This window comes from Lithobates pipiens, unplaced genomic scaffold (genome assembly GCF_037356315.1).
Source record: "Lithobates pipiens isolate NorthernLeopardFrog02 unplaced genomic scaffold, aLitPip1_a1.2 Scaffold_27, whole genome shotgun sequence".
In the NCBI taxonomy this organism is placed as follows: Eukaryota; Metazoa; Chordata; class Amphibia; order Anura; family Ranidae; genus Lithobates; species Lithobates pipiens.
The window spans coordinates 125,056,424-125,200,602 of NW_027507788.1; the positions used below are offsets into that span (position 1 = coordinate 125,056,424).

A 144,179-nucleotide genomic window follows, 5' to 3' on the forward strand; every position below is an offset into this window, starting at 1 on the left:
GGATCCAATCACATGACCGAAGCGCTCTCAGAATAGGTCTGTATACACATTTGTCCTCTTCAGGATAGTTAGCATAGGGCTTAGAATGGTCGGAGCAGGTTTAGACTTCGATAGAATTTGACTTGACGTCTACTTTAAGACATTGCAAAGTAATAAAACATTATACAGTGTACAAAACCATTATGCAGTGAAATGATATTAATAATAATAATAATAATGAAATTATTAGAAAATCTGTATATAACCCTACAGAACAAACAGTGCACAGTCCACATGGGCTTTGCTGCTTAACTGCAGACAGGAAACAGGAACTTTATTACAGAGAAAAGACATAGAACATACCATAGTTGCAGATACAAACATATAAACACTGCCATCTACTTGTTAAAGAATATATCTGTAGTTGTTGCACATACAGTATCTCACAAAAGTGAGTACACCCCTCGCATTTTTGTAAATATTTTATTATGTCTTTTCATGTGACAACACTGAAGAAATTACACTTTCTGAGAGGACTGCTCTGTTAAACCACTGTATGGTCTTGGCCACTGTACTGCAGCTCAGTTTCAGGGTCTTGGCAATCTTCTTATAGCCTAGGTCATATTTATGTAGAGCAAAAAAAATAAATCAGATTCTCAGAGAGTTCTTTGCCATGAGGTGCCTGTTGAATGTCCAGTGACCAGTATGAGAGAGCGAGAGCGATAACACCAAATTTAACACACCTGCTACTTATTCACACTTGAGACCTTGTAACACTAATGGATCACATGACACTGGGGAGGAAAAATGGCTAATTGGGCCCAATTTGGACATTTTCACTTAGGGGTGTACTCACTTTTGTTGCCAGTGGTTTAGACATTAATGGCTGTGTGTTGAGTTATTTTGAGGGGACAGCAAATTGACACCTTTGTACAAGCTGTACACTCTCTACTTTACATTGTAGCAAAGTGGAATTTCTTTAGTATTATTACATGAAAAGATATAGTAAAATATTTACAAAAATGTGAGGGGTGTACTCACTTTTGTGAGATACTGCAAATACATGAACAATGTATTCCAACAAAAATAAATTAATACACAAAGTCCATATCCAACAAGTGTACGTGTGCAGGTAATGTTCACTTGTGACAACTTCAATGCATCTACCAAAACAGCAAGACACATCCGTTTTTTATTTTTTTTATTTTACCAGAAGCTTCATAAATAAAAATCTTATCAGAAAGTAATTGTAATAATTTAATAATCCATAATTTTAATTGTTGATAAAAAAAGTCATAGAAAACAGCCAGTGCGTTTAAGCATCATCATCACTTCCCCTTTATCGGTGCTCAACACAGGATAAAACTTGGACGGACTCAGGGAAAAATTATATTTCACAGATCTACATTAGAACCAGTATTGAGCTCTCTTCACAGAAAAAGAACTTGACAGGAGTTGCTGAGCAGCTCCAATGGTCTGGTGCTCTTTTCTACATTTCTATAATTTGTGCTATTGTTGGACACCCATAGAGGGACACCATGCTGTATAGGAGCCACCTTGCCAGAACTATTAAGCTTGTTTAAAGTTTTCCCTCATCTGACTGCACATGCATGTTTAAAAGTTTCCCGTGTCTCTTTGAGTATGTTGCTCTGGACTGCATAAGATTAGGTAGTGTCTGATCTAACAATTGATATTTTGGAGTCCCAAACTTTTTAGTCATGTCAGTTTACTGTCTGTTAGACTAATAAGGGTTGATTTACTAAAACTAGAGAGTGCAAAATCTGGTGTACCGGTGCATGGTGGTCAATCGGCTTCTAACTTCAGCTTGTTCAAATAACCTTTGACATAAAAACTCTGGAAGCTGATTGGTTTCTATGCAGAGCTTCCGTTTTAGTAAATAATCCACTGTGCATGCACACAGGCAATAGCTGGCATCAGCGCACTGAGCTGCGTATTTCTTGAGCAAGGAGCAGGCAAGGCTGTGAGCTCCACTGACCCCTCTTGTCATGCATGTTTCCTGTGTACATAGGGGAGTTACAAGCACCGATCTCCCTGTGTGGCTTTCAGTGAAGCAGCTGACAGCTGCTTCTCCTCCTCTCCCTCCAGCAGCTGTTAGCTAATTCACTGAAAGCCCCACAGGGAGATTGGTGCTTGTAACTCCCCCCTAACCCATCATCACCGACTGCCCATCAAATGTCCCTTAATTTCTGGCCCCCTGTGCCCTCCTCTGACTCCCAGTGACCTCCTTCTCCTCCGGCTCCCCGGGTCCTCCTCTGGCTCCCCACCTACTCCTCTGGCTCCCTGGGCCCTCCTCTGGTCTTCCTCCATGCTCCTCCTGTCCCCCTCCTTGTCCTGGGTCTGTCAGGATGGGGAGCAGAGTTAGGAGCCGATAAATATGTAATTTACCGTGTCCTTCATTTTCTGAATGAACTGAGTCAGTGATCACTGACTGTCCATTCATAACTGAGCAACGTGAACTGTGTAAATTTATAAAAAATAAAATAAAACACACACACACAAAAAGAAAGAACTGTAAAGAAATAGCAAAAAATATATAAATATATACACTGTCCACATCCCCCCACCTCCAAAGATATTAAACAAAACAAACTGACACTGTCTATTGCTCTACTGACATTATCCACTGCCCTACTGGCACCATCCTGCACATACTACCCAACACCATATACTCTACACCAGCCTTTCTCAACCTTTTTTAACACAGAGGAACCCTTGAAATAGTTCTCTGGTCTCGGGGAACCCCTACTAAAAATGAGAAATCTACAACTCATGACACAATAGTGTGATGGTCAGTGGGAAGAATGGTCCTTACACTTGTGGTCATTGGGAAGAATTACCTACTTACAGATAGCTAAAAAGATCAATGGTGTCAGTGGGAACATATCTGAGAGGCAGAAATTGCCCAATGCTGAAGGAACTCCTAGCAACCTTTGGGGGAACCTTAGGGTTCCACGGGACCCTGGTTGAGAATCACTGCTCTACACTCTTCTCCTCCTGCACATACTACCCACTGCCATATACTCTGCACTCCTCTCCCTTAGGTGATCATTATAATAGTGTTACTGTTGATGTCAGTGTCAGTTAGTCAGTTAGTCAGTTAAGCCAGCAATAGATGATTTGAATCTTGCCTGATTTAGCAGGGACCGACTAAGATTCGAACCATCTCTGGGTGCACCGCAGAACTCTGCGCATAGCGCACCCCTGAACTCTGCAACCTGTACATAGCGCACCTCTGTGCTTATTTGGTAAGAATAAAATACAAAATATGCATTGAAAAGTTTTTTCTCTATCTTACCTTCTTAACATTTGGTAGTCATATCCCCAAAAATTCTAAGAAGTATCTTTCTTTTTTTTATTCTCATGGACGAAATGTGAAGAATAACATATATATCATACAATCATTCCATAAACACATACCACATACACTGCATATATAATTTGAAGAAACTATTCTTATAAAATAGTTTACCATTTGCCAATAAAAAAAAAAAATGTCCCCGAATTTCATTTGAAAAATCTAGTCACCCTAAACTAACAATGAACATAAGTGTACTGCCTAGTACAAAAAAAATGTATTCATTTAAATGACATCTCTGTGAGTCTTCCAGCATACTAAGAGCATTGTTTATTATTAAGTAGTCATTCCTACTTCTCTAAGGTCTGACCTCATGTCAGGGTTTGAATTATCACTTTCCACTGAGTTGTTGTTGTGAATTTTCAGTTTCACTTGTAATAAATTATTTAAAGAAATTACTTCAGTATGCAAAGGCATTGGTTATGATATGCCTGGGCTTCAAGAAACACAACAGAAAAAAAGAACTGATTAGCAGATTCCACAATGAAAAAGATGGGAAAATGAATTGGCTTATGGATATTCTTGCACTAAATAAAAGTGGACAACCCTTTCTTTATATAAGATGGCACTAAAAGTGATTGTAAAATCCTATTTTATAACAAACATGTTATACCTACCTGCTCTGTAAAATTACACAGAACCAGTGGCGGCTGGCAGCTTTTTCATTTGTGTGTGTGTGTGGGGGGGGGGTTGGGACATCAAAGCCCCACACTTACCCGATCTAGAAAGCGGGCAGATGGGCAGCGTGTCTGGGGGGTGGCAGCTTTCTTCCCCCCTTTCTCCTGTGGATCACGGCGGCTTCTGCCGTGCATCTCCTTCCTCCAAGGCTTCCAATAGGATCATCTGTCCTTTCAGCCAATCGGGAAACGGGTATCAGACCCGCAATTCCTGATTGGCGGAGGGGCTATTCACAATGCTCGTCCAGAGCCCACCCTATTTTTAAGCCTATTAGAGCCTCTGGCTCTAATCAGGTGCTTAAAAAAAAAAAGAACACAGCCGCTGTAATTAATGCGCCCGGAGTCCTGAAAGGTGCCAGATGCATGAATAGAGGGTGGCTGTAGCGATGGAAAGGGGAGGCAGTGCCTTAATGGACAGGCCGCCCCTGAAAAGAACAGCCTCGAACCTCCTCTTCTGTGATCCCCCACTGGTGCTCCTGGCTCCTCCTCCCTTCAGAGTGCCCAATTCCAAGCCATGCTGCCTGTGTCCATAGACACAGTGTGGCTCAGTCCCCTCACACTGTCTATGGAGAAGAGGGGGTGCCAGGAACGTCAGTGAGGGACCTGAGAAAAGCAGGTTCAGGACTGATATATGTTATTCCATTGCACAGTGCAGGTAAGTAAAACCTGTTTGTTATTTAATATATATATTTTTTAAACAGAGTTTACAATCACTTCAAGTTTTACCAAGTAGATGTGGATGCCAGCTTTAGACATAAGATCCTTCGGGCATCGCTTTGAGCTGCCCCTAATTTCCTTTTTCTTTTGTTATTTAGGGCTGTTTTTGTCTGTTACTGTTGCACACCTCTCATCTTGACTGCTTTTGGATGGCCTGATTGTCTCAGAATAACTGAATCCTGTGTCCTTTAAAGCGGTAGTAAACTCGCAATGTTTTTTTTTTTTTTTTAACCTGCAAAGCAAAAGGCAGAATGAGCTAGTATGCACCGCATACTAGCTCATTATGAAATACTTACCTTAGAACGAGGCCCCGACATCTGGCCCGATCCACGCCGAGGGAGCCGACATGCTCCCTCGGCGTCTCTTCCGGGTATCGCGGCTCCGGCGCTGTGAGTGGCCGGAGCCGCGATATCGTCACTCCCGCGCATGCGCGCGGGAGATTTCAGTCCGGCCGCACGAGCGCTGCCGGATTTTCACGGAGAGAACCCCCTTGTGCGCATGCGCCGCTGCAGTCAGCGGCGCATACCGAGGGGAATATCTCCTAAACCGTACAGGTTTAGGAGATATTTTTTTTACCTACAGGTAAGCCTTATTATAGGCTTTCCTGCAGGTAAAAGTTAAAAAAATGACCATACAACCACTTTAATAAACGAGAAAGAAAACGGGATATATGTACTGACTGTAAAACCAATTTCTTTGAATTAAGAGACGCAGGTCCCGCTCCATTGTTTTTGTGATCTAATCCTAATACTGCTTTTCTAAAAATCTGAAACTTGTTTGGAAAAGGAGAGGTTATGCCTGTCTGGCCAACAGCCTTTTGTTTGCCATTGTCCAGTTCCTCTTGTTGGCAGCAGTATAACTCAATTGTCTCAGAATAACTGAATTCTGTGTCCCATATTGAACTCCAAGATTTAACCACCTCCCGTCCACGCTATAGCCGAAAGACAGCTACAGCGTGGGCATTAATTGCCAGGAGGGCGTCCATGCACATCCTCCCGAGAATGCGCCGCCTGCGTTCCCCCTTTGTGGCGGGCGCAGAGTGCTCTGTTATCACTGAGTCAATGAGACTCGACCCCTAACGACGGAATCAGCTGTCAGCCAATGACAGCTGATCACGTGATGTGAACAGAAGATTGTAATCAGCTTTTTTTTTTCTTCACACTGACAGCATCAGGAGAAAAGAAAAAGCTGATTAGCGGCTTCTGTCAGAGGGATATGGGTCCCGATCACGGAGAGCCACTGTTGCAATGCAGTGCCCACCAGTGCCACCTACCAGTGCATATAAGTGCTGCCTATCAGTGCCCACCAGTGCCACCTATCAGTGGCCATCAGTGCTGCCAAACAGTGCCCATCAGTGCCACATATCAGTGTCACCTACCAGTGCCTATCAGTGTCCTTCAGTGCTCATCAGTGCCGCCTCATCAGTACCCTTCAGTGCTGCCTATCAGTGCCACCTATCAGTGCTCATCAGTGCCGCCTCATCAATCCCCACCAGTGCCACATATCAGTGCCCATCAGTGCTGCATGACCACGCAATTGTCATTCAAAGTGTGAGAACACTGAGAGCTGAAAATTGGCCTGGGCCGGAAGGGGGTTTAAGTGCTCAGTAAGCAAGTGGTTAAAGTAAGTACAAAAATTCTGCTGTCTTTATCCCTTTTAAAAAAAAATCCTCTTGGTTGCTGGCCTAATTGCCACAAAATTAAAAGCACCTTTTAGTAGAGTACATTGTTGGACTCTCAGAATAAGGGTCCATTTTTTATACTTGTAAGAGGGATAGACTGGAGTTCTGTCACGTTTTTCATGTTTCCCTCTCTCGTTGGGCACCAAGCAAGTGTCATATGAGAGGTTCCCCCTTGGGATGGGTTCTTTGGACTACTCTAGGCATTGAACGGGGTCACTAACCCTTACATGGGGTAATGCTTCTCCAAAGGCATGCTCACCAAAGCTTGGTGACCAGACAGGAGCTGCAATCATGCGAAAAGTCAAACATTAAAGCAGTTTCCTAACTCCATGATGAGCCACATTTGTCCAGTATCCCAGATGTGGAGTTCCTCCTTAAGTGTCCTTGTTCCATGTTCTACACATTTGCTCTGATGTACTGTATATGTTGCATTCGGAGGGACAGACTGAGCCTCTGCCCACTCCACCAGTCAGCGTGCCTCTGTTACCTCTCTCCCAGTAACAGAATGGGGTCCCACCGAGCACATAGCTCGGACCTTATGCGTGGTCTCACTTACCTCTTCCTTTTCTGTATCAAGTGACCAGGCCTAGATCACTGTAATGTTAGTCCAATCCTGGTGACCAACAGAGATGGATGGCTAAGGAGGGAGTCCAAGCACTGACTCCCTCGCTACCAAGAGAACCTGTTACCTATCAGGAACCACACCAATGACTGGTTGCTGTTTCTCTTTGCGGTTACTCATGAACCTTTGTTGTAGTGATGTTACACATATCCCTTCTTGTAGTTGCAGACCCAAGTTCTTTAATAGTATGCGTAGACCTCACATGCACCCCTTTGAATAATTTCAGCCCAGGCTTTGAGTGGTTGAATCAATGTTTACTGTAAACTTGGCAACATGGATAACAATGTTCCCAACTAATCCTAACTGTGGCTGTCCCAGGTTATCTGAACAGGTGAAGTCTCTTAGAGGAAAGTCCAAACTTGCTTGTGCTCTAACTTAGAAGCCCATGTTCTTCCACTGAATCAGCATTCCAGAACAGACCATAGGTCCCAGCAAGTCTTTAACGTTCGTTCCTCATGTGTTTCCCAGAACCCCCCAGGGATCTTGGCCTCTTCCCATTTATAGGATGTAGGAGGGAGGCTGGACCCCAGCAAAGACTTGGGAATCTACCGGGGAAAGGAAGCAAAATATTAACTCCTTCCCTCTGATCTGGGCAGTCGGAGGCTAACTATACTTACAGTGGGCAACCTGCCTACATACTTGTAGTCCTGCCAGTTCCATCTACCTCTTTACTGCTGGACACAACACTTTGCTACTATTTCTTCCAGCATTGTCAGTGCTGAGACTCATATTACGCTCCAGGATAATGCACACCATGTCTATACATGACATGAACTCCTTTTCTGCTTTTGAGCTTTTTACATGATAGGCACCTGAGTCATGAATAGCACATGCAAATTACGGGTAATGGAAAATGATTGACTGCAGTTTCAGCTCCATTACAAAGCTCCCGCCCCCTCAGTATTGGCAGAAACAGGGGACCGATAGTGACAGATGATTGACAGCAGCTTAAGCTCCATTACAAGGCTTCACTCCCCATCCTTAACATTTGGGAAAATGGAAATAGTAGTCAAGTGAATAAATTCTCTAAATAAAAATGTATTTTCAGCAATTTTGATGATAACATTTTCACTACATTGATTTAAGGAAATGGTGGTTCTAGAATGGCAGCACCTCAAAAGTTTCAAGTAAACGGCTTTAAAAGGAAATAATAGAATGGCTCTTAAGAATCTCATAGACAGAAAGCAAGGAACCTTTTCACACAGAGCATATAAAGAAAATGGCACTGATTAATATAAAATAACACCACTACTCCTCTCAGTCTGCAGCTGCTCTCACATAAAGGTCCACAGGTTGTTGCTATAACCACTTTGTCTCTATATATGATAATGCACTCTGAAAGTCCCATTTTGCTCAAACTATTAGCTCTTGGACTACATTGGGTTCCAACTCCAAATAAACTGATGCAGTTAGTGTCTTATTGATGGTTTGCGTATATTTAATGCTGAAGCTTAAATGGATATTTTGCTGCTAAATGTGTGGGCTGTTTCTTTGGTTTAGATAATATTAAGCACATTCAACTTCCACAATGGCCTAACGTTAAGGACAAATTCACACCATACAGCCGGTAAATCGAAGCGCAACTGGATCGATTGACCACTCTGGGCACTCTGAATTGCAGCCTGCGCTAAGGGGCAGTGTGGTGCATTCAGCAAATCATCACGCGGCTCCATTTTTTTTGTGCAAGCTTTATGTGAATTGTACAAAATGTATACTTTATTCACCGCAATGTCAGGAAGTGCAATGCGATGTGCTGCCCAACAATGCAGTGCTGTGTTGAGAGACATTTTACCATGCAATAAATCATCTGTCACCGCATATAGTGTGTATTGGCCCCTATTTGTAAGTATATTGGAGGTAAATATTACTTCCTCCCTTAGCAATGTGAACCAAAAAAATCTGATGCTACATCCCTTAGGCTACATGTGGAAAATATGATAAATACTTGTGAGGAAAGTTACCTTTTTATAATATTTCTAAGAATAAAAGCAGCAAGAAACAAGAAATCACGTTTCAATCTAGGGGTAGAAAGTTTCAGTTGGCAGAAAAAAGCTATGCTTGGCTTGATTTGGATGAAGTGGTAAAGGGCTATTTCTTGGAAATAGCCCTGTACCCGCAGAGAGCACTCTGAGCAAATGTTCTCCTCTAATACCTAAAATTAAGTTATCATGGCTGTGCATGACAGCTGTCCTGCTAACACCCCATAAGTTGAACACCCTAGACTTAAACGTTACATAAAGACAACCATATTTCAGAAGCTCTGTCATCAATCAAATGTTTACAACTTCAACTTCTAATGTACTAGATGTAAATAGGTTAGTTGTTAGAGTAGGCAAATTGTCTTGGCTGAAAGCCAGACCTGGGTTGTGAATCTAGGGCAGGGTTTAGTGACTCAGGAAGGCTGGATGACTTATTCAGACAGCTCTTCTGGTGCTTCCCCCTATTTTCTGGAATCTTGGAGAAGGTTCTGGATATAGAGGCTGGAACCTAGGAGGGGCTGTTTGGCATATTTATGAGGTCCTCGACCAATCCCCAGCAAAAAGGGTCTGGAAGGGGGCAGGCCACCTCATAAATAGGCATGTCATGCCAGCAGGGGCAGTCGGATTGGAAGATGGAGTGCTGAGGAGGCTGTTGGTGGCCCTTGAAGGTGCCCCCTAGACTGGGGGGTGACCTTGGGCCTGGGGCTCAGGTGCTGGAAGATGGACACAAATGGACACAGGGAGCAGTGGCTCGGGTGCCCCCATAGCAAGCTGCCTGCTGTGGGGGCACTCTGCAGGGGCCAGAAGGGCCAAAGAGGGACGCGAGAAGAGGAGCATCTGGGCTGCTCTGTGAAAAACTACTGCAAAGAGCAGGTGAGTATAACATGTTTGTTTTTTTTAAATGAAAAAACAAGACTTTAGTATCACTTTAACACTGGACACTGAACTTTCTTACACAGCAAATGTCTGACACTTCCCTGTGCCCAGGGAGCCAAGTTGCCACATACAAGTGAATGGCTGTAGGCCTCCAGCTGCTTGTAAACACCAATGGGAAGAGAATTAGTCACCAGACAGTGGCGCGGATAAGCAAAGAAGGTTCCTCCTATTCTGCGAAGCGGAAAAACATAGGATCTGGTGCATCATATGACCATAGATTTAGGCAAGTATTGTGACACAGAGGGTTTGATTCACTAAGGTAGTTCATTTTGCAAGAGAATTTTCCCTTGGCTTAGTGAATGAGGTGAAGCTCTGCTGACTTCTATCATCCAATAATGTGCAAGCAAAAATATATATGTATTGTTTTTCCTTGCACATGAATAGGTATGCTTTGCAAAATAAACTTTCACTGTGTTCACTAAGCTAAAGGAAAATTCTTGTGCAAAATAAACAGCGTGTTTGCCTTTAGTAAATCAGCCCCATAATGTGACTTATTCTTTTAAATTGAGGCCTTCACACACTTCTCCTGGCTGCACTACATTTTTGCAAAAAGTATTTTTGGAAGCCCATCTTCACCCAACTACCGATGATAGGTGTCAGTGGTGTGGCAACAACAGGTCCTATTCTGCCTTGTGCATCCGTATCAAGTTGTACCCAGGGTAGTTCTACAAAAGACTAGGAAAAGGTGTCTAATATTTTAAAATCCATATAAAATCCATAAAAGATGAAAAACAATACTTATACAGAAAATGTTTTGGTGTCAAGCTATTGATTCACATTCACATAGGCCGAACATGAGTAGAGTTCTGGGCCTAAAAGCTAAGAGTTAACTGTGAGATGAAATGATTTAAGTGTCTGTTCGATACTAAGTGTTTTTATATAATCTTATAATGAACTGTCTACATACTTCAGTGATTTTACAGTAATTGGCATGGCTGCTGAAATTAGTTAATAGCTCCCCCCTCCTGTACACTTTTCTTTGTATTTTTTCTTGCAAGCAGCATTATGCTTAGCGTTGCACCAGTTTTACAGAGAAAAAAATGAGTTCTATTATAGGAAAAATACAAAACCCATTTCTATCAAAAATTGGACATTTTTAGTTGTTATGACTTTTATGCCAATGATTGCAGGACCAGAGTAATTTATTGTTGTATAGGTATTAATTAATGTGGATACACTGGCTAGAGACACACAAAGGCCTTTCATACTTGCAGTTTTGTAAGATAAGATTTTCCAAAACGCCACCAACTTTTAACCATTAGCTTTGCAAGCCATTTCCGTCATACTTGTAAAAATCTGCATTTTTTTTTTGTTTGAAAATTACTTGGAACCCCAAAACATTATATATATTTTTAAGCCCTAGTGAATTAAATGGTGGGTGTTGCGATTTTTTACATCACATGGTAGTTGCACAGTGGTTTTTCAAATTTTTGGGAAAAATTTAATTTTAATGAACACAAATACAATATAATACCCAATTTTTCTGTGAAATATCAAATATAATGTTGCACTGAATAAATAGATACTAAACATGCCACACATTAAAATTGTGTACGCCCGTAGAACAGCAACAAACTACAGTACTTATCCATAGGCAACACTTTAAAAGCCTCTAAGTTTAGAGCAACATAGGAGGTCTGGCCCTAGAAATGCTGCTTTCCTTCTACCGTTCGCGATGATATCTCACATGTCTCGACTGATCAGTCTTTACATATGTGTGTGGGACAGACGTGCATTCACCTATGCATGTGAGCACAAGCAGAAGTGGGCGCTTTAAAAACTTTTGATTCTATATTATTATTTATTTTATCACATTTTTTAAATTTTATAGTGTACCTTTATTTTATTTATTTTTTTTTATCACTTTTATCGCTTATTGATTTTATTGCTATCACAAGGGATGAACATGGGCCATGACAGGTCCTCTTTATGGAGAGATCTGAGATCTCTCCTCTGACCTCCAAAGTAGCAGATCTGCTGCTTCACAAGCCAGCAACGACTTGTAAACGAACAAACTGGAAGTGATGAATTCCTAACTTCGCACAGTGAGAGGAACAACATCAGTTCCTCTCAATGTAGGAAAGCCAATGCCACCAATCGCATCCATACGGGGTTCCCTGACCAGATGAGAAAGCCCAATAAAGGCGGCGGCAGTGGTGGAAGGGGAGTAAGACTCTCTTCCACCACCTCTAACAGTAATTCATCAGCTGTATAGCCAATAAAATTATTTTTACAATATTGGGCTGGGATAGGCAACCTCAGCCCTCCAGCTGTTGTGAAACTACAAATCCCATCATGCCTCTGCCTCTAGGAGTCATACCTGTGATTGTCAGGGTCTTGCAATGTCTCATGGGACAGCTGGAGGACCGAGGTTGCCTACCCCTAATAAAGGGAATCGTCCGGCTCTAAAATCTGATACTAGGATCATGGTTGTAGCCTCAACCATGATCCCAGTTTAACCGCTTCAATACGAGGATGTAAATGTACAGTATGTACAGCGGTATAGAAGCAATTAAACTGGCTACACATTGTACGAATTTTGGACAAAATTTGGGCTAATTTCAGACAAAATTTGGGCCAATTTCAGACAAAATTTGGGCCAAATTTCGCTCTGTGTTTGGCCCTGTCAGCCACCTCCCACCTATCATGCCTTGATTGAAAAAAACAAAGCAAAAAATCAATCAGATGCAGCCACTGTTATGATACTTTTATAGTCGGCAGGGCCAGCTGTCAAAAATACAGTAGGCATTGAGGGAAATTCTTCCATCTGAGCTGTACATCAAAGAAAAGGAATGCAGCCACCACATCTATGGAAAGTAAGCTACAACATATTAAATTTTTTGTTATTGGGTTTCAGTGGCGGTCTCTGCATTGGGGTGCAGTGGCACCAACCCCCAAATCCATGCCCCTGGCCCCTAATATACATGCAGGGTGCCGGACGCAATACATTTTTTTTAAGCACATGATTAGAGACTGAGGCTCTAATTGGCTTCAAAAAGGGTGAGCTCGGGGCGCAGAGCATCGCACCCCAAGCCTACCCAGTTGTGTGACAATAGCGAATGAATATTAATATTAATATTTACTATTGTCTTCCTGCTTCTCCTCCCGGCCAATCAGGAAGTGGGTCTTAAGACTAGATTAGTGGAGAGGAGAAGCGACCATATTGGCTGGCTGGAGCAGAAGCAGGGGGGAAGCCGCCAAGGAGGAGACATAGGGGGAAGCCTGCCCACGACCTGGATTGGGTAAGCGAGAGAGGCTGGTGGGTGGACGGGCAAGCGGCAAGGGGGTGGGGGGGGTTTGACTGAACAGGGTGGGGGTCGAGTGGTTGAAGCACCAGACGCCACTTTTGGGTTTAGCTATACTTAAAGGTCCTATTTACTACAGTTTTCAGATGTGCTTGTGACACGGATATTGTGCATTCTTAACTCATGTGCACTGCATTTTATATGCATTTTTTGGTTTACCTTGAAAAAAAAAATCAATTCCATGTTTTGAATGCAAACAATTGTGATACATTTGTTACAGTGTATTTCTATAGGTTTTACAGCTCAGATAAGCAGAATTGGAAATTAAAAAAAAACACACAGAAGAGCAGCACAGTACTTTCACCTATCTCCAGTGACCTTCATCAGTCTTCTACAGTGCCTTGAAAAAGTATCCGTACCCCTTGACATTTTTCACATTTTGTCATGTTACAACCAAACATGGAAATGTATTTTATTGGGATTTTATGTGAAAGTGGCACATAATTGGAAGGAAAATGGTAAATGGTTTTAAAAATGTTTTACAATTAAATATGTGAAAAGTGTGGCATGCATTTGTATTCAGCCCTCCTAAGTCAATACTTTGTAGAACTACCTTTTGCTGCAATTACAGCTGCAAGTCTTTTTAGGGTATCAGCTTTGCACATCTAGAGAGTGAAATGTTTGCCCATTCTTCTTTGCAAGATAGCTCAAGCTCTGTCAGATTGAATGTGGAGTGTCTCTGAACAGCAATTTTCAAGTCTTGCCACAGATTCTCAATTGGATTTAGGTCTGGACTTTGACTGGGCCATTCTAACACATGAATATAATTTGATCTAAAACATTCAATCGTACAGTGCATCCGGAAAGTATTCACAACGCTTCAGTTTTCCCAAATTTTGTTAGGTTACGACCTTATTCCAAAAAGGATTAAATTCATTATTTCCTCAAAATTCTACAAACAATACCCATAATGACAAAATGAATTTAAATCTTTGCTAATGTATTAAAAATAAAAAATGTAAAAAATCACATCTACATAAGTATTCACAACCTTTGTTTTGACACTCAAAATTGAGCTCAGGTGTTTCCACTGATCGTCCTTGAGATGTTTCTACAACTTGATTGGAGTCCACCTATGGTAAATTTAGTTGATTGGGCATGATTTGGAAAGACACACACCTGTCTATATAAGGTCCCACAGTTAACAGTGCACATAAAAGCACAAATCAAGCCATGAAGTCCAAAGAATTGTCTGTAGACAGGATTGTATTGAGGCACAGTTTTGGGGAAGGGTACAGAAACATTTCTGCAGCATTGAAGCAGTGAGCACAGTGGCCTCCATCATCTGCAAATGGAAGCACTTTGGAACCACCAGGACTCTTCATAGAGAGGGCTGCCTGGCCAAACTGAGAAATCAGGGGAGAGGGGCCTTAGTCAGGGAGGTGACAAAGAACCCGATGGTCACTCTGACAGAGCTCCAGCTTTTCTGTGTGGAGAGAGGAGAACCTTCCAGAAGAACAACCATCTCTGCAGCACTCCACCAATCAGGTCTGTATGGTAGAGTGGCCAAACAAAAGCACTCCCCAGTAAAAGGCACATGACAGCCCTCCTTGAGTTTGCCAAAAGGCACCTGAACTCCCTTCCATGAGAAACAAAATTCTCTGGTCTGATGAAACAAAGATTGAACTCTTTGGCCTGAATAGCAAGGGTCATGTCTGGAGGAAACCAGACACTGCTCATCATCTGGACATCATGAAAATACACATCACTGCAAGGCATAGTATTAATGGTAGCTCAAAGATCAATTTCTAAAATCATGGATAGGTGAAAACATGATAAAAAGAGATATCTGATATGCATTGATCAAGCACAAAATGGTAGATATCTAAATGTGGCTTTTAGTAGAAAACGTATTGGTATAGCATCCGTAGCTCGACGCATTTTGTGGTTAATTACCACTCACCAGGAGCAGATGCTGCCAGGATGTCTAAAAAATGAAGTATAAAGTATCAATAATAAGTCAGACTCAGTATAAAAATACTAATTATAAAGGGGAAATGATGTGACACCTACCCATACTGTCTAACCATAAAGCTTGAGTGTGGCAACAGTCACCGAAAGTGTGTCCAGGTAGTAAAGCATGGGAGCTGAGGCAGCACACAGGCAGGCTAGGCATCAGGTAACAGGTGAGGGAATGTGCGGAAAAAATGTGACTGTGACACACAATGTTTGGATATTGTGTGTCACAATGTGACTGGACAATCCAAGGAGATGTGGGGTTGATTGTCCCAAACATCTAAAATGAGTATAAGAGTAAATGCCAAGTATGCTAATTGGTATTAAAGTTATTTGAATGTCTAATAGAAGAGGAACTGTGTATGATCGAATAAGATAGAGGTGGGGGGTAAGGAGGTAAGTGATGTGTTAGTGACTGGTGATGAATAAAACATATAGTTTAACTGATGTGAAATAAAGTGTGCAAGGTGCAAATGATAAAAATGTGGAAAACTAAAAGACTATGGCATAAGTGGTCTAAAGACCATAGACCATGTGAAACACAAATTAAAAAGGACTACCTAAGAAGTTACCTATAAGATACCTATACAGATACTCCAGTGTCTGCTGTGGAACTCTGCAGCTCCTCCCGGGTTACCTTAGGTCTCTGTACTGCCTCTCTGATTAATGCCCTCCTTGTCCAGTCTGTGAGTTTTGGTGTGCGGCTGTCTCTTGGCAGGTTTGCTGTTGTGCCATGTTTTTTCCATTTGGTTATGATAGATTTGATGGTGCTACTAGCAATCATCAAAGATTTGAATATTTTTTATAACCTAACCCTGACTTGTACTTCTCAACAACATTGTCCCTTACTTGTTTGCAGAGTTCCTTGGTCTTCATGGCAGTGTTTGGTTAGTGGTACCTCTTGCTTAGGTGTTGCAGCCTCTGGGCCCTTTCAAAAAGATGTGTGTATGTAATGACAGATCATGTGACACTTAGATTTCACACAGGTGGAGATTATTTCACCAATTATGTGACTTCTGAAGGTAATTGGTTGCACCAGAGCTTTTTATGGGCTTCATAACAAAGGGGGTGGATACATATGCACATGCCAATTATCAGTTATTTATTTCTGAAAAATAGTTTTATGTATATATTTCTAACTTTACTTCACCAACTTAGACTATTGTGTTCTCATCCATCACATACTATTTAGATTTAAAAAAAAAACTTGAATTAAAGGCTGTAATTTAACAAAAAATAGGTAAAAAGCCAAGGGGGTGAATACTTTTGCAAGGCACTGTATTTACAAAATGTTATAACATAAATGAAAAAAAGTTATTTTTTTTCCAAAAATGTTAGTAATTTTTTAATTTGTTTAGCAAAAAATAAAAAAAAACAGCGATGATCAAATACCACCAAAAGAAAACTCTATTTGTGGGAAAAAAAATAGGGCTGCGGAAATTAACGATTAATTGTTCGATTAATCGTTAATTTCTTTGATCGATCAAAATTATTTTGATCGAGGACGATCCGCGGAGTGAGCTCCGCGGTCACGCCCATAGGAAAGGCCGCGGCTTCGGCCTAGCTCCGGAGCCGCGGCCATCTTGGTCCACCCGACGGCGGCTTAGTAGTGGCGCGCTGACGTCATCATCGCCCGCCTGTTTGTTCCGTCTACTCTGAAGATGGATGGGTCTGCCTGCTGTCTATTCCGGACAGAGCAGACAATCGTTAATATTAAGGTATTGGGGAGATGTGGGCAGTAAATTATGGGGTAGATGTGGACATTGCAATATGGCAGAAATGTGGGCAGTACAGTATGGCAGAGATTTGGGCAGTACAGTATGGCGGAGATGTGGGCAGTACAGTATGGCAGAGATGTGGACATTACAATATGGCAGAGATGTGGGCAGTACAGTATGGCAGAGATGTGGGCAGTACAGTATGGCGGAGATGTGGGCAGTACAGTATGGCAGAGATGTGGGCAGTACAGTATGGCAGAGATGTGGGCAGTACAGTATGGCAGAGATGTGGGCAGTACAGTATGGGGGAGATGTGGACAGTACAGTATGGCGGGAGATGTGGACAGTACAGTATGGCGGGAGATGTGGATATTACAGTATGGCGGGAGATGTGGATATTACAGTATGGGGGGAGATGTGGACAGTACAGTATGGCGGGAGATGTGGATATTACAGTATGGCGGGAGATGTGGATATTACAGTATGGCGGGAGATGTGGATATTACAGTATGGCGGGAGATGTGGGTATTACAGTATGGCGGGAGATGTGGGTATTGCAGTATGGGGGGAGATGTGGATATTACAGTGGGGACTATATATGGTGGTGTTCCGAAAAAATTATCCAATCCGTGACTCTGATCTGAGGAATGATCCAAACTGTGAGTTTTTTGATCTGTTGCACCCTTAATGTCCGTGACATCACCGGACAGCCTGGACAGTGTATATTTTTTGTGGAAATTGAAATTCCTTAGTGTTCAGCTTGCATACGGGGGGGGGGGGGGTTTATTAATTTTTGCACTGATTGCATATTTCTTTCTGCTTTTATAGCCTGGACAGTGAGACTTACCCTGCTGAATGCGTGCAAACTGCACCCACTGGATTGCGATACCTATCTGTGGAGCAGGAGGATGCATCAGGCTCCATCAAGGGAAGGGGGCAAAAAGGGAAACGTTCTGTGAGAACTTGAAAACCTCCACTGTTAACAGTGTGACGGAAAGAGATCCTTGGCGTTCTATATAAAATTTTAATTTACATAGATGTTTAGACAGTAAACAACAATGGCGAGCAATGAAAGCAACGTTGCAGTTAAGCATATAAGCGGAAAGTTGAGCAAGCATTTCATTTTTAGACTAACTGCTGATGGCAAAGTAGACGATGGCAACAAAGTTTACTGCATTCACTGCAATAAACAGTTTGCTTTTCGTGGTTCAAATACATCGCTGACGTACCACCTACAGCACAAACATCCACTTAAGTATCAACACGTTGTCAACAGTGACCGGCAGAAGAGTTCTTCAGTACAATCAATATCTAATTTCTTGTCGTCTCAGTCAAACAAGCCTATAAGTGACAAAGTTTCTGCGGACTTGAAAATTGCTATTGCTCAGTGGATTGCCAGTTCAGGACGTCCAACAGCAATTGTGGAAGATGATGGACTACAAACAGTACTACGTATAGCTCTTCAAAACCAGACTTATAAGTTACCCACTCGCCGTACCATCGACGCTGTAATTGGTCAGATGTACAACGAGAAACTAACACAGCATAAGAAAGCTATAGAAAGTATTCACAGTATTGCTCTCGCTACTGACTTTTGGACCTCAAACAACAATGAATCATACTGTGGTATAACAGGACACTGGATTGATTCCGACTGGAAACTGAGATCAGTAGCTTTAGGTTGCTTACTTGTGGATGAACGACACACTGCTGAAAACGTTGCCAGTTTCTATAAAGAGTTTGCTGCAACATGGAACATCACCGATAAAATATGCTGTATCATAACGGACAATGCACGAAACATGGTTGCTGCTATCGGACAAACGGATTACAGTCACATACCATGTATCGCACATTGTCTTCAACTTAGCATATTAGCAGGTTTGAAGGCAGCTGACTCATCACCTCTTGTGGCAAAATGTCGACACTTAGTTGGACATTTCAAGCACAGCTCGGCCAACACATCTGAACTGAAGAGCAGCCATTCCAGTGTCTCTTCGCCGAAAGATGTCATGTTCCACAAATTGCAACAGGATGTGGCAACTCGTTGGAACAGTACCTACATGATGTTAGCCAGATTGCTGGAAGTCAAAGATGCCATAATGCAGTATCACATTGATCATCCAAAAAACTACAGTGGACCAAAACTGACAGAGTCAGATTGGGACAAAATGGCCAAATATACATCAGTCTTAGGTTCACTTGCAGATGCTACGGAATATGTTGGGGGGGAACAATATGCGACATGTTCTGCCGTTCTTCCATTACAGGCCTTTTTGCGTAGACTGTTAATAGTTAATGATGACGATCCAGGTTATATTGGACGATTCAAAACTGCAACATTGAACGACTTCACAAACAGAATTGAAGGCATTGATGCTTTGACAATATTGCAAATGGCTGTGGCTTTAGATCCACGTTACAAGAAACTCACCTGTTTAAGAAGAGAGAAACGCGAAGCAGTGTGGACAGCATTGTCGAATGCATGCAGGGCCTTCCACGATAGAACACAGCCAGCAGGACGTCCAACAGACTTAGAAGGAAAAAGCAATGATGAGACAAAAGTACCTGTGCCGAAGAAACAAAAACTTACTCTGTTGCTGAGCGACTCTGAATCACAATCCTCAGCTGACGAATCAGATGCAGTACACAGTGTACAGGCCGAGCTGACGCGGTACCAAGTAGAAGCTCCCATTCCAGAAACGGAGGATCCGCTCATGTGGTGGAAACTTAATAACCATCGTTTTCCTGTCCTAAGCAGTTTTGTGCAGACAATTCTTTGTGTACCGGCAACATCTGTTCCGTGTGAAAGACTGTTCAGTTCTTCAGGGTATATCGTAAATAAAATGCGATCCTGTCTGCTTCCAGAAAATGTAAACACCCTGGTATGTCTTCGTGACTGGCTAAAGTGATGCCTAGATATACTAGATACGTTTTATAAGTTAAACTAACTTTCTACATTGTTCTTTAAGTTTAATAAAAAAAAAATTTAAAAAACTGTATGTGCGTTTATAATTAATCGAAATTAATCGATTAATCGATTAAAAAAAAAATAGATTAATCGAACACAAAAATTTTAATCAGTAACAGCCCTAAAAAAAAATAATAAAAATTTCATTTGGGTACAGCATTGCATGACCACACAATTGTCATTCAAAATGTGACAGTGCTGAAAGCTGAAATTTGGTCTGGAAGGAAGGGGGTAAAAGTACCCAGTATTAAAGTACTTAAGATCCATACTGGATGTCATATGACGTCCTCTCAGAAAGCGCAGCACAGCAACGTGATATGTCACCAGACACAGCCAATGACTGATCAGTGTACTGGCTCGCTGCCGGTACCATGTGACCGTTGTGACCAATTACAGCAGGTCACATGGTAGTTGTAAACAATAGATGGCTTCCATCCATGCCATCCATTGTGTATGATTGTGTTGCTAGCTTTGATTGGTCAATGTGATCACATTGTACAGACAGGGCCAATCACAGCCAATCTGTACCATGTGTTTAGCTTTGACCAATCACAGCTAATTACAACACAAACTGAATGAATCAGTTTCATTCAGTAAAATGCTTGCTTGTTGCAATGTAATTCACTGCTATAAGCAATCATAATTTATAAAAAAAATAAAAAAAAAAATCCCGATCACTTCCCCAGAATAGTACAATGTTACTATGGTAACATTGTACTGCTTTGGTCAAAGTGTGTTAAAAAAACGTAAAGAAAAGAAAAAAATGATTTCTTTATTTTCATACTGTCACCAGTCAGTGTCCCTGATCATCACCACATCAGTTATATGATACTCACTTGGTGTGGTGGCCCCCTTCCCCTTCACCCCTTTTTTTTTTGTGACATCAACCTCAAATACTTGGGACCGTGAGCTTCTTTCTTCTCTTCCCTTCTTTTTATATATACATATATATTCAAAACATCTGGGTGTGGGTATCATTCACACATATAGATTAGTGGTATGATAATAGATCCATGCCCTGTAGATATCCACTGACTATACTTTAAGTGCATATCTTTAACTTTATACATATATGGAATTCTGCTACAGGTGCGACCTGCCACACTGCCCGGCCGCCAATGTCCGCACCCACTCCCTATGTTCATGGGGGGTGAAGTAGTAGTGTGACCTCTCGTAAGCCACGACGTCGGACCTTCACTTTCTCTCTTGGCACTTGGCGACATTGTGGACCTGGGGACACTCTAGATGTGTGGAGGAAAATTGAGGCAGTCGTTCTAAGGGGGAACTCCACTGAAATTACTCTTTTTATCTCTTTGGATGTGCACCATCGGGTAAATTATATTAAAATATTAGGTACTCCTAGTATAAACAATTAATACTTGATGTATATATTCATTACATTTTTGTTTTATAACAGACCATTTCTCTGAAGAAGACCCCTTGAGTGGGTTGAAACGCGTTAGTCCTATACCTTCACTGTTGTTGTACTTGTACAGTGTTAGTAATAGTCGTGTCTGTTTCTGCACATCCATTGTTATCATTGTATTTCTCATACAGCCTTTATGTTATTAATTTTTTTTTTTAGTTTTTCAATTGTTCAGTGGAGCTCATGTTTTTACCTATGTGCTATATTGTTTTTTTTTTTATGGTAATAAATATTAAAACATTTTTTATACTATTCTGTCATACATTTATTGTTTTGCTGCCTAAAAACCCCTCTTGTGGGGGAGTTTGTTCTATTTTTCATGTCCGTTTGGGGTGAGCAGCACTCTCCAAGCCCTTGTGGCAGTGTGTTCTTTTTTAGTGTCATGAATCTTCTCACTAAGCTATCTGAGATGCTGGACAGCACCCTGTTGGATACTTTAGACATCCCTGCCTTGTGCCTTGATTTCTGCTGAACCTTGAACTCTTTGCTACTCCCATGAACTTCCTGATATAAGCCATGTCTCTGCACCTCCTCTTTGCCAGAATATTGTGCTATCTCTAGCCAGTATCTCGCTCCTGTCTTCCCTGCTGCCGTCCATATTTGCTACCGTTCGTTATCGACCCTTGGCTTGTTCCTCGACTATGCTTCTGCCTATGGTTGCCACCTTATTCCTTTAAACCCAAACACATATTAATTACACAGGTTCTGTGGCTGATTAAGATGGTAATTAAACTTACTTGGTGCCTTATCTGCATTTAATTAGCCTCAGAACCTGTGCAATTCAAAGCTGTTCAGTATTAAAGGGATGAGGCGGCAACTCTACTTCTGCCTGATCCCAACGTGCAACTACTCGTTACCAAACTTTTGGCTTGTTTACTGACCCCGCTTCTGTTTGATCCTTACCTGCTTATCCGCTGCTGGACCCCGGCTTGCTCACCTCCTGGTCGGGCGATCCTGAGGACCACGACCTGGTACTCACACGCAGCAAAATCCATCTCCACCATCAGGAGCTCTGTTGAACATGGGTTAGCACTTAGACTCCGCACCTCAGGTAAGCCTGCGTCATCTGCCAGGGTGACTGCCTGTGTACCTATCCTGCTGGACGGTGGTAGTCCTGCAACTGCTATAGCAACTGGCCTTTCGAGGCTGATCCCTGATTGTGAACAGTCAGGATTGAAATGGTTAAATGACTGCGACATCTAATTGTGTATTTTTATCATATGCTCAGTTTAAATTGTTCAGGTTTGTGACAGGTTTGCTTTATGTTATCTGTCAGCTCCAGGCAACAAGTGTTTTTAATACAGATTTTAGTGAGGTTGCTGCCTGTCACTTTAAACAAGCTTTTAGTAGGCTTCAGCAATCTTCACACAGCGGTAAATTGTTTGAAAGCCTGCAGATTTTCTAAAGACTGTTTAGTACTGCCAGAAGCAGTACGGAAAAGTACTGCTGGAAGCCCCATTATAGCTGTACTCCAGGCATATATAAATGATAGCCATGTACTCATTAATACATTACTACAAATTTGACTTGATAGCTGCTTCTTGCAATCCGCTATACAGCATTTACAGACAGCGAGATGAAGGAGCAGAGCTGAGAGCCAATCACAGAGCTACAGAAGCCGTGCTACTCCTAGGTAATAAAGCTCTGGGCATTAAGAAGTAAACAGTGCACATGTGGGCCCTGTACACACAATGGTTTTAACTGAGTTTTCATGAGGCAGGCCAGGTAAACATTGACACTTGTAGGAAGTGGAAATCCCCATTTCTTACACGGACATAAATTGCCCTTATTTTTACAAGGGAACGTCTCTGATCAAATGTTACAGCAGAGTTTAGGTGGGGATGGTGCAAGGATTTTTGTCTATTCAGGTGAAGGTGCATTTTTGTAGGTGTGGGTATGTGTGTGTGTGGGGGGCTAAAAAAAGGTACCAGTTACTTACCGGTAGCTGTCTTTCTGGGAAATCTTCCAGGATGGCACACCTGAGAGATGAGAGGCTCCTCCCTACAGGAAACACAATCAATTGACAGCTGTTTTAAGTCCCCACCCTTCCCCTTGATCCTCAGTTTGTAGAGAAGTAACTCCTGAACCCGGTTCACAAGGGAAATCATTCCTCATAGGCACTCATCTTCTAGTGTTCTACAATTTTCCCTCCTCCAATGGGCGGGAAGTAAGCCTGCCATCCTGGAAGATTTCCCAGAAAGACAGCTACCGGTAAGTAACTGGTACCTTTCTCAAGTCATCTTCCAGGACGGCACACCTGAGAGGTTAAACAAGTACCTCAGGCCTACCTTAGGGTGGGGCCACTGCAAGACCCTCTTGGCGAACCTTGGTTGTACAGTGAGCTTTACCTCCACTCCATATGCTCATATGCTTGATGAAGGTATCTTAGCTGGATCATGCGGCCGATCTGCAGGTCTGCTCCACAGATGTCCCTGCCTTTTCCGCTTCGGATGCAGTATCTAGGTGAAATGGGCTCTTAAAGATGGAATCAGAAAACATGTTAAACTTGTAGGTTAGCAATGTTGCCTATCTCACACATCTAACAACCATGGTCTATTGTGCCTGTAGGTGCTACTTAGAACCACTAAAAAGATAAATCAGAGACCTGTGTAAGACAAGGACACTACATTAATCAATAAGAGGGCCTGTCTTAACACTACCCTGTTCAGGGAAATAAAATTGCAAAAAAGGGGGGGGTGGCCCTGACAGGCAAACTTTTTTTTTTTTGTGCCATCTCAGTCAGTTGCTTTATTCTAGCGGATTCTAATCAGCTTGTCGCTCAGAATTCCGCTTATTCTCCATAACATCATTGTGGCCCTCTTTCTATCCTTTTCTTTTTTCCTTCCCATTTTCCTTTTGTGTTCTTTATTTTACAATTTCATATTGATACAAATAATACATCAAATTGCTTATAAAAGATTTCTTCCCTCAAATTACATATCCCTCTCCCTCCCCCCTCCCTTAACCCTGGGGCAAAAAAAAAAAAAAAAAGACTAAAGGGGGACCTACTTAAGGGTAATAGATTAACAGAAGCTCGATCCCTGGGTTTAAGGCATGCCCAATCTATGTCTTTACTTACGCCTGAGAGCCTACTTCAGGAGATTAAAGACCCTAGCAGGAGTAGACTACCCATATTGCTACGTCTAGTTTTGCTAAAAGGGCGAAATGAAGGCCATGCACTGAGCCGAAAACTATTCGATCGGGTATACATCTTTATACTTCAGCCTCAGGCCCTAATACTCCTCTGAACAGAACTCTCCAAGTTCTTACTAAACAGGGTGATTCATTATCCCCTTCCTCCAGTGTCCCATAACCCTACAGGGCTTCAACCCTTGGAAATGGTTCTGGCATCCCTGAATGTAAGGGGTCGAGGTTTTCTGACATGTGGCATCTGCAGCCCGAACTCCTTGCCCCTCCATGGAAAAGAAGGCTGAGTGTGACTAGCTAAACCGATATACCAAATATGGGAAGAGACCCAAATCTGAACCTCAATGTAGACAAACAGTCCTCACAATCTGGTTTTCTGATGTGCTGCTAAGATGTAAAAACATTAAGACACACGCAAACCCTAAATGCTGCGAATTTCTGAAGTGCAGCTAGCTAGGTCATAACTGATATATAAATACAGAAAGGACAGGAACCCCCTTTACTGATGTACAGCAAAACAAGGCTATAAATATAAAGACAGAAAGACCCAAACTTCTATGTTGTGTATTTCTGACAAACCACCAAATACAGTTATAAGATCAATATGAACACCAACTCCCGTGTTGTGCATTTCTGCTATGCCACAGGGTAAAATATGGAACACAAGACAATCCTTTCTGTCATGCACTTCTGTAGTGTACTTCAGATAGAACCAACACTGAGAAAGGACAAAAGCAACCTGCAGCATTGTGTTTTTCTGAAACAGAAAGCACCAACAAGCTTCAATCTTGAGTATTTCTGCTGTGCAACAACATAAAAGCAGACACTGAGGAAAAAGACAGACAGCCTTTACAGCTGCAATCTTTCTGGTCTGCTGCAAAATAAGACAATAACGCCATGATGAGTATTCCTGCTGTGTAGCAAAACCTCAACCAGAAGGGACAGATAAGCTTAGGGCTCCCACACCCGTGCGACCCAACCTGCGACTTGGGACTGCAAGACGCATGAGAAGACATACACTATGGCTTCCAATAGGTACCATTTGTGTCTGTGTGACTCCAGCAGTCTCTGATTCCTGGATCCACAGACCTCAAGATTACACAGGTCGCAGGGAAAATAGCAATTTTCAGATCGAACAAGTAAGGGGTCCCCAATGCTGTGACTCCCTGGAGGAGTGCAGCCAACAACCCCCTGCTGTGTATCCCTAAGATGCAGAAAGGTAGATCAGTGAGAAACACTGCTCACTGCTGTGCCTGATATACAAACAATAAGACAGTAAATATAGGACATACAGGACACAAACATTCAATCTTTGTGTATGTCTGATGTGTAGCAATATACCAATACTGAGCAGAGATGCCACCATCCTCAATGTGTCTCTCAGCTGAGCAGCAAAAACAAAATCAGAAAAAGACAAGCAACCTTCACTGCTGTGTCCTTTCTGATATGCAGCCAATAAGACAGTATATGCAAGACATAAAGGACAGACAACCTTCAATCTTTTATATGTCTGATGTGCAACAATATAACAATTCTGAATAGAGATAGCACATCCATATTGAAGCGAATTTGGCCTTGCGACTCAACATGTCAAATCGCATGGATAAAATTGGCACGACACCACTTTGTGATGCTACACAGATTACCAAAGGCAGTATATGTACTACACCTGGCAGGGGTTCAATTTGTATTTCTGCTATGTAGCCCAACAAATTCGAACCATCAATTTTCACTGCTGCCCTTCTGATAAGGCAGTAATACAGGACACAAAACCCCACAGACCTTAATCCTGTATATGTCTGATGTGCAACAATAAAACACTCTGAATAGAGATAGCACATCCATATTGAAATGATTTGTCATGCGACTCAACATGTCAAATCGCATGTTTAAACTCAGCAGCCATTGCCGTTAATAGCACTGTCTGAATCAGCACAACGCCACTCAAATCAGGACCATCAGACTTCACCGCTGCCTTTCTGATACGTAACCAACAAGGCAGTAATACAGGACACAAAGCCCCACAGACAGACCTCAATCTTGTGTATGTCTGATGTGCAGCAATATAACCATTATGAGCAGAGATGTCACCAGACTCAATGATGTGCATTTCTGCTGTGCAGCACAAAACCAGAAAGTACAGACCACCTTCACTGTTGTATTTTTCTGATCTGTAGCCAAACAAAGCAGTACCTTTAGGATATAAAGGACACCAAACAAGCTTCAGTGCAGTGCATTTCTGATGTACAACAATATAGCCCTTATGAGCAGAGATGTCACAAATCTCAATGTGTATTTCTGCTGTGCCACAAAAACATCCCAGCAAGGACAAACCTTCACTACTGAGGTCTACTGGTGTGCAGCCAATGAGGAGTCATGGTCTATCCCTTTATGAAATAACCAACAGGGAATTTATTTCATAGGCATAGCCTGGGCTGTAGATACTAAACCTTCACCACCAGTGAAGGAACAAATCCTAAAATGGTTGGACACCCTACTATAGTAGTTGTTGTCCTACCTTACCTCTATAGACTGAGCAAATGCTAGCCAGCACATACCCAGGTGGTGCTGATTAGCAACTAAAGTCTCAATGAGCCCAGCCCTAGAGACCAATTTAAGACAGCCTCTAGAAGAGGTGGTTACCAATTTAGCCTGGGCGTAAATAGCTACTTGCAGGCTTCAAACAAGCAATTATGTAGCTCTTGCATAGGTTTGCACAGAAAATCCTCAATTAAAAGGATGTAGGAAGCGATCTATGGTGAATCGCCTTTAGATCTGCCACTGAGTGGATTGTAGCCCAAACCAACAAAAAAGTTTCTTCTTACCTCCTACACTATAATATAACCACAGTGTAAAGGTGGAGTGGGAGGTTGGAGCTTATGAAAGTTACCTATAGCAAGCAACCCCCAAGAGGAGGATCTGTCACAAGGGAACCCCTACTGTGCCACACAGAAGCTTGGCCCCTGCCCATCCTTGAATGTTAGGTCAGCTTTTTAGCATCATGAAGCAACTTCAGATTCCTAGCAGCTGGGCTAATAGGGCCGGTAACCTAGTGCACCTGCTGACCAGGGAAGCTTCTGAATCCATCAACCACTGCCCAATTAATAGCTTGTTCAGTGGTATACCTGGCCTGTAAGTAACTTTGTATCTACCAGGTCCCCTCTGTACGCTATATTCATCCCTACTAATGTACCACAACTGGGCATGTAGGGAGAGGCTGGCAACCTACTGCTGCGATAACCACAGTCTCTGCTGTAAGAGAGAGCTGTGGCTGGTGGTTTTAGCAGTGGCGTCTGGGCTATTTGTATCCCGACCCCAGGTTCTGCACTGCACCAGTCAGTATATACACGGGGAAGGGGGAGCAATGGCCTACCACCTCTTTTCCATCTGAGGTGGTTTAGGCACACTCGTTCCTCTGCACCACCTGTCCACCATACAGCGTCTCTGATGTAAGAGGGAGCTGCGGCTGGTGTTTTTAGCAGAAGCTTAAGGGCTATTTTAATCCAGACCCCAGGGGAGATTATCTCATGCCCAGAAACCCTCTGGCTGGAATTGTGGATTTTGCAGCTAAATTCCCAAGGCAAAGGAAAGTACTCACCATTGTCGTCTTCCCCTTTTTGCCACAGCCAGCGGGCTTGCTTTTCCATTCTTATGGTCCACACGCAAGGAGGATAGCCGCCAAAGTGCCCCCCAACTGCTGTCCCCATAGGGGGGTGCAAGGTTAGGCTGTGTCCTGCACTGTACCAGTCAGTATATACACATGGGGGGGGGCAATGCCATCCGTTCCTCATTCCCATCTGAGGTGGTTAAGGCAGACATCCACCGTAGTAAACTGGTGCCTCCTCGCTCTAGCGAAAGGAGGATGTGGGCGCCTGCTCCTACTGACTTTCAGCCTTCCTTCCTGGGTAAGAACGCCGCCGCCATTTTCCCGAAGTTTGAAAATGACGCGGGTGCTTGTTGCCACACCCTCTCCGGCAGCCCACGCGATCTACCGGGGACCCAGGAGTCGGGGACACGATCCCCCTGGAAAGGACCGATGGCCAGCACCCCCGTCTGAACAGCCACCTGTACAGGTAAGGAGGGGAGACAGGATAATGGCCCCTGAAGTTCTCGGTACACCACTGTACCCAGGGTCCTTCAGCTCTCAGGGGGGCTCTTCCAATTTCTGCTGCCCCCCCTGAGGAAAAGATAGGGGAACACCCCAGGAAGGACAATAATATCCTACCAGACCCAGAGGCTTCCCAAGCTTGTGGTCCGGCTCCCAGGGGGAGACCACCAGCCCCAGGCTTCGGGTCATTTGGAAAAAAACAAACAGTTTCGCTGTGTAGGGAGAAACACAATCAAAAAGGATCAAGGGGAAGGGTGGGGACTTAAAACAGCTGTCGATTGATTGTGTTTCCTGTAGGGAGGAGCCTCTCATCTCTCAGGTGTGCCGTCCTGGAAGATGACTTGAGAAAAATGTTTTTTAATTTTTTTATTTTTATTGTCTCCTTATGTGCCTTTTAAATACCATTAACATATAACATTTTTGGTTTCATTTTTTTTTATTTATTTATTTTTACATAATTTTTATTGCTCTCACATAGGCAGCTATTGGTCCCCTATGTGATTGCATTTAGATGACAGATTCTCTTTATGGAGACACCCAGGATTTATTAGACCCTGATTGTCTCTTCTCTAACCCGCTGCAGCTGATGGAACACAGTGCTTTCCCCAGCACTGATCCTGGGGAATGACAGCTCCGGTCTAGGAAGTGACATCATACACATCACTTCCTGGTCTGTGTACAGGGCGTCTGCTGAGCTCCCGCCACCCTTCCCAGTGACACCCACCATGACAGCCCTGGGCCTGCAAGTGGGACAGCAGAGCCCAGTAAACATGTTTTGGGTTGTGAAGGAGGTGTCACATGATGATGGTGGTGGAAGTGATAAGCAGGTTCACAGCCGATGTATCACTTACACACAAAAGCCAAAAGTTGGCTTCACTAAAGTATAAAACACTCCAGGCCCCTATATCTAAATACGTATGCAGCACCCTCCTGGCACCCTAAGGCAGCTGTTTAAACTGCCTTATGGTAGCTCTGGCCCTGAGTTTGTACATACAACCCCTGGCAAAAAGTATAGATTTACCACTTTTGGAAAATGTTCATTCAATTGTTTAATTGTGTAGAAAAAAAAACAACTAGACATGCCTTAAAACTCTTTTTTTCATTTAACATTCCAACCTTCTGGCTTTAAGAAACACTTAAAACAATAAAAGAAAACTGTAGTCAATTGCAACTGTTTTTGCAGATCAAGCAGAGGAAAAAATTAGGAACGACTCACTTCTGAGCAAAATATTATGGAATCATGAAAAAAAACACTTCAGTACACCACTAGTACTTTGTTGCACCACCTCTGGCTTTTATAAGCTTGAATTCTCTGAGGCATGGATTTAATTATCAACAGTGTTCTTCAATAATCCGGCAACTTTCTCTTATTGCAGTTGCCAGATCAGCTTGGCAGGTTGGAGCCTTGTCATGGACCATTTTCTTTCATTTCCACCATAGATTTCCAATTGGATTGAGGTCCGGACTATTGGCCATGCCATTGACATTATATGTCTTTCTTTACGGAAAGTTTTCACTTTTGCCCTATGGTAAGATGCATTATCATCCTGAAAAACAATGTCTTCATCACCAAACATCCTTTCAATTGATGGAATAAGAAAAGTGTCCAAAATCTCAATTTAAATTTGTGCATTCATTGAAGATTTAATGACGGTCATCTCCCCCGTACTTTTACCTGATATGCAAACCCACCATCACAGCGATTGTGGAAATTTGCGTGTTTTCTTCAGGAGGCCATCTTCATAACGGCACCAAACAAAAGCTCCAGCATCATCACCCTGCCCAATGCAGAATGATGATTAATAACTGAATATCACTTTCATCCAGTTATCCACAGTCCATGATTGATTTTATTTAGTCCACTGTAACCTTCTTTTTTTCTGTTTAGGTGTTAAGGGATTGTAAACCCTCATGCTTTTTCACCTTAATGCATCCTATGCAATAGGGGAAAACATTTCTGTCACTGAGCAGCCCCGTTTTATTCACCTGACCCCGTCCGTTCCTGCGGCGGAGACGTGCTCTACCTCTCTGTCTGTTATCTCCGTCTCTTGATTGGACAGATTGACAGCAGCGGGAGCCAATGGCTAACCCTGCTAACCCCTTCACGCTACATTATGACATAACTTTTTTTTTTTTTTTTGGGTTTACATCCACTTTAAATCTCAAAGGAGTGACACACAGGCAGCATGGATGAAACTCCTGCACATGGACTCCGATTATATTAAAACCAGTCATTACTCACGCTCTGGTACCCACATAGCATAAAATGTTTAAAACACATGCAACAAACACTCCACCACTCCGACCGGCGAGTGGGGCATGATGACGTCACCGCTAAAGCGCCACCTAAAAAGGCTGTCGGAGGGTTTCAAGCTGCCTATGTTGCACTCAATCGAACTTAAGCGTTTCCAACTTGTCTTATTGCTGACATACTGCAGTCAACACCGACCCCCCCTCTGCCCACCTCTTTCTGATCATTCATTTAATACCGAAGCCAATGCCAAGCCCTACCCCCCTCCTACCCCCACTTTCTGACCACACATCAACGGACAAATATTTTACTATGATTGACAGCCCTTCTGTTGGAAACCAGACACGTCCCTGAGGAAAATGCTGTCACTAGTTATGCAAGGGAGGAAGCATATCAGTATAGTGTACTGCCCTCTGTCTTTTACCTGGTCACTACGAAGCCGGTGATCCCTCCTTGGTTGCTAAATTGCAAATTATTATCTACACCATAACAACCAATTATGATAGGTGGCGCAGGCTACCTGTGCCCTACCAACTAAGGGGCCATCTGCATCCTAGGAACCAAGGAGGCTAGATAACAGGAGCGCCTACCAGCCTAACATCCAAGACGCAATGGACAATAAATAAAAAGGCAGGGTAGAACAGGAAAACAGTCTGGAAGCCCTCTAGCCAAGGGCGGAAGTAACATCAATCATCACTTAGGCCCAATGCTCTTAAAGGTTTTGTTTTTTTGTGTAAATATGAAATCTGAGGTCTTTTTGACTCCAGATCTCACATTTAACCACTTGCTGACCGCCACATGAATCGTCAGAATGGCACAGCTGGGCAAATGGGTGTACAGGTACGTCCCTTTGAATTTGCCGCCGCGTGGTCACGCGCACGCCACCGCCAGCACGCGACCGACCCTGTCAAGTAGGATTGCGGGTCCCGCAGACTCGATCGACGTAGGGATACTCACGATTGTCTCCCGGAGCTGAGCTGAAGAGCGGGGAGATGTAAACAAGCATCTCCCTGTTCTGCCTAGTGACACTGTCACTGATCATAGCTCCCTGTGATCGGGAGCTATGATCAGTGATGTGTCATTCGTAGCCAAGCCCCCTAACAGTTCGAATCAGTCCCTAGGATACACTTAACCCCCCCAGCCCACTAGTGGTTAACCCCTTCACTGTCAGTGTCATTTTTACAGTAATCAGTGCAATTTTATAGCACTGATTGCTGTAAAAATGACAATAGTCCCAAAAATGTGTCAAAATTGTCCATAATGTCGCAGTCACAATAAAAATTGCAGATCGCCGCCATTACTAGTAAAAAAAATATATATTAACAAAAATGCCATAAAACGACCCCCTATTTTGTAGACGCTATAACTTTTGAGCAAACCAATTAAACGCTTATTGCGATTTTTTTTTTAACCAAAATATGTAGAAGAATACATATCGACCTAAACTGAGGAAAAAAATATTTTTTTATATTTTTTTGGGGGATATTTATTATAGCAAAAAGTAAAAAAAAATGTGTTTTCAAAATTGTCGCTCTATTTTTGTTTATAGCGCAAAAAATCAGAACTGCAGAGGTGATCAAATACCACCAAAAGCAAGCTCTACTTGTGGGAAAAAAAGGACGTAAATTTTGTTTGGGAGCCATGTCACAAGACCGCGTAATTGTCAGTTAAAGCGACGCAGTGCCGAATCGCAAAAAGTGCTCTGGTCTTTGGTCTGCAAAATGGTCCAGGCTTAAGTGGTTAAGAGGTCCTGTCATGCTTTTTTGTTTTTTGTAACATTCCTTGTAATAGGAATAAAAGTGACCCAATTTTTTTATTTTTTTTTAAAGGACAGTGTAAAAATAAAAAGTAAAATAAATAAGCAAAAAAAAAAGTAAAAGCGCCCTGCCATTCGCAGAAGCAAACACATATGTAAGTTGCGCCTGCATATGAGTGAATGAGTGACTTGTATAGCGCTACCTATGCGAACTGAATCGCCTCAGGGCGTTTTTTCTTGCCAGCATCTGTGGCTTTGCGTTGTCCTTTTACCCCGTAAGGTCCTGACATGCTTACAAACACATACAACATTGACATACACATACACAGGCCAATTTTTTTTTTAGACAAGGTCTAATTAACCTACCAGCATGTCTTTGGAGTGTGGGAGGAAACCCACGCAGGCACAGGGAGAACTTGCAAACTCCAGGCAGATGGTGTCGTGGTCAGGATTTGAACCAGCGACCCTATTGCTGCTAGGTGAAAGTGCTAGCCACTACACCACTGTGCTGAAAATGGTGTTAAAACCACACGTGAGGTATTGCCACGATCGTTGAAGCGAGAGCAATCATTTTTTTTTTTTGATCTCAGTCTTTTCCAGCCTGAACAAGAGATCTGGGGTCTTATTGACCCTAGATGTCTCTATAAAGAAGGCCTGTCCCACACTATTTATATTACAAGGGGTGTTTACATTCCTTATAATAGGAATAAAAGTGATTAAAAAAAAAGCAAAGAAAAGTATAAAAAAATAAAATAAAAAAGGTAAAATAAACAATAAAAAAATAAAGAATTTAAAGCCCACCCCCCCCCCCCATCCCCGCGCACAGAAGCGAACCCATATTTAAGTTACACCCACGTATGTAAACAGCGTTCAAATCACACATGTGAGGTATTGCCATGTGCATTAAAGCAAAAGCAGCCCAGGACCTCCTCTATAATTCTAAACTGGTAACCTGTAAAAAAGTGTCACCTATGGAGATTATTGAGTACCAAAGTTTGGCGCCATTCCACAAGTGTAACATCATCTTTCACATTACAGTCTCCCCTCACTTAACGACCAGGTTCTTTTACAACAACCAGGTCATTAAATGAACTGGTAATTAAACGAGGAGCCACAAGTAATCAATATTTTAACATTGTCTTCTCTGTTCCTGCCCTTCTACTGTCCCCAAACCATCTACTGATCGAACAGAGGCTAGGGGGACAGGCTGCACATGCTCAATTTGGTGTGTATTGCTAGAGTTTTTATTTTTTGGGTGGGTGCATGTGATCAGCACAGGGCCAATCAGACAGATGGTCAGAGGTCCTGCAGCCTTGTAAGATAGTCAGATGGGAATGAAAACTCCACTAAACTGCTATATACTGCTGAAAAGGTATTAAGCAGTTTATATTTACTAAAACTATTTCCATGTTCTGTGTACTGTGCGAGACCGGATATAGTGAATGCAGGGTCCTGGGTTTATAACACTTTAAATATTCACCTTTAATTTACAGATTTTCTATGCAGTGTTTTTATTTCTCTCTAGATGTCTCCAGTCTGTTGACCAGCTTCAATCAATCCATTTCTCTGGGCCCTAGTCTGTTATTGCACAGTGATATGCTCATCTTTCTGTAAATGCTGCTTTCTCCTCCAATCAAGAGGCTTCTTGTCAGCACACAAACTGATTGGCTCCCTATACTACTTCTTCCTCTCACATTCCAGCTGAGCTATACAGGGAAGCTGATTTTTTTGGATGAATGGGTAACCATTTGTCCAGGCTGCACACGTTTCCATATTTTCTCTAATACTATGACTTCATATGATCACCAGCTCTAGTTAGTGGCCAAAATGCATTATATGTTTTTATTAAAATGTTTGTAAACCTCAGACATGAAATATGAACAAAGCACATCCTACTTTAGTGTTTACTTGTCTCTACCCAAAGCTCCAGAGTGTGATTTCTTACTGCTACCTGGTTCCTCTGCAATCAGCATGACTCTGTCGGCTTCTCCCGTCACCAAGAGTTAAAAAGGTGAGGAGATGGAGCTCCAGCACACAGCCTGTGACTGATAACCAAAGCTGTGCTTGTTCTCTGTACTGTGTGGAGGGAGGCGTGTCCCTTACCTCCAATCAAGCATAGAGCTGTGTGAAGACTTCAGATCCCTGCCTCCTGCTCCTAGAACAAAAAAAATAAATCCTTTCTGGTTTATGGCTTCAGATACACCAGTGCAGAGCTTGCTCAGGAATGGCAGCAGTTAGCTGTGAGTGCATCTGCAAGCACAGTGAGGAGAAGACTTTTGGAGGATGGCCTGGTGTCCTGGTGTCAAGAAGGGTAGCAAAGAAGCCACTTTTCTCTAGAAAAAACATCAGGGACAGACTGATATTCTGCAAAAGGTACAGGGATTGGACTGCTGAGGACTGGGGTAAACCAATATTCTCTGATGAATCCACTTTCAGATTGTTTGGGGCAAACCCGGAAAAGCTTGTCCAGAGAAGAAAAATTGAGTGCTTCCATCAGTCATGTGTCATGCCAACAGTAAAGTATCCTGAGACCATTCTTGTGTGGGGTTGTTTCTCAGCCAAGGGGGTGGGCTCACTCACAATTTTTCATAAGAATACAGCCATGAATAAAGAATAATACAAAATCACCCTCCAAGAGCAACTTCTCCCAACCATCCAAGAACAGTTTGGTGACAAACAATGCTTTTCCAGCATGATGAAGCACCTTACCATGAGGCAAAAGTGATAACTAAGTGGCTTGGGGAACAATATTATCAACATTTTTTGGTCCATGGCCAGGAAACTCTCCAGACCTTAATCCCATTGGAGAACTTGTGGTCAATTCTCAAGGGGCAGGTAAAAAAGAATAATCCCACATATTCTGACAAACTCCAAGCATTGATTATGCAAGAATGGGCTGCCATCAGTCAGGATGTGACCCAGAAGTTGATTGACAGCATGCAGAGGCCTTGAAAAAGAAGGGTCAACTCAACACTGCAAGTAATGACACTCTGCATAAACTTAATATAATTGTCAATAAAAGCCTTTGACACTCCTGAAATGCTTGTAATTATACTTCAGTATACCATAGTAATATCAGACAAAAAGCACTAAAGCACTATTTGTCATTCTCAAAACATTTGGCCACGGCTGTATATGGAGCAGAGAATCATAGGAAAGCATATTATTATTGAAAATACGGGGCAAATTGTGCAACCTGGATGAATAAATGTGCCATTCTTCCAAAAAACGTTTTATATACACTCCTTTTAAAAAATATAGCGCTTGCATTTAAAAAAATACCTTTAATGATGTTTTAATGATTACAACACTGCTTTAATTTGTGTCTTAAAGCTGTATTAAACTCATAAACAAAGCTGTTGTAGCTTATCAATCCTAAAATGTGATGGCTGCATTTGTTTTTTAGTCTTTTTTTTCCCCTTGATTTCGTCTGGTGATCCCACTAGTAATACACTTCCTGTCTTAGCCCTTGTACACACGGTCGGACATTCCGACAACAAAATCCAATTGCATACACACGGTCAGACAAAGTTATCGGAATGTCCGATCGTTCAGAACGTGATGACGTTATTTTGTTACGACGGGGCTACGTTCAGGCTAGTAGCCAATAGCATTAGTCTAGGAATTTGATCTAAGCATGCGTGGTACTTTGTCCGATCGGAATTCTCTACACACAATCGGAAAAAAGTCCGATCAGATCATGTTGTCGGAAAGTTTTATAGCCCAGCTCTAAAACTCAGATGGAGCCCACACACAGTCGGATTATCCAACAACACGGTCCGATCAGACATTTTCCGTCGGAAATGTCCGACCGTGTGTACAAGGGCTTAGAGCAGGGGTGTCCAAACTACGGCCCTCCAGCTGTTGCAGAACTACACATCCCATGAGGCATTGTAAAACTCTGACATTCAAAGACATGACTAGGCATGATGGGGATTGTAGTTCCTGAACAACTGGAGGGCCGTAGTTTGGACACCCCTGGCTTAGAGTGTCTACATCCTGAATGAAGTAGTAAAACAGACACCTTTGCACAGCAGGTTTGCCTGTCTAGGGAGAGGGTAGTGCAGATTAGATGGAGCTGACCAACAAGTTGAAGCTGAACTTCAGCTTACACTGTGTAAGCAGTTACAGCAACATTTTTATTCCTTTTGGGATAAAGGTTCTACATAAATGTATAAGAGCTGATCATTGAAAACACCCCTGTCAGTAGTAAATGGTTTGTCTCAACCCTGTAACCGTTATATCTCAAGATTAGCTTGTTCTGTTGAAAAAATGTGGGCGTACTAGCCAGATCACTGGGTGAAAAAAAAAAATGCAGCCATCACATCTAAAGGCCCGTACACACTATACGAAAATTGGAAGTAAAATTTAGTCCGACAAACAATCTGCCGATTTAAAGGTTGTTAGTATGCTGCTTTCAACAGCCGATTCCAGTTTTTTGTCAGACAAAAACTGGATGTGCAGTCTATAAAATTTTTATTGTACACGACCTCAACGTCCGATTTTACATTTTAATTAGTACAGCTTTTGTACGGAAAAAAATCATAAGCGCAAGACTACGCATGCTCAGAAATGAAAGAATACATACAAAACTAGTCAACATATTACGTCACTTCTGAAGTAGTATTCTGTCAGATGAGAATTTTCGCATGGTGAGTAACATTTTCACTTTAGCATGTAACACAAAACGGACATTCAGTCGTTGGAAAATCTGATTGTGTGTACGAGACTTAAGAATTGTTTTTTTTTATAATTTCATTTAAAATGTAATACTGCAATTTAAAAACAAAAAAATATTATATATATATATATATATATATATATATATATCTTTTTTTTTTTTTTTTTTGCTTCTGGGTTTAATACTGCGTTAATCAGGCAGACCGATACACTACATTTTTGGTGGTAGATCCAAAAGGAGATTGCTGCTACTTTGTCTGGACAGCTTAGTCTGTTAAAGGTTGAAAAATACCAGACTTACTGGCAGGATCACCAGGTGAAAATAAAGGAAAAAAGCATAAGAAGAAAACAAATGTAGCCATCATATTGTAAAATTTGTAAGTTCCAATTTATTACATTTTTGTGTTTGGGTTTAATACCGCTTTAAGTTCGACGCTCAAGTTGTACCTAGACTTGAACTTCAATGTAGGCTTTTGATCCCCCTCCACCAGCAACTTCTTCATAAAAGTTTATGGACAATAAATAAACAGATCTCTAACATTCATCATCATTTAATGTATACAAATCTTGAGATTGCATAGAAAGATTTTAAATTTTTTTTTCCAAAATTTCGATTTTCAATGTTTCTGTGAAAAATATACAGATTTTGTTATAGGAACAATGTACAGTTCAAAATTCCATTTATCGCCTATTTTTTAAAAACACTTGCAATTTGCAAAAAAGGGAAATGTGCCTTGTTATCAAAGGAAACCCAGGCCTCTTACACTGGCTGTGAATTCTTTAATTGCTATATATAAAATAAAAATAAAAAATAAAGAAAGGTAAAAACTAGGTTACATTATTGAGTGGTTTTTCACACCCTAACATTGCCAGCAAAAGATAAGGGATGGAAATAATAAGAAGAACAAAGTGTATTAGAAAAGGAATACAGAAGAAATCTATACTGGAAGTGTTTTGTTAGATTTTTTTTAAGGCCTAAACTTTAAAGAATGGGCGTAATGGAGACCACTCTCGGTAAGAAATGATCAGAGGTCAGCTTGATAGGGACACTTGTCTTCTTGAAGTCTCTTCCTCTTAGTGTTTCGGCGGTGTAGAAAGTGGAAAGCGGCTCCTGTTCAGCTTTTTTGTGTCATAACGCCCTGGAGTTTGCACTTGAAGTGTTACAAATCCTTTTTTCCTTGCATCATCCCTCTCCTCTTAGCGGAGACTAGACGAGTTCACACTGTAGAAGAGGACCGTGCGAGCATTATCGGCTTATGCTGGTAAGCTGAGCTTCTTTCCCTTCAGAACTGGATTTGAGAAAGAATATAAGGAGAGAATTAAAAAAATCAGCCACATTCACCTTCTTCAAAAGGAACTCATCAAGGGGCGTACTTATAAAAAATTTACATAGCAATTTGCCCAGTACATTTAATTATGTGTGAATGTGGAAAAAGTGTGGAAAGAAGTTAGCAGGCTGTTTCCTGTGCTGATCAAATGTTTTTCATTGATTTTAAATGCAAAATACTGCATTTGGCCACTAGACTGTGCTAGGTATCATAAGAATTTTCTAGGATACTTTTTGCCATCTAGTGGCCAAATGCAGTATTTTCCATGTTCTTTTATTAAACTGTGTATCCAGCACAGAAAAAACATAATCACTTCAGCCCCGGAAAACTTTACCCCTTCCTGATCAGAGTACTTTTTGCGATACGGCACTGCATTGCTTTTACTAACAATTGCATGGGCGTGCAACGTTGCACCCAAACAAAATTGACACCCTTTTTTTCCCACAAATAGAGCTTTCTTTTGATGGTATTTGATCATCTCTGCGGTTTTTATTTTTTCCGCTATAAACAAAAAAAAGAGCGATCATTTTGAAAAAAAGCAATACTGTTTACTTTTTGCTATAATAAATATCCCCAGAAAATATCTAAAAAAAAATTTTTTTCCTCATTTTAGGCCGATATGTATTCTTCTACATATTTTTGGTAAAAAAAAAAACGCAATAAGCGTATATTGATTGGTTTGTGCAAAAGTTATAGTGTCTACAAAATAGGTAATAGATTTATAGCATTTTTATTATTATTTTTTTTTTATTAGTAATGGCGGCGATCTGCGATTTTTATCAGAGGTTTTACAATTAAATGCTATTTGCGGTTTTGCAGGAAAAAAATTAGTATTTACGATTTTACCTGTGATCAATGGATAGAAGGGTAGGGTTGGTGGGCATTTGCACCATGTTAAATGTTACACTCTAAATACGGGTGTTACATGGTGCAAAAGGTGAACTTAAGCCCCATACACACTATCAGATTATCTGCTGAGTTTTTCCTTCAGATTTACCAAAACCATGTAGTAGAAGGGCCTGCCTGATTGCATACACATTGAAACTCCTAAGGTTTGACCTCATATTATATGGTTTTGGTAAATCTGAAGGAAAAACTCAGCAGATAATCTGATAGTGTGAATGGGGCTTTAGCCTTTAACCCCCCTGGCGGTGTTCCCGAGTCTGGCTCGGGGTGGAAGTTTTGTACCAAAAGCGGTAACCCCGAGCCAGACTCTGGACCGCATCGCTGAATGCAGGAGGAGATTACTTACCTTCTCCCCTGGATCCAGCGATGTCCCCCCCGCTGTACGAGCGGCTCGTCCTCCGCCGGATCTATCACGGAGCCGATCTCCGTTCCCTGCAAGCGTTGCGATGCACGGGGATGGAGATCGGCGCCAAATTCAAAAAGTAAAACACATCGTATACATACAGTATAATGTAATCTTACAGATTACATTACTGTATGTAATTATTTCACATCCCCTTTGTCCCTAGTGGTCTGCCCAGTGTCCTGCATGTAGTTTTATATTATAACAACTGTTCTTTATGCCTGGAAACTGGAGATTGTCCATAGCAACCAAAACTGTCCCTTTACATCAAAAATGGTTTTAGACCAGCTAGAAAACAGCGATAATAAATTGGAATCTCTCGCAGAATTGAGCAATAGCGATTTGTGCGGAGATCTGTCATCAAATATTGAAAAGGAATGACAGTGACAATTCTGCAACTGAGCAAATTTCAGTGTTTTTGATTTGCTTACATTATTGAATAATTTTTATTATTGTTATATTATTATTTGGTATAATTATTTATAGTTATTTATTATATTATAATTTATGATTTCATTTTTCAAATTTTATCATACCCGGAATGTCTGCTAGACTCTGGTTTGAACAGATTTAAGAGAGTTATTCCTAAGAATTACAGGACTACAATAAAAAATGCCAAATTTTCATGCAAAATAATTGTACCGCTTTTAGCACCTAAAATCCGAAATAATCATACCGCCAGGGAGGTTAAGGGAGACAGTACAGTTACAATAAAATCCAAGACAGGAGGGTTCAGAGGTTGCTGCTTGTGAGAGCCTGCAATTTAAATCCAGGTGGGGACCGCCAAAGAAACTCCTGGATCCGCCCCAAATAGAAAAAGGTGAAAGAATAAAAAAGTCCCCAAAGTAATCCAAAAGAAAAAAATTCTATGGAAGCACAAAGAAAAGAGTCGAGCGAAAATGCAGAATCCTCCAACAATCCCACAATGGAGTAGAACCCAGTGCGTGAATCCACTCATATTCACCCATGAGGAAACCAGAGAAATCAGCCACTTATCAGAAGAAACATGACCATTACCAATCCAGGAAATGCTTAGTCAGCACTAGAGGTGCACCGAATGGAAATTTTGGTGCCGAAACCGAAAATGCAGGATGCACTTGGTCAAATACCAAAACCAAAAAAAATGATTTTTTGTCATACTTACATATAAAATCCTTTTCTTTGAGTACATCATGGGACACAGAGTCAGGCTAATATTCATTACCTGCTGGGTTATACTTCATCTCCAGGGAGACACCCTGCCAAACGATAGCCATCAGAAATTATACGGCAGCCCACAGTACACTGCGGCCGAAAGCCAAATCCCCGGCTGCTCGAACATCCACTTGATAACATTTTGTGAACTTATGCACTGAAGACCATGTAGCAGCCTTACAAATCTGAGCCACAGATACCTGATGGCGAAAAACCCAGGAGGTTCCTATACCTTATATTTCAGACCATAGGCCTGAATGATCAATTTACAGACCCAATTGGCAATGGAAGCCTTGGAAGCTGCCTGCACCTTCTTGGTATAACAAAAAAGGATTCTGATCCTCGGATCTGCGCAGATCTACACAAATAAACCTTGACTACCCAGACAACAACCAATGAATGCAGTCGTCTCTCTTCTGCTGAGCGAGGCTGAGAGAAAAATGAAGGCAAAATAATGTCCTGATTTAAATGAAAGGCCGACACCACATTTGGCAAAAAGGATGGAACAGATCGTAACATGACTGTCGTGGTGAAGGATCAAGAATGGGCCGCCAACTCTGACACCCTTCTAACCGAGGTGATAGCCATCAGGAAGGCTAGCTTGCGTGACAGCAAGTCTGATACAATTTCCTTGATAGGTTCAAATGGTTGTTTCTGTAACAAAGACAGCACCAAGTTCAAGTCCCAAGGACACATAGGTGACCTAATGGGGGGAAGCAAGAGAGTTTCCCTCTGCATTAAGGTTTGGATCAGTGAATGAGAGGCTAAAAGACTTTGTAAGAATACCGATAAGGGGCCAAAACTTGACTTCTGATTGTACTCAAAGCCAATTTGATTTCCACAGCTGACTGTAGAAAAGAGAGAATTCTCTCAATCACGTATTTTCAAGGATATCATTTTCTGGCTTCACAACAAGCAATATAATATTATGCCACATACACACGATCAGACATTCCGACAACAATATAATGTTTTGCTGCATACACACGATCGGACATTCTGACAACAAAATCCATGGGATTTTTTCCGACAGATGTTGGCTCAAACTTGTCTTGCATACACACGGTCACACAATGTTGTCGGAACTGGACCCCCTCTTTCCGAATCCTGCGCAACAAATGTGGAAGGAGAAGGATTGGAGGGAAAGCATAAGCCAGGGAGTACTGTCTCCATGGAACTATCAGAGCATCTGCTCCGATTGCCAGAGGATCCCTTGTTCGGGACACAAATTGCTGTAGCTTGTTGTTGAACCTGGATGCCAATAGGTTGACCTCTGGCCATCCCAAACGCTGGCAAATTTCCTGCAACACCCCTGGGTGTAGGAACATCCCCCCCCCCACCCCGAGCAGATCTGCTGGCAGCTGAGATAATCTGCCTTCCAGTTCTCTACTCCTGGGATATGGACTGCCGATATAATCGGCACATGTCCCTCTGACCAGGCTAGTATGTGGTTCAACTCCGTCAGAGCAGAATGACTCCTGGTACCGCCTTGGTGGTTTATATAAGCCACTGCAGTGGCATTGTCAGACTGAACCCTGAAGCTCCATCGTCCAGGACCCTAGGGCTAGATGTACTGCCCGTAATTCCAGGATGTTGATGGGCAGGATCTGTTCTGTCTCTGACCATTTTTCCTGGGCTGTGAGCCCTTCTAGGGTCATGACCCAGCCTGAGAGACTGGCATCTGTAGTCAGTACTCTCCAAGTTACCGGGAGAAAGGATTTTTCCTTTTGCAGGTTCTGATCCTGTAACCACCAGTTTAGGCTTAAGCATGCCCGAGGAGATAAGCACATTGGATAATCCAGGGCTTTTCCTCATCTGATCCAGGCCAACAAGATGTCTTGTTGTAAAGGCCTGGAATGGAACTGGGCATAGGGCACTGCCTCGAAGGAGGATACCATCCTCGATAGAAGACTAATACAGAGCTGAATGGAGGGTTGTCTGGTACCCCTTATCTGATGCACCTGAACCTTCAGGGACCAGATCCTTACAGGTGGCAAGAATACTCTTGCATTGAACCGTATCTAGGATCAGACCTAAATAATTTAGACTTTGAGCTGGTTTCAAGGCTGACTTTTCGGTATTTATGATCCAGACTAAGCTTTTCAAATATCGCACTGTGCTTATTATTATGTTCTAGTGCCTGTAATGAATGATCTCTGAGTAGGAGGTCGTCCAGATACTCGAGCACCAGGATTCCTTGGGCCCTTAAAATACCCAGTTCTGGTGCTAGGACCTTTGGGAACACATGGGAAGCTGTAGCCAGCCCAAAGTGTAGCGCCACAAACTGAAAATGACATTCCTGTACTGCTAAACGTAGGAACCTCCGATGAGGCTGAAAGATAGGTATGTGTAAATACGCTTATTTTATATCAATGGAGACTAAAAAGTTTCCCCTCTAGAGTGAGGCTACTACTGAGCAGACAGACTCCATCCAAAAGGACTGTATCGGTAGATACTTATTCAGGGATCCTCAGTCCAAAATGGGCCTTGTGTCCCAGTTTGGTTTCTGAACCTTAAACAGGTTTGAGTAAAACCCTGTGCGACTTTCGGATACCGGAACCTCTACAATCACTCCTTGATGCACTAGATGATGTAGTACCTGAAGCAATGAGATTCTTTTTGGAGGATCTGTTGGATCTTAAAAACCTCTGAGGGGGAACCCCCCCCCCCCAACGAATCCAGCTTGTAACTGCAAGATATAATTGAGGTGACCCACTTGTTCTGAATTATTGTTCTCCAAATGTCCCCAAAGTACATCAGCCTTCCCCTCAATTGATAGAGTGGGCACGTCCCCTCAAAAGGAGGGCTTGGTGCTGGGTTTAGAGGAATCTTGGACCCAGAACTTTTTCTGGCCCTGCGGCTTGCCCCTGGCCCTAGTGCCCTGTTGGCCACAGTACCACCTTGACGCTGAGACATTGGAGGAAGCAGTTCCTGAGGTTTTAAATGTGGGGCGTCTGGTGCTTTTCTTCACAGGAAGTAGAGAACTCTTCCCTCCCAAATTCTTTTGGATATATTTGTCCAACTGATCACCAATTAAACATTCTCCATAAAAAGGGAAACCTGCCAATAACTTTTTACAAGGAAGCTCGGCTGACCAGTTCTTAAGCTACAAAAGTCTGCGCTTATATACAGACGAGAGAGCCAAACGAGAAACCTGCTGTACTGAATTCTTTAAGGCATCAATAGCAAAACACAGCACTCGAGAAATATCTGTCTTACTTTCAGGAAGATCATCCTCCTGGTTAGGCCTTTCAGGCCATTTGACCTGATCCTCTACTGACTGGCGGATACCAAATTGCTGCAACAGCTGGCTGAATAGCTGAACTGGCCAAAGAAAAGGAAGCCTTTAATAACTCCAATTTCTTGTCAACAGGGTCTTTCAAACCCTGTGCGTTATCTACCGGACAAGCTAAGTTCTTGTTTAAGGAAGAGACTGCTGCATCTACTGCTGGCATGCTCCATTTTTAATGAACTTTTCATCCATTGGATATAAAAAGGAACAAAAATCCTGTCAGGATGTTCCCAATCAGCATACACTGCCTGTTCCAACAGGGGGTGTAGAGAGAAAGCCTGTGCGGCCTGAAGAGGCCTCAGGGATACCAAAGAGGACCAGGGGGGCTCAGTCACCTCTGAAAGAGGCAACTTAAAGGGAGAACTAACCATTTCGGTCAGAGTCAGGATCAAAAGCCTCTGTGACTGAGAGGCAGACAACTGGATATCTTCTTGTCCAGATTGCTCGGAAGCAGACTCGTCTGCCGGGCCTTCCACAGAGTACTGAGCTTTAAGCTCTTCCCTATCTTCAACCCATTCCTGCTCCGGACTAGGAGGCTCTGGGGAGGGGGATCTGTCACGCTTCCTGCTAGCCTGCGGGATGGAGGCAATCTTCCAGCAATCCTGTGCTCTTACTCCGCTACAGCCGAGGACATTTCAACCTTAGTGATAAAGGGTGAAGCAGCAGCGTTGACTGAGGGCACAATACCAAATAGGCGCAGCGGCTCAGATTGCCCGGAAGCCTCTTGTCTTTCAGGGGATACAACACTAGGGATACAACTAGGTTCATCAGCAACTACTGATGACATAGTTGTGCCCTTCCCTGTAGTGTTAGTCCCGCTCTTTTTTGAAGACATTAACCAGCCACAAAAAGAGTACTTTGGTGTAGTATTAAAACACCTCAGAAGGAAGAGCCTTTAATAGGGTCCGCCAAGCCCCTATGTAACAATCCTGATAAGCACCTTTAGCCTGCCAAGCAACACTTGGTGACTAACGTGACACGGGTAAGGAAAAATGAATCGCTGCAAGTGTCTGTTCAGAGCCTGCACTGTGTCCCACAGCTGCCTTCTGGAAGCACCACATGCTTGGCCTACACAGCTTAAATAAGCTGGGTGTTCGTGGAACGTTCTGTGCGTGCATGTGCGCACACGTGGTCCTGGTGAATGGGTGTGGCTGTATTAGTGTATGACGCAAATCCTTCTGTGCCCAGATAAAAGGCTACTGCGCATGTGCGGCAAAGCCGCGTGTGCCGTGGCCGCCAAACTGCTAACTGTGCATAACGGCAATCTTGCAAATGCATGTGAGCCCTGGTGAAAAACAGCCAGACACAAGCAAAAAAAGGTACACCTTGCAAACACCCACAGCTAGCCCAAAACTCCCCCATCTGGTCACCACACACAGGTGTCCAGCCTCTAGCTAGCTTGACTGATTGGAACAATTACTGGGACACCCCACAATAATAATAAAAAAGGGGTTTCACTTACCCGTCCAGGCGCAGGGCACCCTTCACGATGGGTTCTTTTCACTTGAGGGCCTTCAAGGTCTGGGTACCCTTTTCATGTTTAGGGTCCACTCCCTTGAACCTGTACAGCACCCTGCAGGAATGCCTTAGCGCTGTAGTGTCCAGCGCCCAGAGGGAGCATTACAGGCAAGGCCTCGCAGGATCTTGAGTCTTCTTTGCGAGGCTTGTGTACCATTTATCTAAGCATATAAAGCCTGGGTCAAATGGATCCGATCGATCAATCCCTTCATTTGAGAACCATTTGTGGGACAAGAGACCTGGAGCTCAGAGAGCTCAAATGAACCGTGTCATCCACCTTGCAGACACTGGTAAAAAACTGAAGTGCTTTCTGTGTGGGAGGGGTTATATAGGGGATCACTTCCTGTCTAAAGACATTTGGTCTACCAGTGTTCACCTGGAGATGGCGTATATCCCAAGAGGTAATGAATATTAGCCTGACTGTGTCCCATGATGTATAAAAAAGAAGTGACAGTTTTTAAAAAACACAAACCGATATATTTTTATATAAAATTGTATTATATTCAACGTTTTAATTAATACCATGAATTTAAATGAATATGAATATAAATTTATTTTCGGACATTATTGGCACCTTTAGCGCAAGAAAAGCTCAAGAAAAATGTATCCCTTTAAATTCTATGTATGTCTTCATGGGAACAGAGGGGCGCCAGGCTGAGTGCAGGATAAATCATATATTTTATAAAAACAAGTAGTAACAAGTAGTAATTCGTAGGTTACATTGAGTTGAGTATGTGGTGAAAATCATCAGTCCTGGAGTCTCATAAATGTCTTCTCTTTGCAGCCTGGGGCACTGGTGTGATCTTACAGGGATCCAGAGAATGCTGGGAACCAGGAGGCAGGAAACGAAAAGCAGCTGGTCGTGACTTCACAGGAACAGGAAATGTGATTATTCACAGTGGCAAGGAATGGTAATGCATTTCAAAGCTACAGCTTCTTCATCAGACCATGATTGGCTGGCAAACCTGGCAGTCTTATATAGAGAGGAAATAGAAAGAGAAAGATCTGATGGGCTAGCCAGCCCATCAATGAAATAGACAGATAGACAGGTTGTAGACCGAAGTGAATGTAAATATGAGTAAAAAATTTTCCCGATTAATAGTGGATGATGATAATTTTATGACGTTTGAAGAAATCGATCAAATAAGGAATTGCTTAAATACGTAAATATACCTAAGATTTTAAATGAATACATTTTATGAATAAATTAACTGAAAAATGAATTAAGAAAATTATTAAATAATTAGTAATTGGTAATCAACTGATTATTATAAATTATAACGAGTTAATAAAATGGTAAAAATGGAGGAAGGAAAGGACTCTATGCTAGATATAATATTAAGGTTCTAAGTTATATCATGACCAAAAATACTTCTCAAAGGGATACAAAGGGATTACTTCAATTTTCAGGATGATTATTACCTTCAGAATACTGGGACTGCTATGGGGGCAAATTTTGCCCCCAGTTATGCAAATCTCACGATGGGCCTATGGGAGACCAGGTGCATATGGGAACATAACCCATTCGCAGCGCACCTGATCCTCTATGGCCCCTACATCGATAATAGTATCATCTGGGATGGTCCTCTTCATACTGTACAGAAATTTCTATCACACTGCAACTCCAACACCTTTGGTCTTTCTGTTACCTCGGAAATAAATACCACCTGTCTTTGTTTTTTGAACTGGAACTCAGTCACCAAGAGTCCACAATTATAACTAAAAGTTACACCAAGCCCACATCAGGGAACTCTTTTTTTTACATTTCCCCAGCAGTCACCATTGCCGGTTACGGCACAATTGTACTAGGTTGGAGGATTATAATGCACAAAGTGTTCATCTCAAACAGAAATTTATAGAGAAAGGCTACCCCCCCAGACCTCATTGATCAGGCTCATATGGTTTACAATACCAATGACATTCCAAAATTAAAACAGCGATCACAAGAAAATGTAGGAACAAGGTTCATAACTCAATATCACAACACTGGCAAATGGAGATCGTTAAAAAAAACACTGGTCTATACTACAGCAAGACCCACACTTAAAAAACACTATTCCTACAGTGCCAAAATTTGCCTATAGGAAGGTTCTGAATATAAAAGGGAAAGTCGCTCCTAGCAAAATTAAATCTGCCCAATCTATATCCAATAACATTCAACTAAGGCTCATTCCTCTGGTGGGCATGTTTCAGTGTAAGAAATCCCTGTGCCTGACTTGTGCTCATATTCAACATGATCAAAAATCCTTTGCTCATAAGGGTAAGACATACACATTCAACACCTTCATAATAATGCTATATGTGGGCCATAAAATCAGGGCCCTTCGAGACAGATTTGGGGAACATCGCAGATTTGTCGATGCTGGTCTCCCTAAACATAGTGTCCCCCGCCACTTTCTGGAATATCATAAGCAATCATCCAAAGATCTAAAAGTTTGGGTCCTTGAATCAATTCCAGATACATTTTCCCCAGCAGAATGTTTCAAAAGGCTGTGTCGTCAGGAAACATATTGGATTTTCACTTTGGATACCATGTCGCCTAGAGGAATGAACGAGGAGATTGAAATCATCACTGTTATTTAACAAATGCTGGTCATGGCTCAATGGGTCGCTCGGTCACTGGTGAGTGGACACACAGTTTTCTCCACTAAACAGCTCATATTGGGCAACAAACACAAATTTGCCACCGCCCTTTTTTTTTTACCGCCCCTGTTTTTGTTTTTACCACCCCCTTTTTTTACCCCCCCCCTTTTTTTTGGTATAATATTGTGTTACCTTTAGGCTAGGTTCACACTATTGCGATGCGGGAACGCCGCGAATCCGCGGCGTTTTCCCGCATCGCATACCTCCCGCCGGCAGTTCACACTGCCCTATGCGGACGGCTGGGGGTGTCAATGTTATGTTAATGACACCCCCAGATCCGTCGGCATATCGCAGTGCGATCTGCCGACTCGCACAGGAATCGGATCGCATGGTGTGAACCCCCATGCGATCCGATTCCGTTGCGGACCCAAAAAAGGGTCCTGTGCGAGTTTGCTGCGGGACAGCTGCGAGTTCAGCCATACTATCTGTATGGCTGAACTCGCAGTGCTACGGAGATCGGATGTGATTTGCTGTGCGAATCACATCCGGATCTCCCCCCGCAGCAGTGTGAACCCAGCCTTAGAGAGTATTGGGACAGAAAGATGTTTGATAATACTCACGTGTATACATGCATTTGTTGCACATGTACATGTTTACAACTGCACGTGTGTGCAGGTATGTGGGTATGTATATGCATGAGCTGTTATTGTATTTGTGTATATGTATGATTATATGTGTGCACACATATATACACAGTAAGTATCACCGTCATTATCCATTAACCATTTATTATCTGAACATTTGATTTATCCCTAAGAAGTATTTTTGGTCATGATATAACTTAGAACCTTAATATTATATCTAGCATAGAGTCCTTTCCTTCCTCCATTTTCACCATTTTATTAACTCATTATAATTTATAATAATCAATTGATTACCAATTGCTAATAATTTAATAATAATTTTCTTAAATAATTTTTCAGTCAATGTAGTCATAAAAATATATTCATTTTAAATTTGAGGTATATTTATATTTATGTATTTAATCCAATTAATTATTTGATCGATTTCTTCAAACGTCATAAAATTATCATCATCCACTATTAATCAGCAAGCTTTTTGCTCATATTTACATTCACTTCGGTCTCCAACCATCTACCTCTTTAAATCTGTCTATTTGATTGATGGACTGGCCAGCCCATCAGATCTTTCTCTTTCTATTTCCTCTGTATTTAAGACTGCCAGGTTTGCCAGCCAATCATGGTCTGATGAAGAAGCTGTAGCTTTGAAATGCATTACCATTCCTTGCCACTGTGAATAATCACATTTCCTGTTCCTGTGAAGTCACGAGCAGCTGCTTCTTGTTTCCTGCCTCCTGTTCCCAGCATTCTCTGGATCCCTGTAAGATCACACCAGTGCCTCAGGCTGCAAAGGGAAGACATTTATGAGACTCCAGGACTGGCAATTTTCACGACATACTGAACTCATCTAATTTAACCACTTAATGACCAGCGCACGCCGATGTACGTCCTATTTTTGAAGAGGGATATCTCGGTAACGGCAGCAGCTGTTGCCACAACCGAGATATCCATCTCTTCAGGCACTGGTTGTGTGTGCGATAACGGTGGTCTCCGCAGGGGGTTCGGTGGCGGGAGAGGTGCCACCCCCCTCCTGCGCCCTCCGCCACTTACCGGAGCCGTCGGTAGCGCGGAGGAAATCGGGCCCTACCGATGGCTGGGTATGAAGACGAGTGAGGCTAAGATGGCCCCCACTTGTCTCTACACCATAGGAGGGCAGAAGCGAGGTCAAAACGTCACTTCCGCGCATACCTTTTAAAAGGTATATTTTTTTAAATGTATATTTTTTTAAATGTGATTTTTTAAAAATTAAATTTTTTTTTTTTTTTATTGCATTTAAGTCCAAATATGAGATGAGATATGAGGACTTTTTCACCCCAGATCTCATATTTAAGAGAACCTCTCATGCTTTTTTCTATTACAAGGGATGTTTACATTGCTTGTAATAGGAATAAAAGTGATCCATTATTATTATTTTTTTTAAAGTGTAAAAATAAATAAAATCAAGTAAAATAAATAAGAAAAAAAAATGTTAAACCCCCCCCCCCCCCCCGTCCCGACTAGCTCACGCACAGAAGCGAACGCATATGTGAGTAGTGCCCGCATATGAAAACAGCGGTCAAACCACACATGTGAGATATCGCCGCGATCGGTAGAGCAAGAGCTATAATTCTAGCCCTAGATCTCCTCTGTAATGCAAAACATGCAACCTGTACAATTTTAAATGTCGCTTATGGAGTTTTTGAGGGTAAAAGTTTGACACCATTCCACGAGCGGGCGCAATTTTGAAGCGTGACATGTTGGTTATCAATTTACTCGGTGTAACATTATCTTTCATAATATAAAAAAAAAAAATTGGGCCAATTTTACCGTTGTCTTATTTTTTTATTCAAAAAAGTGAATTTTTTCCAAAAAAAGTGCGCTTGTAAGACCGCTGCTCAAATACGGTGTGAAAAAAAGTATTGCAATGACCGCCATTTTATTCTCTAGGGTGTTAGAAAAAAAATATATAATGTTTGGGAGTTCTAAGTAATTTTCTAGCAAAAAAAACTGTTTTAAACATGTAAACACCAAATCTGAAAAAGAGGCCTGGTCCTTAAGTGGTTAACCTGTGAGTTACTACTTGTTTTTATTAAATATATGATTTATACTGCACTCAGTCTGACGCCCCTCTGTTCCCATGAAGACATACATAGAATTTAAAGAGATACAATTTTCTTGAGCGTTTCTTGCGCTAAAGGTTAAAACCACTGGGGTTAAAACCACCCCGCTAGAGGCCGAAAACCCTTGCAAAAACGGTGGTATAGCACCGCTAAAAATAGCATCAGTTTACCGCTGACGCTACAGTGTGAAAGGGGCCTTATTGTGATTTTTTTTGTTTTTTAACAAAAATATGTAGCAGAATTTGATTTTTTTTACATTTTTTTGTTGGATATGTTTTATAGCAGAAAGTAAAAAATATTTTAATTTAATTTAAATTGTCAGTCTTTTTTTGTTTATAGTGCAAAAAAAAACAAAAAAACACAGAGGTGATCAAATACCACCAAAAGAAAGCTCTATTTGTGGGAACAAAAAGACCACATTTTTATTTGGGTACAGTGTCCTATGACCACGCAATTGTCAGTTAAAATAGTGCAGTGCTGTATTGCAAAGAATGGCCTGGTCAGGAAGAGGGGTAAACCATCCAGAGCTGAAGTGGTTAAGTATCTGTGAATTGAGGGTTTAGACATATGAATGAAAAATTGTGGAAAATAATGGTCAGCTTTTCAACTCTTAACCACTTCTCGACCGGCGCACGACATTGTACGTCGGCAGAATGGCACGGGCAGGCAAACTGCCATACAGGTACGTCCATTTAAAATTGCCGCCCTGCCATCGCGTGCGTGCCGCCGGTCGGGACCCCCGTAAGTCCGGTCGCGGGTCCCGTGGACTCAATCGCTGTGGGGATACCCGCGATCGTCTCACGGGAAGGCTGAACGGGGAGATGCGGAACTAAACAGCATCTTACCATTCTGCCTAGCAACAAGTGACACTGATCTCTGCTCCCTGTGATTGGAGCAGAGATCAGTGTTCACTAAAACACAGCCATGCCCCCCACAGTTAGTAACACGCCCCTAGGAGACACTTAACCCCTACGCTGCCACTCCCTGGTTAACCCCTTCACTGCCAATGTCATTTACACAGGAATCAGTGCATTTTTATAGCACTGATTGCTGTAAAAAAGACAATGGTCCCAAAAATGTGTCAAAAATGTCTGATGTGTCCACCATAATGTCACAGTCACAATAAAAATCGCTGATCACCGCCATTACTAGTAAAAAAAAAAAATATTAATAAAAATGCTATAAAACTATCCCCTATTTTGTAAACGCTATAAATTTTGCGCAAACCAATCAATAATCGCTTATTGCGATTTTTTTTTTTTACCAAAAATACGTAGAAGAATACGTATTGGCCAATACTGAGGAAAAAATATTTTTTTATATATATTTTTGGGGGATATTTATTATAGCAAAAATTAAACAATAATGCGTTTTTTTTTTCAAAATTGCCGCTCTTTTTTTGTTTATAGCGCAAAAAATTAAAAACGGAGGGGTGATCAAATACCACCAAAAGAAAGCTCTATTTGTGGGAGAAAAAGGACGTCAATTTTGTTTGGGAGCCACGTCGCATGACCGCGCAATTGGCAGTTAAAGCGACACAGTGCCGAATCGCAAAAAGTGGTCTGATCTTAAGCCAGCAAAATGGTCCAGTCTGAAAGTGGTTAATGTATTTTGGGTAAGTTTACATTAGTGGCAGACTTTGCGCCCCCCCCCCACCCCCCTCTGCAAAGCGCTCAGCGGTAAACCGCTTTTCAGAGATGTTTAACATGCAGTAAGGTGGCAATATATTGGTTCCTCACCCACCTGTTTTAACACTGTAAAGCCCCCACCAATGTGCAGGTATTGCATGCATTGCACTCGGTTGTGGAGCAGCCCCATTCACTTGAATCGGTCGCATTTGTTGGCAGTACTGCCCAGTGAACATGACAGGGGGGTGTATTTTGTTCCGTGGCCAGAAGCAAAGCTTTACAGCTGCACAATGTGTACAACCCCATCTGGCTGCCCTTGCAGCTTTAATGAGGCCGTAAAAAAACAGCTCAATCACCTATTTCTACCAACCCTCAACCACAAGTGTAAAGAAGCCGTTAATGACCTAGCCAAGCTTAGATGAAGCATAACAACACTGACACATTCAATAAGTTCACAGAGTAATAATGATGTGCCATGTGCAGTAATTTGCAGAAACCAAAAGGCTTTCTACTTACTATAGTCAAATCAGAAACAGATGAGTTCTCATTCGTTTCTCATAAGCTGGCCATACATTATACAATTTTCTCGTACAATGTTCCTTTTAGATTTACAAAAAACATATAATATGAGGTCAAACCGAAACATTTCAATTTGAATGCTATCAGGCAGGACCTTTCACTACATTGAAGGTAAATCTAAAGGAAACGGAACAAGAAAATTGTATAATATATGGCCAGCTCTAGTCAATGATAACATGGCCATTCTCTGCACATCTTACCTTTGGTAATGTATAGATAAAAGAAGTCACAATACAGGATGGTCTGCACAAGTCCAGCAACAATTGCAATCAGATCAAAGAATCCCTCAAATTGGTAGCGCCAGATCCAGTTGAAGAGATACAAAGTACGGTAGATTCCCAAAGCAAAGAGATAATGGCTAGTTATGGTCTCCGCCTCCCCAGTCTTACTGACCATGAACAGCTGTGGCAGGATAGCAACAGACTCCAGATAAATGGAGAACGTCCACATGATCTGCAAAATAAATCACAAAAATCACAGTCTCCATTAATTATTTTATTAAAATTAACTCCAGATTCAGATTTTATTGCATGAATACATTGAGCCCAGCTTGGGCCAATGTTATGCACATGCCGTACCTGTTGGACCCCTGTGGAAAAGTAGAGAATCGTTGTAGTAGTCGTCGCTACTACAGTGATCCTCTTTGTCTTCCAGTTCCTGTGCCGAGCTGCTGCCCTGCTGCATGGTAACCACCGGGAACCATTGGCTTGGCACTGCCATCTCAAAGAACACCCTTTTCGCAATGAATAGAAGAGGTGAAGAGGCTGGGCAGTGACATCATGCTCTCCACTTCGTCCAATCAAAGAATTCTTTGTATTTATGAAAAAAGACAGGTGAAAGGTGCCGGTGCCAAGTAAGTGGCCTCTTGTGGTCACTATGCAGTAGGATAGTCACTCTGCACAGGACCTGGAACCTGGAAGACAGGGACGATTGTTGTATTATTGTTGAATACTAAAGTGATTCTCTGCTTCCACAGCTGTCCCCACAGGTATGGCACATGTATACTTATATTAGTCCAAGCTGAACTAATGTAACTTGGCAATGAAACCTGGTATTCAACCTTAAAGTATTATGTAACAGATCCATTCTCACATATAGTATAAAAAAGGTCTGTAATACCCAGTAACCAAATTCTCCAGATACTCCGATAAATAATTCCTGCACTGGTAACAGATTACAATCCTAGGTGACAAGGGGCAGGTAGGAATACAGTTAGGAGCCATTAACAATTTGAAACTCATGTCCAATGAGAATCACAACTTGTTTACGTGGCCTTATAGAGGAGTTCAACCCAAAAGTGGAATTTCCGCTTTAAGCCCTCCTGACCCCCTTACATGCCACATTTGGCATGTCATTTTGTTTTTTGGGGGGGGGTACCTTCTTTTGAGAGGGACTTCCTGTCCCACTTACTCCTTCCTTTTCTAGGCCGCCTAGACAATGACTCCTCTCCCCCTAGGTGGCCCCTCCCTGCCAGCAATCTTCTGGGACACGTCACAGGTCCCAGAAGATTGCCTAGCCAATAGCAAAGTACAGTGTGACTTGCGCATGCGCAGTGTGTGTCCACAATTGCTATGACAGCACAGTGGAGAGGAGGGGGAGAGGAGTGAGGCTCTTTTGATTAACCACTTCCTGCCCGCCATATAACAGAATGACGTGCGCAAAGTGGTTAAGTTATCCTGACTGGACATCATATGACGTCCAGCAGGATAAGCCACGCGCCCGCGGGGGGCACGCAGCATGGCAATCCTTGGTGTGGTGTGCCAGTCTGACACACGCATCACCGTTCTCTGATGGAGACTCTTTACCATTTGATCAGCTGTGTCCAATCACAGCGTAAAACGGGAAAAGTCGTGCATCGGCTTTTCCTCATTCGCGCTGACAGACACGAATATAGGAGAGCCAATTGGCTGCTCTCCTGACAGGGGGGGTTTGTGCTGATCGACTGTCCCCCCCCCCCCCCCCCCAGGATGCCCACCCAGGACCACCAGGGTTGCCAATCAGTGGCCATCAGCAAATCCTACCAGTAATTCCTCATCAGTGCTGCATATCATAGCCATCAGTGCCGCCTATCAGTTCCAGCCTTTAAGTGTGGCCTTTCAGTGCCACCTATGAGTGCCCATCAGTGCTGCATATCAGTGCCACCTATCAGTGTCCATCAGTGCTGCATATTATTGCCTCATCATCAGTGCCACCTCATCAGTGCCGCCTTATCAGTGCCCATCAGTAAAGGAGAAAACTTGCTTATTTAAAAAAAAAAAAATGTATAACAGAAAGAAAAACTTTTTTTTTTCCAAATTTTCTGTCTTTTTTTATTTGCTTAACAAAAAAAAAAAAAAAACGCAGTGGTAATCAAGTACCAACAAAAGAAAGCCCTATTTGTGAGAACAAAATGCTAAAAATGTGTTTGGGTACAGCGTTGCATGACCGCGCAATTGTCATTTAAAATGTGACAGTGCTGAAAGCTGAAAATTGGCTTGGGCAGGAAGGGGGGAAAGTGCCCGGTATTGAAGTGGTTAAAATAGTCTTAAAGCATTTCATGCTATTGTGACCTTATCTGTTTTCTGAATACATGTAACTGCATTATACTTGGGAATGGAGTGTTGCGTCTCATCTGGCTATCATGGTGGAATGGAGTAACCGGAAGATATATACACCTGCTTATCATGACCATTTACATATCGATGGTCATGGTATTCTGATAATCCATTATTAAAAGCCTTTTGTGCACAGTGGAGAAGTGGAAGGTTTATGGTGGACTTTGCACAAGATATATCGAACTCTTTCACTTATTGCAGTGTGTTGCCGTACTGCAATGCACATTTATATCTTTATTTTTTATTGTTTAATATTCACTTTTTTATTTGATCGCATATTGGGGGTAGAGCCTTTTATCAGCACATTTGTATTTATGTTTGTAATACCCAAACATTAAAATTAGCTGCTTAACCCTTTTTTGAAGGTATTGCAAGCGCAGTTTTTGCTATTTTTTACAGATAAATTAGTATTTATGTTTTAGAGAAGACAAGAAGGGGTATTATTAAGTAGGTTATCAAAAGAACACTGGGCTGGGCTGACACCACTCCAACAAAATACTGTGTGTTGTCAGCCCACAATATGCTTCAGATTTGAGTACATATTTATGGTAGGTCAACATTTATTCTGCATTTGCAGTCTTTTATGGGATAAAACATAGGGAAATGTGCAAGTACTTGATTTTTGTCACCTCCAGCTTGAGCTTCTCCGTGGCAGTTTATGTATATTTATTTATGAGGCATGGTGGCTCACTGGTCAATGCCATTTTCTTGCACAGCTAAAAGCCTAGTCTCAGCTCCTATCAGCAACATTGTATTTTTCTACCGTGTACATGATAGTTTACCCAGAATGACACGACTTTCTCCCACAATCCAAAAATCTAAATGAATACGATACTTTATCTAATACTGTCATTGCATTGACTCATTTGACTGGTGTAGGGACATTGGACTCTTCACAGTAGTGAGGGAAGGAGGATATTGACGAAACGCATGACCTAAAAAATGCCACTAAAAGAGTCTGGACTCTACTTGCACTATAGAGCAATCATCCTCCATGCCGGGCCATCTTTCCTTTTTTAGATGTCTTGCATACCAAGCCAAACTACTAGTTGGAAACATGGCCCCAGCTTGATAAGCCAAGGCCTGTCCTTGCCCTCCTTTACCTCCCACACCTAACCACTATCCTGGTTCTGTGATGGACACCCTCACCAGCCAACTGTTTGGTTAGGGAGGTGAATGGGGCTGAGCTTCAACAAGTTGAGCTAATATTGTGTTCATAGAGCATGTTGAGATTCAGGGCACATGGGTCTCTGTGTACTGCCGGGTTTAGAAGCTGATGGGGCACTGAATTCATTGGCTTCCATACAACACCGAATTACCAGATCTGGAAGGATATACACTTATCATTTTTACTTACCTCTAGAGGTGTAAAGTCGTGGTTGACAAGAAAAGCCAAAATAGCAGTCGGGACAATGAGGAACTCCACTCGAAAGGTGTCATGGTTCCCATCATATGTGGCTTTGAATTTGCTGTAGATCATCCACACTGTGGCATAAGAACTTGCAACATATACAACCTGGAAAAAAAAACAGAAAAACTTGTAATAAATAAATACTAAAGTTTCTCGTTGGGAATGTCTGCTCTACTGGAAGAGTGGGGGAAATACATAGGTGGACTACACCAAGAGATATTCATAAATAGCAGAAGTAGGTTTTTCCAAGCCATTAGACTGAAGCAAAACTTCCAAGTCAAAGCACTTCACCTCAATTTGTCTAGAGGCAAACTGGCAACCAAAGGGAAAATCTGCAATAGGTGTTGACCGATTATCAGTGTGGCCGATTATTGGCAGCCGATATTCACTTTTTTTGAGCATCGGTATGGGTCACAAAACTTACCGATACTGCTTTAGGGGTTGTACCAGGGTGATGCCTGCAGCTGCAGACATCACCCCAGTACCGTTCTTTAGAGCGGACAGTCGGCTTTCTTGTAATAACAACCGATGTGGCTCAGCAGCCGCTCAGCTGTTATTGCAAGCAGCAGGAGGGGACAGCCCCCCCCCCCCCCTTCTGCTGCTCAGCCAGGGCTCTCCCGTCCCACTGGGAGACCCGAGTCACCAGCCAGCACGTCTGCCCGGCTGGCCAAAGACTTGATTCTTTGTTCGTCTCGGCTCTAGTAACCTAGAACAAATGTCATGACATCACTTCTGGATTAATGGCAATTTAAAAGGCACCAGTTTAAAAAAATAGAAAGTATTCAAAAATGCCAATCTTGACGTTTTGAATACTTTCAAGTGCAAAGGAGGGGTTTGGGGTCTTATAAACCCCTGAACCCTCCATAAAGAGTACCTGTCATTGCTTATTACTGTCAGAAGGGATGTTTCCATTCCTTGCGACAGCAATAAAAGACATACATATTTTTTTTTTTTAAATGTGTAAAAATAAACATTTTAAATGTACAGAATATCGGTATTGTGTCGGACCTGAAAAAATTATAATGGTCGATCCCTAATCTGCAAGCAGTGGAAGAAAAAAATGTGCTGGTAAATTATATTTAGAATGAAAAAGAGAAAAGGGGGCCATGATACCATTCTCCACACTATGTGAAATAAGCTTTATTTAAGGCCTGCCCCATCTGTGAGGGTCCGGTATGCCTTAGTTGGAGTTTCACCTCATTACAGACTGCAGAGAGTCCACTAGCAGAGCCCATGATGTAGACTTGTACTGAGACAGTAGTAGTACTACAGAGCACAAAGCAGAGCCTGTAGATGTAATCATCAAATTTGCATGCTCCATGTACACATACCCTGTATATTTATAAACAATACATAGTAAATCGAATTAATACAATACCAAGTAATTTATGTGAAGGTCATCTCTTTCACATGTATATCAGAAACATTAATGGAGAAGTACAGCTAAAGCTCGTGGATCACAGGAGTGCAGTTCGTTCTGCTGAAGCCTGCTGTCGGCTGACGTCACAGAGCTTCCCCATGCTTGGGAAAGATCACGACAATATGGTTGGGAGTCACCCATATGCCTGGACCGGCCCCCGGCGGCTCTGCCCCCTCCACAGCCCAGCACTCCAGTGAGCGCGGGGGCAGAGCAGACATCGGTGACTGACAGTCACCAGCTCTCTGCTCAGGAAGCTGAGGGAACCGAGCGATTAGTGGTGTTTGATTGCTCGGTTCTCAGCATTAGAGCTGGCAGGGGACAGATGCAGCAGATGCTGCATCCACCTAGGTAAGTATGATTCTAAAAGAAAAAAAAAAGACTAGAGTTCTCTACTGAGGAAGTAACAGTTAGCACAGAAACAACTACAATCAAGTACTAGTCCAGCCGAAACTTTTCTCAGTTTATGTTCTTATTTCAGGTTTTTCCCAATTTCTGATTTGGTGCAACCGTTGTCAACGTGACAGTAAAGGAAGGGAAATCTCTCCAATGGAGCCCTCAATAATAGCAAAACATTTAATTATACCCCACGCTACCCAAAACTAACATTAAAGAGCTCCAGTCTCCCCTCATGTTAAGTCAGCAGCTACAAATACTGTAGCTTACTTAAAGAGGGATTCCACCAAAAAAAAAAAAAAAATTAAAAGCCAGCAGCTATAAATACTACAGCTGCTGACTTTTAATAAATGGACACTTACCTGTCCCGGGTTCCAGCGATGCCGGCAGCCGAGGCCGATCGATCGCTCGGCTCTCGGCTGCTGCCGCCACCATTCTAGGTGAGGGAATCAGGAAGTGAAGCGAATCGGCTTCACTTCCCGGTTCCCTACTGAGCATGCGCGAGTTGCGCCGCGCAATAGGAAATCTCCGCGCTGTCACTGGGACCGTGTGTGTCCCAGCAGACAGCGCGGCAGGGCAGGAAATGGCGTAGACTCCCACGGGAGTCTATGCCCGGAAGTGGGTGTAAATACCTGTCTTTGACAGGTATCTCCACCCCCCTCCCCCTGAAAGGTGTCAATTGTGACACCGGAGGGGGGGAGGGATCCGATCAGCGGAGGTTCCACTTTAGGGTGGAATCCCGCTTTAATATAAGGACACTTACTTTCCTGTCCAGGAATCCAGCGATGACCTCACCCGAGCCAATACTTCAATCGGCTTTGGGTGCAGGCGCTGGCATCTTAGGTTAGGGAAATTGGCAGTGAAGCCTTCCAGTTTTACAGACGGTTCCCTACTGAGCATGCCCAAACCACACTGCACTTTATGAATAGGATGCAGTCTTCTGGAACCTGTGTATCCCCTGGAAGGCTGCAGATGGAAGGAAGAGAGCTGAACTTCTGCACAGATTGATGTAAATGGGAGCAGGTACTTGCCAAAACCAGGTACCCGCTCCCCCCCAGGACCAGATCAGTGGCTGGGTAGAAGCTCACGATCAATAGAACCCAAGACAGCCTCTTTAAAGTGGAACCTCACCCAAAAGGTAAAGTTCTGCTATTTTGCACCCCTCCCAAACCACTGAAACATTTGGCACTTTTTGAGGGTGGGGGGTGCAAAATAGCAGAACTTTACCTTTTGGGTGAGGTTGCACTTTAAAGAGGCTGTCTTGGGTTCTATTGATCATGAGCTTCTACCCAGCCACTGATCTGGTCCTGCCCACAGATACAGGCTTAGTACCAGCAAATAAAAACCTTTTTGGATGATGTCATGGGTTCCCGGTACAACTAGACCCTCAGCTATGCCTATTGGGTCCTCCTGAGTCTTTAGAATTAAACATTTATGTGCACATCTCCTTGCACCTATTGTTTACATGTGAAGAATATGACAGCTAAGGTGTGGATCCTAGTTGGATCCAAGTTGGGGGGCCTATCTTACAATAGAAAGAAGAGATTAATAAAAGGCTCCTGTATAAGAAACCAATCTGTGATCACAGAGTTTGCCTGAAAAAAAATTCTGAAAGTTTGGGAGTTTGTGGAATCTTCCACTTGCTGTCTATTAGACACTGTCCTTACTTGATTCTGAACAGCGGTTCTTATGTGTGTTTGGTGTGTACACTCATTTGTGATATTTTATGTCTAAGGCTACTACTACATTTCAAATATCTCTATAGATGGTACAAAACACTTCTGATGTAGGTATTCATAATTTCTCCTTTGATTATACTCCAATTACTCTATATGGGCCTGGTTTTATTATTTGCCACTGATGCAAACAGTCTGTGATTAGGTCTCATTTAATTTGCATTCAGCAATTTGATAACGACAATTATTGATTTAATACATTTCTACTGTGTATGCTATATAGCCGAGTCCTTGTCTTTATTTCTTTGACTGACTATGTACAACATAAGGTGCATGCCTTTGTCAGCATTGATGTTGTTACTTTATTAAAATATCTATTTTAAATAAAATAAAATAACCAAAAAAAGTTTTAGCTGGACATATATTTTAAAGAAAACCATTGTGGGGGCTGCCTATGCCCACCTCCTTCTAAAAATGTTAGTTCTCTAGCTATTACACTGACTAACTGGGTTCAATTAGGTTTGAGTCACTCTATATACATGTAAAGTCAGATATATTTTTGCATACTTGTTCCAGCTAAGTCACAAAAAATTAGTCCTGGTTCACATCGGAATTGCACAGGAATGCGTATTGCATTCCCAATGAGACTCCAGCACTTTGCGATTTTGCAGCCAATTCATGTCAATGGGCTACAGATCGCACCAGAATGAGGAAAAGTGCTGCATGCACTACTTTTAAAAGTTTGCATTTTAAAGTACCCTCCATTTTGTTGCCACCAAATGCACTGCATTTGTGATCAACATTTAGGGTGCCATTATTATTACATTGGCACCCGCATGCAGAAGCGTACATAGAATACACCTTTCCTGCACTGTGTTCTGGTGTGATCCAGCCCTTAAAGCAAGAGGGTAAACATAACAGTTAGGAAACTAGCATTTTCTGAATGTAAAGTAGCAATGGCACCCTGCATGTAAAAATTCCCACCTTGCAGTGCCCCTCTCCCCTCCACACTGGAAAGGTTAAATGCTTGTTTAGTCTAGAGCAGTGGTCTCCTAACTGCGGCCCTTTATCCTGCCCTTGGGGCACCATTCCTCCTACTGACACCAACAATGGGGGCATATTTCTTGGCACTGACGCCAATAATGGAGAACTATTCCCTTCACTGACACCAATGATTGGGCACTATTCCTCCTACTAAGATCACCGATGTGGACGTAATTCTTGCCACAGACACCAATGATGGGGCACTATTCCTCCCACTGACACCAATGATGGAGCACTATTCCTCCCACTAAGACAACCAATAGGCGCATCATTTTTCCATGGACACCAATGATTGGCCACTATTCCTCCTATTTGCACCAATGATGGATCAGTAATCCTTCCACTGGCACTGATGTAGCACTATTCCTCCCAATGACACCAACGATGAGGCACTATTCCTCCCATTAAAGATGGGGCATTGTTTACTCCCACTGACACCAGAGGGCTTTCTACTCCTACTCAGTCCGACCCACTAAAGTCTGAAAAACAGTAAACTGCCCTTTATTTGAAAAGTTTGGAGACCCCTGGATTTAGCAGAAAATACTTACCTTATTCCCTGCAACTGGTCCCCTCCTCTGTAAGCTGTCCCCTCCCCTCCTCTAAATGTACATAAAAGGGTAACGGGGTTAATGACCTTGTATTGTACTTGATGACCCCAAGTCTAAGTCAATAGACCAAAGCTTCAGGAGGAGAGTGCACTGGGGCCGGTTAAAGTGGGGTATAAGATAAGTGATAGACCTCGGCTTTCTCCCAAACATTTAACTTTTGCAGTAGTGGTGGTGGTGGGGGTGGAGTTAGATTTTAAAGTGCATCTAAAGACATTTCTTTCAAGGATAGTCTAGTAGGATAAACTAGAGCAGTGTTTCTCAACCTAGGGTTCTGCAAGAAATATACGTATACTATGTATATCGCCAATCGTGTCTTTAATGTACGCTGACACGAAGCGAGCATGAATACCCAATGGTATCTCTGTAGTTATGGCTCCTATAAGGTCAGGGAGTGGAGTAGGAGAGGAGTGCAGAGAGCGGGAACAGGAGCCGAGGAAGGAGGAGGTCTTGCATGGCAGCGCTGACCGGGCAGGAACAAGAGGCTCAATCCAAAGGTGAGCTCTTACAACGGCTCTCTGCCTCCGCTCTGCACTGTGCAATGTGCTACGATGGGTCTCCGTTTCCCCTGCACTACCACAGCTATAAGAATCTTATAGCTGCGGCAATGCAGGGTGCGGGAGGGACAGAGAGCCATCGGGGCACATTGTTGGAGGTTATGGGGGGAGGGGGGTGTTTGGACAGAGCTGTCAGGGGCACATAAGCACTGGTAGACTGAATGTCAGGGCCGGTACAAGAGAGCGGCCTAGCGGGTGCTGAGCTGCTCCTCACTGACAGTGATCACAATTTCACAACTGTCACAAGGAGCAGCTCCTGACACTTGCTGGACGGAGGATTAGGCTTTCTCCACCCTCCAGCCAGAAGGGGGCGATAGACAGCCGACAGACTGTCCTTCCTCTCTCCCCTTATCACATGACTGGAGAGAGGAAGGAGGAGATACCTTCATTCCAGGAGAGCTGTGAGTAGGGGAGAGGAGATGGGGCGACAACTGATGGAATAGGGGACTCTGACTGGGACACCTGCTGTAAAGGGGGACTCTGACTGGGACACCTGCTTTAAAGGGGGACTCTGACTGGGACACAACTTTTTAATCTCAGTTGAAGATGAAATTCGTGTGTGCTTATCTCAAGCTCAACCCAGAATTGAGGATCTTTGCAGAGAAAAGCAAGCCCAAGTTTCACATTAAAGTGGAGTTCCACCCAAATCATTAATGTGCATGAAAAAAAAAACATTTGGAGAATTATTTCTTTTTTTTTACTCACCTCTTTAATGCCTGTTGCTAGCAGGTCCCTCTTAATCTGCCTCCTTTGGCGCCTGGGCTCTTAACGTGGTGCAGGAAGAAAGATCAGCTCTCCCCCCTCCCTCTAGGTAATCATCTGGGACACATGACAGGTCCCGGATGATTGCACGGCCAGTCACGGCGCGTGGTGCGGCTTGGGAATGCGCAGTGGGTGCCCGGCTGTGAAGTTAAAATGCCGGCGCCGCAGAAAGGAGGGGGAGACAAACGGGGCTTCGATCCCCCGCATCACTGGACCCCAGGATAGGTAAGTGTCCGATTATTAAGTCAGCAGCTGCAGTATTTGTAGCTGCTGACTTTTAATTATTTATTTCTTTTTTGTGAGAACTCCGCTTTAAGGAAGTGTTTTTTGTTTTGTTTTGTTTTTTACAATATTTATTCTATTTGAAACGGTTTCTTTATTGCTATTATAGCTACAGCTCGCTGATCAGATCCAATGTTCCGTGAGCTGTAAATCTGATTTTTTTTTTTTGTCAGGGGATCCCCGAGATCTCAAACTTTTTGCCAAGGATTCCCTGAAGGCAAAAAGGTTGAGAAACACTGTACTAGAGAGGGAATGGTTAGAGCCCCTGTCAGGTTTGTTTCTCTTGTGCAATATTAGAATGAGGTAAATAATCATCCAGTAAAGTATAACACTAAAAATGTTATATAAAGTCCATGTGAATAGGCGAGTGAAGAAATCTTAAAAAACGAATTGAAAGAGATCCAACACCAACAATGATATAAAATCCTTCTGTGAGGAGTTTATATGACTGTTGGTGTTGGATCTCTTTCAATGAGTTTTTAAAAAGATTTCTTCACTCGCCTATTCACGTAGACTTTATATAACATTTTAGAGTTATACTTTACTGGATGTTTATTCAACTCATTCATATATTGCACAAGGGCGGCTGTTTTCTTGCATTTGTATTTACTATGGTTAAATCACATGGTTGAGTCGCTGCTCTGCACAAATTATTTTGGACACAATACTGGCACTAGCATGGTTTCTGAATATGAGTTACAGGTTTGTTTCTCTGCTTATATCCAGTTGGAGATTTCCCTGCACTTCCTGTCCCAGAGACTCAATAGGAAGTGGTAGAAAATTTGTCCAAAGTGAAGCTGAACGGGTGACTTTCCTGACTTCCTGCTCAAGTGACAAAAGTAAACTTTTATGCTGTGTACACACAACCGGACTTTTCGACAGCAAAGGTCCGCGGGAACGAATCCGTCGGACAATTTGATCGTGTGTGGGCTCCATCGGACCTTTGCTGTCCAAAAATCTGAAGGACTTTAGAAATAGAACATGTTTCAAATTTTTTCGACGGACTTGGCCACACACAATCAAATTGTCCGACGGATTAGTTCCCGCGGACCTTTGCTGGTCCGTCGGACCAGCATACACACAAGCGGATTTCTCGATAGGACCAGTTCCTATCGAGAAATCCGCTTGTGTGTATGCTGGTCCGGACGGACGAAAATCGACGCTAGGGCAGCTATTGGCTACTGGCTATGAACTTCCTTATTCTAGTCCGGTCGTACGTCATCACGTTCAAATCCGTCTGACTTTGGTTTGATTGTGTGTGGCCAAGTCCGTTCATTCGGAAAGTCAGTTGGAAGACCGTCAGACCTAGTCCGTCAAAGTCCGGTTGTGTGTACGCGGCATTACTTTTTGATTTCTCATTACTTCCTGTACAGTGGGATATGTTGAATAGCACAAATAGTGTAACCCTCCCCTGCTGTATTCAAGACGAAAAGAAAAAAAAAAGTTTGGGGTTGAAATACACTTTAATCCATTTTGAATACACACATGGAAAATGAATTGTAATAGGTGAGATGTCTATTACCTTCATGGAGGTATTATAGAAGGAGATATAGTTAGTGAACAGATCTAGGTATCGAGCAGTGAATACAACAGCAAACAGGATTTGACTCTTCCCAGAGATACCTGAAATAAAAAAAAATAAAAAAAGTAAAAAATAAAAAGTGAGGTCATTTTCAGCTCTACATATATTATCATTTTATATTGAAAGAAACACCAAATCACATATGCAAAAGTACAACAAATCCTTATTATCCTCTAACTGCAGTGATTTTGCTCAGCGTAATAAAAAGGAATAAAAATCTTTTGTACTTTATGGATCTTCCACATTAATTCTGTTTGCCCAACACAGAATATATTTTAGATCACTGTCAGGATGAAAGCTTTTATATGTGCTTTGCGGATTTCACGCAGACAAGAAAAAGAAAAAAAGAAAAAGCTTTACTAATGCTTTCATGTTTAAGAACATTTCTTTAATATCTGAAATAAAATGCAACAACCTGTCCGTCAATATAAATTTCAATTAAGACTCCTTGAAAATATTTCACTTTGTTAGTAGTGCGATCCTCTTTATCAAAGCATCTTTAGTGTTAATATCCCAAGAGCCTCCTCTTCTGCAGTTTCCTGCCCGAATACGGCCTGCGCATTTAATGGCTCGCGATACATCGATCATTATTCTGAGAACATGTCAGGAATGCCTGACTGTAAGGCATAACTAATTTATAACAAAGTACTTTCACCAAGGAGTGCATAGATCAGACAACCTGATATATGAAAAACCAACGGGCAACGATTAAAGGCAAACATCTGAGACATCTGTTCTACCTGTCAAATGATTTCTTATTTTTTATCCATTTGGTCCTTAGATTTGCACAGCCAGGAGATGGATACCACTTCCTCTGTTGCAATGGGACAGCGACGGAGCAGCAGAAGACTGATAATGTTATCTCTCTGCTCACTCAGCTTGTTCCTTTCAGCATATCTGCATGCAGTTCCCCTGATTTTTCCTGCCCCTACCTCTCCCAAGATAATCAAGACAAAAAAAAATAATAATACTTGCAATGTTTATTAAAAAATGAATTTATGAATTTATAAAAGCGTAGCTAAACCCAAGGACAAAAATTTATAGTATTTCAGCTTCGTTTTCTTTTTTTTTCCTCTCTCTTAATTTTAATCTGATTATCCTGCCATTAACACACTATCTGTTTTATGACAGACATTCTAAGCAGCATTGTCACCCTAGGACGGTGGTCTTCAAACTGCAGCCCTTTGCTTGCCTTTATTTGGTCCTTGAGGCACTACTTACTGACACCAACAATGGGGGCATAATTCTTGCCACTGACACCAACAATGGAGCACTATTCCTCCCACTGACACGGATAACCACTTCCCGACCGGCGCACAGCGATGTACGTCGGCAGAATGGCTTGGGCAGGCATATTGGTGTACAGGTACGTCCAATTTTAAATGCCGCCCTGCCACTCGCGTGCTGGTTGGGACCCCCGTGAGTCCAGTTGCGGGTCCCTGGGACTCGATCCCCGCAGGCATCCCCGCGATCGTCTCATGGGGCGGATGAACTGGGAGACGCCGTTGTAAACAGCGTCTCCCAGTTCTGCCTAGCAACAACGCTGATCTCTGCTCCATGTGATTGGAACAGAGATCAGTGTTCACTAAAAGAAAGCCCAGCCTCCTACAGTTAGTAACACTTCCCTAGGAACACTTAACCCCTACACTGCCACCCACTGGTTAACCCCTTCACTGCCAGTGTCATTTACACAGGAATCACTGCATTTGTATAGCAGTGATTGCTATATAAATGACAATGGTCCCAAAAATGTGTCAAAAATGTCCGATGTGTCCGCCATAATGTCGCAGTCACAATAAAAATCGCTGATCGCCGCAATTACTAGTAAAAAGAAAAATTATTAGTAAAAATGTCATAAAAATATCCCCTATTTTGTAAACGCTATAACTTTTGCGCAAACCAATCAATCGCTCATTGCGATTTTATTTTTTACCAAAAATATGTAGAAGAATAAGTACCGGCCTAAACTGAGGGAAAAAAATGTTTTTTTATATATTTTTGGGGGATATTTATTATAACAAAAAGTAAAAAAGAATGCTTTTTTTTCAGAATTGTCGCTCTATTTTTGTTTATAGCGCAAAAAATAAAAACCGCAGGGGTGATCAAATACCACCAAAAGAAAGCTCTATTTGTGGGAAAAAAAGGATGTCAATTTTGTTTGGGAGCCACGTCGCATGACCGCGCAATTGTCAGTTAAAGCGACGCAGTGCCGAATCGCAAAAAGTGGTCTGGTCTTTGGCCAGCAAAATGGTCCGGGGCTGAAGTGGTTAATGGAGCACTATTTCTCCCATTAAAACCACCAAAAAGGGACAAAATTCTTTCCACTGACACCATCAATCAAGCACTGTTCCTCCCACTGACACCAACGATGGGGCACTATTCCTTCCACTGGCACCAAGGATGGGGCACTATTCGTCCCACTGACGCCAATGATGGGGCACTATTCCTTCCACTGGCACCAATGATGGGGCACTATTCCTCACACTAATGCCCTATACACACGGTCGGACTTTCCAACGGAAAATGTGCGATCGGATCGTGTTGAAAAATCTGATCGTGTGTGGGTCCCATCTGACTTTTTCCATCTGAATTTCTGACACACAAAGTTTGAGAGCAGTCTCTAAAATTTTACGACAACAAAATCCGATCGTTTAAATTCTGATCATGTGTAGACAATGCCACGCATGCTCAGAGTAAATTGCTAGATGAAAGTTATTGGTTACTGGCCTCTTCATAGTCCCGTTGTACGTGGTTTACGTCACCTCGTTCTGAACGATCGGATTTTCCGACAACTTTGTGCGACCGTGTGTATGCAAGACAAGTTTGGGCCAAAATCCGTCTGAAAAAATCCAACGGATTTTGTTGTCGGAATGTCCGACTGTGTGTACAGGGCATAAAGATGTGGCGCTGTTTAATCCCACACACACCAAGACATTTTCTACTCCCAATGGCCACAGTCCAACCCCCTAAAGTCTAAAGGACAGTAAACTGGACCCTTGTTTGGAAACAAGGAACATAGTAACATAGGTTGAAAAAAAACACATAAGTCCATCTAGCTCAACCAATTTTTAAAAACGATTAACTGATAACAGTCCAGAGGCAGAGTATAAAAGGAAGTTAGAAGATTTCTGGCTGGCTGAACAGCTATGTGGTTTTTCTACACAGATATAACAAAATCCTTGCAATGGTATATGCAAACATGATGCAGCTAGTATCAAACCGGCAAAACCAGTCAGGCAGATCCCATTACCGCCTAGAGCAACCACCTGGCAGGCCCCTGGGACTTTACAGAAGACGTCACGGTCTGATATGTACATGCCTTAAGTTGTCCTGTATACCATAGCTTATACTGCATCCATATGTGGACAGTGTGCAATATAATGGAGGTTTCTAGAGATTGGACAGAAATGTTTATCTCTATTTGATAGTGTCAGGGTGACACTGTGTGGGAACTTTACAGCTTCCACATTTTGAACTGCACACAGTCTTGATAGTTAGCTGTGTGCATGCTGTCCTCTTCCAAATGGCTAAGCACTGGGGGTGGGGGGCCAATGCATTGGGGGTGTGGCCTGGTGGGAGCCCAGGCTGAGGTTGTCTCTTCCACCATCATGCCACATGCATGGATGTGCGGCATCTGGGATTCTTTCCTTCCTCTGATCGCATGCGGAGCCAGTCCAGTCTTGCTGACCAAGTCCAAGTGAAAGCCCAAGGGAGACCAAAACTGGACAGCAATGTCACCAATGCAAAGTCCAGTCTTGGTCTCCCTTGGGCTTTCACTGGTTAGCGACTGAATGTTTTCACTTCCCCAAATCATTTCACTGTTGTATACGGGCATTAAAGATTGGTGCTTAACATGCAAATGTCTACACTGTCTAAGATACCGAGTTCATTTTTTGTTCCCCTTCCCCGCTTTGGAGACTTCTCTTGGGGTAACTTCTTTTGTTACCTTATTCATAGATTTTATGTTGTATTCCCCTGAAGAAGTGTTCATTAGCTGTGAAACATGTTGAGGATGATCGTGCACTGATGAAATTGAATACTCTTAGACCCCTTTCACACTGAAGCATTTTTCAGGCGCTTTTGGGCTAAAAATGTAATGACGTTAAAAAAAAAGTCCTGCAAACAGCATCTTTGAGGCGGTGGAAGAGCGGTGCGTACACCGCTCCTGCCCATTGAAATGAATGGGCATTGCTACCGTAGCGCCTGCAAAGTGATTCGGCAGCAGCGCTTTGCGGGCGCATTTAACTCTTTTTTTTGGCCGTTAGCGGGGGTTAAAAGCGACCCGCTAGTGGGCGAATAGCGCTGCTAAAATGACGGTAAAGCACCACTAAAACTAGCGGCGTTTTACCATCAATGCCCGCCTGCCCAGTGTGAAAGCAGCCTTAATGTCCATCATGGAGTGTAACTGAGTACCAGTGTAATGCAAACAAATATGTACAACTTTTTTAATTATAATTATTGTATCTGGATACTATTTTTTTTAATTATGTACCAATAAAATTCTTATGTTTTACCTGATGTCTAATCTGTCATTTTTTGTTCCCCTTCCCTGTATTTGTGGGTAGTCCCCATGCCAGGTGCAGGTGGTGATTTGTTATCATAACTTTTATACAATATTTTTCATCATTTTTATTCTTTTTGTATTATTCAGTTTGTTATTATTAAAGGATTGGTGCTTTTATGATTAGCCTATGCAATTTGGTGTGTTGATATACAGTACATGATTAATATTTGGTCTAGTAGACAGGGTAAGGGCCTCGGCCAGATTTTTACTTTCCGTTGTACAGTGGAACCTCAGATTGCGAGTGACGTGGTTTAAGAGCGTTTCGCAATACAAGCAATTATTTTTTTGAAAATCCTGACTCGGTTTGCCAGTGTTGTCTCGCAAAATTAGCAGGATTCAAGCATCTGCGGTGTGCATTACCGCATTTAGCCAGAGGTGCGGGGGCGCCGGTGACACTTGGAGTCATTCGGAAATAACCGCACATACTCCAGGGGTTTCCGAGTGCAGCCGAACGGTCTCCGAGTACTTCTCAGTTTCTCTGGCACCCCCACCTCTGGTCACATGTGGTATTGCATGCAATAGAAGTCAATGTGGAACATATTATCTTCCTTTCCATTGACTTCTATGGGAAAACTCGCCTTGATATGTGAGTGTTTTGGATTACAAGCATTCTCCTGGAACAGATTATGCTCGTAATCCAAGGTTCCACTGTATTCATGTCATAGTTGAATACCAGTGACTCCTCTGCCTATTTCTGCATATTTTCAGGTATTATATAGAGGGACCTTGAGGACTTTTTTAATTTAGAGGTTGTAAACATTTTATTTGGCTGGGCATTTTGTATTGTTTGCTTCTGCACATACTGTCCAATTACTGCAACAGCCATTACAGCACATATTATTTTTATTACGAGTATTTATATTGCGCTGACAATTTACGTAGCACTTTACATATTGTGCATTCACATCAGTCCCTGCCCTCCAAGAGCTTTTTTTTTTTTTTTTTTTTTTTTAAGATAAAGGTTTTTGCATAAATGAATAAACACTGATCACTGTAACGCCCAGTACACACTATGAGAAAATCAGACGAACGATCGTCTGGTTTTCCTTGATATTTCACAGCAACAAAGGCTATTTTTTGTTGTTTCTGATCATGCGCAGCCTTTCGTATCTTTCTTGTACGAAAATAGTAAACATGAAACGAAAATTCTTAGTTCTGTTCACATCTGAGAAAAAATGTTGAAGTTTGTCCCTTCGGAAATTTTAATTTGGAAAGTCTGAATCGTATGTCAAAAGTTGTGTACACATTATCCCTTTCATGACTAAGCCTATTTTTGGAATTTGGCGTTTACAAGTTAAAATCCATATTTTTTGCTAGAAAATTACTTGGAACCCCCAAACATTATATATATTTTTTTAGCAGAGACTCTAGAGAATAAAACGGCGATTGTTGCAATATTTTATGTCACACGGTATTTGCGCAGTGGTGTTTTAAATGCAACTTTTTGGGAAAAGGGACACTTTCATGAATAAAAAAAAAAAAAAAAAAACAGTAAAATTAGCCCAATTTTTTTGCATAATGTGAAAGATAATGTTATGCCGAGTAAATAGATACCAAACATGTCACACTTTATAATTGCGCGCACTTGTAGATTGATGACAAAGTACGGTACCTAAAAATCTCAATAGGTGACGCTTTAAATTTTTTTTATGGTTACCAGGTTAGCGTTACAGAGGAGGTCTAGTGCTAGAATTATTGCTCTCGCACTGACGATCGCGGCGATACCTCACATGTGTAATTTGAACAACATACGCGGGCGCGACTTCCGTATGCGTTTTCTTTGCTTCGCGAGCTCGCGGGGACGGCAGGCGCTTTAAAAAAATTTTTTATTTTTTTTTATTTATTTTAAAATGACTAAATTGTTTAAAAAAAAAAAAATAAATTGATCACTTTTATTGCTGTCACAAGGAATGTAAACATCCCTTGTGACAGTAATAGGTGGTGACAGGTCCTCTTTATGGAGGGATCGGGGGTCTAAAAGACCCCCCACCCCTCCTTTACACTTCAATGTATTCAGATCGCCGAAAACGGCGATTCTGAATACCGGATATTTTTTTTAAACCGGCGCCATTGGCAGCCGAGTAAACGGGAAGTGACGTCATGACGTCGCTTCCGTGTTTACGATGAGGAGACTGGAACAAAGCCGTATTCCTCCGCAGCAGCCGGAGGCGTCGGATCTCTGATCGGTGCTCCCGATCGAGCGGGAGCACCGGTAACAGCGGCGAGAGGCGGCGGGAGGGGGGACGTCCCCTCCCGCTCCTCCGGCATAACAGCCGAGCGGCTTTTAGCCGCATCGGTTGTTATGCCTGGATAGCCAATCGCCTGCTGCAAAAAACGGTACCGGGATGATGCCTGCAGGTGCGGGCATCATCCCGGTATAACCCCCGGAAGCCGAGTACGCATATCAGCGTACACTCAGCGGGAAAGGGTTATACAAAAACCAAACAATTGTACAGAATTTCTCTTCTGATTTTCTCATAGTGTGTAACCCCACTTAAAGGGGTTTCAAACCCTAATTTTTTTTTTTTTTAATAACAAACTTGTCATAATTACCACCACTGTGCAGTTTGTTTTGTGGCGGTAATTGAGCGGCCCAGATCCTCGTCTTCTGCAGTCCCCCAATGGCACTCGCAGCTCCTCCTCACATCGGTAAACCCCCTAGGAGAAGCGCTCTCCCTGGGGTAACCAGAATTTGCGTGCATAGACACAGAATGCTGGACTCGGCCCCACCCCTTGCGTCATTGGATTTGACTGACAGCAGCGTGAGCCAATGGCTGCGCTGCTATCAATCTATCCAATCAAGAGCCGAGAACCCCAGGCAGAAAGATCAACCCCTTTAAGAAATCCTTGTCAATGGTAAATGGTAGGGTTGCCATTCATTTCACTTCAGTTTTCCAGTAAATGATTGCTGCTTTAAACTTCTAATCTGTCTCTTCCCACTTACTGGAACAGCGCTCCCTCTGCTGAATTTTGTGAGTTCTAAACCGCCCACTAGATGGTGCTTGTATACACACAAACAGGAGAGGTGGGGGAAATTGCATGTGATTTGGACAGGAATCGCACCATTTTCCTATTCAAATTGCATGTGATTTCTTGCAGTGCGATTTGCACCCACTTTGTATTGACGCAAATCGCACCGCAAAGTATCGGTTTCGGGAGCATTTGGGTGAATACCGATACTCACTCAAATGCCTGGCATCTGCACCAATACGGGTATATGTGCATCCCTAGTAAACGGCTTATCTCAACCATCCAAATGCCAGTTTTGCTAGACAGTTTTATCTCTTAAGGGAAGTAAAAGTAAAAAAAAAAAACAAAAAAAAAAAACAGATCTACTGGCCAAGTCACCAGATGAAAATGGGGGGGGGGGGGGGGGGAAGTTACCAAAAAAAACAAAAAAAATGAATGCAGCCATCACAAGTATAAATAAAGGTGATTCTTTTTTGTTTTGTACAGAGTGTAGATAGATTACAATACCTGCCAGGTTTGTATTACTGTCTTTGCCTTTGTTAGACAGATTTTCCCTCTTTATTAGTCCTGTGTACCATTATCAACAAAAACAAAAGTAAAAGAAAATCTCAAATTTTGGGTTGTCTCCCGAGATAGAAACAGAGGGAAAACCTTCCAATAGAGACACTAGTTCTGGTGAGCAGGTGACAACCAGGGATTCCCTCACTTCCTGATCTGGCTATGGGACAGGAAGTGAGGGGAAATCTCCCCAATGGGACACAGGTGGCAACAATAAACCTTACAGGGGTTATATTCTCCCCTTAGACTATACAAAGTTGAAAAAAACAAAAACAAAAAATAAACGGTCTTTAGTTCTACGCTAAGGATTGGTAAACTGCAATAAAACTGAATTACTGCTTTTGGGTTAGGCAGATATAAAAGACACTAATAATACAATAATTAATATATAATTGAATGCATTTTATTAAATGGAAACTATGTAGGTATCCAATTCTGACTTTTTAACACCTACAGTATGGCACCAAGAATGAGATCATGTAACTAGAACAAGGTGGGCTACAACTTTTACACCTCCCATCCTGTTCTTGGACAACAAACATCTACATCAGCCTTTTCTCAAACCAGGTTTCTTCCAGAGGTTGCTTGGGGTTTCTTCGGCAACAAGAACAGTTTTCATCTCAGATGTGCAACTAATGATAACAATGATCTTTTCAGCTGTCTGTGCCACACATGTAAGGAACATTCTCTCTGGTCACCATTACACTAATGTACCCTGAGCTTTAGATATAATTATTAGCAGGGGTTCCCTGAGACCGGAAAGTTAGTTCAAGGATTCCTCCAGGTTAAAAGGTCGAGAAAGCCTGATCTACACATTCCACATTCCATAGTGTATGGATTAGAGAGGGAACCTGTCAACCACGGGAAGGTGACAGCAAGATCATATGGACCTGCAAGTGCTCCTCCACCCCCCACAACAAAGCCAATTCTAGACAGAGGCCCCCTTTATGTGTGGCTGCTGAGTGGCAAACACCTCTGCCACCTAGGATTTGCTGTTGGCTAGTTCAAGCTCTTGTAGCCCTGAGTGCATTGATCCCCGCTGGCCCTCCTCTCCAGTTCCTTCAAGTGGGTTACATCATGTAATGAGAGAGGATGACTGGCTGGGTTTAGAGCACTAGAACAGGTAGCTGTGCCACAGCAGCCCCCCCTGACCCTTTAGTACTGTGCCCTCCAGACCCCTGTAGCATTCCCTCCAGACCCCCCTGTATCATGCCCTCCAGACACTCTTGCCCTGTGTACTCCGGATCCTCCTGTATCAGGCCCTCCTGACCCCTCTGTACTGTAACTTCCTGCCCCCCCCCCGTACCATGCCCTCCAGACCTCCCTGCCCTGTACCCTCCAGACCTCCCTGCCCTGTGCTCTCCAGACCTCCCTGCCCTGTGCCCTCCAGATCCACCTGTACCATTCCTTTCAGACGTCATTTACCATGCCTTCCAGACCCCTCTGTTCCAGGCCATTCAGACACCTCTGTACTGTGCTTACTGACTCCCCCAAGGGAAGCCTTTACATTGCCCTGCTGACCCCCTGTCCTTAGCCCTGTAGATGCCGTGACCTCTGCCTTGCTAGTCTCTCTTCTGCTCACCCCTGTCACCTGCCCTACTGATCTCTGAATACTGCCCTACATCCTACTGACATCTATATACTATTCTACCCACTACTGACCTTTGGGGGCTTGATGGTCATCTTGAAAAAAAAAAAAAAAGGCAGCATCACCCTGATGATTTTTCATCTCTTCCATGTTGTCATGGTAGATCGCCACCTCTCAAAGGTTGCCTACCCTTGAGTAGAGTGTCTTTGGAATAAGAGTCCGTGGGGAATATCTTCCCAACACTCATTGGAACTGAAGAAGTGGCTTGGAGAAGCTACAAAACATCTTCAACATTACAGAACAAGTCCAGTTAAACGCGACTAACTACATCATGACCTTGATAAATGAGAACCTTCACAGACATAACAAGGGATGTGCTCTGAATGTGAACACAGGATCACGACCAAAGACAAGACTCTGGCCACTGGCCAGCATAGGGATTTGGTGACAATACAGTCACCTGCACAAGATAAATATCAGGATGAACATTAGAAGTAGTTAGCATGTAAGCCGTGTCGTCTGTGTGAATTTCAATGCCCACTTTGCATATCTGACTCTGGAGTCCCATTTGTACTAGGATTCAGGCATTGTGTATATAGGCCGAAGAAAAGAAAAAACTGCTTCATCCTGTGCAATGCTGGGATACAAACACATCTGGGACTAAGGACAGACAATCGTGCTGGGCTACTAAACACATCTGAATGGATTTAGCTACAAACGAAAAATAACAATAATGTTTACCGGCAAACTAAATTTAGAAAGGCCACACTTCGATGACATTTTCTAAAACACTGCAGTGTTTCCAATAAATTCCGTTCACATTGGTAACCCATAATTTAACTGCACCTAATTATATTTTCCCAGGCACAGCCCAAAACCAGCTTTCTAACCCACACGGGTGAGTCCAGGCATCCGAGGGCTTAAAGCACTGAAGTTTAGTCAAATATTTTTTCTTTGCTACAGCTTGCCTGGAATAAAGTGTCATGTCTTGCAGGCTGATGGTTCCTGAAGAAATCTTCTCTCCAGTGATGCCCGGTCCTCTTCACAGAGCTGCAGGGGCAATAGCTTCAGGTCTAATGCCCCATACACACGATCGGATTTTCCAATGGGAAATGTTGGATGTGAGCTTGTTGGCGGTAAGTCCAACCGTGTGTACGCTCCATCGGATATTTGTTGTCAGACTTTCCACCAACAAATGTTGGCTTAAGCCCCGTACACACGAGAGGACTTATGTCCGACAGACTTCCAAAGGAGTTCCGTCGGAGTTCTGCTGGAATTCCGACGGAGTTCTGACAGACTTTTCGGCCGAACGGACTTGGCCACACACGATCACACTAAACTCCGACGGATTCGAACGTGATGACGTACGACCAGACTCGAATAAGGAAGTTCATAGCCAGTAGCCAATAGCTGCCCTAGCGTCGGTTTTAGTCCGTCGGAGTAGCATACACACGAGCGGATTTTTCGAAGGGGACCGGGTCCGGCGGAGTTCCTTCGGAAAAATTTGAAGCATGTTCCATATTCTAAAGTCCTTCGGACTTTGGTGAGTCAAAAGTCCGTTGCAGCCCACACACGATCGGATAGTCTGACGGACTCAGTCCTTCGGACTTTGGATGTTGAAAAGTCCGCTCGTGTGTACGCGGCATAACATGTTCTCAAATTTTCCGCCAACAAAATGTGTGTTGTCTGACTTTCCGATCGTGTGTACACAAGTCCGTTGGACAAAAGTCCAAACACACATGTTCGGAAGCAGAAGCGGTCTGTCTCGTAAATTAGTTTTGTAATGGAGAATTAACATTTGTGACTTGGGAAATTATGAAATATCCAAATGCAGCGCACATTCTCTTCTTCTTTAATGGGATAATAACGAAGTTGCTTTGCTGGTGATACTGATGGTGTTATTGTAAACAAATTTTCTAAGTATTTTTTTTTTTTCTAGTGATAATTTTTTTTATTATTTATGCAAATTACCACAACACCATTATCCCGTGGTTTATAAGATCAAAGATACAACTATGTTGGTGTCCTTTGTCAATGTTACATTGTATTTTTTTTAAATGTAACTGCCTACTCCCAAACTGTCATTTGAAGTAAAACACATAGCCAAGTATTATTCTACACAGTTTTTTTATTGTGCATAAAAAAAAAAAATAATAAAAAAAAAAAAAATAAAAAAAAAAAATAAAAAAGACATGCTATCTGCTAGGGGTGCAACGGATCAAGAAACTCACGGATAATTTTTCGGATCAGCAAATAATAATTGAATTTGCAAAAACCCCACTGTAATATCCACAATCTCCCCCACTGTAATATTGGCAGAGCATGGCTGGGTATGGCTGGGTATGGCAGAGTATGGCTGGGTAACCCGTTCATATCACGGATCGGTGACGATCCGTTGTACAACTACTATCTGCCAATAGAACTTAACCAAAAAGTGCATTCTATGCATCCAAAAATATAGAAAATATACCAAATCAAATCATTATTCAACCAAAAAAAAAATCAAAGCAATAACTCCAATGCCAATAATAAATAACACTTTATCTCCTCCGATTTCGCAACATGTCTGGTTGATGAACGGCCGTTCAGAAGCGAACTGAAAAGCGCTAAATGAAAAATGTGAAAAGAAAAGCGCGAATCAACGCTCATCAAACTTCTAACACGAAATTAGCAGGAGCCCAAAGGGTGAAGCTAAACAGCTGAAAGAACACCTGGTATGTCTAGTATGTCACTACGTTCGTAATTGTTGGCCAACATTTGTGTGACCGTGTGTATGCAAGACAAGTTTGAGCCAACACCCTTCCAATCCAGAGAAGCTCTGCCTTCGCCTTTGTCAAAATCACAGAAACGACCTTCTGCTATCCTGGTCAAGACTTGCTTTGCTGACATCCCTTCTGGCTCCAGATCCCGCTTGCTGTTTCACTACATTGATCCCTGACTTCTGGCTTGGCTGACCATCCATTCCGGTTACTGAACTTTGGCTAGGTTTTGACTATGTTTGTTCTTTTTACTTTTATTATTAAGTGTGTGATTTAACTGTACTTCTGTCTCGGCCTGATTTCATGGTTTCTGGCAAGTTCCTTCTATATATAGATCTATATTGGGGAATTAGAACCTCCTTGCTCCTGCTGGGGTTCCCTCTATATAAAGATCTATATTGGGCAATCAGAACCTCAAAATGCAAAAATGTTCCAGAAGTGTCAGGGGCTGCACTTGAAGCCCTCTATAATGTTCGAACTTGACCGTGACCAATATAATTGATTCAGGACCTCATTCCTACTGCTGAAAATCCTTCTAATGATGCACCCCAGAATTTTACCTGCTTTCTTTGCTGTCAGGTCACACTTATTTTACAACTATCTGAACTGCGCACCCCAGATATTTTTTTTTTGTTACTGTAGTTCTGACCCCAGAAGGCTAAAAGAAAACACATCAATATTGTGCTATACACGGCACTGAGATATAAAATGAGCACAAAGGTTTTTAAAGCTGCACTGCAGGACCCCATAAAAAGGAAATCAATATCAGCTACAAATGACATATGCTGAAATCATAGCACTGCTCATGTCTCCTCGAAGGTAGGCATTTGTTTGTTTTTTTCTTTCCAAGCCAAGATAACAAGGTCTTACGTTACACAACACACACATTGTAAAATTCCAAAGTTTGCATCATAATTAATTGTTCCTGTGCGTTTCTCTCTTTTCCTCATTCTGCTCATTTTTAGGCACTGTTCTATATCTCATATATAAAATAAATAAGTACATTTAGCAGCAAATTAAGCTCTAATAACTTGTTAAAGCGGTAGTAAACTTTAATGATACAACATTTAAGCAATATGTAAATCCAACTAGTTGTTTGCAAGCAACAAGCCACAAACACTACGCTCCAAAATGTTTCTTACTGTCATAAATATGTCGTTTGTAAACGCTCCCGCTTGCTGTTAGCTGCCGCCATTGCTACTCTGGTCTTCCACATCTGTCTAGTACTTGATTTCCGCCCTCAGTAGCTTTCCCTGGCCATAATCCCACGCATGCACATTGCTCGCCGTATCCAAGCCTTATCTGCGTTTCCGGGTACTATGGAAACCTTGTGCAGCAAACTGGAGCCGATCCTGTTGTTGCCTTACTCCAGAATGCGGAATGAGTATCGCGCGATCTCGGGGGAGACACTAGGAAATGACGCAGCCCCGGCATAGACCGAGCATTCTTCCCAGCAGCATAAGCTTGCCGGAAAATTAGGGCTAACGGCGCATGCACCGGTGACGTAATTTAAAAGAAAAAGAAAGATTAATGGTAAAGCAAGCAGGTAAGAAGAGATCAAACATTGGAACATAATAGTTTAACCTGCAATTGTTCATTTAAAGGAAAGTGAGCATAATGGGGATACAACCGCTTTAAGCTATATATACACACACACATGAAAATGTGATATGATAATAACATTTTTTTTTAAATGGTGAAACTGATTCCATACTGTGCACAAGCAGGTGCATTATATCCTTGCTAGGTCAGCGATATTCACCAGGAAAGGGGAAGAGGATCAAATACATTCTCAATGATCTGGGGAAAAGGATTGCTTGCCTAAGCAATTTTGCTTTAGCAATTTCTTGTACTGTATTTATTGGCGTATAACACTCACTTTTTCACCATGAAAATCAGGTGCAAATAGCGTGTGCGTGTTATACGCCAATAGCTGCCTTATTTAAAATGTAAGTTTTTTCCTGAAACTTCCCTCTTAAAATGAATGTGCGTGTTATATGCCAATAAAACGGGTAATTCCTTGTTGTCTTCTGACCCTCAAAGTACCCAAAGCAAGTGGTGACAGTTGCCCTATCAACTTACGTAAGTCTGTAGAGAGAAATGTCAGATTATTACCCAAGTGCCATGCAATGGTGCTGAACACAAGGTGTGAACAGAGGAGTGTTGGGGACTATTACCTAAATGCCATACATAGGTTTTGAACACAAAGGTCTTCACAGAGATGTGTCAAAGAGCAATATCTAAGTGCTAAGTTTTAATGATGAACACAAAGTTTGCATAGAGATGTGTAAGACACTATTACCCCAGTGTCATATGTTAGTGCCGAACACAAAGTCTGCAAAGAGGTTTGATAGAACTTATTACCCAAGAGCCATATGTTAGTGGTGAACACAAGGTCGGCACAAAGTAATGCCGCGTACACACGGGCGGACTGTATGGCGTACTTAGTCCGTCGAAACACATTTCAGCGGACAGTCCGCTCGTGTGTGGGCTTCATCGGACTTTTTCAGCGTGCAGTCCGGCGTACTAAGAATTTCGGATTTTTCGAAATTCTGTCCGTCGTACTTTGGTTTCAGCGGACAATCCGCTCGTCAGTATGCTAGTTCGACGGACTAAGAATGGCGCATGCCCAGAAAGGATTTACACGGCGGAAGGGTGCTTTGCTGTGTATTGGACTTCCTATTTCTAGTCCCGTCGTACGTGCTGTACACGTCATCGCGCAAGCTTTCGACGGACTGTTTGGGTATCCGTGTGTGGTCAAGTCCGTTCAGTGGAAAGTACGACGGACTGTCCGTCGGATTGTATGACGAACTAAGTACGCCATACAGTCCGCCCGTGTGTACGCGGCATAAGTCAAAGACTAATACCCAAGAGCTATACACATATACAGTGGTGTGAAAAAGTGTTTGCCCCCTTCCTCATTTCCTGTTCTTTTGCATGTTTGTCACACTTAAGTGTTTCGGAACATCAAACCAATTTAAACAATAGTCAAGGACAACACAAGTAAACACAAAATGCAATTTGTAAATGAAGGTGTTTATTATTAAAGGTGAAAAAAAATCCAAACCATCATGGCCCTGTGTGAAAAAGTGATTGCCCCCTAAACCTAATAACTGGTTGGGCCACCCTTAGCAGCAACAACTGCAACCAAGCGTTTGCGATAACGTGCAATGAGGCTTTTACAGCGTCCTGGAGGAATTTTGGCCCACTCATCTTTGCAGAATTGTCCTAATTCAGTTACATTAGAGGGTTTTCGAGCATGAACGGCCTTTTTAAGGTCATACCACAACATCTCAATAGGATTCAGGTCAGGACTTTGGCTAGGCCACTCCAAAGTCTTCATTTTGTTTTTCTTCAGCCATTCGGTGGTGGACTTGCTGGTGTGTTTAGGATCATTGTCCTGCTGCAGAACCCAAGTTCGTTTCAGCTTGAGTACACGAACAGATGGTCGGACATTCTCCTTCAGGATCTCTTGGTAGACAGCAGAATTCATAGTTCCTTTTATCACGGCAAGTCTTCCAGGTCCTGAAGCAGCAAAACAGCCCCAGACCATCACACTACCACCACCATATTTTAATGTTGGTATAATGTTCTTTTTATGAAATGCAGTGTTCCTTCTACGCCAGATATACTTGGACACACACCTTCCAAAGAGTTCCACTTTTGTCTCATTGGTCCACAGAATGTTGTCCCAAAAGTCTTGGGGATCATCAAGATGTGTTGTGGAGAAATTGAGACGAGCTTTGATGTTCTTTTTGCTCAGCAGTGGTTTTCTCCTTGGAACTCTGCCATGCAGGCCATTTTTGCCCAGTCTTTTCCTGATGGTGGAGGCATAAACGCTGACCTTAACTGAGGCAAGTGAGGCCTGCAGTTCCTTGGACGTTGTTGTGGGGTCTTTTGTGACCTTTTGGATGAGTCGTCGCTGCGCTCTTGGGGTAATTTTGGGCGGCCGGCCACTCCTGGGAAGGTTCACCACTGTTCCATGTCTTCGCCATTTGTGGATAATGGCTCTCACTGTGGTTCGCTGGATTCCCAAAGCTTTGGAAATGGCTTTATAACCCTTTCCAGACTGATAGATCTCAATTACTTTCTTTCTCAATTGTTCCTGAATTTCTTTGGGTCTCGGCATGATGTGTAGCTTTTAAGGATCTTCTGGTGGACCTTACTGTGTCAAGCAGCTCCTATTTAAGTGATACCTTGATTGTGAACAGGTGTGGCAATAATCAGGCCTGGGTGTGGCTAGAGAAATTGAACTCAGGTGTGGACAACCACAGTTATAGTATATTTTAACAAGGGGGGCAATCACTTTTTCACACAGGGCCATGATGGTTTGGATTTTTTTCACATTTTGTGTTTACTTGTGTTGTCCTTGACTATTGTTTAAATTGGTTTGATGTTCCGAAACACTTAAGTGTGACAAACATGCAAAGGAACAGGAAATGAGGAAGGGGGCAAACACTTTTTCACACCACTGTAGATTGGTGTTATACTAAACACAAGCTCTTCACAGAGGTATGTCAGAGACTACCCAAAGGCTATACATCGGTGATGCATACAAGGTCTTCACAGAGGTGTTTCAAAGACCTATACCCAAGTGCCATACAATGGTGCTGAATGCAAGGTATGAACAGAGGTGTGTCAAAGACCACTACCCAAGTACCATACGTTGGGGCTGAACACAAGATCTGCACAAGGCAAGTCAAAGACTAATACCCAAGTGCTATACGTTGGTGTTATACTAAACACATGCTCTGCACATATATACTTATGTCAGAGATTACCCAAAGGCTATACATTAGTGCTAAATACAAGGTCTGCACAGAGGTGTCTCAAAGACCAATACCCAAGTGCCATACAATGGTGCTGAACACAAGGTCTGCAGAGAGATGTCAGAGACTATTACCCAAATGCCATGTTGTTGCTGTACACAAGATCCGCAAAAAGGTTTGGTAGACACTACTACGCAAGTGCCATATGTTAGTGTTGAACGCAAGGTCTGCACAGAGGTGTGTCAAAGACCACTACCCATGTACGTTGCTGCTGAACACAAGGTAAGTCAAAGACTAATACCCAAGTGCTATACATTGGGGTTACATTAAACACAAAGTCTGAACATAGGTATGTCAGAGACTACCCAAATACAAGGTCTGCACAGAGGTGTCTCAAAGATCAATACCCAAGTGCCATATGATGGTGCTGAATACAAGGTATGAATGGAGATATGTCAGAGACTATTACCTAAATGCCATACGTTGTTGCTTTACAGAATGTCTGCAAGAAGGTTGGTAGAATCTATTACCTGCTGAACAGGTCTGCCATATGGTAGTGCTGATCAGGTCTTTGACTTATCTTGTGGAGACCTTGTATTCAGCACCAATGTATGGTACTATGGTACACAAAGGTCTCCACAAAGTTCTATATGTTGCTGTTACACTAAACACAAGGTCTGCACAGAGGTATGTCAGAGACTACCCAAAGGCTATACATTACTGTCAAACACCAGATCTGCAGAGGTGTGTCAAAGATCAATACCCAAGTGTCATTCATTGGTGCTAAACACAAGGTTTGCACAGAGATGTATTGTGAACTATTACACAACTGCCATACGTTCGTACTTAAAGAGGAAGTAAATCCTGATGAGTTTACTTCCTCTTTCATTCCCTGCAAAGGTAAAGCATAATGGACTACTATGCATCACATAGTAGTCCATTATGTGTCACTTACCTGACACAGGAGCCAGCGAAGTCACCGCTGTCCCCTGTAGTCCGGCGCATCCATCTTTTCGGTGGGGTCTCGCAGCTCCGCCTCTGTCATTCAGCGAAGCCGTGATGACGTCACTCCAGCGCATGCGCACGGCAGCTGACACGCGCGCCAGCTCGGTCGTTGGAAATGCCACGCTCAGTGCGCCTGTGCGCCGCTGTCTACGGCACATGCGCCGTAGACAGCGGTGCCTGTCTTCGGGCAAATATCTCCTAAACCGTATAGGTTTAGGAGATATTTCTTGGACCTACAGGTAAGCCTTAATCTAGGCGTACTTGTAGGTCAAAGTGTGTTGTAAGGGTTTACAACCACTTTAATACAAGCATGTTCAGTGCATCAGATTGTTAGGGCACAAGCTTAGTGTTTGTTCCCACCAAATAGCTTGCCCTACATTTTGCTTTATTCTCCGGCGCAGACAAAGTACACGGACATTGTTTTCAACAAAGTCTCTTCACAGGAAGATCTTGTATGAAGCCAATTTTGGTGCATTGTCTTTCAGCACATAGGAGGACACGCCAACACCAGCCTATGCTAACGCATGTGTTATGCTGTGAATAAGACCTGTAATAGGGGCCATTCAGTACAATGACACAAGGTCCACAAGCTGGAGGTGCATCACTAAAGAAGAGTCCATCATACCTTGAAGGGAATGCCACAGTGGGGGAGATTTACTAAAACTGGTGCACTCAGAATCTGGTGCAGCTGTACATGGTAGCCAATCAGCTTCTAACTTCAGCTTGTTCAATTAAACTTCAGCAATACAACCTGGAAGCTGATTGGTTTCTATGCAGAGCTGCATCAGATTTTTCATGCTCCTGTTTTAGTAAATAACCCCCAGTGCCCTTTTCACTCTGCAAACGGAAAAATTTGCTCAACCCTAAAATAGACTGAATCTAAAAAAAACATCAAAGGGCTGTAAAAAAAGCCATATATATAGAATCTAATAACATTTTATTCTACTGTATATGCAGCTCTTTTAATTTACCGTATTTGCCGGCGTATAAGACGACCTTTTACACTTAAAAAAACTGAGCAAAAAGGAGGGGTCGTCTTATACGCCGGGTCCGCTGCTGGGATGCCTTCTGGCTGTCCGGTAATACTGTATGTAGCTTCGGCTACATACAGTATATACCACTGAACCAATCCCAGTGAGCGATGTATTCAAATGAATACAGAGCCTGCTCGGATTGGAGCAGCAATCTCTGCCAATCCGAGCAGGCTACACACAGTAGCCTGCTCCGATTGGCTTTGAGAGTGAGGCGCGGGCTGATGATGTAACAGCCTCCGCCAATCCCAGCAGGCTTTGTATTCATTAATAGAATACATTGCTCGCCGTGATTGGCTCCAGCACCAGAAGGAAGAAGGAAATGGCTCCAGCAAGAACGAAGAAGAAGAGGGATATGAAGCGTCGGAAGCCTCGGAATCGGGGGTCGTCTTAAACGGTGAGTACGGGCAAAACATTTTAACTGTGCAGGTTTTTAGGGGGTCGTCTTATATGCCGGGTCGTCTTATACGCCGGCAAATACGGTAGTATGCCCATACTTGTGTATGTATTGCATTTCAAATGAAAGCATGCTGCAACATGAACATAAACAGAAGACAACAGAATAGGTGAGAATGGAAAAATCAATAAAATTATAAGGAAATACAAATTCAATTCCCAAACATTGGAAGATAGGTAGGAAATAAACAATGCAAAAATGGGAATACAATTCAGTATTTATCTATGGAAGTCGGAGAGGTGCCAAGAAAGTAATCATTGTTTCCCAGTCTCCTCTTTCTGCGGATAATAACAATTCAAGCTAGTGTTTGTTGGAACTCTCTACAGTCCGTTTACATCCAATGTCAGTACAGCTGTGATGATTGGAGTTCAGCTTTATAAAATGAACCCCAGGCAAACAGCTAAATACACACAAAATACTTAAAAAGGATTTGAATTAGTTTTTTTTCCAATTCTGAAATTTGCACAGCTCTGCCACACAGCAAAGACTCATCTTCATAGCAGATGATCCGCAAGTCTCTGCTGCACTAAAGTAACAATTGGCCCGTCCCCCTTCCCAGCCTCTGATTGGACAGCAGAATGATGAGCTCGGCTCTGTCACTTTGCTGTCACTCTGGTCTCACCTTCACCATGTTCTTAGCCTAAGAGCGCTAAATATGTAATTTACCAGCCCTTCCTTTTCTGAGTGAACACAGCAAGTGATCAGTACAATACCAATCACTCACTGTGTTCATTCATAACTGAAGCATAATAACTGTTTATAATCAAACTATGATTCTGATTATGAATGAACAGGGAGACTGCACAGATCTCTTCCTGTTCATTCATTCTGTGCAGCTGAGTCTACAGAGATGGAGGACTGTGTCCTCAATCTTCCTTCTCTGTCTCAAAAGTGAGACATCAAGGGTCTGTTTAGACCACTGATATTTCACCAAAGCCCCCAACAGGGCTGCTAAATAAAATTGTACAAAAAAAATATTCCGCTGCTTTACTCACACGTTCACTGCTACTGACACTGTCCACACACCGGCCATTGCTCTATTTACTGACACTGTCCACACGTCCATCACTCTATTTACTGACACTGTCCACACACCATCCATTGCTCTATTTACTGACACTGTCCACACACCATCCATCGCTCTATTTACTGACACTGTCCACACACCATCCATCGCTCTATTTACTGACACTGTCCACACACCATCCATTGCTCTATTTACTGACACTGTCCACACACCATCCATTGCTCTATTTACTGACACTGTCCACACACCATCCATCGCTCTATTTACTGACACTGTCCACACACCGGCCATTGCTCTATTTACTGACACTGTCCACACACCGTCCATCGCTCTATTTACTGACACTGTCCACACACCGGCCATTGCTCTATTTACTGACACTGTCCACACACCGTCCATCGCTCTATTTACTGACACTGTCCACACCGTCCATTGCTCTATTTACTGACACTGTCCACACACCGGCCATTGCTCTATTTACTGACACTGTCCACACGTCCATCACTCTATTTACTGACACTGTCCACACACCATCCATTGCTCTATTTACTGACACTGTCCACACACCATCCATCGCTCTATTTACTGACACTGTCCACACACCATCCATCGCTCTATTTACTGACACTGTCCACACACCATCCATTGCTCTATTTACTGACACTGTCCACACACCATCCATTGCTCCATTTACTGACACTGTCCACACACCATCCATCGCTCTATTTACTGACACTGTCCACACACCGGCCATTGCTCTATTTACTGACACTGTCCACACACCGTCCATCGCTCTATTTACTGACACTGTCCACACACCGGCCATTGCTCTATTTACTGACACTGTCCACACACCGTCCATCGCTCTATTTACTGACACTGTCCACACCGTCCATTGCTCTATTTACTGACACTGTCCACACACCGGCCATTTCTATATTTACTGACACTATCTACACACACCGGCCATTGCTCTATTTACTGACACTGTCCACACACCGGCCATTGCTCTATTTACTGACACTGTCCACTGTCAGACCCCTTTCACACTGTGCCGCCCATTGCATCAGCGGTAAAATGCTGCCATTTTTAGCATTGTTTTACTGTTGGATTTGCGTTGCATTTCGGCCACTAGCGGAGCGCTTTTAACCCCCGCTAGCGGCCGAGAAACACAGAATGACAGACACGGCGGTCTGCCTGGTTTCCATAGGCAGACCGCTGTTCTGCCTCTCCTGTCAACGATCGTCGATTGGCTCTCGCTGTGTCCAATCCCAGCGGGAGCAGGTGGCCCCAGACCCAGAAAAAACAAAGTACAGGTAGGTACGTTGTTTCACGCAGCCGGGCCTCCCTGCAGCAGTAAATGTGCAGTGGGCGTTCGGAAGCGGCTAATTGATAGGAGTTTACAACCACTTTAATCTCTTTCATATTGTTCAGTTAGATCTCCACCTATCAAAGGTTGCTGAAGGAGCCCAAATGACCTAAGGAAGTCTCAGGACCTCCTTCTCTCCAGCTCCCTCGTCCCCTCATCCCATACTCACCTCCAGGACTTTTCCAAAGTCTCCAATCTGTCCGCTTATCTCCTACTCTATTAGCTTTTATGCCGCGTACACATGACCGGACTTTCCGGCAGACTAGGTCCGACTGAATCATTCCGTGGGATAGTCCGATCGTGTGTGTGATAGACTGATCGTTTTTCTTTAAAAAAAAAGATCAGACGGACCTAGAAATAGAACATGTTTCAAATCTGTCCAACGGACTCAATTCGTATCGGGAAAACCGTTCGTCTGTGTGCTGGCCCGATGGACCAAATACGACACAAAGGCAGCTATTGGATACTGACTATTGAATTTCCTTTTCTAGTCTAGCCGTACGTCATCATGTTCAAAACAAACTGACTTTCGAACAAACTTAGCCCCGTACACACGGTTGGTCATTCCGACCACAAAATCCGTCAGATTTTTTCCCGACGTATTTTGTCCGAAATTGGTGTTGCATACACACGGTTGGACAAAGTTGTCGGAAAATCCGATCGTTCGTAACGTGATGACGTTATTTCGTTACGATGGGACTACGTTCAGGCTAGTAGCCAATAGCTTTGGTCTCGTAATTTTATCTGAGCATGCGTGGCACTTTGTCCGATCGGAATTCTCTACAAACGATCGGACAAAGTCTGATCGGATCATGTTGTTGGAAAATTTTATATCCAGCTCTCAAACTTTGTTGGTCGGACATTCTGATGGAAAAAGTCTGATGGAGCCCACACACAGTCGGATTATCAGACAACACGGTGCGTTTGGACATTTTCCGTTGGAATTTACGACCGTGTGTACAAGGGCTTAGTCCGTTCGTGTGTGGGCAAGTCAGTTTGTTCAGAGGTCCGTCGGGAAGACCGTCTGACCTTTTCTGCAGGAAAGTCCGGTCGTGTGTACACAGCATTAGACGATCCCTGAAACCCCTTCTCTTCAGAGAAGCCTACCCTACCCACACCGAACGCCTGTATTTTCATTTTCTCCATCAGCTCACCCCCCACAGTTATTACCCTTTGTTTCCACTTGACCCTCCCTTCTAGATTGTAAGCTCTAACGATCAGGGCCTTCTGATCCCTCCTGTATTGATTTGTATTGTAAGTGTACTGTCTGCCATCATATTGTAAAGCGCTGCGCAAACTGCTGGCGCTATATAAATCCTGTATAATAATAATAATAATAATAATAGGTATGACAATAAAATTATTGAACATTTTACAAAGCTGCAGTTTTTTTTTTCCTCTTGATTGCTCGGGCTATTTTCTGAAAAAATTTGAACCTGGCCTTGAATCATTAGGTGTGCTCCTCTCCCGCAGTCTGATCCTATGGCAAAGGCTTCACAATTGACCTCTCTGTCCCTGGATTAATAGAATGGTGCAATTGGGAAAAGTAAGGGGTTGAACATTCCGTTTGGCAAAAATCACAAAATATCACCCTCCAACCAAAATGATATAAACAATTTATTTGGATATTTTCTTTAATGCAGGACAATGGAACACTAATCAGAAACAGGTCATTGTATTTCTTTGAAAAAAAATAATAATAAAAAAAATCAAAGAATATAATACTAAAAGAATGGCTGATTTGAGCTGACAGCACCTCACTGCCCTTATGTTTATGGCCCTAGTAAATCAGAGACATACAATCAGCTAGTAGAACTGAAAACCTTTCATCTGTGAATAATGTCAAATTACAGCTCTCCTAGACAATCCTTGAATGACACCAGAGGGAACCTTTCTGGGGAAATCGCTTAAGATTCACAGCTGCCGTACTTCCGCCGTACATCTACTTCATAGTATGATGAGCTACGAGTTGTTAAGCTATTTTACGGTACACCAGCTAATGCAGAACATTTTTACTTTTGGATTCAAAGCACACAAATCCGAGCCGAGTCCTTCAACAATATAATCCATCAAGCTCTCCGGTTGTTGGTCAGATGTTTATTGGCCACAATTCTAAACTATGCCAGGTCTACATGGCAGCTGCCAGTCATGGAGGACTATAAGTATGACGTACATATAATGTAGTAATACAGTATATAATCCCGCAGGACAATATAAGTTGTAATAAACTCTAGATCTTGCCATGGACTACCTGCTGTGTCATATGATAACACAAGGTGCATGTTCAATGGCCTCAGTTCTTCTAGCCGCTAAAGGATTTTACAGCAATACTGGCATAGGTCATTTAACTAAGCAGTCTTCAGGGGGAGCTTCACCCTAATACCCATGGCCCTACTGGTGGCTAATACCTCTCTGCCTTTAATCTTTGGAATTTTCTTTTGTGCAAGTACCTTTTTTTAAATAAATATTCCTACCATTTCTGACCCCTCGTCACCTCCGCGTTGACTCCCGTTGACTCATGGGATATCAGCGACTTCAATCCCATGAGTCAATGGGCATCCGCAGCTTCCGGCAAACCGGAATAAAGGCTATGGCAGGCAGAGTTTGGCACCATTTTTGAAAGGTGGACTCGCTGTTGTAACTATACAGGGCACCAAGCAGTGGTGACAGCAGTACGGGTGTGAGCGGGATTGGTAAACGGAGGTGGTTTTGGTGCTTTGTGGCACAGCAATGTGAATGGGGGCACTCAATGCTTCTACCTTCCATTATGTTGACAAGTGGCCATAGCTACGTAACACCGGGCGGGGACACCCGCCAACATTGCCATTGCTATGGCAACTTCTCAACAACAATGTGCGCTGCGCATGCATGAGATCAGGATGCTGGATAGCCAGAGGCTCCACTGGTTGGGGCCTTGCGTAAAGGGCGAGAGGCTCCAGGTGTGGATGGGGCCATGTGTAAAGGGCGAGAGGCTCCAGACGTGGATGGGGCCTTGTGTAAAGGACGAGAGGCTCCAGGCGTGGATGAGGCCTTGTTGTGTAAAGGGTGAGAGGCTCCAGGCATGGCTAGAACCTTGTGTAAAGGGTGAGAGGCTCCAGGTGTGGATGGGGCCTTGTTGTGTAAAGGGTGAGAGGCTCCAGGCATGGATAGGGCCTTGCTGTGTAAAGGGTGAGAGGCTCCAGGCATGGATAGGGCCTTGCTGTGTAAAGGGTGAGAGGCTCCAGCCATGGATAGGGCCTTGTTGCGGAAAGGGCGGAAGGCTCCAGACATGGATGGGAGCTTGTTTTGGAAAGGGTGAGAGGTTCCAGGCATGGATAGGGCCTTGTGTAAAGGGTGTGAAGCTCCAGGCGTGGATGGGGCCTCGTTGTGGAAAGGGTGAGAGGCTCCAGGCAGAAATGGGACCTTGTTGTAGAAAGGGTGAGAGGCTCTCCCTTCGCACTGTGATAAGTATTTATGTTTGTGCCTTCCATTGGGGGTGGGGGGGGGGGTGTACTTAAAAGCCTTTAATTCAGTCTGTGCAGGAAAGGCTAATGGAACAAAACACAGGAGAGAAAAAACCTTAATAGGTGCACGGTTTCATTCACACCACTTGTGCAAAATACTTGCTACCTAGCCATGTCAACTGACCTTATAACTGACTTATGAAAGATTGACACAATCAGTAACCAGTCAGGTATGATACCTATCATTTTCTGCTCCACTACAAAAAGTGCAACAGCTGGGAATGATCAGGTTTCCATTTTAACCTTACTCCAATTTTTACACATTGGCCCAGCTGCCATTTATACCAATGTCCACAGAAATGTTTACTTGTTCTTTAAAGCTGAATGCTTATTTTTGAGTCGGGTACCATCAAAATTAGGAGTCCTTACATTATCCCTCGCTCCTACATGCTTCCTCCTCTCCATGAAAGAATTTATTTGCAAATTATGGTGGAAAATAAGTATTTGGTCAATATCAAAAGTTCATCTCAATACTTTGTTATATATCCTTTGTTGGCAATGACCGAGGTCAAACGTTTTCTGTAAGGCCGCGTACACACGGGCGGACTGTTCGCCCAACCTTGTCCGCTGAACAGTGTTTGGGCGGACAGTCCGCTCGTGTGTGGGCTTTCAGCGGACAGTTTCAGCGGACAGTTGGACGGACAAAGTCTTTCGGAAATTCCGAAAAACTGTCCGCTGAAACTGTGTTTGAGCGAACAGTCCGCCCGTGTGTGGGCTTGTCCGCTGTACTTTCGAAATGAGCGGACTGTTCCCGCTCGGAAAGTCCGCCCATTTCGAGCGCGTGTACAGGTAGGCGGGGCCCGCGAAGGAGACGTCGCGGGCTCCGCCGCCTGGAATGGGCTTAAAGGGGAACCCCAACGCCGAAAAAAATCGGCGTGGGGGTTCCCCCCAAGTCCACACCAGACCCTTGTCCGAGCACGCTACCCGGCCGGCCAGGAAAGGGGGGCGAGCGAGCGCGCCCCCCCCTCCTGAGCCGTACCAGGCCGCGTGCCCTCAACATGGGGGGTGCCTTGGGGAAGGGGGGGCCGCGCGGCCCCCCCACCCCAAAGCACCTTGTCCCCATGTTGATGAGGACAAGGGCCTCTTCCCGACAACCCTGGCCGTTGGTTGTCGGGGTCTGCGGGCGGGGGGCTTATCGGAATCCGGGAGCCCCCTTTAAGAAGGGGGCCCCCAGATACCGGCCTCCCACCCTATGTGAATGAGTATGGGGTACAATGTACCCCTACCCATTCACCTGTGAACTAAAGTACAATAAAAAACACAACACAGAGAAAAAATATTTTATTGCACAGCTCCGGGGGTCTTCGGGGGTCTTCTCGCCGGACTCCTCCGCTATGTGTGTGTAGCTCTTTTGCTAGCGGAGGAGTCCGGCTTTCTTCCTCCCCGCCGCCGGCCTCTTCTCCCGACTTCGGGGGTCTTGTCCCCCTCTTCGGTTCTTCTGCCGGGCCACCGCGCCTGGTCCGGTGGCCCGGTCTTCTGTCGCCGTCTTCCGTTCTTCTGTCGCCGCCTTCGGTTCTTCTGCCGGGCCACCGCGCCTTCTTGTAGCTCTTTTACAGGCGGTGGCCCGGTCTTCTGTCGCCGCTGTCGTCGCCGCCGCTGCCGCCTTCCGTTCTTGTTCTTCTTCTTGTTCTTCTTCTTCTCCTGGAGATGTTGACTCGACGAGCTCTCCGGCCGGAATGCCAGAGCCGCGCTGTGCGGTCACTTATATAGTGACAATGGGGCGGTGTCACATGGTATATGTCACATGGGTTGGTCACATGGGTTGATGTCACATGGGGACTATGACATCGTAAGGGGGCGGGGTCACCATGTGACCAACCCATGTGACATATACCACGTGACACCGCCCCATTGTCACTATATAAGTGACCGCACAGCGCGGCTCTGGCATTCCGGCCGGAGAGCTCGTCGAGTCAACATCTCCAGGAGAAGAAGAAGAACAAGAACAAGAAGAAGAACAAGAACGGAAGGCGGCGGCGGCGGCGACGACAGCGGCGACAGAAGACCGGGCCACCGCCTGTAAAAGAGCTACAAGAAGGCGCGGTGGCCCGGCAGAAGAACCGAAGGCGGCGACAGAAGAACGGAAGACGGCGACAGAAGACCGGGCCACCGGACCAGGCGCGGTGGCCCGGCAGAAGAACCGAAGAGGGGGACAAGACCCCCGAAGTCGGGAGAAGAGGCCGGCGGCGGGGAGGAAGAAAGCCGGACTCCTCCGCTAGCAAAAGAGCTACACACACATAGCGGAGGAGTCCGGCGAGAAGACCCCCGGAGCTGTGCAATAAAATATTTTTTCTCTGTGTTGTGTTTTTTATTGTACTTTAGTTCACAGGTGAATGGGTAGGGGTACATTGTACCCCATACTCATTCACATAGGGTGGGAGGCCGGTATCCGGGGCCCCCTTCTTAAAGGGGGCTCCCGGATTCCGATAAGCCCCCCGCCCGCAGACCCCGACAACCAACGGCCAGGGTTGTCGGGAAGAGGCCCTTGTCCTCATCAACATGGGGACAAGGTGCTTTGGGGTGGGGGGGCCGCGCGGCCCCCCCTTCCCCAAGGCACCCCCCATGTTGAGGGCACGCGGCCTGGTACGGCTCAGGAGGGGGGGCGCGCTCGCTCGCCCCCCTTTCCTGGCCGGCCGGGTAGCGTGCTCGGACAAGGGTCTGGTGTGGACTTGGGGGGAACCCCCACGCCGATTTTTTTCGGCGTTGGGGTTCCCCTTTAAGCCCATTCCAGGCGGCGGAGCCCGCGACGTCTCCTTCGCGGGCCCCGCCTACCTGTACACGCGCTCGAAATGGGCGGATTTGCCTCCGCCTTACGTGGGCGAGTCCGTTCATTTCAAAAGTTGAGCGAACTGTTTGCCCAACCTTGTTCGTCAAACAGTCCGCTCGTGTGTGGGCAAGTCCGCTCATGCAAATTTTGAGCGGACTGTTTGATGAAACTGTTTGCCGAACAAGGTTGGGCGAACAGTCCGCCCGTGTGTACGCGGCCTAAGTCTTCACAAGTTTGTCACACACTGTTGCTGGTATGTTGGCCCATTCCTCCATGCAGATCCCCTCTAGAGCAGTGATGTTTTGGGGCTGTCGCTGGGCAACATAGACTTTCAACTCCCTCCAAAGGTTTTCTATGGGGTTGAGATCTGGAGACTGGCTAGGCCACTCCAAGTCCTTGAAATGCTTCTTACGAAGCCACTCCTTCGTTGCCCGGGCGGTGTGTTTGGAATCATTGTCATGCTGAAAGACCCAGCCACATTTCATTTTCAATGCCCTTGCTGATGGGAGGAGGTTTGCACTCACAATCTCATGATACATGGCCCCATTCATTCTTTCATGTACACAGATCAGTCATTCTGTTCCCTTTGCAGAGAAACAGCCACAAAGCATAATGTTGCCATCCCCATGCTTCACAGTAGGTATGGTGTTCTTTGGTTGTAACTCAGCATTCTCTCTCCTCCAAATACGACGAGTTGTGTTTCTACCAAACAGTTCTACTTTGGTTTCATCTGACCATATGACATTCTCCCAATCCTCTTCTGGATCATCCAAATGCTCTCTAGCAAACCTCAGACGGGCCCGGACATGTACTGGCTTAAGCAGGGGGACATGTCTGGCAGTGCAGGATCTGAGTCCCTGGTGGCGTAGTGTGTTACTGATGGTAGCCTTTGTTACGTTGGTCCCAGCTCTCTGCAGGTCATTCACTAGATCCCCCCGTGTGGTTCTGGGATTTTTGCTCACCGTTCTTGTGATCATTTTGATCTTGTGTGGAGCCCCAGATCGAGGGAGATTATCAGTGGTCTTGTAGGTCTTCCATTTTCTAATTATTGCTCACACAGTTGATTTATTGCAGATTCAGTCTTCCCAGCCTGGTGCAGGTCTACAATTTTGTTTCTGGTGTCCTTGGACAGCTCTTTGGTCTTCACCATAGTGGAGTTTGGAGTGTGACTGTTTGAGGTTGTGGACAGGTGTCTTTTATACTGATAACAAGTTCAAACAGGTGCCATTAATACGGGTAACGAACAGGGGACAGAGGAGCCTCTTAAAGAAGATACAGGTCTGTGAGAGCCAGAAATATTGCTTGTTTGTAGGTGACCAAATACTTATTAATATTTACTTTTGTCTCTCATAGTTGAGGTATACCTATGATGACAATTACAGGCCTCCCTCATCTTTTTAAGTGTGAGAACTTGCACAATTGGTGGCTGACTAAATACTTTTTTGCCCCACTGTATAATGAAGAACCAGCAGACTTGTAATGGGATGCCAAGGGCCCGCTCATAAAATGCAGCAATGGAGGGAAGAGGAGAGCGCCAGCGGGAAGGGATTACATGGTACAAAAAGAAGCATTTAACTCCTACAGTGTGGGGGGAACCCCACTTGCAGGTTACCTGAAATTTCCCCGGAGTTCACCTTTAACAAAACAAATGATATAAAAACAATAATGATCTGGAACTCAAGAGGCTTTGTATTGCTTTTCCATCTTGTTTAATTAAAAAAGAGCAGTCAATTCTATCAGTAATTGTTTTTCTTACACAAGAATTCAATTATCCCGACCATTTTACTTGTTTGTATCCTGTCAAAACTGAACGTCTTGTAAAATAATTAGTTTGTATATAACAACCCTAACAACAACACACATATCAGTCTGCATGTCTAATGATGCTACAACATGAAGAAATACAAAACACAAAATAAAAGACTAATTACTTCTATTAATTCTCCTTTCACTACGTGTAATGGATGGAGCCCCCCATTAATGTGCAGAGCTACCCCTATAATGTGAAATTGATCCAAAAAAAAGGGATCCAAAGCAGAGATCCTCTACATTAAATGACCCCCGTCATGAGAATAATATTTGGGTGGATGCTGCTGACCTATCCTGGAAATTAGAGACCAATTCCCCCCGGGAGCAGTACGGGAAAACGTTTCTTGTATTTTCTGTCACGTTTTAAAATCAGCGCGGCCGTACATCCGCGTCATTCCTTCACACAGCTCCGTGGTGTGTGCAGATGAACTACAAGCCCCAGCATCCCCTTTGGCTGCTGCCTTGTAGTTCATTGATTTCTTCCAGTCAGTGTCTCTGCCTGCCCTTTATTATTTTTTTCTAAAAGGTGAATTTATCCTTTAAACCAAGTGTCGGAAACCCACGGGTCTCACCCACCACCGCTAGATGTTCGGCCTGTCAGTGCCCTTGATCAATTCACGGGTACTCAGCCCGCAGACATTTTCACCGATGTATCGGCAAAAACGATAGGGCCCAATATTCACCATATGTGACACTTTAAAAGCCATTATAGAGCATCAATTTTGGCTTCGTTCTCATCTGAGCAATCCGAATCGCCGTGATTCCCACTGAGATTCGAAATAGCGGCTAACTACGGGGCGCCCGTGCGATCCTGGTCACTTCCAATGGCACCCCGATCGCGGCTTGATTTTGCTGCAATCGACGCCCGATGAATTGATATAAAATCATGCAAACAGAATCGTGGGAAGGCTGTCGCCCAAAAGAAGTACAAGAACTTCTTTTGGGGCGTCAGGCGATTCTGTTTGCGCAATTTTACCGTGATTTGGTTTGCTCAGATGTGAACGGAGCCTTATTCCGCGTACACACAATCAGACATTCCGACAACAAAATCCATGGATTTTTTTCCGACGGATGTTGGCTCAAACTTGTCTTGCCTACACACAGTCACACAAAGTTGGTCGGAAATTGCGAACGTCAAGAACGCGGTGACGTACAACACATACAATGAGCCAAGAAAAATGAAGTTCAATAGCCAGTGCGGCTCTTCTGCTCAATTACGAGCATGCGTAGAACTTTGTGCGTCGGAATTGTCTACACACGATCGGAATTTCCGACAAAGGTTTTTGTTGTCGGAAAAAATTGAGATCCAGATCTCAAATTTTGTGTGTCGGAAATTCCGATGGAAAATGTCCGATGGAGCCTACACACAGTCCGAATTTCCGACAACAAACTCCCATCGAACATTTTCCGTCGGAAAATCCGACCGTGTGTACGAGGCATAAGAGATAACTAGGAGTGCTAGAATTATTGTTCTCGCTGTGACGTTCAGAATGTCATGTGTGGTGCGACCGCGTTTGCATACATGTACACACCCTGGGCTTGTGTGGTGTGCGGGGCAACAGGGGTTTTGGGAATATATATATATATATATATATATATATATATATATATATATATATATATATATATATATAGTAGCACTAACCCCTGAAGGAGCTGCTGGTTATTTTTGGGCTTACCATTACCTCCCATTCTCCTTGTGACACGTCTAGGGGATGTCCTGTGGTAGATGGCTCAGTAACTTGAGACTGACAATAGATCCACTTGAATGGATTTTATTTGCAAACGTCAACCATTGAACAGTCTTTTAATGTGGGATCAGAGGGTTGGGAAGGAAGTTCAGGTACTCTCAATGTCAAAGTCTATAAACGTTAAAGAACTTGCTTATTTTGACTGCATCCAGAGAATAGCCATTCGCAGCTGGATGGACACTCAGATTGGACAGTCCCTCTCTCACAAGGCCTAGCAGCCAATGAGGTGCTTACTCAGGAACAAAGTCTTTGTCACAGAGGTTGTTGCAGAACTCGTAGGGAAACTAAGCTGTAGAACACTTGTAGGATACCTGGATCTTTCAGCCCACTTGGCGATATCCCCCAAGACCGCATTCTCTCAGTTACTTCAGCCCTTCCAGGCTCTTGTTAAGAAACCAACCTGTACGTGGTGTTCTTCTAAAGAGTCCTCCCCCGGAATGCTCGAAGTGTATACTGGGTCTCTCGCAGACCGGAGACGGTACCCATCCACCTCAGAGTCCTTCCTTCCTTCCATCAATGTCAGGTGGATCCGCACCCCAGGCCATAGCCTTCCTGGGGGCTGGTCAGGAGGACCAGGACCATATACTCAGCACATCATACTGGACCGGAACCCCCGAACCACGTGACGTCCGTGTCTTAAATACCCTCTCCCAGAGGGCACAGCAAGAGGGCCACTCCCACTGACCTGACTCCAAAAGTGCCTAACCAGACCATAGTTCTACACCTGCCACCAGAGACAGTGCCCCCCCATGGCCAGGCCGAACATCTCAGTCCATTCAGACTGACACAGAAGCCAAATTTAGTCAAATAGGCCCAAACCAAACTAGTTTGGGTAAAGTTTTTAACTTTGAAAAACATAGCGCATGCTCTTCAGGAGCCCGCTGCTACAATATATGTGTGTGTATCTCTATCTCTCTATATATATATATATATATATATATATATATATATATATATATATATATATATATGTGTGTGTCTATCTATCTATCTATATATATATACACACACACACACACACATATATATATATATAATTCCCAACTTATTTTATTTATTTTTTACTTTTTTCTTTATTGTTACATGATTGATATCACAAGGGGTTAATAAACCCCCTATGTGATAACATTGGGCAGGTGACAGGCACCCCAACATCTCCTCTGCTCCTCACACAATCTATCCAATCACAGATCGGCTTGGTTAGAAGTCTCCCCTGGCTGTACTGGCCAAAAAAAAGGGTGCATAGTGGCGGGGGAGGGGGGGGGGGTGTAGGTGACCATAGACGGCGCGATTTTTCTTTCCTGCAGCTATACTTTGCAGGAAGGATAAAAATCGATTGATTTCCTCATCAATCCTGAATCCCTCCAGCGGAGCCATTGTGTTCTCCCTGCGGGGAGCGCACAGTAATTATTACTAGTGGTTATAGCTGCTGACAATAACTGCATGGAAAATCTGACAGGCCAGTACAGGGGAGTGTTAGATGTATTACAGATTTAGATTACAGCCACACTCCAGATAACACGTTTAGATGTCTTACAGTAACATTTTTCTTTCCTTTTGGGAAAAAACAAAGTTTTCGATGAATGTATAAACAAACTGATCACAGAAAGCACCCCTGTCAGTGGTGAATGGTTTGTCCCATTCATAGAACGGTCACTTTTGCTGAACAGATTGGTCTGTTTAAGGATGTTAAAAAATAACAGATTTCTGGCCGGATCACCAGGGGTAAAAAAGGAAAAACGCCTGAAAAAGAAAAGGAATGCGGCCATCACCCTGGGAAGGTGTAGGGAATACATCACATTTCTGGGTTTGGGTTTATTGGCACTTCACAGCGCAACTCCAGACAGTAATAATTCAGCTCTCTAACCATTTATACACACTGTATATCCAATGTATTTTATTACATGTAAGCTCCAGAATCTTGCTGTCTGTACAGCAGAGCTCAGACTTGGGAAAGGTGGAGGAGCCAATCTGGTGGGCTGCACTACAAGGAACAGGCCAATGGGAGGAGAGAGCAGAGTGACAGAGCCCACCAGTCTGCTGATTCTTTCCTGATCCAATCACCAGCCAGGGGAGGGACATGGCCTGTCAGTGTTATAAATCAGGTCCCCTGTCCTAGAGAGGACTGAGCTGGGAGAATCTCAGAACTGGATAGACAGAAATCACAGCGCCATCCCCCCACTGTCCATACATTCATCTATATACCCCTCCCCCATCTGATCACCCCATCCCCCCCAATACAGAAGATCAGAGCACTGCTGGGCCGCCCGGGCTCTCTGATGATGTGGAAGTGCTGAGCTCTGCGCGCACGGCATGCTGGGAGTTGTAGTTCCCACCGGGCGATCCGGAGAACATTACAGGGAGTGGGTGAGATCTTACCGGCACACGAGCGGGACTTCCAGATCTTCAGTAGGAGGATGATGATGGCGGACAGATGGGAGATATCCCCCAGGAACCTGAAGATGTTCATTGTGAGGGGACAGGATGGGCCGGGGATCCGTGTGTACTGTGTGTGTGTGTAGGCCTCGTCTGTGAGGGAGGAGAGAGAGGAGGGGGAGGGGAGATCTACTACTACCGGGATAATGGCCGCACTTCCCTCAGGAACCAGGAACTCGCACCTCACACACCCTGTGCTCCCAGTATACACACACCCTGTGCTCCCAGTATACACACACCCTGTGCTCCCAGTATACACACACCCTGTGCTCCCAGTACACCCAGTATACACACACCCTGTGCTCCCAGTACACCCAGTATACACACACCCTGTGCTCCCAGTACACCCAGTATACACACACCCTGTGCTCCCAGTATACACACACCCTGTGCTCCCAGTATACACACACCCTGTGCTCCCAGTACACCCAGTATACACACACCCTGTGCTCCCAGTATACACACACCCTGTGCTCCCAGTACACCCAGTATACACACACCCTGTGCTCCCAGTACACCCAGTATACACACACCCTGTGCTCCCAGTATACACACACCCTGTGCTCCCAGTACACCCAGTATACACACACCCTGTGCTCCCAGTATACACACACCCTGTGCTCCCAGTACACCCAGTATACACACACCCTGTGCTCCCAGTACACCCAGTATACACACACCCTGTGCTCCCAGTACACCCAGTATACACACACCCTGTGCTCCCAGTACACCCAGTATACACACACCCTGTGCTCCCAGTACACCCAGTATACACACACCCTGTGCTCCCAGTATACACACACCCTGTGCTCCCAGTACACCCAGTATACACACACCCTGTGCTCCCAGTATACACACACCCTGTGCTCCCAGTACACCCAGTATACACACACCCTGTGCTCCCAGTATACACACACCCTGTGCTCCCAGTACACCCAGTATACACACACCCTGTGCTCCCAGTACACCCAGTATACACACACCCTGTGCTCCCAGTACACCCAGTATACACACACCCTGTGCTCCCAGTACACCCAGTATACACACACCCTGTGCTCCCAGTACACCCAGTATACACACACCCTGTGCTCCCAGTACACCCAGTACACACACCCTGTGCTCCCAGTATACACACACACACCCTGTGCTCCCAGTACACCCAGTATACACACACACCCTGTGCTACCAGTATACATACACACACACACCCCCTGTGCTCTCAGTACACCCAGTATACACACACACACACACACACCCTGTGCTCTCAGTACACCCAGTATACACACACACACCCTCTACTCTCAGTACACCCAGTCTACACACACCCTGTGCTTCCAGTATACACATACCCTCTACTCCTAGTGTGTGTGTATATATATATATATATATATATATACACACACACACACACAAACACACCCTGTACTCCCAGTATACATATACACCCTGTATACACACCCTGCAATACCAGTATACCTTGTACACACACCTCATTCCCAGTATACACACCCTGCAATACCAGTATACCCAGTACACACAAAATATAAAACCAATATAGCCAGGATAGCGCATGCGTGCACACACATGGCAAAATCAGTATACCCAGTATAGACAAGCTGCACTGCCAGTAAACCCAGTACATGCACACTGCACTTCCAGTAAATCCAGTACAGACACACTACATTCCCAGTATAACCAGTACACACACACTGCACTCCCAGTACACACACAACAATCCCAGTATACACAGTACAGACACACACTGCACTCCCAGTACACACACACACACTACACTCCCAGTATACCCAGTACAGACACACTGCATACCCACTACACACACAGCAAACCCAGTATACACAGTACACACACACTGCCCTCCCAGTATACCTAGTACACATACTGCACTATCAGTATACCCAGTACACACACTGCACTTCCAGTATACCCAGTAAACACACACACACTGCACTTCCAGTATACACACTGCGCTCTCAGTATACCCAGTTAATGCACATACTGCACTTCCAGTATACCAACTACACACACTGCACTCAGTATACCCAGTACACACACACAATGCATTCCCAGTATACAATTGAAGACAAATTTCAGAAGACGGCTATATTCGTTCTATTTTATTTTATTCTATTCTAATCTAGTCTGTTTTTTCTCTTCGTTTTTATTATTTTCTATTCTATGTAGGGCTGCAACTAATGATTATTTCCCATAATCAATTAGTTGGCTGGTTATTGTTGTTTATTGTTTTGATTAATTGGATAATAACCTTAAATAAGGTGCGGTGTGAAACATTTTCTGGACAGCCCAGCAAACAGAACGCTTTACGAATCCTCCTACGGTGTTGGAATTGCTTTGCTCGGGCCCACTCATCCAGCCATACTGGCGCAAAGTACACGAAGTGGTGACTGAGATCCTCACTTGACTTGGAGATCACACCAGCTCAGTACCTCCTTCACCCCTCTAAAATCTCCCCTAAGAAATACTATAAATCAGTAGCTTTGCATTTGATGAATGCTGCTAGGCTATGCCTGCCAGTGCACTGGAGGTCCAATTCACCCCCTTCCATTAAGAAGTGGGTGATGCGGTTCAGCTGCGATGGAGGAGCTGATCTGTATCGCCCATGATAGAATGGCATGCTTTACGGCAACATGGGCCCCCTGGCTTGAATACCAAAGCTCACAGCGCTTTCTGGATTTATCCCGAGATAACCCCTGAAAGGTATAACTGAGAACGCTATGCCTCTCACAATACTGGGGGGTTACTGGGGAGGCCAGCTGGTGGAGATCCCACCCCCTCCTCATATACTGCCCCTACGGTGCCACCCTCACCCCCCCCCCCCCCTCACTTCCCTAGGCTGTCTTCTCTCTTGCTCTTATTTTCTTTCCTTTTCTTTTTGTCCTAATCTCTCAAAACAGGGAGTGGAGTTGCAGGCAGGCATGTTGGCTGGACGCCACTCCTACTCCCCATATTTCCTCTAGTGCCTCTAGAAGCTACAATGAGTACTTTGAGTGGAAATACTCCATTCCAACAAGCATTAAAGAGGAAGTAAAGGCTATTTAAAAAAAGAAAAATAAATGCAACCTGCAAGGCAAAGGCATAATGAGTTAGTATGCATAGCATACTAGCTCATTATGAATAACGGTCCTCCGTCTTCATCTTCGCCGCTGCCATGTATCCCGGAGTGACTTCTGGGTCTCACTGCTCCGGTGCTGTGATTCGCTGGAGCTGCGATGACGTCACTCCCGCGCATGCGCACGGAGCCGACACGAGCGGCATATCGCAGTGATCTGCGGCCTGCTCAGTACGCATGCGTGCCGCTGTTACGGCGCATGCGCCTTAGACAGCGGTGCCTGTCTTTTTGTAAATATCTCCTAAACCGTATAGCAGGGATATGCAATTAGCGGACCTCCAGCTGTTGCAGAACTACAACTCCCATGAGGCCTAGCAAGACTCTGAGAGCCACAAGCCTGACACCCAGAGGTAGAGGCATGATGGGACTTGTAGTTTGGCAACAGCTGGAGGTCCGCTAATTGCAGTTCGCTGCCGTATAGGTTTAGGAGATATTTCTTGGACCTACAGGTAAGACTTAATCTAGGCTTACCTGTAGGTCAAAATGGTTTGTAAGGGTTTACAAGCACTTTAAGTAAGTTGGCGGCACACCGCACTACATCTTCTTGAACAGTTTATTGCTTACTAATAAAGGTGTACATGTGCGGCCCTCCCACCATTGACCCTTAGAGGCTATACATTTTGATTTCAATCTACAGACACATTAATCCCTATGTTGAAACCATGCACTTGTATTTCTCCTGTTTGTTTGTTTTATGGTACTAACTCTACTATGTACTGTGTATGAAAAAGTTTCAATAAAATTTTTGTGGAACAAAAAAAAGGTGTGTTTTATAATTTTAGTTAATATGTAAAATTTTTAATAAAAGGCAATTTCTTTCTAAAAATCTATATGCAGTGGTAACTGTAAATAACCAACTATATGGTTCAGGAGCAAAATCTCGAATCCACTCTGAGCGTAACAGACAGAAGAGATATACAGTGGTGTGAAAAAGTGTTTGCCCCCTTCCTCATTTCCTGTTCCTTTGCATGTTTGTCACACTTAAGTGTTTCGGAACATCAAACCAATTTAAACAATAGTCAAGGACAACACAAGTAAACACAAAATGCAATTTGTAAATGAAGGTGTTTATTATTAAAGGTAAAAAAAAATCCAAACCATCATGGCCCTGTGTGAAAAAGTGATTGCCCCCCTTGTTAAAACATACTATAACTGTGGTTGTCCACACCTGAGTTCAATTTCTCTAGCCACACCCAGGCCTGATTATTGCCACACCTGTTCACAATCAAGGCATCACTTAAATAGGAGCTGCTTGACACAGTAAGGTCCACCAGAAGATCCTTAAAAGCTACACATCATGCCGAGACCCAAAGAAATTCAGGAACAATTGAGAAAGAAAGTAATTGAGATCTATCAGTCTGGAAAGGGTTATAAAGCCATTTCCAAAGCTTTGGGAATCCAGCGAACCACAGTGAGAGCCATTATCCACAAATGGCGAAGACATGGAACAGTGGTGAACCTTCCCAGGAGTGGCCGGCCGCCCAAAATTACCCCAAGAGCGCAGCGACGACTCATCCAAGAGGTCACAAAAGACCCCACAACAACGTCCAAGGAACTGCAGGCCTCACTTGCCTCAGTTAAGGTCAGCGTTCATGCCTCCACCATCAGGAAAAGACTGGGCAAAAATGGCCTGCATGGCAGAGTTCCAAGGAGAAAACCACTGCTGAGCAAAAAGAACATCAAAGCTCGTCTCAATTTCTCCACAACACATCTTGATGATCCCCAAGACTTTTGGGACAACATTCTGTGGACCGATGAGACAAAAGTGGAACTCTTTGGAAGGTGTGTGTCCAAGTATATCTGGCGTAGAAGGAACACTGCATTTCATAAAAAGAACATTATACCAACAGTAAAATATGGTGGTGGTAGAGTGATGGTCTGGGGCTGTTTTGCTGCTTCAGGACCTGGAAGACTTGCCGTGATAAAAGGAACTATGAATTCTGCTGTCTACCAAGAGATCCTGAAGGAGAATGTCCGACCATCTGTTCGTGTACTCAAGCTGAAACGAACTTGGGTTCTGCAGCAGGACAATGATCCTAAACACACCAGCAAGTCCACCACCGAATGGCTGAAGAAAAACAAAATGAAGACTTTGGAGTGGCCTAGCCAAAGTCCTGACCTGAATCCTATTGAGATGTTGTGGTATGACCTTAAAAAGGCCATTCATGCTCGAAAACCCTCTAATGTAACTGAATTAGGACAATTCTGCAAAGATGAGTGGGCCAAAATTCCTCCAGGACGCTGTAAAAGCCTCATTGGACGTTATCGCAAATGCTTGGTTGCAGTTGTTGCTGCTAAGGGTGGCCCAACCAGTTATTAGGTTTAGGGGGCAATCACTTTTTCACACAGGGCCATGATGGTTTGGATTTTTTTTCACCTTTAATAATAAACACCTTCATTTACAAATTGCATTTTGTGTTTACTTGTGTTGTCCTTGACTATTGTTTAAATTGGTTTGATGTTCCGAAACACTTAAGTGTGACAAACATGCAAAGGAACAGGAAATGAGGAAGGGGGCAAACACTTTTTCACACCACTGTACAGTATAAACTATTAGAGGTTGAATCTGGTAAATATCATTAGACTCAGAGATCACATTTTTAAGAAAAAAAAAAATGTAAGATTGTTTTGTGGATTTTCAGACAGAACTGTTATATATTATGTATGACAGACTCCCTTGTCATAGGCACGTGGCTTGATAAAAGCTCCCTGCGCCTGCTGTCACTTATGCTGGCCATACAAAAACAAAATCTTCCTTAAAAAAAAAATATATATATATATATATTTTAACCACTTGCCTACTGGGCACTTAAACTCCCCTCCTGACCAGGCCAATGTTCAGCTCTCACAATTTGAAGGACAATTACTCAGTCGTGTAACACTGTACCCAAATTAATTTTTTATCCTTTTTTCCCCCACAATTAGAGCTTTCTTTTGGTGGTATTTTATCACCTCTGGGTTTTTTTGTTTTTTGTGCTACGGTATAAATGAAAAAAGACCTAAAATTTTAGGAAAAAAACACGTTTTTCTTTGTTTCTGTGATAAAATTTTGCAAATTATTAATTTTCCTTCATACATTTTGGCCACAATTTATACTGCTACATATCTTTGGTAAAAATAACCCAAATTAGTGGATATTATTTGGTCTTTGTGAAAGTTAGAGAGTCCACAAGCTGTGGTGCAAATCATACAAAATTGATCACATCTGATGTACTGGTGGCCTATCTCATTTCTTGCGACCCAAACAAGCCAGGAAAGTACAAATACCCCCCAAGTGGCCACTTTTTGGAAAGTAGACATTCCAAGGTATTTAGTAAGAGGCATGGTGAGGTTTTTGATGTTATCTTTTTTCCCACAATTCTTTGCAAAATTACGTTCCCCCCCCCCCCCCCCCACAAAATTGTCATTGTTATTTCTCTCACATGGCATGTGTACACCACAAATGACGCCCCAAAATACATTCTGCTACTCCTAAGTATTACGATACCACATGTGGGACTTTTTCACAGCCTGGCCACATAGAGAGGCCCAACATGCAGGGAGCGCCATCACGTGTTCTAAGAGCATAAATTACACATTTAACTTGTTGACTACCTACCTATTACACTTTTGAAGGCCTTGGAGCACCAGGACAATGACACGTGACACTGATGACAGATGGCACTAATACGTGGCACTAATATCAGCACTAATACGTGGCACTGACACATGACACAGATGGCACTAATACGTGGCACTGATGGCAGGTGGCACTAATACGTGGCACAGATGGCACTGATACGTGCAATTGATGACATATGATACTGATAACACGTGGCACTGGGGACAGGTGGCACTGGGAGGCAGGTGGTACTGGGGAAAGATGGCACTAACAGGTGGCACTGGGGACAGATGACACTGATGGGTGGCACTGGGGACAGCTGGTGCTGATGGGTGGCACTGATAGGTAGCACTGGGAACAGGTGTTACTGGGGACAGATGGCACTGTGTTGTGAGATTATTCACTCACCGCTGAAGCCATTCGCTCTGCCTCCTCACACGCTGTCTCTGTGTGAGGAGGGAGAGCTGGCGATGAGAGATGACCTCATATGTTTAGATATGATTTTCTAATTGTTAGTGGGGTCAAATCGATGTTTGTTTTCAACCACAGTGATTGGAAAATTCAAAGGAGAAGAATAGGAAACTTCTTGCTCAAAGGAATTTTCAGACAGTGTATGTGGTTTTTCGTTCAGAAATTACATTCATTTTAAGGCTGGGTTCACACTGCTGCGGGGGGAGATCCGGATGTGATTCGCACCGCAAATCACATCCGATCTCCGTAGCGATGCGAGTACAGCCATACAGATAGTATGGCTGAATTCGCATCGGTCCCGCAGCAAACTCGCACGGGACCCTTTTTTTGGTCCGCAACAGAATCGGATCGCATGGGGGTTCACACCATGCGATCCGATTCCTGTGCGAGTCGGCAGATCGCACTGCGATATGCGGACGGATCTGGGGGTGTCATTAACATATCATTGACACTCCCAGCCGTCCGCATAGGGCAGTGTGAACTGCCGGCGGGAGTAATGCGATGCGGGAAAACGCCGCGGATTCGCGGCGTTCCCGCATCGCAGCGGTGTGAACCCGGCCTAAAAGTGAATGTTAAAAGCAAGTGAAAGTTTCAAACGACATTCTTTCATTCAGCTACTGTACAAAGATTTTCTTTATCGTACATCATGGGACACAGAATCTTAAGTAAATGGGTTATAGGCCACCTTCAGGTGATGGACACTGGTGTAACCAATCCAGGAAGTTCACTGCCTATATAACCCCTCCTCCTTTCAGGAGCACATCAGTTTTTTTGCCAGTGTGTAAGGTGTTGGTCACGAGTGAAGATGTGCTATGAGGAGCTCCAGGAGGCATCCATGCTGGATTTAAATAGCCTCCATAGACCAGATCCATCCAAAGTGCCACTGAGGCCTAAATGGATGGTACCTGGGGCCTCGTAAGCACAAGGTTTTGCCTGTAACTTCTCTTTTTGTAGGGCTGGACCCAGGGCTTAGGTCTTGCTACATTACCTAAAGCTTTCCTGGTGGGGTGCTTTTATGGGTGCAAGGAAGTGGAACCCCGTTATAGGGACCCGGTCCTTGAAGGTTTGCTAAATGCAGCCCGCCGTGATGGGTGAAGGTTGGATTCTCTTAATTCAGCAAATCCTGGGCGGGGATAAGGTAAGGGAAGAAACGTAGGAACTGAAAAGTCCACCTATGTATTCTTCTATTAGGAAGAAAATGTCATGCCTTAATGCCTTAATTGCCCACTAGAGGGAGTCTATGCACATAACTTAATCTATGCTGCTAAACGGGTCTCTGCCCCCCCCCCCCCCCCCCCGTGTTGTGTCTAGACCGGAAAATGCCGTGCACAAGCACAGGAACATTTTAAATGAATAAGGGGTGGAATTTTTCTGAGGGGGCGGGGCCTAATACCGGTGCCGTGAACGTCCACGAGGACACACCGCGCTCTAAAACAAACAAAAGACCGCAGCTGGGACAGTCTCTCGGCTGGCGGGGAGGAAATAAGCAGTCTGCATACAGGGACACAAGAGCTCTGGGACACGTGAGGGTTGCAAACTGGCATTCCTGATATAGGAAGGACACCTTTTTCCCAGCACTAGGCTGAACTTTATAGTGGCTTTAAATGTCATGCGATTAAGTGCAATTGCATAGTGCCTCTGTTTTTGTGCTTAGGCCTATGCCTACTAAAAAAAGACACCACAAAAACCAAAAAGGTACTAAAGGTTTCATCCCCAGGCGCTAGGATCTCGAGTCGCATTTCCACGATGTCATCCTCGTCTGAATAACCAGTTATGGCAAGCCAGGGTGAGCCATTAGAACAAATTGATGGTGCAACTGCTTCTCACATCTCAGCCCCTGTATACATGACTGAAGATGTCCTTTCCTCCACCCTGCAGGGTCTGGAAGGAAGATTAGCGGCTTTAATCGCATCCTCCATTCAAATGGATAGGAAGCGTGCTGGATCCCCCCTCTCCCACTTTAGAACCTTTGCAAGGGGATCAATGAGCACAGGATGAGGTGTTAACCTCAGGCGATCAGGAGGAAAAACAAACCGATGATTCCTCTGCGGAGGAAACAACGGTAGATGAACCTTTTTCAGTCTCTCAAGTCTCCTGAAAGCTCTTCTTTGGGTTCCTTAAAACCTTCTCAGCCTTTGCATGCGTTTCCTGCACATTCATTACTAGAACAACCTTTTTTTTTGCTGAACGGGATCACCCGGATAAGCATTTTCTCCCTCCTAAGAGATTTTCAATTATCTGTCCCCTGTAGGAGAAATTCTCCAAAAATGGAAAGTACCAGCAGTTGATGCTGCGATTTCCAGTGTGAATAAAGGCCTAACTTGTCCTGTAGACAATGCACAAATGCTTAAGGATCCAACAAATAAAAAGTTGGAATCCCTGTTAAAATCTACTTTTTCTTTGGCAGGTGGTCTCAGTCGCTGCAATAAGCATCTGTCAATCCCTAAAGGACCAATTTAAACAGGCGCTTAGAGAGGTTCCTGCACAACAAGCTCGGGAATTGGATGAACTACCAAAAGCATTATGCTTTGCCATAGACGCTGTTAAAGATTCTATTCACCAGGCATCCCATCTTACACTTATGCTTGTGCATATGCGTAGAATACTGTGGCTAAAAAATTGGTCAGCTGAAGCACTATGTAAAAACCTCCTAACTGGGTTCCCTTTTCATGGGGAGCAGCTATTTTGAGAAGGCTTGGACAAATATATCCAAACAATTTCTAGTGGGAAAAACACTATTTTGCCAGTCAAAAGAAAGTATAAACGCCCTGCATTTAAATGGGCTCTTTCCCCTGCACCAGGGGCTTCTGCCTTTAGGCCGTCCACCGTCAGACTCTAGAGGAAAACCTCAGGGTCAGACCCAGGCTCAAAAGAAGTCCTGTGGTCAAAAACCTGCAAAGCAGAATCCTAAAGCCTCATCATGAAGAGGCAACCCCCCTCACCAAGGTGGGAGGAAGACTTCTGCAGTTTTCAGAAATCTGGAAAGAGGAAATCCAGGACAGATGAGTAATCTCTACGGTAATGCTGGGGTACAAGCTGGAAATTCAGGACTTTCCACCGTTTCATTTCCTGAGGTCAAGCATTCACAAAGATCCAGAGAAAAGACAATCTCTGTTTCAGGCACTAGACCAATTAATTTCTCAAGGGGTGATCATACAGATCGCCACAAAAGAGCAAGGTTTGGGGTTTTATTCAAACCTTTTTATGGTACCAAAACCAAATGTAGATGTCAGACCCAATCTAGATCTAAAAAATCGAAATCAGTTCCTGAAGATCCGCTCCTTTCACATGGAGACGAACAGGTCAGTAGTTTTTATCCTAGGAGGAGAACTTCTGGCATCTATCGATATCAGGGATGCATATCTGCATGTTACTATATTTCCCACTCACCAAAAGTTTCTGAACAACAGCATTTCCAGTTTGTAGCCCGGTCCTTCGGGCTAGCCACAGCACCTCAGGTGTTCACAAAAGCGCTGGCCCCACCTCTAGCCAGGTTAAGGGCACAGGGCATAACAGTCTTAGTATACCTAGATGATCTATTGTTAATAGATCAGTCAGTGGCTTGCTTGGAGCAAAGCGTAAGTACTACAACCAATTATCTGGAAAGTTTGGGTTGGATTCTCAACCTAGAGAAATCTAAAAAGTCTGGAGTTCTTGGATCTAATCATAGACACAGCCCAGAAAAAGGTGTTCTTGCCTCAGGCAAAGATCAACTCCATAAGAGAGCTGGTGCGAATGGTCAGGTCAAAAGACGATCCCTCCATTCGCCTCTACATGAAGTTACTAGGAACCATGGTGGCTTCATTCAAAGCAGTTCCCTATGCCCAGTTCCATTCAAGACTGTTGCAAAACAGTAACCTGTGGACTTTCTGTCAGAACAAAACAATTCAAGCTTTAGACTTGCCAATGTGGCTGTCTCCAAGAGTGTCCCAAAGTCTCACTTGGTGGTTACTAACCCAGAATCTGCTGAAAGAAAAATCCTTCAAACCAGTCATCTGGACAGTGGTAACAATGGATGCCAGCTTTTCAGGCTGGGGAGCAGTACTAGAAAAGACAACTGCCAAGGGACAGTGGTCAAGAACTGAAAGAACCATGCCCATCAATATCCTAGAGATTTGGGCAGTGTGTCTGGCTCTAAAGGCCTGGACTTTCAGATTACGGGATTGTCCTGTCAGGATCCAATCCGACAATGCCACAGCTGTGGCCTATATCAATCTCCAAAGGGGCACCAAAAGTCTCTCCACGCAGAGAGAGGTGAACCATATTCTAACTTGGGCAGAAAGTAATGTTCCGTGCCTATCGGCAGTCTTCAATTCGGGAGTAGAGAATTGGCAGGCGGACTACTTGAGTCGCCAGCAGTTACTCCCAATAGAATGGTCTCTTCACCCCGACATATTTCAGCTGTTTGTAAAAGATGGGGGACTCTGGACATAGATCTCTTTGCGCTCAGGTTCAACATGAAGTTTGTCAACTTTGTTGCCAGAACAAGGGACTCGCATGTGGGACGGATGCGTTGGTGACCCAATGGGATCAGTTCTCACTGATCTATGCATTCCCCCCTATTCAGTTGCTGCCTCGACTTCTTTGCAGGATCAAGCTGGAAAGAAAGCTCATAATTCTGGTGGCACCAGCATAGCCCAGAAGGTCATGGTATGCAGAAATCGAAAGATAGCAGTGGAGGGCCCATGGTCCCTCCCACTACAGCCAGATCTGCGTTCACAGGGACCGATATTCCATCCTTCCTTACGGTCTCTAAATTTAACGGCTTAGCTATTGAAACCCACATTTTGAAGAAACGTCAGTTATCTCTACTTTAACTAATGCAAGAAAGCCAGCCTCCAGAACTATATATTATAGAGTCTGGAGGGCTTATGTTTCCCGGTGTGAATCCAAGGGTTGGCACCCTTGGAGATATATCATAGGCAGAATTCTTGCCTTTCTACACTTAGGGGTAGAAATGAAATTGGCCTTGAGTACTATTAAAGGCCAAGTCTCAGCTTTATTGGTCTTATTTCAAAGACCACTTGCTACACATTCTTTAGTCCGGGGTTTTATGCAAGGGGCGACGCGGCTTAATCCGCCTGTCAAATCTCCCTTGAACCCTTGGGACCTGAACTTAATTTTGTCTGTTAGAAAAACTTTTGTACCGATACAACATATTCCCTAGTCCTTCTGACAAGCAAGTTGGTATTTTTGGTTGCTATATCCTGAGCAAGGAGGGTTTTGGAATTGGCTGCTCTTTCTGGTAAACAGCCATATTTGATTTTTCATGAGGACAGAGTGGTGTTGTGCCCTCGTCTACATTTTTTTTTTACCAAAAGTGGTCTCAGGTTTCCATCTGAACCAAGATATTGTTCTGCCATCGTTTTTTCCAAAACCATGTTCCAGGGAAGAAAAGTCACTGCATTGTCTTGATGTGGTGAGAGCAGTGAAAATCTATTTAAAGACAACTGCTCAGATTCGTAAGACTGATGTCTTATTTATTCTGCCAGAGGGTCCTAAGAAAGGACAGGCAGCGCCGAAATTCACTGTCACTAAGTGGATTCGGCAAGTTATAATTTAAATTTATGATTTAAGAGCTGATTCAGAGCTTAAGATTCCACCTTTTCAAGTAAAGGCACACTCTAACAGGGCGGTTAGTGCTTCTTTGGCAGTGCGTCATCGGGCCTCCATGGCTCAGATCTGTAAGACCGCAACTTGGTCTTCAGTGCATACATTCACAAAATTTTATCATGTGGATGTAAGGAGGTATGAGGATATTGGGTGCTGTGTGCTGCAGGCAGCAGTATAGGTCCTCAAGTCTGCGTTATGTCTCCCTTCCCTTTAAGTAGCATTGCTATGGGACGTCCCATTAAGTAAATACTTAGATCTCTTTATCCCATGATGTACGATAAACAGCTTACCCGTAAAATCCTTTTCCTGGAGTACATCATGGGACACAGAAGTCCCCCCCCTTTTTTTGGGGATTTAAGTATATTGCTTTGCTACAAAAACTGATATGCACCTGGAAGGAGGAGAGGTTATATAGGGAGTGAACTTCCTGGATTGGTTATACCAGTGTCCATCACCTGAAGGTGGCCTATAACCCATTAAGTAATTACTTAGGGCTCTGTGTCCCATGATATACTCCAAGAAAAGGATTTTACAGGTAAGCTGTTATAAATATTCTATTTTTCGTATACATATTCTAGTCCGAAAATTGATACGTGTATGGCCAGCATAAGGCTCGGTTCACAGCTTCCCCTTCTCTATTGAATCAAGAAAGCATTAAAATAAGTCCTTGATACTTTCCAAATACGTAGCGGCTAAAAAAAGCATAAATGTGAACATGTCACATAGGAAACCATGTTAAATGAACTGTAGTGCGTTTCTTCAAAAAGCAACAAAAAAATGCATAGATGTGTACCAGGCCTAAGATGTTTAGTAGCAGCAGCATGCTTTTTTTTATAATGGCGTTAAAGAAACTAAAAATTAGCCCCATTAGTACAAAAAGAGCAGATAATCGCTACCAATAGGGGTTCATTTATACTGTGAAATATATATATATATATATATATATATAAATACACCCTAAAGTAGGATATATGGACATTTTAAAGCGGTTGTAAACCCGCTGATGCGTGTTTTTTTTTTACTCACCTGCAAAGGAAAAGGCATAATGAGCTAGTATGCACCGCATACTAGCTCATTATGAAATACTTACCTTAGAACAAGGCCCTGACGTCTGGCCCGATCTACGCCGAGGGAGCTGACATGTTACATTGGCTTTTCTTCCCTGTATCGTGACTCCGGCGCTGTGAGTGGCCGGAGCCGCGATATCGTCACCTGGCAGGGTCCGGCGTCTGCCGGGCTTTCAGCCAAGAATCCCCTGTGCGCATGCACTGCTGCAGTCAGCGCCGCATTGCGAGGGGAATATCTCCTAAACCGTACAGGTTTAGGAGATATTTTTTTTACCTACATGTAAGCCTTATTATAGGCTTTCCTGTAGGTAGAAGTCCCAAAAATTACTATACAACCGCTTTAACTAGTCACAAATGAAGCTATATGAAGGGTGGAAGGGAGATATAAATCTTTTATATTAAAGTAGTATTAAACTGCATAATACTGTTTACTGTAATTGTAATGCCTTATATTACCTCCAGCCTCCACCTTCTCTGGTTTCAGATGCTGATTAGGGATGAGCCGAACACCCCCCGGTTCGGTTCGCACCAGAACTTGCGAACGACCCCCGCGTTCGGTACGAACGTTAGAACCCCATTGAAGTCTATGGGACTCGAATGTTCGAATTGGAAAGTGCTAATTTTAACGGCTAATATGCAAGATAGTGTCCTAAAAAGGGTTTGGGGACCTGCCTCCTGCCTCAGGGGACATGGGTCACTGCAAAAAAAAGTTTTAAAAACTGCCGTTTTGGCGGGAGCACTGATTTTAATGACGATTAAAGTAAAAAAAAAAGTGAAATATTCCTTTAAATATGGTGCCTGGGGGGTGTCTGTAGTATGCCTGTGAAGTGCCACGTGTTTCCCGTGTTTAGAACAGTCCCTGCACAAAATGACATTAAATGGAAATAACACCATTTAAAACTGCTTGCGGTTTTAATGTTATATCTGGTTCCTGCAATATGGTTGAAAATCATTGAGAAACATGGCATGGGTAGCCCTCCCTGCCCATTACCAGCCTATTTGGGTCTTGTACGCATATTAAGGGGAACCCCGTACCCATATTAAAAAAAGGAAATGCGTGTGGCCCCCAGGCCCTATATACTCAGAACAGCAGTATACAGGCGGTGCAAACAAGACAGGGACTGTGTAGGTTTGTTGTGTTAAGTTGAATCTGTTTGTCATTTTCAACCGGTACATTTTTAAAGTGTAGCTCCAGTCAAAAAAACTATCTTTAAGCTTTTTGGAAAACATAGGGAAGGGTTATCACCCCTGTATAATTTGTTTTGTCGTCCATCTTTTTTCATCTCACTTGCTGCTGTCTCCTTGCGTTTGCAAGTAGGAGATGTTTGTAAGTTGGATGTTTGAAAGTAGGGGCCTGCCCTATATTATAGCGGTATGTACTGGGTACAGAGCACGCAGACAGCACGCACTATCTCCTAACACTACTGACTGCAAGCTCTATTATTAACCACTTGTTAGCCCAATGTTTGCATAAAGTGAAAGATGAAGTTATGCTGAGTAAATAGATATCAAACATGTCACTCTTCAAAATTGCACATGCCCGTGGAATGGCGCCAAACGTCGCTACTTAAAAAATCCCCATAGGCGACGCTTTAATTTTTTTTTTACTGGTTACATGTTTTGAGTTGCAGAGGAGGTCTAGGACTAGAATTATTGCTCTCGCTCTAACATTCTCGGCGATACCTCACATGTGTGGCACATGCGAGCACATGGGGACATGGGCGCTTTAATTTTTATTTTATTTTTTTATTGTTCATTTTACTTTATTTATGTTAGTTTGACATTTTTTTCTACAAAAATATATTTTTGATCACTTTTATTCCTATTACAAGAAATGTAAACATCCCTTGTAATAGGAATATGGGGTGACAGGTCCTCTTTACAGTGAAATCTGGGGGGTCAACATGACCCCACATCTCACCTCTAGGCTGGGAAGCCTGAAATAAAAAATAAAAAAAAATATTCTGGCTTTGATCGTACTGGCGAGTTGGTAGAAGCACCGGAGGGCGGTGAGGGGTGGGGGGCGTCTATGGCTGGGTATTTCAGGGTATCACCGAGTATTGCTGGGTATCTCTGAGTATGGCTGGGTATGGCAATTTATGGCAGGGTATTACAGAGTATTGGCGGGGTATTGGCGGGGTACTACAGAGTAATAGCAGGGTACTGCAGAGTATTGGGGGGTACTACAGAGTAATGGCAGGGTACTGCAGAGTATTGGGGGTACTGCAGAGTAAAGGCGGGTACTGCAGAGTAATGGCGGGTACTGCAGAGTATTGGGGGGTACTGCAGAGTAATGGGGGTTACTGCAGAGTAATGGGGGTACTGCAGAGTAATGGCAGGGTACTGCACTGCAGAGTAATGGCAGGGTACTGCAAAGTATTGGGGGTACTGCAGAGTAATGGCGGGTACTGCAGAGTATTGGGGGGTACTGCAGAGTAATGGGGGTTACTGCAGTGTAATGGGGGGTACTGCAGAGCAATGGCAGGGTACTGCACTGCAGAGTAATGGCAGGGTACTGCAGAGTATTGGGGGTACTGCAGAGTAATGGCGGGTACTGCAGAGTAATGGCGGGTACTGCAGAGTATTGGGGGGTACTGCAGAGTAATGGCAGGGTACTGCACTGCAGAGTAATGGCAGGGTACTGCACTGCAGAGTAATGGCGGGGTACTGCAGAGTAATGGCAGGGTACTGCAGAGTATGCACTGGTATTGCAGAGTATTGGCAGGGAATTGAGGGGTTAAATTCGGTGAGCAGCGATGTGGGCACTGCAGATGCAGCCCACATCGCTGCTGACACCGATCTCTTTCCCCTCCGCTGTACCGATCGGTACAGAGAGGGGAGGGAGGAACAGGCGTCATAACATGACGCCGGTTTGTTTCCAAGTGATCACTCCGTCATTTGACGGAGCAATCACGTGGTAAACGGCCGCTATGAGCGGCCGTTTACCGTGATCCGTGATGCGACCCGGCGGTCACGGATGCTCTCGAGTGCGCACACCTCGGGGCACGCGAGAGCAGAATTCTGGGAGGCCGTTAATTAACGGCCTCTCAGAGTTAAACAACCGCCCTGAAGCCGTTAATCGGCAATGGGCAGTTGTTAAGTGGTTAAAGCTAGATCACTAGCTATATAGGTGAGGTGAATATAGTGGTGTATACTGCAGTCAGGGCACAGACAACAACCACTACACAGCAGCAAGATAGGAAATCAGCCAAAAACGATTGGTGTGTACTGTGTTGAAGGTACACAGAACACCCACTGCTTCAGATGCTAAGTAACACACTACACGAAGCCGCCTCAAAGGCGGCCTTATATAGTGTGGGGCGTGCACTACACAGCCTGAGCTATGATTGGCCACAGGCAGGATGCCTGTGGCCAATCATGGCTCTCCTCGCTGCCGGCGCTGCGATTGGCCAAGCATGCGGGGTCACAGTGCATGCTTGGCCAATCATGGGGCAGCAATGCACTGCGCCACCGCAGTGCATTGTGGTCCGCGCGCGCGTCACTCGAATTTTGACGCGAACGGCCCAAACGTTCGGAATTCGCCGAACAGCCAATGTTCGAGTCGAACGTACGTTCGACTCGAACACGAAGCTCATCCCTAATGCTGATCTTCCCTGAACAGAGTCTTTAAAGTGATTTTTTTTTTTTAACAACAAACATGTTATACTTACCTGCTCTGTGTAATGGTTTTGCACAGAGCAGCCCTGATTCTCTTCTTCTGGGGTCCTACTGATGCTTCTGGCTCCTCCTCCTGGCTTCAGAGTACCCCAATAGCAAGTTGCAAAGTATAGTATAGAGTGCCCCTATAGCAAGGGAAAAAAAACTTCTGCCTTTAGAACCACCCACTTCCTACCCAGGACTACATCTCCCATGAGGCATTGCTCCTCACACATTCACATTGACATTTCTCAGGCACTTACTGACATGTATGGATGGTGTACTGAGCTGTACGTGTGCTTCACTGTATTTCCTGATATGTAAACAAATAATGCAATAATGCATTCTGTATGCAGGTCAACTAATCGGCTTGATCTATTTTATTCTATTTTAATCTATTCTATTTTTTTCTATTCTATTTGAATTGATAGATTTTGGCTATATAAGTTCTATTCTATTTTACTTTTTTCTATTCTGTTCTATTCTTTTTTATTCTAATGAGTTTGAATTTTGGAAGATGGCTATATTCATTCTATTTTATTTTATTCTATTCTGTTTTATTCAATTTTCCATTCTGTTCCATTCTAATATGTTCTAGTCTATTCTTTTCTATAAAACAAATTTCTATTATATTCTATAAAGCAACTTAATCGTCATCTTATTTCACTTTTATACCTGACTGTATTTACTGCAATATGTTTCCCTTTCAAATTCATTTTTGAATTTGGATAATACATTATTCCGTTACGTTATTTTGTTTTGTTATTGTTTATTTTGGATTCATTGAAATTCATTACTATTGTGATTCGAAAATTTGTATACATTTGAATATTGTAAAAATATTGTAAAATTTTGTTCTGAATCTTGATTCGTGCCGAAAGATGTGCTTTGTTCATATTTCATATCTGAGGTTTTAAACCATTTAAAGTTTATTAACATATTAGACTGCTTTGGGATTTTGCATCCTTTTAAAGTGGAAGTAATCTTCCATCTCTGACTTTTACCTATAGGTAAGCCGATAACAAGGCTTACCAATAGGCAGTGCAAATATCTCTTAAACGTGTACCGTTTAATGCCGCGTACACATGAGCGGAGTTCTCATCGGACTGAACTCCAAAGGACTTTGACGGAGTTCCACCAAAACGGACTTGCCTACACACGATTACACCAAAGTCTGACTGTCTAGAACGCGGTGATGTACACCAGGTCCAAAGAGTACTATAAAACGGAAGTTCAATTGCGAGTGTGCCACCCTTTGGGCCCCTTCTGCTAATTTCATGTTTATCTCATGTTAGTAGAAGTTTGGTGAGAGGGCTTGTGAGGTTTGTATCTGCTTTTCAGTGCATGTAGTCAGTTTGTATTTGTTAATTCAGTGTGTTCTTGTCTGGTCGTTGCTGATTTTCAGCTCGCTCTTCATAGGCCTTACTGTTCTTCAGTGCGTTCTGTTAAGTTCGTTCTGACCAGCCGACCGTTTTGAAGCCATATTGCGTGTATGTACTTGTCGTAGAGTTCGTGCTTTGCTTGGGCTTGGTGTTGGGGTTCATTCTTTGCTCCAAGCCTAGTCCATGAACAGGGTGGGGAAGAGTTCATGGACAATGAATTGGTTGCTCCAGTGTGACCAATTCTCTCACATGCCTTTGCTTCGTGAGATCCGTGAAAATAATCCTGACGATTTCAGGAACTTTCTTAGGATGACGGACCCCATTTTTCACCGTCTGTTGGCTTTGCTGACCCCTTATATCAGCAGGCAGGATACCTGCATGCGGCAAGCCATCACTCCGGAGCAGAGGCTAGTCACCACGTTGCGGTACTTGGTGACTGGGAGAAGCCTACAAGACCTCAAGTTCTCCACAGACACCCCCCCCCCCCCCCGGCTCTGGGATCATTATCCCAGAGACCTGTTCTGCCATCATTCAGGTCCTGCACAAGGACTATGTTTGTAGGAGGAGTCAGGCTGTATAAAGCCTGCCCTCCTCTGCCTCCTCCTCTCATGGTCGCTGGCTCTCGTGTGAGCCATCGCATCATTTCCGGGTTAGGACAGGTCACGTCGTTACTTCCGGTCTCTGGCTACAGAGTGGCAGCTGTATGATCTTGCCGATCCTCTCTCCCGGGGGTTGTGGTCCGGGTAAGCACAGGCGGGTGGCATCTACAGAGGACCCGCATCGGATGCCTCCCGTCCCGCTCAGGTACCAGCTTGGGGGGGTATTTGTTTGTTCGCAGGGGGGCTTCATGGATCGGAGGGGGGTCCTGGGTGATTTTTCAGGTTTTGTCTGCCCCCATCCTACTCCCCAGCAATGCTGGTACAGTGTTCAGTCCAGGGTGGCTTATTTATATTCATGGAAGAAAAAAGATACATTCGTTGATTTATTAGAGTGTGCTAAACTGCATTGACGTGTTACAGGTGCCCAGAGTTCAGCCTGTTTGCAAGGGGGCATGGCGGTTGGGGGAGACATCCTGGGGGTTATTTTTTAAGCATGCTGTCAGGCTAGGGTTTGGGGTGTCTGTGGCAGTTCTCTTTACAGACAGGGCCTGCGGTGTGCTGTTTTTTCACCTACATGGGGCCACGCGGCTAGTGCCCTGTTATCACGTGCTATGCGCGCATGACGAGTTTTGGGGTTTTCAGGGGTTAATTCAGGCGGCAGAGAGGACATGATGCTTGCTCATCGCCTGTCATCTCATTATTCTGTGGGGGTCCTTGGGGTAGCATGGTTAGAACATTTCTCATAATTTCTCATACCATTTATGTTTCTCTGGCAAGTTACATCCTCGTGCAATTTACGTTCTCATGCAATTTACATTCTCATACAACTTATGTTCTCATGCAACTTACATTCTCATGTAACTTACGTTCTCATGCAATTTACGTTCTCACGCAATTTATGTTCTCATGCTATTTACGTTCTCATGCTATTTACGTTCTCATGCTATTTACGTTCTCATGCAATTCATGGTTTTCTCATGCTATTCACGGTTTTCTCATGCAATTTACGGTTTCTCAGGCAATTTTGCGGTTTTCTCAGGCTAGTTATGGTTTCTTAAGCAATCTACATTCTCGTGCAGTGTACATTCTCACATGGTTACGTTCTCATGCGGTGTACGTTCTCATGCATTTCACGTGTCTCGCGCAATTTAGGGTTTTCATGCAATCCACGTTTCTCATGTTTTAGTTTCTCATGCAATTTACGGTTCTTACGCAGTTTATGGTCTCATGCAATTTGCGTTTCTCATACAGTTCACGTTTCGTGTAATTTTTTCGGTTTCTTATGCAATTTACGTTACTCATACAATTTGCGTTTCTCATGCAATGTGCATTTTGTGTTTTTACGGTTTTCATGCAGTGGACGTTTTTTATGCGATTTACGGTTCTTACGCAATTACGGTTTCTCATGCAATTTACGGTTTCTCATGCAATTTACGGTTTCTCACGCAATTTCATGGTTCTCATGCAATTTTATGGTTCTCATGCAATTTTTTGACTTATGCCAATTCATGTTTTTACATTTCTCATGTTACGTTTCTCACATTTCCCATTTTTCCCATGTTTCTTACGCTTCCCATGTTTCTTACGTTTCCCATGTTTCTTGCGTTTCTCATGTTTCTTGCGTTTTCCAATGTTTCTTGTGTTTTCCCATGTTTTCTTACGTTTTCCCGTGTTCCTTACGTATTCCCATGTTTTTTACGTATTCCCATGTTTCTTACATATTCCCATGTTTCTTATGTATTCTCACGTTCTTACGTTTCCTCTCGTTCCTTATGTTTTCCCATGTTTCGCACGTTTCATGTCATATGCCTTTCATGCCATTGCCCTTCGTTCGCTGCATTTCCGTTAGCCTGGTGCTTACATCCAGGATCTGTCATGTCTACAGGTCCATACGGGCTGAGGTTTCGTTGTTCTCGCCTGTAGTCCATACGTCATACGTACATGTTCACCATTACATCTTTACTACTACCCACCACGGTCTGTGGGTAACTTAGCCCTGAGTGTTCGTTTTAATTTCCTGTCTTGCCGCTGCCAGTTGCTTGGGCTCACTTCTGCATACACTAGGGTGGTGTTGTCATTAGGTTCTATTTCACGCGCTGTTTGTCAGGTCATTTCGGCCCCCACGTCCTTATACTTGTCAGGTACCAGGAGGATTGTTATGTCATGGGTGGGTTGTCTATTATGTTCTCTGGTTGTTGTCACGCCTATGGGTTTAACAGATTGAGGTGATCGTTTTTCGGTTGTTCGGTGGCTCCTCATCTGTTCTTACACCGCTCACATTTTGTTCTAACTCACGTTTCTCATGCGGTTAGTTCTAATGCAGGTACGTTTTTCATGCAATTTACGTTTCTCATGCATCGTTACGTTTCTCATGCAATTTTAAGTTTCTCTCGTTTTCCAGTTTCTCTCGTTTTCCAGTTTCTCTCGTGTTCCAGGTTTCTCTTGTCTTCCCAGGTTTCTCTCATTTTCCCAGGTTTCTCTCGTGTTCCCTGTTTTCTCTCCTTTTCCCAGGTTTCTCTCGGGTTCTTAGGTTTCTCTCGGGTTCCCAGGTTTTCTCTCATGTTCCCAGGTTTTCTCTTGTATTTCCTAGGTTTCTCTCGTTGTTTCATCAATTCACGTTCTCTTGCAACCTGCATTTTTTATGCATTTCTTATGCAGGTGCTGTTTTTCTTGCAGCCTCGGTTCTTATGCTGCTCACGTTTGTATCAGCTCGCGCTACTCATGTTTCTCGTTCAGTCACATTTCCTTCTCGCAGTTTACATTCTTATCACAGGTTTTCTTTGTCTGCTCACGTTTCTCTCGCAAGCTGTGTTCTTGACCAGTTGTGTGTCATTTCCACACTACCTTTAATTTCATAGCTGCGTCCGGCCAGGAGTTGTGCAATGGTATGGAATGACTGGTAAGTCAGCCTATTGCAGCTCCAGCAGCTTCTACTAGCTCAAGGGCTTTAGTGGATCCCAGAACTCTCTCACTCTCTCGGGGGCCTAGGCCAGTATCAGTAGGCCGGGTCTCGGAAGCAGTTGCCAGCGTCACATTTTCTCTTCAGTTCCTGTTTCATGATGGATTGGTTTTCCATTTGGCTGACGCAGCAGCCTTGATCATTAGGTTTTGTTTTGAATACCAGGAAGGCTCATGACACTGCTTGGCATGTTTTCCAGGCTTTCGGTCTAGGTTTCCAGTCCTGATGGTTAACATCCAGTTCCTATTTGCTTTTCTATTTTTTGCCTCTTGCAGCTCGTATCGGCCCACAGCACTTTCAGGGTGTATCGAGTTGGCTCTCAGCATTTCATGTTGGATGACCCGTCAGGTTGTCTTATTTTCTTCACTTTCGACTGAAGCCGTCCTCAGGGATCCAGCAGAGTAGACCCCCTGCTGTGCTCAGCTGACTTCCCATTGTGCGTCATATTTTTCGTGACATATGTGACATACTCTTAGGTCTCCTTTTGCGTTGGTTACCAGCTTGGTGCTCAAGGCAGTGCTATACTTTAGCCAATCAACTGGTTGGCCTTTTCTGTTACATCTGCATGTTCGCAAGACGCCACATTCGGGGGCGGCACTGTTATCAGGTTCTTGAAGCCTGGCAAGGCGTGGTGCTCGGTGTTGGTTTTATACCAACTTGTTAGTGTTACATTTGTCAAACCCTGGGATGGTCCTTTGCTGCCTTTTGCTAGCGCTCCCCTTTCTGCAGCTAAGTACATACTTCATTGCCGCCACCCCTTTTTTTGGCCAAACAGGGTCTGGACCCCAAAGCATACTTTTGGCTATTCATTCAGGGAAGGAGTGGCTTCTGCGACTTTGAGCCAGGGAGCCCCAAACCCTTATTATTTGCTATTTGGGTAGGTGGAGGTTGACTTGTTTTTCTGGGTTTGTCCCAGAGCCACTTTTGAGATTCCACAAGCGTTTGTCAATTTTGCCAGGTTAGACGTTATTTCACTGTGTAATCTGGTTGTTAAACTTTCATCCTACTGTGTTATTTTTGCCCCCTTTTAGGCATACTGACCACGTGACCATGGCACACTTCAGGTCTATGTTCTTTGTTGCTCTTTGTTCCTTTCCATAAGATCCATACGATCCTTTAACATCACATTTTATTGTATTGAATATTTGCTAATGTATTGTATTTCTTTCCTCAATCCCTAATTACCATGATTGCAATATGCTGTGAATGTCCCCTTTGTCCTCATGCATGCTGTAATCTTTTAATGCTCCTTTTTTGTCCTTCATGCATATTTGCCTACATTAACCTCCCCAGCATGCTATGCTGGGCCCATATCCACCTAGTCTTGTCACTTAACAATGTATTTTGTCAGCTCCATTGTAGTGCTTTACCCTAAACCCGTCCCCCCTTAAAATGTATCCAAATGGTATGTGTATCCTTAAATTTATTTTTAACCCCCCCCCCCCCCCTTAAAATGTGTCCAAATTGTATGTGTATCCTCAAATTAATTTTTAATCCCCCACCCCTTAAAATGTGTCCAAATGGTATGTGTATCCTTAAATTCATTTTTAATCCCCCCCTTAAATTTTATCAATGGGCCATCAGAGGGGTTGAGGAATCTGATAAGTGGGCCTTAACATTTTAGTCTTTAAATAATACTTAAAATAAATGTTCTACTGATGTTGGGCAAGAATGTTTTTTGTGTAATGTGCTTGCAATGTTATGTGCGAAAAAACTTAGATTTTTTTTTCTTGTTTGACTGTGGCATCCCATTTTGCCACCCGTTGGGACTTTCCCAACTGTGGAGGGGCTATAGATGGGAAGCACATCCACATTGTGCCACCACCCCATTCGGGGTCATACTATTTTAACTATAAGGGGTTTCATAGTTTCGTGTTAATGGTGGTGGTGTCGGCACAATATGAATTTCTGTATGAGGACGGATGTCGAATGGAGGTGTCTTCACCCAGACGAAGTTCTACCAGCATCTCCAGAGTGGTGGCCTGGGATTGCCACCTGATGCAGATAACGTGGAAGAACTCCCCTTTGTCTTCATTGCGGATGAAGCCTTCAGTCTGGGCGAGCACCTGATAAGGCCATTTCCCCAAAGCACCTTTGGAGGGTTTTTAACTACCAGCTGGCCAGAGCAAAAAGAGTTGTGGAGAATGCCTTCGGGATAATGGCCAGCCGGTTCTGCCGGTTTCTGACAGCAATACATATGGTAGACTACAAACTTAATCATATTGTCCTAGCATGCTGCATCCTGCACAATTTTTTTATGAAAAAAATTATATTGCCACAGTTGGGCCTGAGGCTGGACTTATTCCTGAGAATCCTCTGACGGGCCTTGATACTGGCTATACTAGCTTGGCCCCCCCAAAGTGCCTGTGAAGTTTAGAGAAATATGTAAATTATTTTCGGGTAGGGGGGCCATTGCAATGCCAGACAATGTCTCATTTTTATTAATTAAAAAAAAAAATGATCAGATAAAATCTAGAAATGTATTTCTTGTTTGCTTTTCTTTTTGGTTGTCTCCTAGGTTCTCTTAGTGCACTTGTAGTGCCAAGTGTATTTTCCTTTAGTAAATAAGTCCCATTGTCACTGTGACCACCAAATTACTTACAAAACTGGTATTGAGCATTGAAAGAAGAAGCCACATTGTTGATTAGCAAACTTTTAATCTGTGGACATTCAAATGTGCGTTTAGATTTTTTTATAACAATATATATATATTTTGGTTTTAAAAAACTTTTTAACAGGCATGTTTTAAAATATAACATACACGCAACTCTGGAACTTACAAAGTTCAACATCTATACAATGAAGGCAATATCAGACATTATAGTGTCAAAAATGTCTTGATATTGCCATAAATCAGATGGGGTGATGTCACTCCTGTAAAAGCCAAATTTTGAAGATGCACACAAATTGTGATTCCACATGGGTAATGTCAACATGTGCTATCTCCCATCATGGGGGATCAATGGATGTGTTTTGTGGGTGCAATCCCTTCCTCTCACCTACTAGCGTTATGAGGAAGGGGTTGCACCCACAAAGCGCGTACATTGAGATCCCCTGATGGAAGATAGCACATGTTAACACACCGTGTGCATCTTCAAAATTTGCCTTTTAAAATGTTAAAAAAATATTTTTTTTTTTAGTCCAACAAATGGGAAAATGGATGGGATTTAAAATATAATTTATATTCTCCCCAACACATCTACCATGTTCTTAATTTCTTGTTCCGTGACATTCAATTTCTTCCTTATAATGTCTATTTTGCCATTCCACATCATGATGTCATGGATGAGCCTTTGGGCGCTGTCACCTGTGAATGGTTTTGCTTGCTGTTCAACAATCAGCACATCACCTAAAAATTGGTTAAAAAACATGTATTATAAATATGCAGGCATACATAGATTACCTGAAGCTGGGGTGTCAGACACTCACCTGTTTGGGTGTCAATCTCGCCCACTTCCTCCACCTCTCCTTCCTCAAGATCCTCGGGGGGTCTAGGGCTGATTTCCTCTTTGAGGTGATGTGCGGAGTCCCTGGTGTCCTCTGAGTGGTGTCCTCTGAGTCTTTTCTCCCCTATGAGAATGAAACAAAAGGTATACTTAGCACACAGATATTTGAGTCCAGAAATAGAAATATGAAACATTGCTTTGACGTGGTGTACACTTGTCTGTTTGGGAAGAGATCCAATTTGAAGACATGATTCAAATTCCCTTTTAACCAAACTACAATACTTAACTTCTTTGCCAAGTTTCACAGATGGAGACACCCCAAGTATCCCCTGGAGCCCCTGTGTGGGTTACCCTGCAAAATGTTCTCTGGTGTCCCACACTAGTGCTCCTGAGTCCAGATGTGTAAACAGTTGCTGAGTGTCCTCTCCTTACATTACACTGAATCAAGTTTGCTATTCATTCTAGTTTCAAAGACATCTAGACAACAATATCCTAAACTTCTTTTAATAAGACAAATTAGCGAGACAAAAATGTTGTTTAAAACCTGTATCAACTAAATACACCATCTTTATTTTCAAACAATATTTACTACGAGCGATTACTGTGTCCACGAACATGAAAATAGCCATTTAAAACTGTACAACAGTAAAGAAAAGCACACGGAGCAGCATGCAAGTTATTAATCAGAATAGGAACACATGACAAGTCCTTAGTTTTTGAAGCACTTTTTTTTGTTCTTCTGTACTGATCCTGCTCCCTCAGTTTAAGATCGGACCAGCGTTTCCTTAATTGGTCTTTGGAGCGTCGTACCCCAAAATTCTGATGCAGAGTCTTCACAACTTTTGCCATGATTTTGGCCAAATTCGGATGGGTGTACAGTCCATGCTTCCCATCATAATTGTTCCTCCACAAGATGTCCACCATCTCCAACATTTCTTCAAAGGCCATATTGGAGGCCTTAAATCTCCTCTTCCCGGATTGGGACGTTTCGGGTTCTGGGCTTTCCTCGTTACTGGAATAATTAACCTGCTGTGTCTCCGCCGTGTTGCTCCTACTGCGCACCATAGAGAGAAGGGACGGGGAATATTAGTTAAAAAGAATGTCGGGCGGGAGACACAGGCGGAGTTTCACGCATACGCAGTGTATATAAAGCTAACACACGTGTCGTACATGCGTGGAGGAAAGAGGAATGGAAGTTGCGAGCGTCCGAAACAAAGGTAATTTTTTAACAATTTATGAACATAAATGCCTATACTGCTTAAAAATTTAGGCCTATGTTGGGTTAAGAGTATGAGAGTTTAGGCAACATTAGTGTTTTTGTCTTGTGTATTGTCTTTTACAGAAAATATGAATAATACGTTTAAGGACTCTGAATTTATGTCCCAATTTATTGACAAGTACAGGGAGGTGAGGAATCTGTGGGAGGTGAAACACAGGTTTTATTACAACAAACAAGGAAGGCAATGCTGGAGCAACTTCTGGCATTTGTGTAGACTTGGATCCCAGAAGCAACCATGAAGATTTTTGACACTAAAATTGGGATTTTGAGGAACATGTACAGAAAGGAGCACAATAAGATCCAGGCTTCCCTCAAATCAGGAGCATCAGCAGATGATGTATATTTACCCAAGCTGTGGTACTTCCAAAAACGGTGTTTTCTTGATGACCAGACTGAAGCCAGGGAATCTTATTTGACCCTTCCCTCCACCCTTCCCTGCAGTCTTCCCTCCACCCTTCCCTCCACCCCAGCAGAGGCTGACGAGGAAAAACCTGGGACTTCCATCCAGGAAGAAGCAGATGTGCCCAGCTGGAGCCAGGCATATTATTTTTCTACATATTTAGTGTCCCTATATTAATGATGTTACCTAGGTGTTATAATTGATTACCTATTAATGATTTTATCCAAAAAATAATGTATACATATCAATTGACAGTAGTGGCCAAAAATGTTTATCACCAGCTTGACAAAATGCTGGGGTCAGAATGATACTCTTTTATATGTATTAACATTGAATTTGTAAGTCATGAGCTGAAAATTTTGTGTGATTGATGAATTGGAGAAGGGCCAACTCCTCCTCTGTGAGAAATGTATTTTTGATGCCTTTCAAAAGGGCTGAGGGGCCAGCTAACTGAGACCAGCCGGATATCTGACCAAGCTCCTCCTCCTCCTCCTCCTGCCACAAGTTCACCACCAGAGCCACAGCCTCAAAGGAAGGCTGCAGGGAAGGTTGCAGGGCAGGGTGGAGGGAAGGCTTCAGCCAAGAGAAGAAAGTGATGACCTGGGTTCAGTCTGTTTTAAATAGAAGAACAATACAGAAAAAATTGACTTTGTAGGCAACAATTATAAAAAAAATACATATTAATTTATTAAACATATAATACAAAAAAATCACATTTAAAAACTTTTTTTGCAATAAAAAAATGAATTGCAAAAGTGACAACTCTCTAGCGCAAAAAATGCATGACATAGAACATCATTATAATACAATATAATATAATATAACAGCATAATATGCAAGAAAAAGTGCTCAACATGTTTCACAATTGAATGCTTCTTTGGGAGTTTATTGGTTGCTCTACAAGAGAGAGAAATATATGAACATACAAACAATACATCATAAACAGTAATATAATGATAATGTTTCAGATGTTTAGGAGGATTTACCCATAGACCACCACAAGAAGGGCTCCCCTTAGTGACATGCATAAGGTAGTCAGGGGTCATACATGGGAGCGTGTCCAGTAAGAAAAAATCTCAAAAGATATAAAAAAAACAAAAAAAAAACAAGGATAACTATATGAGGGAGATATTGGTGTATCCGTCCAGCAAAGGGTTAAAAATTAGCAGAACACACACTCCATGCATAGGAACAGAGAAAGGAGTATCCCAATAGTCACCAGATGAGCAATTAACAAATAGCCTACCTTAGACATAATACCATTAAATATGTCTCGATAGTACCCAAGTAGTAATATGATATACAAAGCTATAATAGGCTAGGTTAATATGGCCAATCAGCATTCGAGCCTAAAATAAAGAGTATATATACATGTATATAAAAATGTCAGGGATACCAATAAATTTGCAACCTAAAAAGTGCACTAAAAATAGCAAGCTACAAAGCTGATGGCATTAAACGCACATATCCTCACCTGACATTGTTATTCATCTGCGCAAATGTAGACCCAGAATGTCAGTTCAGCAAGGGCAACAAAGTTGTATCCTAACACGCCTGACCAGAAGCCCCTAACAGGGGTAAACCAGCTTATAAGCAGGCAGTGTGATAATATCATAAAGAGTCCTTCAGCACATCTACAAATCAAAAATGAAAAAATATGGCTAAATATAGGGATAATATTCAAAGTCTAATGCAGCAGTGCAATAGCCTGCTGTGGATGCGCATGCACAGTGTAAATATACAGCTACACTGCGCAAATCCACTAAAGGAGTGAGCAACCCAATGGGTCAGAGGACTGGAAGCTCCCCCTGCTGGCTGCCAACCCAAACTGCCGACAGCTGTATTGCTGAAGGAAGGAAGATGGTAAAACGCCTACTAGTAGATGTTATAAAGCCCTGAACGTGACAGGGGGCAGGCACAGAAGGTAACAAAAAGGGGGAAAGAAACCCCAAATGGGGACCAGTATACCTGGACCACTCATCGCAATTCCAAGTCCAACCACGACTGAGATGCGGCTATTTGGCCGCATGCATGCACATCATACCAGCATGTCAAGAGAGTCCGAAGAGTTGTGCCCAAGGGATCTCATCTGCTGGTCTCTGAAACAAAGGGCCAAATACAAAACAATTAAATTCGATAACATCTACAAAAAAGAAGGAAAAACAGAATAACAATCAGTTTTAGAAGCTATAATATGTTCAACACACATTAACCATATGTATCAGCAGTAAAGTAACGGACAACACTGAATTTGAGTAAAAACATAAAAAAGCAGACATGAACCTGAAATAGGAGGGGAAGGGGGAAGAAAAAGAAAAGGAGGTCAAACCACAGCACGAGAAGAATTCCTAGAAATCAGAATGGCAATGTAATAAATATATAAATAGTACTAAACAAATTAGTGACTAAATCATTACAAAAATGGTTTATATGTTTGTACTTCATTAATGCCTGGCCTTCGTGTGGCATTGAGGCATTCAATCCATTTTGTCTCGTGCTGTAGTATCCTCCTGTCCCAGTCTCCTCCCCTGGAGTCCTGTGGAATAACTGCTAGAACAATGAAAGAAGCAACGGAAGTGTCAAATCTATGGCATAAATCGAGATGTCTGCTTATGGGGGTAAGCATTTTCCCACTAGAGGAAAAGCAGGCATGATCCTTAATCCGCTGTCTTAGTTGGTGGATGGTTTTTCCAACAACAAAAAATTCCGCAAACACAAGTCATTAGATAAATGCCCCCTTGGGTGTCACAGTTGGCCAGGAAATGGGGATAAAAGAGTTCCCCATTGGGCAGTTTGAATCTTCGACCTGTAGACACCCTGGGGCAAAAGGCACATTGGCCACATTTAAACATTCCCATCACATTTGTATTACTGCCAGAAGAGGCAGTGTAATGACTTTTGGTCAGTTTGTCATGGAGCAAAATCAACCTTTTAAAAATAATCTCTGAGTGATCAGACATACTTCCTCAAAATGGGGTCCTCATGAAGGATATATCAATGTTTCTCCAACACATTTCTTAGCTGGTAGTGTTGGAGTGAATATTTTGTAATGAATTTCACAGTAGGGTGATCGTCTACCTTGGGTTTGTGTTAAAAAAGTAACGTATTTCTAGTTTGTTTCTAATTCCGCGTACACACGGGCGGACTGTATGGCGTACTTAGTCCGTCGAAACACATTTCAGCGGACAGTCCGCTCGTGTGTGGGCTTCAGCTGACTTTTTCAGCGTGCAGTCTGGCGTACTAAGTATTTCGGATTTTTCGAAATTCTGTCCGTCGTACTTTGGTTTCAGCGGACAATCCGCTCGTCAGTATGCTAGTTCGACGGACTAAGAATGGCGCATGCCCAGAAAGGATTTACACGGCGGAAGGGTGCTTTGCTGTGTATTGGAATTCCTATTTCTAGCCCCATCGTACGTGCTGTACACGTCATCGCGCAAGCTTTCGACGGACTGTTTGGGTATCCGTGTGTGGTCAAGTCCGTTCAGTGGAAAGTATGACGGACTGTCCGTCGGATTGTTCGACGGACTAAGTACGCCATACAGTCTGCCCGTGTGTACGCGGCATAAGCCTTACGTAAAAAGGGATTTAGAATAGCCCCGTTAAAGCAGTCGTCCTCTCAGACGATTCTCATGATATCTGAAATTTTTATCATTCATGCAATTCCTTTTCAATTGGATGCATTGCGCGTAGGGAATACTACGAACAAGTGTTGTTGGGTGGGCACTAGAGGCGTGCAAGATCGGGTTTCCCGCTGATTCCTTACGATACAGTGAGGTTGCCAGACAGTTATCTTTAAAAATTAAAAGTTCAAGGAAAGAAATTTTAAAGGGATCACTCTTTACTGTAAATTTCAAATTGTACGTGTTCCTGTTAAGAAGATCGACAAAGGTGTCCAAAGTAGATTGTGAACCTACCCAGATAATAAATATATCATCGATATATCTAAGCCACACCAGTACATGACTGGTGTGGCCACTGAGGTCCTCATTAGAGAAGATATCACGTTCCCACCCCCCCCCCCCCCCCCCAGGCACAGATCGGCGTAGGAAAAAAGTCAGATGAAGCCCACACACGAGCTGAATGTCTGACGGAATTGTTCCGTTGGACCTTTTCTGCCAGAAAGTCCGCTCGTGTGTACACAGCATAAGACATATTTAGTATATATGCAGAAAGAGACATCACTGGTGCATGCGCTGTGCCATTTCTTCAGAGCCCTGTGCCATAAACAGAGGCTCCCGCATGGGAGTGACATCATCGCAGCTCCAGCCAGTCACAAACCTGGAGTCCGCAAACCCAGAAGCAAGACGGGTGAAGATGAGAGCGCCAGCAGCGCTGACATCTCAGCTTTGCAAGAGCTTCGTTTTAAGGTGTTTAACATAATTTGCTAGTATGCGATGCATACTAGCACATTATGCCTCTACCTTGAAGGTACATGAAAAAATGTCCAGTGGGTTACAACCACTTTAACTACTTCCTGCCTTGACCAATTCTGACATTTCTCTCCTACATGTAAAAATCATAATTTTTTTGCTAGAAAATTACTCAGAACCCCAAACATTATATATATTTTTAAGAATAAAATGTTGGGTGATTTATGTCACAATTTATGTTACACGGTATTTACACAGCAATTTTTCTAATGCAATTTTTTGGGGAAAATAACACTTTAAGGAATTATAATGCAAAAAAACACAATATATAACCCAATTTTAGTAAGTTATAAAAGCTGATGTTACGCCGAGTAAATAGATACCTGACATGTCACAGCTGATCACAGCATTACTAGGAAATGCCAGTTATTAGCATCCCTCCTTCAGTGCAGTGATTATCAGTGCAGCCCCATCAGTGATGTCAATCAGTGCCTCCTCATAAATGCTGCATATCAGTGACAGCTATCCATACCGCCCATCATTGCTGCCTATCAGTGTCCATAAAGGCTGCCCATCAGTGCCACCTATCTTAAAGGGGGCTTCCATATTTTGATAAGCCCCTGCCTGCAGGACCCCATGTAACAACACCTCGAGTATGAAAGGGGTTAAAGCCATTTAGGATATTCCATTTCCGAACACCAAGGCAACTACCGAACACTCCAATCAGCCGAACAAGAAACCCATATGAATAATTCTTCCCCCCAAGTACGAGACGGGGCTCTGTACGGAGGTTCAAACAGGAATCAGACTCTTTATTGAAACTAATGCAGGATCTTTTTATACACTTGAGAATACTGCAGGTGCCACATGAACAATGACCCGAATCCACCCACAACATTACACAATGGTTACATAACGAGCCCCCAATACACATTATTCTGAGTGTCAATACCTCCCCTAGCGGACAACAGGTGAGTTCATTAACACACTTAATAATAAGTGAAGGGAAAACTGCCTCAAATAAGATAAACACGATTTACTTATCCAGACAAAAGCAACATCGTTTAGCAATAGATGGTCGGTCTCTTACATTGAACTTCCTGGAATGCCCATATTAGGAGTTATACTTCCTGGCCATAGACCTCACAGTATACAGGGGATAAAATCTTCATATTTCTTGGGAGATATTGTTAATGAATATTACTGTTCCATTTGAAGTACTCCAATCATATTCTCTGGGCTCATTCTTTTCTTGGTCACCCTGCACCCAGCAGTGACTCCCATCACACCCCACAACCACAGCACAGGGTGATGGTTCAGGAGGGGGAGGCACTTGCTTTCTCCCCCCCTTTCCTTCTAAGGTTCTGGTATGGATATGATGTAGTTCCATCATCAATCATGCTGCACCGCCGGATCCAAAAAAAGAAGAAAAATGCCTGCTCTGCCGTTTGACAGCTCTTAAATAGGTAAAGGTAAGGGTGGAACCACCCTCTTGTTATGTCACCAACCCAGTATGCACCCTTGTTAAAGGGGGCTTCCAGATTCCAATAAACCCACTGCCCACAGATCCCTACAATTACTGGCCAGGGTTGTCGAGAAGAGACCCTTGCTCCCCCCCCCCCGCCCCAAAGTACTCTCCCATGTTAAAGGCATGTGGTATGATCCAGAAGGGGGTGGGCGCTCCTCCCCCCCTTTCCTGACCTGCCAGACCGTATGCTCGGATATGGCTCAGGTATGGATTTGGGGGGGGGGACCATTGCTTACATTTGTAAGGAATAGAGATGAGCTCAGGCATCTTCCATTCTCTCTAGCTGAATTCCAAATTCATTATCTTCTTTTACTCCAGTAACCTGGAGGCCAGGTAATTTTTGCCTCTCACATCATGTAACATAAGTCACAAACAAGATATGCACATCTCTTAAGCAATAGAGGTTTCAGTACATCGCCACAGGTGCTAGCCCTGGCTCACCACTGCAAGCAGCATATGTATAGAAGAAAGAAATGGCTGCACACCGGTTGTGAACAAGCATGGTATGTTTGTGTAAAACGCATTGATCCTGTTCCGGTTTGGCAGGGTGACAATAAAGAATCCCTATATAAGAGGCAGTGTGGAAATGACATTGGTCACAGGTCATTGGAATAAATAAAGAGGGTGAATTCAGAGTTTGGCTAGAGATGGATTTGGAGGATGCCCAGGCTCATCTCTAATATGGAAAATTGGTAGAATCCACTTGGGGTTGTGACTTTAGGCTACTGTATTTAACTACTTGACCTCCAGGTCTTTTTCTTACACTTTTGTTTACATGTAAAAATCTGTATTGTTTGCAAGAAAATTAGTTAGAACCCACAAAATTTGTTAGAACATTATATATTTTTTAAAGCAGAGGCCCTAGAGAATAAAATGCGTTTTGCAATTTTTATATGTAGTGGTTTTTCAAATGCTATTTTTTAGTAAACAATACACTTTTTTTGAATTTAATGTAAAAAAACAAAAAAAAACCACAATACATTACCCATTTAAAAAAAAAAAATTATGTTGTTGCGCCGAGTAAATAGATACCAAACATGTTTAAATTTGCATACGCCTATGCAACAGCAACAAAATACATGCACTTTACTATCCGTAAGCGACGCTTTAAGCCTTTACAGGTTACTTACTACTTTAGAATTACTGCCCATGAGCTGACATTTGCATGTGTGCAGGACCAACATGTGAGTTTGTCCCCAAATCCCTCCTTTGCCCTTAAAGCAGTCAAAACACCAATATTGGTGTTTTTAAATGCTTTTTATTTTTAAAAAATGGCGTAGTTGACATCCGGGTAAACTGGAAGTGATGGCAGGTCATCGCTTCTGGGTTGCCATAGTGGAGAGCTGATCAATGCTAACTTTGTTCGGCTGTCCGACCAAGTTGTTCGGGTCTTCCAGTGAGAAGGGAGAGCCGCAGGAAGCGGCGGGGGGTGGGGCTGCTACTTGTAAAAGCAATCCAGTGGCTAGTTGGCCACTAGGATTGCTTTTACAAGAGAGCCCACCAATGGCTATAAAAAAACAAAACATACTGTGGTAATGCTAGCAGCTGAATGGCATCAGTCCAGCAACATACGGGTACCTCGCTGGTAGGCAAATGGTTAAAGTCTTGTAGGAAGGCAGAGTCTGTGTTGTCTTTACCAACCATTTCTTACCCGACCAAAAAAATGGCAGCCAAGATCTAAACATTACTAAAAGCATGAACACTCGTGCCTGTCTGCATTAGGATGAGCTCACCATGGCGCTCACATAATCAGAAACAGTATTTTGGTTCCTGAAGCATTCTCTGGTCCACAGTGTTCTCCTCATAACATTTAGTAGCTTAGTGCCCCATGCTGTAGCACCATGATAAATTAGCCCCTTTGGGGCCATAAGGCGTCCTCAGACAGCCCCGGTTTTCCTATAACATGGATTAAGCTGTCCATCTACATGGTGATGTCATGTGGTCATGAAAGCCCCTTGTAGGGTACAATTAATATGAGAGATTTTGGGGATTACACCAGCCAGTATGGATCATACCAATTAAAGGTGTACACAGGTGAATGCTGCATATTGCTCAGATAATCCATTCTACAGTTTGATGCAGCTTTTCTACCATTACATTTTTTGCCCTGGAATAAACAGGGATTGGTAAGGTGAATACAGAGCTGAGATTTAAGCCCCCATGACCTGATCCCCGGGATGTGAAATACCATTTAGGCAGAGGCTTTAGAAATGGTTTTGCAAAGCACATTTATATATATAGCAATTTTACACTAGCAGCTTTTCTTATATCAAAGAGAACACTATGAATAACACAAAATGATTTGCTACATAAGTAGGATTTTTAGCTACCGTATTTACCTGTGCCTGCTGTCCATTCCCATGAGCAATTTCCATAACATTGTGAGTCTGAAGATTGTTACATAAAACACTCTTCTTCCCTATGTTATCAACAGTAAAGCGGCTATGGCACACAATGTAGCTTAATCCAGAAAATACGATACGTGATAGCTCTTACTGGAAACTGATTTGTAGTCCTCTCAACAGGCAACTTGCAGAAAGAAAACCAAAAGCACAATCCACGATATCATGAATGTTTGAGACTAGGTTCACATATATGCGGTGCAGGACATTGCATGTGATTCGAATAAGAATCGCACTGCATTCAACTCACTCGTGATGTCTGTGTGGTGCAATTTGAGCCATTCATTTGCATGACTCAAGTGAAGGAAACGCACAGGATTCGCTGTGTTTCCCTATACGGTGCCTTGAAAAAGTGTTCACACCCCTTGCAATTTTCTACATTTTGTCATGTTTCAACCAAAAACGTAAATTTATTTTATTGGGCTTTTATGTGATAGACCAACACAAAGTAGGAAAATGATAAATGGTTTTCAAAATGTTTTATAAATAAATATGTGAAAAGTGTGGCCTGCATTTGTATTTAGCCCTTTTTACTCTGATACCCCTAACTAAAATGTAGTGGAACCAATTGCCTTTAGAAGTCACCTAATTAGTAAAATAGAGACCACCTGTGTGTAATATAATCTCAATATACATACAGCTGTTCTGTGAAGCCCTCATAGGTTTGTTAGAGAACCTTAGTGAACAAACAGCATCATGAAGGCCAAGGAACACACCAGACAGGTCAGGGATAAAGTTGTGGAGAAGTTTAAAGCAGGGTTAGGTTATAAAAAATTATCCCAAGCTTTGAACATCTCACGGAGCACTGTTCAATCCATCATCTTTTACAGCCACAAGCTTAATTTAAAGTCCCAATTTTTGTCCCTCCCCCTCTCTTTGTGACTGGATGTTGTCACTGTTTGGCTAGGAATTTTTCACCCAGCTCCTTTAATGAAAGTCAATTAAAAAATTTAGTTTTGTCCAGCTGGGTGGCGCTGATGGGATCACCCACAGCTGGAATTTCAGCAGGAATCGTCAGAAATCCCAGTCATGTGTGGCAGGCCTAACTTGATTATAAATAGGCCCCAATGTGTATATTTAGTGACAGAGTGCCTTTAACCACTTCAGCCCCGGAAGATTTTACCCCCTTCCTGACCAGAGCACTTTTTGCGATTCGGCACTGTGCCACTTTAACTGACAATTGCACGGTCGTGCGACGTGGCTCCCAAACAAAATTGATGTTCTTTTTTTCCCACAAATAGAGTTTTCATTTGGTGGTATTTGATCACCTCTGCGGGTTTTATTTTTTGCGTTATAAACAAAAAAAGAGCGACAATTTTGAAAAAAACTCATTATTTTTTACATTTTGCTATAATAAATATCCCCCAAAAATAATCCAAATGAGGTTTTGCGCCAGATCTTCTAAAGATCCATGCTGGTAGTTTCCTTTAGGTTCATTCAAGTCCTTATTCTATTTTTCTGAAACCTGAGTGTTGGCAGGTGTTAGTTCCCTTTAATTGTTGCCTCTCCTGTAGTGATGTAATGGGTGGAGATAGCACCCCTTTATTTGCCAGCTATGTGTGGGGTCCAGTGCACTTGGGGTATGGGAGCAGGACATCCCTGATCTGCAGAGATGCATTGCTGAGCTGGAGCTTAACTAAAGAGCCCTCTGCAGGGCTGAACCACCATGATTGTGAGAGAGGGCACTTAGCAAACAAAGACACCTTGGCCCTTGTCCTCTGGTTTGGTTTAGAGTAGCCCCTGGATCTATGGAGGATCTGCTTTGTGTGAGAATGGACTCCCTGAGTGAGTAATGCCCTGTGGTCATAACCTGTTGCTACTAGAGAGACAGAGCCCTTTAGGAACTGACTACACAGCTGCCTAGTAGCCCTATTGGTGCCTGCAGGTCTGAAAGGGACTGCTCTCATGTGCATCAACAGTACAACTGGGCCCCACTGCTAGCTGGCTAAAGAGTTAGGACTAAAGACTGCCACTGTACAGTTGCTCCACAGAGACCTTTGCCCATTGCTTAGTGTTTAGGGTACATTGCATCATACCCTAGCCATTCTCTTAGAGTGCACTCTAAACCCCTTTAAAGTATTTTATCAACACTGCAGTTTATGGTTAAATGCACTGCTTATTGCTGACTTTACTGATTTAGGAGTTGATTCCAGTCTAGTAGTACAGAACTCTGCTCTAAGTTTCTTTTGCATAGCAATTGCACTGTCTAGCAGACTGTTTCTGAATCTACACTCTGTATGCTTATTTATGATGATACAATCATTTACTCTAACCTGTACTTTGAGTTAATATAAAACTAAATGGTCTTGCATCTAGTTCCTGGTATTGATCCACAGCCAAGTTCATAGGTATCTATACTTATGTTTTGTATAAGTGCTTGAAGTGACTTTCATTCAACCAGGTGTGTCAGAGGGGCTGAGGCTGTTCTTGGAGTCAAGACGCAGAACAGAAAAACCAAATTACCAAGCAGCTACACTAATCAGACTGTAACATCTGAGGAAGATAACTACTGATTTGGGAGACCATTAAGTGCATTGCTCTTGTGTAGCACTTTACAAAAAAGAGGAGAGTGCCCTGCACTGTGAACTGTTATCGAGTCTCAACTGTAGGGTACAATGTTCCTATAACTGAAGTACTGTGCTGGAGTGATGTTTTTGCAGTAAAGCAGTGAAAAGGCAAATTGTCTGGACATTTGCTTATTCCGGGTAACAGGCTATAGGGTGAAAATATGTGTGTGAGCAGGTTTGGGACACAATCTAACAGTTCCTAACTCACATTCATACATACCCATACAAGGGCTAAGCTAGGCAAGAGCCAATTAACCTACCAGCATGTCTTTGGAGTATGGGAGGAAATCTATGCAGGCACAGAAAGAACATGCAGTTGCTCAAGAGCAACTTGTGTTTCCTTCAAGAAGTAGAAGGGCAGGTTCAGGATACCCAAGGTGCCAACAGTCAACCAACTGAACCCACCTTACATGATGAAGGGGCAGTCTTAATGCCTTCAAAATGTGTTGGCTGTTTTAATGTGATGGTATTGTAACGGTTACTTCTGTAGGAGCCGCTGCTCGTCTCCTTTAGTCAAACACGCAGCTGACTTTTTAGCATGGGTCGGCAAGTTGTCGGTAGGTGCTACCTACACAGCACTGTGTTTATTGGGGGGGCTTTGGTACACCGAGGGAGGGGGGCCAGAGGATACTATTTTGGGGGGTGCAGGATACTACAGGCTGGGGAGGGGGGTGATGTAAAGGGGGAAGAGAACACAGTATTGGGGGTATAGGACACTTCAGTGGGGTAAGAGGTGATGTGAAGGAGGCAGAGAACATGGCATTGGGGGGTACAGGACACTGCTGTGGGGGTCAGAGGAGAAACTACAGGATGGGGGGTGATTTAAATGGGGCAGTGAACACTGCATTGGAGGGGCGATGTGAAGGGGCAGAGGACACTACTGTGGGGGAAGGAGGCAGAGGATACTACAGTGGGGGGTGGGGGTGATGTGAAGGGGGTAGAGGACACAGCATTGGCAGGTACAGGACACTACTGTGGGTGAGGTGGGGGTGATGTGAAGGGGACAGAGGACACAGCATTGGCAGGTACAGGACACTACTGTGGGTGGGGGGGGGGGGGGTAATGTGAACAGGACACTACTGTGATGCTATCTTTTTTTGGGAGTTTGACAGGTTTTTTTATAAGGGTGCTGCATGGAGATCTTTACCATTCTCTGTGCATTCCAGGTAGAACGCAACCTCTGAAAAGTTGCCTACCCCTGTTCTAGCACAAGAGGGAAGCAGCCCAAAAGTCTCTATGATTTCTCACAGCAGTTTGTGCTCACAAAATGTTCAGGGACAGTTGGTTGCCTCCTTCCAACTTCCAAGTAACACTTTCCTCCAGTGATACCAGAGTAGCTCTTCAGCAGATAGACTCACAGTCAGCTCTCTGCAACTTCAGCATACAGACCCTCAGATCGCCCACCTGCTGGGATGGACTGGCCATCGAGACTACCGGGAGAGTCCCGGTGGGCCGATGGCCAGCTTGGGCCGGTTTCAGCCGTATCTGCGTTGAGCGGCGATCTACCCGTCAACCGCCAATAGCTGGCACCTGACAGGTAGATGGAGATGCATGCAGAATAGCGCAGGAAGTGCCTGTCTGTAATAAGTTCTCTCTCATGTCACGCAGCTCTGTTCGCTCCCCGGCGGCCCCTCCTCTCTTCTTGTCTATCCCCATTGGCTTGTGACATCATCTGGGATAGACGAGAAGAGAGAACTTATTACAGACAGGAGCTTCCTACGCTACTCTGCATGCTGGCTAGTAAGAGCCCATGATGTGCCCCCTGATGTGCCCTATAATGTGACCCCTGACGTGCCCCATCATGTGCCCCGTGCCCTGATGTGCTATGTGCCCCATGCCCTGATGTGCTATGTACCCTGTGCCCTAATGTGCTATGCGCCTTGGTGTGCTATGTGCCCCATAATGTGCCATGTGCCCTGATGTGCCATGTGCCCCGATGTGCCCTTTGTCCTGATGTGCCATGTGGCCTGATGTCCCCCATGCCCTGAGGTGCCCTGCTCTATGTGCCCTGATGTGCTATGTGCCCCATAATGTGCCCTGATGTGCCCCATAATGTGCCCTGATGTGCCATAATGTGCCCTGATGTGCCATGTGCCCTGTGCCCTGATGTGCTATGTGCCATGTGCCCCATGCGCTGATGTGCCATGTGCCCTGATGTGCTATGTGCCCTGATGGGCCATGCGGCCTGATGTGCCATGCCGCCCAATATGCCCCATGCCCTGAGGTGCCTCGTGCTCTGATGTGCCCCCTGCCCTGATGTGCCCCATAATGTGCCATGTGCTCTGATGTGCCATGAGCCCTGATGTACCCTGATGTGCCATGTGCCCCGTGCCCTGATGTGCTATGTGCCCCATAATGTGCCCCGATGTGCCCCATAATTTGCCATGTGCCCTGATGTGCCATAATGTGCCCTGAGCCCTGATGTGCCCCGATGCGCCCCATGCCCTGATGTGCCCCGTGCCCTGATGTGCCATGTGCCCAGTGCCCTGATGTGCTATGTGCCATGTGGCCTGATGTGCCCCATGCCCTGATGTGCCCCGTGCCCTGATGTGCCCCGTTGTCCTATGCCCTGATGGGCCCCATGACCTGATATGCCCTGTGCCCTGATGTCCTATGCTCTGATGTGCCCCATGACCTGATGTGCCTTTTGCCCTGATGTGCCATGTGCCCCATTCCCTGTTGTTCCCCGATGTCCTGTGCCATGATGTCCTGGACCCTGATGTACTGTGCCCTGATGTGTTGTGCCCTGATGTGTTGTGCCCTGATGTCCTGTACCCTAATGTGCTGTACCCTAATGTGCTGGGCTCTGTACCCTGATGTCCTGTACCCTTATGTGCTGGGCTCTGTACCCTGATGTCTTGTACCCTGATGTGTTCTGCTCTGATGTGCCCTGTATGCTGATATGCTGGGCTCTGTACCCTGATGTGCTGTGCCCTGTACCCTGATGCGGCCTGGTGTGTTGTACCCTGATGTGCCTTGTGCCCTGATGTGCTGGGCTCTGTACCCTGATGTGCTGTGCCCTGATGTACCGTACCCTGATTTGTTGTGCCCTAGGCTGGTCTGGATGAAGTCCAGGGCCACATTTTTGTCCCAGTCCAGCCCTGCCCACCTGAGGCCTAACAAACTTCAAGCACATGCTCGTTTTATCATGGAGGACAGCAGCCCTCCAGGCTAGACTGATCCTCTGCAGGAAAAGACCCAGAAGCTCAGTCTCTCAGATAATTTACACAGAAACCAGATTCCTGAAATTTGAGCTTGGCACATATATCTGCAGTGTTTTCTTATCTCTCGTCAAAGCACTATGTCCTGTATCTGTCTCCTGCTCCATTCTTCTGTTATAAGCCTGATAACTTCTGACAAGTTCTCTGTCAACTGAGATAAAAGCAGCCTGAAATTTGTGTTGGGGTGGCTGCTATAACTAGATTAGCAGAGTGCTGAACTATTCAACGAACAGTTCTGAAAGTCTCTACTTATGAGGAGAGGGGGTGTGTGCCTTTCCTCCAATCAACTGTCTTGGTTGTATGCCCAGTATACAGTGCTGAACAGGAAGAAAAATCTCCTAAGATTTAAACTTTTTAAAGAATATATATAGCTGAAGACAGCAGATATATACATGTAAAACTTATGTAGGATGATTTGTTTCATCTCTGTGTATGATCACCTGCTCACTTCACTGGGTATATATGAGGGTTTACATCTACTATAATGACAAAATGATCGCCAAATAAACAGATTCAGCAGATATTAGATACCGTATATACTCGAGTATAGGCCGACCCGAATATAAGCCGAGGCCCCCAATTTACCCCCAAAAAAACTGGCAAACTTATTGACTCGTGTATAAGCCGAGGGTGAGACATGCCTGTCCATCCCTGTGTGTGTGTCCGTCCATCCCTGTGTGTCCGTCCATCCCTGTGTGTCCGTCCATCCCTGTGTGTCCGTCCATCCATCCCTGTGTGTGTGTGTGTCCATCCATCCATCCATCCCTGTGTGTGTGTGTCTCCATCCATCCATCCATCCCTGTGTGTGTGTGTCTCCATCCATCCATCCATCCATCCCTGTGTGTGTGTGTCTCCATCCATCCATCCATCCCTGTGTGTGTCTCCATCCATGTGTGTGTGTGTGTGTGTGTGTGTGTGTGTGTGTGTGTGTGTGTGTGTGTGTGTGTGTGTGTGTCCAGCCTACCTTTGTCCCGAGCCTCCGTCCCGTGCCTTGCCTCCTTGCCTCCGTCCCGTGCCGTGCCTTGCCTCCTTGCATCCGTCCCGTGTCGTGCCTTGCCTTGCCTTGCCCCCGTCCCGTCCCGTCCCGTGCCGTGCCGTCCCGTGCCCTCTTCGTCGGCGGCCATTGTAAAGTTCAAAAGCTGCGCCGCCGCCTTCGCCTGTGATAGGCGGAACACTGAATTTCCCAGCAGCCTGTGTTCCGCCTATCACAGACGTCGTATCATCCTCGTCCGTAGTACGAGGATGATACGATGTCCGTGATAGGCGGAACACAGGCTGCTGGGAAATTCAGTGTTCCGCCTATCACAGGCGAAGGCGGAGCCGGAGGCGCGGCTTTTGAATAGAATGGCCGCTGTCTGTCTGCTCGACACGCTGATCGAGCGGGCAGACAGCGATGACTCGAGTATAAGCCGAGGGGGGCACTTTCAGCCTCAAAAAAGAGGCTGAAAATCTCGGCTTATACTCGAGTATATACGGTAATTGCTCTGGTCCATAAGGGGTGAACAGGTCTCAGAGCCGAAATGCTTAGAGATTTCCTTCAATTTTGTACCTTTTTAATAAGCATTGAAATCCCAGTCCTTAAATGTGTTTTTCTGGAGTCCAGTCTGAAGTGTTCACTGTAGCTGGCAGTAGAGATTCCTTCGTCCATACTGTTTGGCATAGATAGAGGAATCTTTTATCCCTCCACAACATTTATACGTGTGTGGCTAGCCTTACAAATTGAATCCAGCATTCGTCTTGTTTGCTGGACTTCTGATGCGCATACACACGACCAGACTTTCCAGCAGACTAGGTGCGGTGAGATCATTCCATCAGACAATCCGATCATGTGTGGGCTAGTCTGATCGTTTTTCGAAAAAAAAAGCAGACGGACCTAAAAATAGAACATGCTTTAAACCTATCTGACAAACTTAATTCTGACGGACTAAAATCGGGAAAACCATTCGTCTGTGTGCAAGTTCAATGGACCAAATACGACGCAAGGGCAGCTATTGGCTACTGGCTGTTGATCTTCCTTGTTTAGTCCCGTTTACATCATCACATTCAAAACTAACGGTCTTAGCCCTTGTACACACGGTCGGAGAATCCGTCGGAATGTGTCCTATTGGACCGTGTTGTCGGATAATCCGACTGTGTGTGGTATGCATCGGACTGTTTCCATCGGAATATCCGTCGGACCCAATTTTCCAACTTGTTGGAAATATTTTCCGACAAACTGGTCCGATCGGACATACTCCGATCATGTGTAGAGAATTCGGATCGGACAAAGTGCCACGCATGCTCAGATCAAATTCCTACACCAAAGCTATTGGCTACAAGCGTGA

At 43.7% G+C, this 144,179-nt stretch overlaps 2 protein-coding genes across 2 annotated transcripts; one reads left to right on the plus strand and one right to left on the minus strand.

Annotated features, from left to right (window-relative positions):
• Positions 1-18,004: 18,004 nt before the first annotated feature.
• LOC143932982 (E3 SUMO-protein ligase ZBED1-like) lies at positions 18,005-19,858 on the plus strand. Its single transcript, XM_077455905.1, has one exon. It carries the CDS (start codon positions 18,005-18,007, stop codon positions 19,856-19,858), a length of 1,854 nt encoding a protein of 617 aa, XP_077312031.1.
• Positions 19,859-37,649: 17,791 nt separating this feature from the next.
• On the minus strand, positions 37,650-100,268 carry KDELR1 (KDEL endoplasmic reticulum protein retention receptor 1). Its single transcript, XM_077457431.1, has 5 exons — positions 100,089-100,268; positions 65,723-65,823; positions 57,408-57,566; positions 53,657-53,909; positions 37,650-38,574 (listed from the first exon to the last, which is right to left on the minus strand). The coding sequence occupies exons 1-5, from the start codon at positions 100,177-100,179 to the stop codon at positions 38,540-38,542; spliced, it is 639 nt and encodes a 212-aa protein (XP_077313557.1). The 5' UTR covers positions 100,180-100,268; the 3' UTR covers positions 37,650-38,539.
• Positions 100,269-144,179: the final 43,911 nt, after the last annotated feature.

Excerpts from the sequence above, each read along its gene's own strand:
- LOC143932982 (XM_077455905.1), top strand. The coding sequence starts at position 18,005 with ATGGCGAGCAATGAAAGCAACGTTGCAGTTAAGCATATAAGCGGAAAG.
- KDELR1 (XM_077457431.1), bottom strand. The coding sequence starts at position 100,179 with ATGAACATCTTCAGGTTCCTGGGGGATATCTCCCATCTGTCCGCCATC. Across the intron at positions 57,567-65,722 it reads TCTATAATACCTCCATGAAG|GTTGTATATGTTGCAAGTTC; the intron begins GTAATAGACATC and ends TTTTTTTTCCAG. Across the intron at positions 53,910-57,407 it reads ACGACTTTACACCTCTAGAG|ATCATGTGGACGTTCTCCAT; the intron begins GTAAGTAAAAAT and ends TTTATTTTGCAG.